Raw genomic sequence first — 119,706 nt, forward strand, 5'->3', positions numbered from 1 at the left:
GCCCAGTTGCCAGGGAAGAGACTAGCCGAGTCCAGCAGTCCAAACATCTGCCTCAGCCTTAAGCAGCAGACTAACAAGCTGCACAACTCTGGGTGTCAGCTCAGCAAGCAGGACCAGTGCTTCATCGCATGCCTGCATGATGCCACTGTTGTGGGAGAGAAGAGGAGTCCATGCCCTGTGCTCCAAAGCTGGGACCACTCCGATAGGGTCCCGTCCACACCTTCGAGCCAAGCAAAGGGGAAGTCGCTGCTTCATGCAGCTGCACTTCCTCCCCAGGGCTGTCCACGCCGGCCCCGAAGGTCGTTGCCACAGGGCCGACCCCGTCCTGGGACCAGCCCTGCCGGCCCTGCCAGGCCGATCCCACAGGACCGCTCCCTGCCATCTGAAGGGAGCCGCCACAGTCCTGCCAAGGGAACCTGCCTGCCAGCTAGCCTCCATTCCATCTGTTCTCTGCTGCCGTGGGAGGGAGAAGGCTGCCCCCCACTGTCACCATCTGGACCAGTCAGGAGCCAGCCCGGTGACAGCAGACTGCTACAACAAAGGACACAGTGAATCTTCCCCCGTGCTTTCCACTTACTCATTAACATTTGGTTCAAAGCACCCGCGTCTAGCAAAGTCACCTCTGATGCATTGTAATGTCTCTCTATATAGTTAAGCAGCTGCCAATGTCCCATCAACCCGCCATCTGGTGGACAAGCAGTGGAATTGCACCCTTCCTTAGATTCATAGAAATTAACTCTGTAAATATTCCAATGGAGTCCAAATGATAAATACTAAACCACTTCTGGGATGTATTGCACAGCTGTGCACTAGAATATGTACATCAAATAGTGGTTATTAATTATTTTAATAATTAATAACATTAATATTTCTGTGTTTCATATTAATTAATAACCTCTTCATCACACTCTGAGCCAGTGACAACAGCGCTGAGGAAAATGTGCACCTCACGGCTGCTGCTCTCCAAGACAGTGTGAGCTGGTTCTGCCTCTGGCTCCAGCACCTGCAAAGAGAAGAGAAGAGTCACTGAGCAGGGCCCTGAGTGCCAGGCTGATCAGGGAGCCTCCAACAGCAGCCACACAGAGGGGCTAGGAAGGACATTCCCATGGCTCATCCCATGAAGACGGCAGCAGGAGACCCTTCTGCTGTAGGCTGTGTGTCACCTGCTGACCAAAGCCAGCAGCGCCAGCACTGCAAGCACACACGTGGGAACTGCCACTGGGTACCAGTGCCTGACCTTGCTTTTCCTGGCCCCTATAAACCTAGCGGCCTGCAGTTTCCCTCCTGGAGGCTGTGGGTGGAGAACCCCAAGAATGAACAGCTCCGGAAACTCTTTTTAAGACAAAGGACTTTCCGGAGAGATGTCTGGTGTGGGGCAGCCACCACACTGCTGGGGGCTGGGAAGGGGCATTCGGGGCTGGGAGTGAACTCATTTGGAAAGTCTCTGACTGCTCTGCCTCTGCTAGGCAAAACGATTTGGGTTCCAGGTCTTGCAGTGGCTCAGCAGCTGGGGCAGAGCCATCACCCAAGAGAAGTGTGTTGGGCAAGGAAAGTCAAAGCAGAAGCTGCTGCTGAGATCCCCACAGCCAACAGCAGAGGGCGTTGGAGTTGGAAAAGACCTGGATGATTGTCGAGTCCAACCATCAGCCCTGCTCTCCAGACCCTTGGCCAGCTTTGCTGCCTTGCTCAGTGCAGACAACGCTCAAAGCTCAGCCCCAGGGTGCTGGGGGGCTCCGCAGCACACACAGCAGAGTGCTGCTACTGCTGCTCTGCAGCCAAAACAAGAAGCAGGGGATTCAACTCCTTGGGAGTTCAAAGGCACTGAATCTAAACCAGATCTGAACTCCAGGGAATGGAGATCTGCTCAGTGCTGACCAACAGCTAAAGTGGGGGGCAGGAGGTTGGGGGGCAAGAGGATGAGGCCAGACTCTTTTCTCAGTCATGCCCAGTGACAGGACAAGAAGCAAGGGGCACAAACTGGAGCCCAGGAGGTTGCATCTGACCAGGAGGAGAAGATTCTTTGCTGTGAGGGTGCTGGAGGCCTGGAGCAGGCTGCCCAGAGAGGCTGTGGAGTCTCCTTCTCTGCAGAGATCTCAACCCCCCCTGGTTATTGTGATCCTGGGCAAGATGCTGGGGGTGTCCCTGCTTTAGCAGGGCGTTGAGACTGGATGACCTCCAGAGGTCCCTTCCAACCCCCACCATGCCGTGCAAGTGGGTTCAAAACTGTGAGCTCCCATCCAACACAGACTGCAACACTTCAGCTCTTGGTTTAGGGTTGGCCTCTCTTGTCCAAGAGACTTCCCCATCTTGTCTGAGCCCTCAGATCCCTCAGCAGCATCCTTTCCTCTAACACATCCTGCTGGTTCCCATTCAGGGATGGATTCACTGTCAGGAGGAGCAGCTCAGCCAGCAGAGATGGAGATCTGCTGCCATCAGCAGACCTTCCTGTGGCAGCTCAGGGAGCTTTTGCTGCTGTGCTTCTCACCTTCTTCTTGACAGGCCAGGTGGCACCTGGGGCCCTTGTGGTATCCACCCACTTGATGGCCTGCAGGCTGTCATCCCAGTCAGGGACCTCCTCTGGTGGCAGCTGGAAGGAGATCCTGGACACCTGACACTTCACTGGGTGCTTTTTAAAGGTGACCTCAACTTCTGATTGCAAGGTCACTGTGATGTCCTTCACACAGCCAGCATGGAGGTGTCCCACCTAGGGAGAAGCAGAGAGCCAAGACCAACCTGGGATCACTGGCAAGGGATCACAGGCTGTGGGCATGGGGAGCAGCTATGCCAGCAACACCTCTGTGAGGAGAGGCTGAGAGCCTGGGGAAGAGCAGCCTGAGAGACAATCTCTCAAAGCTTATCAAGAGCTAGAAGGTGGGGCACAAGAGGATGGGGCCAGACTCCTCTCAGTGGTGCCCAGGGACAGGGCAAGGGGCACAAACTGGAACCAAGGAGGTTCCATCTGAGCCAGAGGAGAAAATTCCTTGCTGTGAGGGTGCTGGAGCCCTGGAGCAGGCTGCCCAAAGAGGTTGTGGAGTCTCCTTCTCTGCAGAGATTCAAACACACCCCCCCGGCCATTGTGATCCTGGGCAAGCTGCTGTGGGTGCCCTGCTTTGGCAGGGGGGTTGCACTAGATGACTCCCAGAGGTCCCTTCCAACTCCCACCATGCTGGGATTGTGTCAAACTGCATCTTACTGAGGATTTATCTGGGTTTTGATGGAGAAGAACACCACCAAAAGATGCCATGTCCCACAACACGGAGCTCTTCTGGCCCCAGCAAAGCCAGGGATGGCATCTCCTAGGTGGCACTGAAAGGGGTTCTCACTGCTCCATGGTGGCTCCCAGACAGCTGCCAGGCAGGGTGTGAGCAGCAGGGAAAAGCAGAGACAACCAAGCTCACCTGGGGGCAGAAGTGGAAGGGAGGCTCAGGCAGCCACTGGAAGCGCAGGGCCTGCCCCCTGCTGCGGTTGGCGATGGTGAAGGTCACGGTGCAGGGGGTGCCAACGGGACAGAACCCAAACTGGATGTGATCCCCTGGGTCAGCTGTTGGCAATGAGAGAGAGAGCTCTCAGCATGAGGGGAGAGCCCTCTGCCCCCCACAGACACACAGGACTCCAGCTCTACCTTCTCCAAGCCTTCCTTCCCCTGGGACATGCAGCCCAGGACATGTCTGGGCCTGGGCTGAGATCACAGCGCCAGCTCACCTCCAGATCTGCACCTTCCAGCACCCCCAAGTCCTTCTCTGCAGGGCTGCTCTGGGCCCAGCATGGACCCCTGAGGGACACCAGTCTCCATCTGGACATTGAGCTGTTGATCACTATCCTCTGGCTGTGACTATCCAACCAATTCCTTAGCCACCAAGCAGTCCACCCAGAGAGGACACAAATGATCAGATGTGCTCTTCACAGCACCCCATGGGCTGGCAGACCTCCTTTTAGAGCTCCTCAATCAAAAGCTGCTTCCTTTGAGCCCTCCCTGCTGGCCTGCAAACTTCTCCCTTGACAGGGCACCTGCCCTGGGGCTCCCAAGCAAGGCTGCTCTGCAGGCTACAAAAGGTGACAGCAGCTGGCTGCTAAATCTGGGCCAGCCCTGTGCTGCCACAAGGTGTGCCCAGCCCTGGAGGTTCCTTGCTACACCCTGGCAGCCTCTCCTCTTACCCTCCAGGCTGTCCTCCTCCAGGCTGCTCTCAGGGAGCTTCTGCTCCTCCCTGTCTGCCACTAGTCCCTGGATGTTGTCCAGGGTGAAGTCATCTTCATAGCCTTCCCCCAGCAGCCTGATGGTGGTCTCAGAGGGGTTGTCCAGCACGGACAGGTGGAGCTTCCCTTCCAGGCGTTGGGCCAGGGTGGGCTTGAAAACCACCTCAAACTCTGCTGTCTGCCCACGCTGCAGGAGCAGGGAAGCAGTGTGGGGCTTCCTCTCTGCACAGAGATGGACACCAGGGACAGGTGAGGCACTGCAAACATTTCCATGCTCCAGAAAAGGAACAGGAGCTTGAAAACCAGCTGTCTCTAAGCACAGCCTGGCTCACCAGTGCTTCCAGACCCTCCTCCCATGGTCACAAAGCTGTGACACTACCAGGGCCATCCCTGTTAGTTGTCTTAAGCTCAGCTCAGTGCTCAGCCCTGGCTCAAACTGCAGCCAGATAGCTCCTGCCTTAAGCAGAGCTGAGTCAGAGTGCTTTGGGCTTTTGCTGGCTGGCTGTGAGCTCAGGGGCAGCCTCCCTTCAGGCTGGGGACTCCCCATACGCAGCACAGACCTCAGATGCTCCACTGAAGTGGTGTTACCCCCCCCCAGGACTCAACCCACCACCTCCATAAGAATGGAAAAGCTTCCTAGAGCTTGCCAGGTAGAAATCAACCCTGCAAAGAGTCCATGTGCAAAAGCCCCAGAGAGCCCCAGGACACAAGCTCTGGCCAACAGCTGCTTGCTGCTTGGCCAAGCCAGCAGCAGGACACAAGTTTTCCCTCTGTGAGTGACCACATTTCATGGGGGATGAATTCACCTTCCCCAGCAGAGTCCTTCATGCCCACAGCTTGGTAGAGGCATTTGGTGCTGGGCCTGGCTTTCAAGAAGAAAACTCCCTCTTCATCCAGCAGGTCCAGCAGCACCTGGGAAAAGAGCAGGACCAGACTGGGGTGGGCACAGCATGGCCCAGGGCCTGAGCCCACACTGCTGCTGTTCCACCACGGGCAGCCCAGCACGCTGCCCCCCTTCCAACACAGCTCTGAGCACAAGGCTGGAGCGAAACCAGCCCAAAGCCAGGCATCCAGAGACACTGGGAGGGGATGGAAACAGAAGCAGGCAGGACAGGAAGGCTCCAGCCTGACTCTCTGAGTTGTGTTTCCCTGAGAAGGTCCCAAAATCCCCTTTCCCAGAGGAACTCCCTTCCTGGCAAGCAGAAGTCAGCCAGGGGCTTCCAACAGACTTTCTGAGGCCCCTTCCCAGGCTGTTCCCTGAGGCAGGGAAAACACAAAGCCCAGGGCTGGCTCAAGGCTGGCAAGGACAGCAGCAGAGCTTGCAAAGGAGGTGGAGGCAAAAGTGAAGGGCTGCTGAGGCACGAGCCTCTGCCCACTGCTTTGCCACAGCAGAAGCTCAGGAGGTCGTCCTCCTGCCACAGAGGGGCTCTGAGCACAAGCCAAGGCTTTCCTTTGGGCTCCAAGGGCACCTGCAGAGCAGTGGGGCCCCTGCCCACCCTCACCGGCTGCGCTGGGCCCTCTCCTGCCCAGCAGCAGCCTTGTTCCCAGAGCAGAGCTCCCTCAGCAGCTGCTCACCTGGGCAGGGACAGGGCCAGAGTTCTGCAGGACCAGGGGCAGCTTCTCCCAGGCCCCCAGCAGGAGCCTCCTGAAGAGCAGCAGGGGGTTCCCTCTCCTGTCCTTCAGCGCCGGGCGCAGGACCCTCACCTCCGGCAGCTTCCCCTCGCCGCTGATCTCAAAGCTCAGGCTCTGTGCTCTCACTGCTGCAGGGCTGCAGGAGAGGGGCAGCAGAGCCACTGCTCACTTGGCAAGCAGTGGAGCCAGGGCCACCTGCTGCATTTCCCCTGCCTGGGGCTCCTGGCCCCCAGGACACAGCTCCCCCTTGCCCCTCTCCACCCAGTCCCATCCAAGAGGAATCTGCTCTGCAGAGCCAGAGCCTCCCAGAGCACCAGTTCAAACCATTTCACTCAGAGGAGCCCTGCAGGGCAGCAGAGACATGAGGAGGTGACAGAGGCCATGGGGCAGGTTCCCTGGCTGTGCTGAGGTGAGACAGAAGCAAGGAGCATGAGCAGAGCATGGAAAAGTCTCCAAGGCAGAAGGGGCAAATCAGTGACCCCAGCAGGGAAGGTGATCTCCACAGAGGCTCAGAGCAGGAATTGCTCCTTAGGGCAGCAGACTGATGGATCCAGTCCCAGCTCAGCTACTAAAGGGCTGGGCAAGGGCAAGGCAGGCCCAGGACACACACAGGGCCTAGGGCAGAAGAGCTGGGGTCTTTTAGAGGGGATCCAATGGCTCCTTTAGCATCAAAGATCTTCATGCACCCCAGGAGATCCACCAGATCACCTCCTGAGCACAGGAACAAGGAGGCAACAAGGGCAGCTGGCTCAGGGCATGGAAACAATCCTCTGTCCTTGGCATTCTCCAGCTCAGCTGAAGCTGCACACAGCTCCATTGCTTCCTGATTCATCCACTCCCTGTTGGCTCCTTGGCATCAGAGAATCCTGGAATGCTTTGGCTTGGAAGGGACCTTGAAAGCTCATCCAGTCCAAGCCCCCTGCAGGCAGCAGGGCCCTTGGCAACTCCAGCAGTTTGCTCAGAGCCCCAGCCAACTTGACCTGGCATGGTTCCAAGCATGGGGCATTCCCCACCTCTCTGGGCACCCTGGGCCAGTGTCAGTGTCCCACTGCCCTCACAGGCACTGCTGCAGGCTACAGCAGGGCACTGACTCCCCGGCTCTGCTGGATCTCGCAGCTACAGCTTCTGAGTTCTCTGCAGCATCTCTGTCAGCAGGAGAGGCTGAGAGCCCTGGGGCTGCTGAGCCTGGAGAAGAGCAGCCCCAGAGGGGATCCTGGAGGTGAGGGTGCTGGAGCCCTGGAGCAGGCTGCCCAGAGAGCTTGGGGAGTCTTCTCTGCAGAGATTCCACAGTCCCCTGGCCATGGGGATCCTGGGCAAGCTGCTGTGGGTGCCCTGCTCAGGCAGGGGGTGGGGCTGGATGATCCCTAGAGCTCCCTTCCAAGCCCCTCCCTGCTGGGATGCTGTAACGCTGAGTACTCTACCCAAGGCTACTCAAAGAGCTAGAAGCTCTCAGGAAGGTCCCCTCCCAAGCTCTCCTGAGGTGAGTTACCTTGTGTGGACATCGAGGGAGGCCTCAAAAGTGCAATGGTAGCTCTTCACCTTCCGTGGAGTGAAGGTGACCGTGGCAAAGGCCTGGGAGCAGCTGGGCACGGACAGCCGGACAGGATCCACCTCAAACACCTGGCCAGAGTGGCTCTTCAGCTTGGGGAAGCCCAGAGAAGGCTGTTAGGAGGAAACTTTTCTCCATGTGCTGCTGTCTCACCCATACAAGGATCATGAGGAACAGCCCCAGACAGTGTGGCCCCCTTCTGGCTTCCCTAGACAGGCTCCATCTGTCTCGGGGGGGAAGCCAAAGCAGTGCTGCCCCAGGGGGCTGCCATCAAGCCCAGGAGTGCAAAGCTTGCTTTCAGCGCTGCTCAGACCTCCAGCACACATGGGAAGTGGGGACTGCATGGAGAACCCTGCAAAGAACCTGCCCCTGGCCTTTAAAGAGAAGGGGCAAAGAGCAGGGAGCCTAAGGAAAGCAGAGAATGGCTTTGGTTGGAAGAGACCTTTAGGATCATCAAGTCCAACTCTAAGCCCAGCACTGCCAGGTCACCACCAAACCATGGCCCTCAGCACCACAGCTCCACAGCTCTGAAATCCCTCTAGAGATGGGGCTCCACCTCTGCCCTGGGCAGCCTGGGCCAGGCCTTGACAACCCTCAAGGGAAAGAAATTGCTCCTCATGTCCAACCTAACCCTCCCCTGGCACAACCTGAGGCCATGTCCTCTTGTCCTAGCACTTATTCCTTTTGAGAGGAGACCAAGCCCACCCCAAAAGGGTCTGCTTGGAGCCCTGGCTCAAAGCTGAGGAAAAGCTCCTCCTCTGCCTGTGCTTCCAAGAGATGTTCAGAAGGGCTCAGGTCTCACTCCAAAGCCCCAGGGGCCTGGAGCTAAAACCTTGCCTGAGACACACTGAATGCAGCCCAGCTCTCACCTGCCCTGAGCTGCACTAGGCTGGGCAAAAGGAAGCAAGGAAGCTGGAGAACAAGGCAGATGCCACACAGCCTTCAGAGACTCCCCAAGGCCTCCTGTTCTTACCTTGCTGGGGCTGGGTTTGATGGAGAGGAGCACATGGCAGGGGATTCTGTTCACATTGCAGATCTTGAAGCGTGCCGTGGCCTGGTGCCCAACCAGGACGTTGGTGAAGATGAACTTGTTCTCATCTGTGAGGAACACCCCCTGCTGCTCCTGCACTGTCTGGAGGACCTGGCAGAGGTTGCTGCTGCTGCAGATCTGATGCCCCTCAAAGATGGCCTCAAGGTCATCAGCCACGAATGCTGTGAGCAGAGCAGAGGGAGGGCTGAGGATGGAGAATCCTTCCTGCTGACCTGCCCTGCCCCTGCTGGCCTCTGAGAAGCTCTTTCTGCCCAGGGAGCTGCAAACCCCAGCCTTGGGTGGGGGAGCTGCCTGTGAGGATGGAGCTCAGGCACCCTCAGTCTGAAAGGGTTTCTTTTGATCCTTCCATGCATCCCTCCCAGCCTCTCCCACTGGTGGGCTTGGCAAGAACCTCTGAGGATTGGCAGAGAGATGCAAGGTCAGGCTCAGGCTGTCTGCTCTGTCCCAGGACTGAGGCTGGGTGCCGAGCAGCAGCAGCCTGGCCACAGGAACCCGTGGGCAGCACTCACCTGGAAGGCAGGACTCGGCCAGCAGGGTGTAGGGGATGCCAAGAGGGTTGTCCCTGGGGTCTCTGTTGCTGATGTCGATGAGCAGCTGCTCCTGGCACGGCCCTGGCAGCTCCGCAGCACAATCTACTGTCACCAGCTGCTGCTCCCCAGGAAGGATGGAGCCAAAGGCAGGGGACACTGTGAACATGCCCAGGGTGAGGCGAGCCTGCAGAAAGAGTCCCAGCAGAGGCTGATGGCAAACAGCCTCACTCTGAGCATCCCAGCAAGGAGGACCCTGGGCCTTGGCCTCCAGCTGGGCCCAGGGCAGGCAGGGATGACACCACGGCCCAGAGCACAACCCAGGATGAGAGGAACAAGCTAAGGAGATGTGCAGGCCTAGCCTGAGTGGCTTAGAGAAAGGAGTTGGGCTGTAAAGGGTGAAGGTGGGAGCTGGGGTCCTTCAGCCTCCAGTGTGAAACAGGAGAGCAGAGAGAACTGTGAGAAACCATCAGAGAGGAGAGCAGACTGGGCAGAAGGCAAGGCAAGGTCATCTCCTGTCCCTGGACTGGGAGTTCAGCAGGGACACTCCACAGCTGTGGCACTCACAGCCTCATTTTGGCCAGCAGCTCCCAGGTACAGATCCCTTCCCCTTGGCCCCACAGCTCCAGGGCTGAGCAAGAGCACAGCATTGAGCAGCTCCTTCCTCTGCTCAGGGCTGGCAGAGGATGGGTCTCCCCCATGCAGCCCCTGTCCCATGCCGTGGGCACAAGCCCCCAGCCTGGGCACAGCAGGGGAGGAGCCTGTCCTGGGGAGCAGGAGCCACCCACCTTCACGGAGGGCTTGGTTTCCTTTGGCAGCAAGGGCTTGCTCTGCTTGGCTGCAGCAGACCTTCCACTGGAGCTCCCCTGCTTGTGGGAGTGGGAGAACTTCCTTTGATGTGCACCCAGAGGAGAGAGCAGAGAACATCCCTCAGGCTGAGCTCCTCCTGCCCTTCTCCACAGCCAACCCTTCCTCCCCAGGGAAGAAAGTCCTCCTGCTCTTCACAGCCCCCTGCACCACCTGTGGCTGTAGCTGATGGGCAGATGGGCTCCAGCAGCAGCTGCATGAGGATGAGCAGGAGGATTCTCTGGCATCTCTCTCCTCCCTGCTCACAAGCCAACTGCACAGGCAGACAATAACCCAGGGCTCACAGAACATGGACTTGTTTAGTTGGGAGAGACCTTTAAGGTCAGCAAGGCCAAGACTGACCCCAGCACTACAGGTCACCACTAAGCCATGGCCCTCAGCACCACACCTCACAGAGTCACAGAGGTGTTGGGGCTGGAACAGACCAAGCACCACATCTAAACGACCTTCAAACACACCCAGGCTTGGTGACTCCACCACCTCCCTGGGCAGCACATTCCTCTCCTGACCACTCTTGCTGGGACACAGTTTTTCCTAATGCCCAGTCTGAACCTACCCAGTCACAGCTTGAGGCTATTCCCTCTTTCCCTGTCACTAATTACCTGTGAGAGGAGACCAGCACCAACCTCTCCACAGCTCTGAAACCCCTCCAGGAGCAGGCACTCCACCACTGCTCTGGGCAGTCTGGGCCAGGCCTTGACAAGCCTCAAGGGGAAGAAATTGTTCTTCATGTGCAGCCTAACCCTCCCCTGGCACAACTTGAGGCTGTGTCCTCTTGTCCTAGCAGTTGTTCCTTGGGAGAAAAGACTAACCTCACCTGGCTCCAGCCTCCCTTCAGGGAGTTGTAGAGAGCCAGAAGGGCTTCCCTCAGCCTCCTCTTCTCCAGGCTAAACAATGCTAGGTGCCTCAGCTGCTCCTCACAGCCCATGTGCTCCAGACCCTTCCCCAGCTTTGTTGTCCTTCCCTGGCCACCTTCCTGCACCTCAATGCTCTTGGAGTAAGGGGCCCAAACCTGGCCCCAGGACTCACAGTGCAGCCTGCTTGTGTGTCCTGGCTGCCTGCCACACGCCAGCCCTGCTGTGGGGCCTCCTCCAGCAGGAAGGTTGCTGCAGGCCTTCTCACCTTTTCTTTGTGGGCTCAGCTGCAGCCTGCTCTGCTCTGCAGATGAGGAACTGGAAGGGCAGGAGGCCTCTGTTCTGCAGCAGGAAGCTGCAGGCCCTCCTGGTGCCGCTGGCCATGGCCCCGCAGTCGAGCAGCGCCGCAGGGCTGATGCTGTACTGGCTGAAGACAGCTCTGGCTGAGAGCCTCACTGGGATGCTGGCAATGGGCTCCCCTCCTGCCCTCAGCTTGGGCTCCAGCACCTGCAACCAGGGCAGGCCTTGGTAAATCCAGCAGAGCCCAACCTCTGGCTCTGGCCTGTGGCCACAGCCCAGGTGCCCATCAGCTCATCCCCCTGCTCTGAAGTCCTTCTCCAGAACTGCATTTTCAGCCCCTCTTAGAATCATGGAATGGGTTGGCTTGGAGGAGTCATTGCTTCCATTTTCCTGCAGTCAGCAGGAACACCTGAGGGCAGAGCAGGTGCTTCAGAGCTCCAAACAACCTGACCTGCAGTGCTTCCAGTGATGGGGCAATGACCACCTCCCTGGCCAAGCTGGGCCAGGCTGGCACCACCCTCAGTGTCAGACATTTCTTCCTCCTATCCAGGCTGAATCTTCCTCTTTTAGTTTCAAACCATCACCCCTTGTCCTGTCCCAGCAGGCCCTGATCCAAAGTCTGTCCCCAGCTTTTGGATTGGCCCCCTCCAGCACTGGAAGGGCCAGAGCTGGCTTCTGAAAGCCTTTGCTGTGTGCAAATAACAGAAGGTTCCCCAGCTAAAGCTTGCTTTCCAGCACAGCCATGTCCTCCTGACCCCCTCAGCCCAGCTGTGCTCACCCTGCCTGCCCCAGGCAGCTCACCTGGCACAGCAGGATGGCTTTGTCCTCAATGCTGATCTCCCTCTGGGGGTGGAAGAGCAGCTGGACACGGACAGGATGCTCAGAGGCAGGCAGCAGGCCCTGCTGGGGCTGCACAGTGAGGTGGGAGGCCAGGTCACGGCTTCCGGGGTCTGTGGGGCGCAGCCTGAACCTGGGGAGGGAAGGAGAAGAAGATCTCTGCAGTGAACAGCCCAGGGGCCAGCAGCACAGCCAGGACCTGGCATGGGACCAGTAAAAACCAACCAAAGAATTCTGCTGTGCTTAGGAGCCCCAGGCCCTGGCAGAGCCAGGCAGTGCTGAGTGCTGGCAGCTCCCCTCCACCCCCAGCGTTTTCATTCCTCCTCTAAAGAGTCTCCTGAAGAGAAAGGACTTAGCCCTGGAAGGACAGCAACAGAGCTCAGCAGGGACTGGCCTCAACTTCAGGGGCACAAAATCCCAGACCCCCAGCATGGGAGGGTTTGGAAAGGACCTCTGGGGATCATCTGGTGCAAGCCCCCTGCTAAAGTAGGGCACCCACAGCAGCTTGCCCAGGAGCACAAGGGCCAGGGGGGGTTGGAATCTCTGCAGAGAAGGAGACTCCACAACCTCTCTGGGCAGCCTGCTCCAGGCCTCCAGCACCCTCACAGCAAAGTTTCTCCTCCTGCTCAGATGGAACTTCCTGGGTTCCAGTTTGTGCCCACTGCCCCTTGGCCTGTCCCTGGACACCACTGTCAGGAGTCTGGCTCCAACCTCTTGCCTGCCACAGGTCCTTTATCTCCTGCTGAGCATTGCTCAGCTCCCCTCTGGGGCTGCTCTTCTCTAGGCTCAGCAGCCCCAGGGCTCTCAGCCTTTGCTCCTCACAGAGCTGCTCCAGGCCCCTCAGCACCTTTCTAGTTTCTGCTGGACCCTCTCCAGTGGTTCCCTCTTGCACTGAGGAGCCCAGAGCTGGAGCCAGGACTCCAGAGGTGGTCTCCCTAGGGCAGAGGACAGGCAGAGGAGAATGTCCCCTGACCTGCTGGCCACACTCTTCTTACTGCACCCCAGAGCCCAGGGGCTCTCCTTGTGGTGCCTGCTGAGCTGTGCAGAACTGCTGGGCTGGGGCTGGATTCTCCATGCAAATGGAGCCTGGAGCTCAGGACAGTCCCAGTGGTCACACACACCATGAGGCAGCCAGCATGGGAACAGCTTCTAGCCACAGGAGCAGACTGCAGGCCTGGGCAGGTGCTGGCCCCAGGCACTCCCAGAGCAGGCAGCTGGACCAACCTGTATGCAAGCTTGCACTGCCCTTGGTTCCTCAGGGTCAGCACTTGCTTGGCACTCCCCAGGACCTCCAGGACTCCAAAGTTCACACAGCCATCTGCACCTGCAGGACACCCCCAGAGCGAGGGAAGGGATGGGGAGGATGCTGGAGCTGCTGCAGGCTGCACCCAGTCAGGAGACAGAGACTGGGAGAGCTCAGGTGGGACAAAGCTCTGCTCAGCAAGTCTCCAGCCTTGCAAGGTTTCTCTGGCTGCTTTGCTGCCCTTTGCTCTTCTTACTCAGGGAGGATCTGTAGGGCTTAGCAGCCAAGGAGCTCAGCCTCTACCTCCTTGCTTACAAGCACAGATCAACCACTTGATGTGCTGTACTGAGCCTTCAGGAACTGCCAGCTGCTTGTTCCCACCCCTGGTGTTTCAAAGGGGCACACTTCAAGGTGTGAGAGAGGCAAGGCACTGTGTGACCTGACAGTGCTTTACTCCACACAGCTGGCAAGAGACCTGTGCCATGGATCCATGCCAGGCCTGCATTGCTGTCCCACCCCACCCCATCCCACCCCACCCCATCCCACCCCATCCCATCCCATCCCACCCCACCCCATCCCATCCCACCCCATCCCACCCCACCCCATCCCATCCATCCCATCCCACCCCACCCCATCCCATCCCCCACTTGCCCCAGCTGTGCAATGCTTCTGAACTCCTTTGCTCTGGGGCCAGCCACTGACCTTCAGGCAGGGTGCTGTTCAGAGCAACTTCGTAGGCCTCAGCCACAACTTCAATGTTCTCCACCTGAACAACACCCTGGACATTCTCTGCATCTGAAACCTGAGGCAGCAAGAAGCAAACCCTAAAGTCATTCTCCTCAGTGTTCCTGCTAAACAAGAGGAGTCCTTGTCTCTAGCAGCTGTCTTTACCCAGCCTGGGAGGCAGTGTGATGTACAAACACCCACAAGAGTCCTGAGGTGTCCCAGAGCAGGTGGCAATGACAGCCAACTCTCTCTTAGCAGGCAGCAGCCTCACTGCAATGCAGCCTCTAAACCCCAGGGAACAAAGCCTTAATAGCCAGAGGAGGAGACTCCACAACCTCTCTGGGCAACCTGCTCCAGGGCTCCAGCACCCTCACACCAAAGATGTTGGAGCCTCCTGGCTTCCAGTTCCTGCCTCTTCCCCCTTGTTCTGTGCTGGCACCACTGCCTGGCTCCAGCTTCTTGCCCCCCACCCTCAGCTCTTGCTCAGCACTGAGGTATTCCTAAGCAGCATCCTTCAGTGAGGGTCCCTTGGTGCTAAGGGCCCAGACAATGTGGGCTCAAAGGAATCTCCTCAGGGCTCATCCTTTGGCCCTCTTTGCCTTCAGACACAGCCTCCATCCCCCAGGGCCCACAGCACTCTGCCCAGCTCTGCCAGGCAGGGCCCTGTGCCCTCACCTCCAAGCGGAGCTTCTTCTCCACGCCGAGAGCCTTGGTGCTCCTGAAGCACAGCTGCACGGCCAGCTCCGAGCGGGGCCCGACCGTGCCCTGCCTCTGCGACACCGAGAAGCCCTCGCCGAGGCTCTCCAGCCCGCTGAGCCTCCAGGCCACCGGCAGGGGGCAGCTGTTCCGCAGCAGCAGGCTCCTGCTGTGCTCGCTGCGGAGACACCAAGGCTCAGTGCCAGCTGCTGAGGGGCACAGCGGCAGCCCTGCCGCTGGCAGCAGCCCTCCCCATGGGGCTGAAACCACCCTGCAGGTTTTGCTCTTTGCCACAAGCCTGAGAGGGGAGGCCCCTAGGGAGAGCTTGGTGGCAGAAGGGGATCCAACAGCAGGCAGAGCCAGAGCCAGAGCCACTCTCTCTGCACCAGCAGAGGAGAAGCAAATGCATCAGGGCACCCACTGCTGGGGGGCTAGAGCTGGGGACTGTCATGGGACATCCCAGCCAGCAAGGAACGGTGAGCAAGAGGCTGGCAAGTGCTGGGAGCAAGAGGGCTGCTGGCCCAGCCTCCAAGCTGAGGAAAGGGAAGCTGCAGCAGAGCCACCCCCAGCAGAGTGCCCCTGGCCTGACTGACCTGTGCAGAAGCACCCTGTTGAAATGCAGCTGCTTGGGGCTGACCCCCAGCTTCACCTGCACCCCTTGGCAGCACAGGTGGAAGACCACTGGCTCTGGGTTGCCCTTGATGCAGCAGATGAGGCTGTCTTCCACCAGGCCAGGTGAAGTGGGGTATGCCCAGATGCTCAGCTCCTGGCCCCAGCCCCACAAAGAGAAGCACAGAAGAACATTCAGTGAGCAGGAGGGGCAGCTCCTGGGCTCTGCTGCTGCTCCCTGTCCCACCTGCCTGTCTCCTACCTGCTTCTCCTTAGGTCCCAGCTGCATGCTGGCAGGCTCCAAGAGGAAGGTGCCCCCACTGCCACCCCGCTCAAAGGAGAAGTGCACCTCTGCCTCCCAGGGGCTGACATTGCAGATGGAGAGCTGCTCGCAGTTGTCATCCTGCAGCACAGCCTTGGACCTGGCCACAGAAAGGGCAAAGGCTGCAGGGGAGCTCTGTCAAGCAGCCTGAGAGAAAGGCTCATGTGGGACACCTTGCATGCTGCCTGTGTTCATTCCCTGCTTCCTTGGATGCCCAGCCCACACTTGGTGTCTCCATCCCAGAGGTGTGCACAGGCCACTTCAAGAGGCCTTCTACAAACCAGGACCTCAAAGGTGCCTGGCAAAACAGAAGCACAGCAGGCACCTGGATTCCTCCCCTCCTCTGCTGGCTTTCCCTCCCTGCAGGCTTCCCAGGAAAGTGTGGCAAGAGCTCAGCTTCTCTCTTCCAAAGCAGCCAGGAGACTGCCTGGGCCCAGCTCCTGGGTGAGCCTGAGGCTGAGGGCGGGAAAGCAAAAGGATTCCTTCCCAAGAGGAATCCCAGAGTTAACAAACACCTCCTGGTTCAGGTGTGGGACAGAGGTTGGTGGGAAAAGGTCAAAAAAAGGCAATGCCTCAGCCTGGCCAAATCCTCTTTTGGTTTTTAAACTCTTTTGATTTAACCTCCCTGGGGTGTCAGAATGCCACCAGCTCTCCAGAGCTCCCCTGCAGACAAACCTCCATTTCTAATGCTGAAAGAAGAGGGAAGTGAAAAACAGAAAGATGCCAGCAGCTGCAGGGACATTATTTTAAGGCCAGACTCTATCCAGCAGTGAGGATCAGGAAAATGGAAATCCCCTTTGCCCTGCCCTGCAGGTGCTTGTCCCCCAACAGCAGCTCCAACCATCAAGTCTTGCTGACACTGCAGATTTCACGGAGGGTTTCCAGTCCCTCAGCAGTAAAACTTCCTTTGCTCCTTCAGGCTGACCCACAGAGCTCCCAGCACTTGAAACAAACAGCACAAAGCTGCTGAAGCTGAGATGGGGGCTGACAAGTGACCCCAAGCTGCTTTCAGGCCGCAAGCAGCACCTGGCTCTGGCCACCAAAGCCCCCAGGGGGCAGGAAGATCAGCTCCATCCCCCCCAGCACTCCTGTGCCTGCTAGGTGCTCAAGTTGCCACAGCTGTGCTCCTTCGGAGCCACCAAACTCCCAGCTCTCTGCCCGGGCCTGCCCTGAATCGTGCCCCTGGGTGCATGTTCCTGGAAGCACAAGGTCCTGCAAGCAGCACAGCTGGGGGCTGGGCAGCACCTACCTGTCTCTTGCCTTGGCACACAGCAGCGGCCCGAAGTGGAACATCCCCGTGCTCAGGACATACTGCTTGGAGATGATGGCATCAGCTGCCTTGCTCTGCCTGCAGCGAGGAAACACCTCCCTGGCACAGAGAGAAGGAAGAGTTGGGAGATTCTCTGAGCACAAAACCTGCTCCCAAAGGCTGAACTCTTAGTGCTGGCTGAGGCACAGCACCGCTGCCCAGCTCCAAGCACGGCAAGAGATGCTGGGGGGCTCAGGCAGGTCCCAGGGGCACAAGGGGCAGAGTCTCAGCTCTGAGCTCAGGGGCAGCAGAGCGGGACGGCCCCAGGGGCCAGCCTTACCGTGGCTCCTGGCTGATGCTGGGGTACAGGCAGGTGCCCCTGCAGTGCAGCTGGTAGGGGCGCTTGGTGCCCAGCAGCTCGAAGTGCAGCCTCTGCTCAAAGCTGCCCAGCAGCGCGGAGCTGAAGTGGACCTGCAGCACCACCTGGCCCTGGGCAGGCACTACCCAGCGGTAGCTGCTGAGCCTGGCAGGGAAAGAGGAACCTTCAGGCACTGCTGAGGAGCAAAGGAGAGCAGGAGGAGCCATGGTGGAGCTGGGGTGGGAAACCTCCTTGGCAAGCTGGCCCTGAAGCAGAGGGATCCCTCCTCCCTCACAGCTCACCTGGCACAGCTCTCTGGGGGGGGCAGGGTGTCCACGTGCCTTTGGTCCCCCTCAGAGGAACGGCTGGGGGGTCCTGTGGCTGGTCCCTGGAGATCTCTCCTGCCACAGCCAGAGCTCTGCTTTCCCCTCACAGCCTCCTGGCTGCTGCTGCCTTTCTCCCTTCTCCAATGGCCTCTGGCTGGGGTGCCCTGCTCCTCTGAGGTCTTCACCCCAAAGGGAGAGAGCAAAGGGAAAGACAGCTGAGACCTGCCCTGAGAGCCAGCACTGCAGGGGAGCTCTCAGCAGAGCAGAGCACAGCACAGGGGCAAAAGCCTCTCCTTTGACCTGCTGCCCACATTGCTGGGGATCAGCCCAGGATAGGGCTTTCAGCACTCAGTGCCAGCTCCTCTCCATCTTTGCACCTCCCAGCTGAAGGTTTGAGGGGCAGAGCAGGCTTTGCTGCTGAGGCTTTGCCTCTCCTCTCAGACTGGCCCTGTGTTTCAAGCAGAGCTCTTTCTTCTGGACAGCCAGAAGGGATCTCTGCAGGCTTGGGCCCTGTCACATCTTCACTGCCCTGCCACTCTCACCCTTTTCCATCCCACCTGCCCCTTTGCCCCCATCCAGCCTGGTCCCTGTCCTGGCACCTTCACTGTGGGCACAGTGGGGACATCCACAACACTTTCAGGAGCCTCCTCCTCTTCTGGCCCTGTGGCAGCTGCTGGCAGGAGCACAAAGTGCTGGAGGACTTCTGCAGGCACCTCCCGCTTGGCTGGGCAGTGAACCACAGAGTAGACAGCAGGGGGAGGAATGGGGGGCCCTGAGGGACCCAGGCCCAGCTCATCCAGCACCTAAAGCAGAAGAGCAAACCTTGGTCGTGCTCCTGTGGCCTCTATCCTCACACCTCCTGAAAGACACTGAGCTGTTAGGGAGCTCTGATTGACTGAGGTGGAGCACAGCCCTTGCTCTGCCCAGGGTGGGGAGCAGGCTCCAGAGCAGGGCCAGGACTACAGGTGGCACCTGCAGAGGAATCTCTGCCCCAAGTGACTCAGCTGAAGGGAGCAAAGCCCAGGGGCTGCCCTGGCACCCCCTTTCTCCCCAGACTGGCAGAGCAGCTGACAGGCAGGAGGCCTGCACAGAGAGCACTCCCTCTGCCCCCAGCCAAAGCACAAGGCTGCTGAGGGACAGCAGCAGCAGCCTGGAGAAGGCTCTGTGCCCTTGGCACCCGCTGGGACACAAGGCCCCAGGGCCCCCACGGGGCAGGCTCAGCACCTGAGCATTGTGGGGCCCTACCTGCTCTGCCCCTGGCAGCTTCCTGCTCTCCAGGATGGTGCTCAGCACATCTGCAGAGCTCAGCACCTCGATGTCCAAGCAGGGCACGCCGACTTCTTGGCCACTGGCTGACCCTGCTGCACCTCCCCCTTCCAGCTGAGACAACTTGGGGGCCTCAGGAGGCTTCAGTTTCTCCAGGAGCTCTTTCTCCTGCCTCTCCTGACGCTCCTTCTTTTTAGCCTTCTGCCTTCTGGGCCTGGATAAATGCTGCTGCTGATCTTCTGCTTGCTGCTGAGCTTCCTGCTTTGAAGGGGACAGCAGGACACCCTGCACCCTGTCCCAGCATGACAAAACACGTGCCACATCTTTCTGTGATGCCTCATAGGCCTTAAAGCTCAGGGCCAAGTTCTTGCTGTCAGCCTGGCCTTGCTCTTGGGCTTCTAGCTCTGAGCAGGTGTCTGCCGGGGCAAGCTTGCTCTGCTTCTTCTCATCTTCCTTGCCAGCTGCAGCAGAGTCTGGGCCCTCCTTGGCAGAGCCCTTCTTGCCTGCCTGCTCACTGACACTCAGCTGCTTGGTGCTGCTGCTGGATGTGTTGATGCTCTGGGCAGGAGGAGCAGGAGAAAGCCATCAGCATTTCAAAGCAGGACTCAAATGCTGCAGGACACTGATGATCTTTACAACAGCAGCCCAGGCATCATCTGTGCCAGGTGCTCTACAAGTCCCAGGCCAGAACACAGCTGGTACCCAGGTGAGCTCAACTGAAACCAAAGCCCTCAGTGCCAGACCCACAAGCAGTCAGCAACATAGGAGCTGCCCCAAGCCCAGCAGGAAACTCCAGAGCCCTCCTTCCTCCTGAGCACTCCTTGGGGCTCGTTTCTGGGGATGCTGAGTACCCCTGACTCTTTAGGAAGCCTGGCTGCTCACAAACACCTGGGTCCTGCTGCTCTCTCCTGCCAGGCAGGCAGGAGCAGACCCCACTTCCCAGGCAGGCCCTGGCTCAGAGCTGCAGGGCACAAGCAGGGTGGGGAGGAATGCTGGACCAAAGCCACCCAGGACTTCCCAGGGCATGTCTGGAGTTGTGTGGAGCCAGGACTCCAAGGCAGCCTGATCCCAAAAGAGCAGCTCACCCCCAGAGCTGTGGCAAAGCCCCTGGTGAAGCAGCAGCACCATCAGGCACCAGCTGTTGTTTCCCAGCACAGCCCCAGCCAGGAGCAGGCTGCCCAGCACGGCCTGGGGCTGCTGCATTCTCAACAGGGCTGCAGCTCAGCGGGAAGATCCCCAGGGCTCTTGCTCACACAGCCACCCACCTCCCTGACCAGAGGCTGCCTTTTCTGCTCTTTCTTGCTCTGCTTCCACTTCCTCAGCTCCTCTGCCTCCTTCCAGTGCTGCAGCTCCTGCTGCTGCTCCTCAAGCTCTTCAGCCAGCCGCTGCAGCGCCCTGCAGCAAGGCAAAAGGAAAACAGCTCTGAGAGTCCCCACCAGAGCCCTGGGCTCCTGCACTTCAGCCACTGACCCTGAGCCCATGCAGAGCCCTTACAACCTCTCCAGGGATCTCCCTCAAGCTGGGGAGGCTGGGAACATTCCAAGGGAGGAAAGGGGGGAGGGGGTCTGCAAGGCCAGCCCCAGTGAGGCTTTGCTGTTGGAAGGGCTAAATCCTGCTGCTGCTCCAGTAAGGTCCCCCCAGGCACCGGCCAAAGGCTGCTCCACCATCACTCCACACTGATGCCTGAAGCTCTCTCTTGATTTCCCCGAGTAAAGCAGCTGACCAAGCACTTACCCCTAGTTCTCCCTGCACCAGTGCTCAGAATCAGAGACTCACAGAATCCCTTTGGATGGAAGAAATCTTTCAGATCATCAAGTCCAACCAGGAGCCCAGCACTGCCAGCTGCCCACTAACCCATGCTCCTCAGCACCACCCCCACAGGGGTTTGGCAGTCTCCAGAGCCTTCCCCACCTTCATTGCCCTTCTCTGGACACACTCCAGCCCTTCAGTGTCCTTCCAAAACTGAATCTAGGCTTGGAGCTATGGCCTCCCCAGTGCCCAGGACAGGGGGACAATCCCTTCCCTGCTCCTGCTGACCACACTATTGCTGATCCCACCCAAGATGCTCACTGATGCCAACTCTGCTCAGCTTGTCCAGCCCTTCTCCATGGGCATGGCCTGCTCCTTATGGAGGGCAGCCACAGCAGTCAGAAAACAAAGGCTGCAGCAGCTCCCCTCCTGCAAAACAGGCTCTGAACAAACAGGATTCCTGCTGGAAGCCAGCTGGGACTGTGGGAAACCTGTGCTGTCTGTCCTGGGAGATGTGCCTCACACAGACCCACACCACAGCCCCTCTGCTGAGGTGAGGAAGGGCTGAAGGGGATGGGAATTAACATCATCAAATTAGAGACCCTCAGAAGCATAAGGGCAAGGCCAGCACAGAGCCCAGCTGCCTGCAGCAGGCTCTGAGCCCGAGGCCTCAGCACTAGCAGCAGGAGGAGATGTTCTCAGCTCCCTGCAGGAAGGTCTCTCCTCTGCTGGCAGCCAGGCAGGGGGAAGGCAGCATCCCTGTGCCGCTCGGCAGGGACACTTTTGGCCTCTTCTCTGGAACCTCCCCAAGCCCAACCAAGGGCCCCAGAGCAGGGACACCTTGCAGGGACACTGTGCTGGGCAGCTCCCCACAGAAGGCTTACAGACCTCTGCCTCCTCTCCCTCTGGAGCTGTCGGATCCTGCTCTCCAGCTGAGCTTTCTGCTCTTCCGTGAGGGCATCAAACTCCTCCTCCCCCAGCTCCCAGAGCTCTGCTTCCTCCCTCCTGGCCGCTTCTTCCCGCTGCCGGCCTTCAGCAGGCACCAGAGGAGAGACAGAGCAGAGCTGTGCTGGGGGAGCTGCGAGGAGCCACAGCTCTGGCCCAGCCCTGCCAGGAGCCAGCAGGGAGCTCACAGCCCTGCTCCCAGCTCCAAAGAACCCCCAAACCAGCACCAGTCTGGCACAGAGGCATGGTGCATAGCCGGCTGCTGCTCAGACATTGAGCCCCAGCAGCTTGCACCTGGGCCCAAGCTTCAGTGCTGGAGACTGAGAGAAGTCTCCCAGCCTCAGCTCTGCTGTGTTCTAAGCAACAGTGAGCTGCACCAAGGCAGGAAGTCGAAGGCTTCCTGAAACTACCTCTCACCAGCTCTGCTGCTGAACCAGACACATGTGGACAGGGCTGAGGGCTCTGGAGAGAAGCCTTGGGAGGCAGGGAGATGAGGATTCTCACCTTCCTGCTCCTCTGCAGCTGCCTGCCTGGCTTGCCAAGAGGCAAAATCCTGCAGCAGGTTGACAAAATAGATGCGAGGTTGGTTTCCAACAGCTTTGAGCAGGCAGAGGAGAGCAGACACTGTGCTGCCTGCAAAGAGGCTCTGCAGGCCATCAAACACCACTCCCTGGGAGCAGTCCCTCAGCTGTGAAGAAAGGCCAAGAGAAAATCAGCTGTGCCATGCTGCAGCTCTGGGCCACTCAGTGACAAAGGTCACCAAGCAGCTGTGCCAAGCTCTGAGCTGTCCCCACGGCCCTGCCAGCTGCTGGCATCTGCAGCTTCCCCCAAGGAGCCCAGGACCCCTCCAACAGCAGGACTCCTCCTGCTCTCCCAGTTGTGCCTCTCCAGCAGGAAGGTGTCCTTTGCCCCCTGGCCACGCACCTGCAGCCTTTCAGAGAGGATGGCCACCAGCAGCTCTTCGGGCAGCACGCAGCTCACCGGGCCCAGCTCTGCCACCGTGCTGCCGCTGGGGCTCAGCCAGGGCTGCGCAGGAGGGGCAGAGATGAGAGGAGAGCCGGAGGAGCCCTGCAGTGTTGAACAGCACCACACTGAACATCACCACAACATAAACCCCCTTGGCACCCCCTGGGCAATCCCAGCTGCTGGCCTTGGAGCTGAGCTCTCTCCCTAGCAAGGGACTGAAAGGAAAGCGCAGGCCAGCGGCTCCGGGGGACAACCCTGCAGAGCACAGCCCTGGAGCAGCAGCCCCCAGCGCTGGCACCAGCACACAGCACAGGAAGGACAAGCAGCTGACCAGGCCTCCTGGACTAGCCTGATCTTCAGCTGCCCAGGGCAGGGGGGGTGTCCCCATCCCCGAGGGACTGAAAAGCCAGAAAGATGTGGTGCTGAGGGACACGGTGTAGTGGTGACCTGGCAGTGCTGGGTCAGCAGCTGGATTTGATCATCTTGGAGTCCTATCCCGACCAAAACAGCTCAAAGCTCACAGAAAGTTCCCTGGCATCAGCCAGGGCAGGCCATGCCTCACCTGGGAGCCTGAGGACTCCGTCGGAAGCTGTCTCTCAGCAGAAGCCTGCCCCTTGCCGGCCGCAGCTCTGGGCTGGCCTCGGGAGCTGAGGGGCTGCTGCCTGCCGTTGTCCACAGAGCTCTGGGGCCTGGCCTTGGTGCTGCGCCGCCGCCAGAGGGCAGCAGCTGCCCTCACACCTGCGGAGGGCCCAGAAGGCTCAGGGGGCTGCTGGGAGGAGCACACCAGCACCTTCCACCCCAGTGGGCACCCTGGCAGGGACACTGCACTCGCTGTTCTCCAGAAGCAGCTCCTTCCCTGCTCTCCTCTTCCTGTGGCAGGACAGACCAACCTGGCACTGCAGTTACAAGCCAGAGAGGTTTGGATGCCTTGCCCCACCTCCACTGTCCATCTCCACGGGAGACAACCCTGCCAGGGACCCAGACCCTTCTTCCTTCCACCAGCTTTCAACCCAGGCAGGTTCAAAGCTCAGCAATGCCAAGGTAGCCCAAGCAGAGCCAAGCTGTGGCCTCAGCCAGCAGAGCCTGGGCTACCCACTGCCCCATAAAGGCTCCGCCAAGAGCTTGGACTCAGGTGGAAAACAACTCAGTGTGCAGGAGCTGCAGGAGCTGACAGCACCCCCAGGGAAACCGCGGGAGAAAAGAGCTCAGCTACAGCATGGCTCTCATCTCAGACTCCTCTGGGAGCTCCTGCCCTTCCTCTTGGCCTTGTGAAGCCACAAAGTCAGTCACCTCATGCCTAAGGAGCCACTTCAGAGGGCTGTGCCTGCTGAAAGCAGGCAGAAGTTCTGCCTGATGGCCATGAGGGACAGGGTGGAGATTGCACGCAGGCAAGGGAAAAGCTCTGAGAAAGATGCTGGGGGCTTCCCCACCCCTAGCAAAGGAAGCTGTGCAGAGAAGGGCAGGGCAGGGCAGGCAGAGTGCCCTTGCATGAGCCCTTCGGCTGGAGTCTGAGTCCCCAGGACTGCTCTCTGCAAGGGCTCTGCCCTGCTCTGTGCTGCACCCCTGCTCCTCAAGAGCCCCTGGGGCTGTGCCACTGCTCTGGAGCCAGCAGAAGCAGGAAGCCCCGGGGGCTGCAGCAGCGCTGCTCCGGGCCCAGCCTGTCTCCTTACGGCCATCCTGTGCCTGCTGGAGGCTCTGCTGGCTGCCGGCGGCGCTGCACAGCTCCCGGGCTCGCCGCCCTGCCGCGCTGCTCCCGGCCGCCACGGCCTCGCTCACCACAGCGTCCAGGGACAGGCAGGCGGCGCCGTAGTGCTTGGCCAGGGCGGCCGCTGCCGACGTCTTGCCTGCAGAGAGAGGGAGGCTGCTTGGGGACCCCTGCGGCCGCAGGGCTTGCCGGGGACAGGCTCTGCGAGCTCCCCAAACAGAGGAGGACTTCATCCCTCCCTTAGGGAGCCACTTCAAGCCTGGGCCTGGGGCGCTGCTCTGAGCCCTGTGCCACCACCACTCAGACCATCCCCTGGCCTGTGCCGCTTGGCGTTGCCTCAGGCAGCAGCTGGGCACAGTTTAGGGCTCGGGCCGGGCTCGGCACTGCTCCACAGGCAACAGGGACACCAGGCACCGTGCTGCCATGCAGCAAGGGGCACATGGTCACCCTCCTGGGGGGAACCAGAGCCCAGCTGCATGGACACCAGATGAGCCACACCACTGGCACCAGCTGCTGAGGGCCTGGGACCACCCCAGCAGAGCTGTGCCTCCCCCTGCATCGCTTCAACTGCTCAACCCAGCACCGTGCTCCACCAGGACATGCCTCTCCTGCTTCCCCCCTCCTCACAGCCAAGAGCTCCAGCTCAGGTACCTGCCAGGGGTGCCCCATGGATGATGAGCACGATCCCTTTGCGCTGTGGGGCTCCTTCAGCGACGCTGAGGTACCGGGCGAGGGCCCTACGGACTGGGCTGGCCTCCAGTTCTTCTGTGGCCTCCTTGATGCTGGTGGAGCTTGGCTGATGCTCAGCTGTGCAGAAATGGGTAGAGGAGTCAGCCTCCTGCCTACCTGTGATCCTCACCATCCCCTCCAGCCCCTCAGATCCTGGCAGAGGAGACTCTGCTCAAACCAATGTCACATCCATGGACTTCCTTTCAGCTTGTGCAGATCAGGCTCTGCCCTTGATGCTGCTGAACATGCCCATAAGTAAATGGGGTGGCAGCAAGAGGAAAGCAGAGCATGCAGCAACACCTAAAAGGACTGAGAGAAATCTCCTTCCATCAACTGTCTACATGGTCCTCATGGGAGCTTGGTCCCAGGTCCTGCTGAGTAAGGAGGGCACAGGCAGAAAGGGGCATCTGACAGAGCCCCAAGGGAGAGGCTCCACCTGGGTGCTTTAGAAATGTCACTGCAGTAGATGTGGCTTGGCTCTGAATTCACCAGAACAGCCCTTAGGAGGTCACCCAGAGCACCTCAGCTTGCAGTGCCAGGGAGGAGAGCAAAGGCGCTGAGCTGCCCAGGACAGCTTCACCATCAGCCTGACCCCAGCAGCTCCCGGGGCAAAGATGTTCCTTTGGGGAAGCTGAGGAAAACTCCCAGACCTCTGCCTTGGCCCTGGCCCTCCTGCAAGGGGACATTTTGAGTTCTTCCCCAGACAGGGCAGACAGAAGCTTGCTTTGCTTGCTCTCATGGCTGTCACAAGTGTCACCCTGGACCTGCTCCACCAAGCTAGGGAGTGAGGAGAGCTCAGGGGAAGGGGGCTGGGCTCCCTGCTGAGCCTCCACTCGAGACAACCAACGTCAAACCTTCAGCCTTGTCCTGGGCTGTTGGGTCTTGAGGACTGGACCTGGCCTGCTCATCCTGCAGCCTCTTCTGGCCCTGACAGCCCTCTAGCAGCTCTGGAGGCAGCTGCTCCCCTGGGGCACGTGGAGGCAGCAGCAAGGTCCTGCGGCAGTCGTAGTCTTGCAGCTGCCGCAGGATCTGTGCATGGGAAAGGGAAACCACTCGTGGGAGGCACTGCTGGAGCTCCAGCACAGGAGCTCCAGCACAGGAGCAGCTCCCCAGCCAAGCCATCTTCTCCCTCGGGCCTCCCTCCCAACACCAGGGACTAGCCAAGCCCCTCCACAGCCTGCCAGCAGAGGAGCTAACCCTGCAACACCACCAGGCTTTGCCCTGGCTTCTGTCTCCAGCTCCCTGGCACGAGGCTGGGAATGCTGCAGTGCCCTGAAGCTCCAGGAACGTGGCCTTGGGGACCAGACTTTGTCTCTTACCTGCTCCTCAGCAAGGTACTGCTGGTCAAACTCCAAGGAGTAAAACTCGATGGGGAACTCACAAGGGTTCTTCACCACCACTGTGCCCTGTGCCCCGGGGCTGGATGGCAGCACTGGCCCCAGCTCCAGCACTTCAGGCTGGAACTCCAGGCGTGGCTCCAACCCACTGCCCGAGACCAGCAGCTGGAGGTGCTGGCTGCTCTGGCAAATGTTGATCTTCAGCTGGCTCAGGTAGGGCTTCTGAAAAGAGAAAAGTGCAGAAGCTCCTCCATGAAGTGCCAGGTGGCAGGGCCTCAAATTCACCCCATGCCCCAAGGCCAGGGGTGGTAGCAGCACCTCTGAGGGGAATGGAGAACAGAAAAGAGGACAAGGAGGGATGGTTTGGAACTGAAAAAGGGAGATGCAGACCCCAAGGAAAGGAGATGTTTTGGAAGCTGAATGCTGAGCCTCTGGCCCAGGCTGCCCAAAGAGGTGGGAGATGCCCATCCCTGGAGCCCTCCCTGGGACAGTGCAGTGCTTAGCAGAAAGATCCACAGGGTTATCCTGCCCAGTGCCCTGGCACTGCTGTGTTGGGCAAAGAGCAGCCGAAGAAGAGGGGCAGAGGAGGCAGACAGGAGGGAGGGGAGTGTCCTCTGCTCAGTGTTTGGCTCTCCAAGCCCCCTCTGCAGAGGCTCCAGCAGGGGAAGCTGAGCTTGCAGAAAGCTGCATGTCGAGGAAGAGCTCAGTTCCTGCTCCCTGCCTGGGCTCTCCTTCCCACACTGCCCTGCCAGACCTCCTGGGGCTGACATCCACCCAGCTCACCTCTTCCACGGGGGAAAATCTAACTTGCAGGTTGCACCACTGCCCAGGGTCCAGGACTCCAGCTGAGGGAAGCACCTCAAAGACAGAGGCCTTGGCCTTCAGCTCCTGCAGCAGCTTCTGACGCCTGCTGGCTGGCAAAGCTTTGTCCACCTGAGCACAAAACCAGGGGGGTGAGGTCTCCTTGCTCTGGCAGGACACAGCTGGCTGCCTGCAGTGCTGGCACTCGTGGGGTAGGAGCACACATCCAAACCAGATGTGGCCAGCACTGGCCTAGAACTGGTGGCAAAATGTGGAGGCAGGAGAGGCAGCTGGGGAGGGTGCTCCTCAGAAGAGGAGCAAGGGGTGAAGATGGCAGAAAGTGAAGCACCAGCTGGTGAACAGGCCCAGGGGCTGCAGCTTTGCTCTGCACCCTCCAAAGCCTCCTCAGCCCAGCTGGAGCCCAAGCGTTCGAGCAGCCAGAGGAGCAGAGAGGACAAGAGAGGAGAAAGAAAGGCAGCCAAGAGGCTCCAAGTCACACCCTGTCTGTGCTTTACCTTCTGAGCAGGCTCCTCCCTGCTGAGGAACCACTGACAGGGCAGTGGGAGCTGATTGTAGAGCCGGATGGTCTCTTCCTGGCACTGCCCACACTGGACAGCAGAGAACTCCAGCCTGGCCCTGGAGAGGCTGAGGGAGGGCACAGCCACCTTGGCACGGAGGAGGACACGACATGTGGGTCCTCCTGCAACCTAGTGAGGGACAGAGCATCCAGGTGAGATCCCAGCCTGCCAGCTGCCCCAAAAGGCAGTGTGGGCACAGGGAGGGGGGGAAGCAGAGGGCACCTTGATGGGCAGCAGTGCCTCCACCTCGCCCTGCGGCAGGGTGGCACTTTGGGGCTCCAAGCACACAGTGAAGGTTCTGCTCTGGGAGCAGGGCAGCTGCTTCACGAGCCCCAGGTCCACGCTGAAGCCTTCAACAGATGGAAAGGAAGCAGCTGAGGCACAGGGGACATGAGATGGCTCACAAGCACCTTAAGTGTCCTGGCTAGCAGCTCTGGGAAGGATCTTTTGCACCTCCAGAAAAGCTGCTGCTCCTTCTCCCTTGGCAAAAGCTTTGCACAGCCAGAGCCCAGGAGCCACAGGGGAAAGGAAAACATTGCAGCTGAGGAGCTCCAGCAAGTGCAGGGAAGGACACTCAGAGCTCTTCAAAGAACTCCCATGCCATGGTGCTCCCTACAAGCAGCTGGGAGGAGACCTCTGAGCACCCTTTCTGCACAGCAAGGCAGCGATTGGTGGTGCTGCAGCCTTGCCTCAGGGCTGATGCCAGAAGCTGTTGGGATACCCCCAGGGGAGGCTGAACACAAGCCCCAGGACCTGGTGAGCCTCACACCAAGCAGCTCAGCACCACCAAGGCTCCAGCTCCTTGCAACACAAGGCCAGAGAGTGCACAGAGAAGCTCAGCTGCTGCTGCTGGCAGCCAAGTGCAGAAGGTGCTGAGAGGTGCCCAAGGTGCTCACCCACCCAGCCCCTGCAGGGCAGACTTAGGGCAGCCACAGGCAGGCCAGGCCCCTGGGCACTGCTGGCCAGGAGAGCTCAGGCTCTAAAGCAGCAGGTCCCAAGGAGGACAAAGCTTTACAAACAAGTGCTCCAAGAGAACTCCCCATGGCCAGGGGCTCAGGCTGAGCTGTCCCAGGCAGGCCACAGGAAGGGTCCCCAGCACTGCCTACCTGTGCCACGCAGGAGCTGCCCACAGACTTGGAAGGACACAGGGAAGTGCCCCGGGTTGGTGACCTTCACGCTGCGCCTGTGGATGCCACCCAGAGCCACGCAGCCAAAGTCCAGGATGTGCTCAGGCAGCTCAGCTCTGCAGGGAGGAGGGAGGGCACTCCTGAACCCACAGCCTGGCCACGTTGCCACAGGATGGGAGGTGCAAATCCACTGGGAAAACTCAGCTCAAGCTGCTGACACCCAACACCTGAGCAGCCGGGGACAAGACTCTGGCCGGTGCCAGGGGAGGCAGGGCCCAGGTTCTAGCAGCTCCCAGGGGCACCTTCAAACACAGCTGGTTCCCAATGGACACTGCCCACAGCTCCTGTGCCACTGCAGAGAAGCCCCCTGCAGCTCCACTGCTCTCAGTGCAACTGCTGAGCCTGGCCTGCAGCCCAAGCCTGGAACTGCTTCAGGGCCTTGTCAGATTTGAGCCCCAGGAAACCTTCACCCAGCTCTGTCCCCAGAGCCCCAGGGACCACAGCCACCAACACCTGCAAGACCCATGGGCAGGTCCTGTCCAGAGCCATCCCACTGTTCTGCAGAGCATCTTCTGCCTGGGCTGGAGCCTGCTGCACCTGCTCCTCAGCATGAAGCAGCAGAAGGAAGGACCAAGCAACCTAGGAGAGCCCTGCAGTCCCCCCAGCCCCCAAGCCCCCAGCTGAGACTTTGCCAAGCTGCTCTGGGGCCAAGTGTGGTCTGGTGGGAAAAAAAGGAGGCCAGTTCTGAGCTGCTTCTTTCAGAGCTGCTCAGCAGGAATGCTGTCTGTGCTGTCTGGAAGGGCCTGATGCTCTGCACTGGCTCCATGAAGAGAGCCCAGCATCTGTGGGCAGCTGAGCACCCCCAAAGCTCAGGGAAGTGAGGACACTCAGCTGCTCCCAGGCAGCACGGCACAGCTCTCAGGAGCAAAGCCTTTGTGCTGCCCACAGCTGTGCCCAGCTCTGCAGAGCCCAGCAGCTCTCAGCAGCAGGGCTGCACTGCTGGCTGTCACCCCCAGAGCACCTGCAGGTGGCTGTGGAGGTCTCTACTCACTTGAGAAGCCTGCGGCGAGCCTGCAGCCTAAAGGCAGCTTCCTCTGGGGCACTGCAGGCCACAGCTTCCTGCTGCTCCAGGATGTGCTCCTTGAGCAGGATGTCCTCCAGCTGCATCTGCAGCCCAGTGTCCAGCTGAGGCAGGGAAAGACAGGGGCTGCTTAGCCAAGGTCCTTCCCAGGGCATGGGCTTGGCTCTGAAAGAGGATCCCATCCTGCTCTTCTCGAGGGGGTGATGGAGTCCTCTTGTCTCACTGCTCAGTGCCTGGGACACCTCCAGCTCTCTTGGGCAGCACCTTCTCTCCAGAGCTACCAGCTCCAGCACCCTCACCTGCCCAGACACTGCCTTCAAAGCTATGCCAGACACAGATGGACAAGCCAGGAACTTCTCAGAGCTCCAGGGATTTGCCTGCCCACAGGGAGTGCCGAAGCAAGCTGGACAAAAGCCCTCTGGAGCAGGAGACCAGGAGAGAGCTGCTGCCTCTTGCAGATGAGAGCTGAGCACAGTCCCAGGGCCAGCCCAGGCTGCTGCTCTCAAGCTCTGCAAACCTGGCAGGGCTTGGCCTGGGAGGAACAAACAGCCCAGGGATGGGGCCCCATCAATTCACCCCCATGAGCATGGCCTGCAGGATCTCAGCCAGCTGCCAGGAAGCTCCTCCAGCTCCAGCAGGGACAACCTCCAGGGGTGGACAGCCCCTGGGGCAGCACTCAGCTGATGAGAGTCATGGCTGAGTGTGGGCAGGGAGGTCCCACCTGCTAGCAGGGCCCCAAGAAGCCTGTTGTGGGGTACAAGGGGATGCAGTGACACAAGGGGGAGAGGCTGGCTCCTGCCACACAGGGCAGCAGCTGTTCTCACCGTGGCAGCCAAGTCATCTGGGGTTGGTTCTGTGGCTGCAGCCTCCCCCAGGACAACTTCTCCATCTCTCCCACTGTCCTTGGCCATCTTTTCTTTCACCTTCCTGAAGGCCTTCTCATATTTCTCATTTCCTGAAGGCAGAAACCCCCCAGAGTGCAGTGTGGGCATCTGAGCTGGGCAGCCCCCTCCCCACACCACCTCTCCCAGAAACACTCCTCCTGCAGCTCAGGGCACAGCATTGGAAGAGACCTCGAGGATCATCCAGCCCAACCTGTCACCACAGACCTCATGGCCAGACCATGGCACCAAGTGCCACATCCAATCCCCTCCTGAGCACCTCCAGGGGTGGGGACTCCACCACCTCCCCAGGCAGCACATCCCAATGACCAATGACTCTCTCAGTGAAGAACTTTCTCCTCACCCCCAGCCTAAACCTCCCCTGGCACAGCTTGAGACTGTGTCCTCTTGTTCTGGGGCTGGGTGCCTGGGAGGAGAGACCAACCCCTTCCTGGCTACAGCCACCCTTTAGGTAGCTGTAGAGGGCAATGAGGTCACCCCTGAGCCTCCTCTTCTCCAGGCTAAACAACCCCAGCTCCCTCAGCCTCTCCTCACAGGGCTGTGCTCAAGGCCTCTCCCCAGCCTTGTTGCCCTTCTCTGGACACCTTTCAAGTCTCTCAATGTCCTTCTTGAACTGAGGGGCCCAGAACTGGACACAGGACTCCAGGTGTGGCCTAAGCAATGCAGAGCACAGGGGCACAATGACCTCCCTGCTCCTGCTGACCACACCACTCCTAATGCAGGCCAGGATGCCCTTGGCCTTCCTGGCCACCTGGGCACACTGCTGGCTCATGTTCAGGCAGCTGTCAGTCAGCACCCCCAGGTCCCTCTCTGCCTGGCTGCTCTCAGCCACTCTGAGCCCAGCCTGGAGCTCTGCCTGGGGCTGCCGTGGCCAAAGTGCAGCACCCGGCAGTGGGTGCCTATCCTCCTGCCTGCATGCTGAGCTTCAGCCCTGCCCAGCTTCCTCCCCCAGAGGAGCAGCTCAGCCCCAGCCAGCTGGTGCAAACCCAGCTCTGCAGGGTGGCTCCTGGGACAGAGCCCACAGGGACTTGCAGAGCCTGGGGAAGCCACCAGTGCTGCTCTGACAGCCTTGGGGGTAGGCCCTGGGGGAAAGCCCAGGGGAGCATCCTGAGGAGCAGCCAGGCAGTGCTCACCTTGGATGTTCCTGGGCAGGTGCAGGCAGAGCCTGGGAAAGCTTCCCTCTCCTTTCAGGCAGACTTCTTGCGGCTCCAGGTGACCCACTTGGAGCTGGAAAGCCTTGCAGAAGGCCCCAGGCGCTTCTGGCAGGTAAGAGACTTTCAGCACCTGCTGCTGGCCGGCTCCAAGGCTACCCTGCAGGGAGGGAATGCACCAAAGAGGCTTTGATGGAGGGGGTGATGCTCAGCCAGGTTCTCCTCTAGAAGACAGCAGACAGCAGCACCTTCTAGCTGTCTGCTTTCCAAGAGCTTGTCTCCTGCCCCAGGCTGCCAGGTCCCCTCCAGAGTGCCAGCGTGGGGAGAGCTGGAAAGGACCTCTGGAGGTCATCACTCCAACTGCCCTGCTAAAGCAGGGCACCCCCAGCAGCTTGCCCAAGAGCAGCATGGCCAGGGGGAGCTGGAATCCCTCCAGAGCAGGAGGAGGCCTTCCCTCAGCACAGCCTGGCCTTTGCTCAGCACCAGCACAGCTCTGCTGCTCCCAGGCTTTGCCTTCAGCCAGCAGGAGCCAGGCCTGACCAAGCAAAGCTCCAGCAGCAGTGCTGGGCAAGGCAAGGGAAGTGCCCCTGCCCTCTGCAGGGCCAGCAGCTCCTCTCACAGCACCTCAGTGGTGGCCACTAGGCTCCTCAGCTCAAAAGGGACAGGGACCTGCTGGAAAGAGTCCAAGGGAGACTACACAGATGCTGAGGGCCTGCAGCATCTTTGTGAGGCTCAGAGGCTGAGACTCCTGGGGCTGTTGAGCCTGGAGAAGAGCAGCCCCAGAGAGGGCCTCTGCTCAAAGCTCAGCAAGAGCTAAAGGGCTTGTGGGGGACAAGAGGATGGGGCTGGACTCTTGTCAGTGGTGCCCACTGACAGGACAAGAGGCAAGGGGCATCAGCTGGAACCCAGGGAGTTCCAGCTGACCAGGAGGAGAAAATTCTCTGCTGTGAGGGTGCTGGAGGCCTGGAGCAGGCTGCCCAGAGAAGTTGTGGAGTCTCCTATGGAGAGATTCCAACCCCCCCTGGGCACGCTGCTGGGGGTGCCCTGCTGGAAGGAGGAGGTTGGGCTGGATGCCCCCAGAGGCCCCTTGCAAACCACCCCCCCTCCTGGGATCCTGGGAGTGCAGGTGGGTGTCCAGGGCTCTGAGCCCCACCTGGGACTCCCACCAAACCTCCTGCCTGTGCAGTTCAACTCAGGGTGCAGGAGCCTGCCCTGGCTCATGCTGAGCTCCAGAGAAAGGCCACAAGGAGGAGCAGAGGGCTGGAGCTGCTCTGCTCTGAGGACAGACTGAGAGAGTTGGGCTTGTGCAGGCTGGAGAGGAGAAGGCTCCCAGGAGACCTTCTGGTGGCCTTCAGGTCTCTGCAGGCAGCTCCAAGAAAGCTGGGGAGGGACTTTGGAGGGTGTCAGGGAGGGACAGGACTGGGGGGGTGGAGCAAAACTAGACAGGGGGAGATTCAGGTTGGGTGTTAGGAAGAAGTTCTTCCCCATGAGGGTGGTGAGAGCCTGGCACAGGCTGCCCAGGGAGGTGGTGGCAGCCTCCTGCCTGGAGGTGTTTGCAGCCAGGCTGGAGGTGGCTGTGAGCAACCTGCTGTGGTGTGAGGTGTCCCTGCCCATGGCAGGGGGGTTGGAACTGGCTGAGCCTTGAGCTCCCTCCCAAGCCTGACAATCCTGTGATTCTGTGAGCTGCAAACACATCTCTGGCCACACAGCAGCAGAGCCTAGGACAAGATCTAGAACAGAAAGTGTCACTGGGGCTTCCAGAAGTGTCTCTGGCTTCCAGAAGAGCTGTCCCAGGCCAGAGCAAAAGGAAGCAGATCCAGAGGCACCTGGCTCTGGGTGACAGGACACATCTGCAGCCTTCCTCAGCTGCCCACTGCACACAGGGCTGCACTTGCAGGTCCCTGCTCCCCTTCAGGCTGCAGGGAGGAGCTGAGGAGCGGGCCAGGACCTGCCCCCTGAGCCCCCACTCCAGCACAGGACACAGCCAGAGCCAGCCCAGCCCCACTGCCAGCACCATCCACGCTGCCACAGCAGCACCAAGCAGAGCTGTGCCTTCAGAAGCTGGCAGGAAGAGGGCATGAGCCTGGCACCTCTTGCAGGAGGCAGGCAGGAGGAAAGATGGAAGCCATTTGGCTTCCTTTGCCCATGGCACCAAGGGCCTGAGAGAGGAATGCTGCTCCAGCCCAGAGACATCCACCCAAGGCTCAGGAGCTGAGGTCACAGAATCCTGGAAGGCTTTGGCTGGGAAGGGACCTTTCAAGGTCACAGAATCACAGGGCTTGGAAGGGACCTCTGGAGATCATCAGAGCAGGGTCACCTAGAGCAGCTTGCACAGGAGTGCAGCCAGGAGGCTTTGGAATGGCTCCAGAGGAGACTCCACAGCCTCTCTGGGCAGCCTGCCCCAGTGCCCCACTGCCCTCAACACACAGAAGTTCCTCCTGCTGTCAGATGGAACTTGGCTGTTGCAGTGTGTGCCCATTGCCCCTTGTCCTCTCCCTGGGCACCACTGACAGAGCCTTGGCCAGAGCCCCCTGGGTCCCCTTGAAGGCTTCAGAAGCACTGAGGGGATCTGCCCTCTGTCTTGTCTTCTCCAGGCTACAAAGCCCCAAGCCCCTCAGCCTTTCTTCACCAGACAGATGTTCCAGTCCCCTCAGAGCCCTTGGCTGGACCCTCTCAAGCAGCTCCCTCAGGTCCTGACCAGCTCCTGCCCCCTGGGGACCACCACTCACTACAGAAGCTCCAGCCAGCCTCTGTGCCAGCAGCTCCTTCAGGCCTGCAGTGAGCAGGGACAGCTGCAGCTAGGGCAGGCTGCTGGGATGCTGCAAACTCCTCTCTGCACTGCTCCAGCCCTGCTCAGCCCTGGCCCCCTCACTGCCCCCCCCAGCTGCTGCAGAGGAGCAGAGCTGGAGGGGTGAAGGAGCAGGGAAGGGCTGCTCCAGCTCCTGGCACAGGAGCTTCATGGCCAGGCAAGAGCCAGGCAGTCTCCTGGGCAGCCCTGGCAGGGGCAGGCAGGGCAGTTCCTGTCTGCTCCCACAGGAGGTGACCCAGGACAAGAGCAAATGCTCTCAGGCTGTGCCAGGGGAGGGGGAGGTTGGCCATCAGGCACAATTTCTTCCCCACAAGGGCTGTGAAGGCCTGGCCCAGGCTGCCCAGGGCAGCAGGCAGTCCCCAGCCCCGGAGGCACTGAAAAGCTGTGGAGATGTGGTGCCAAGGGCCAGGGTTTGGGGCTGGCCTGGCAGTGCTGAGCTCCCAGCTGGCCTTGAGGATCTGAAAGGGCTCTTCCAAGCCAAAGGATCCTGTGATTGCATCCCCTCAGCAGAGACAGCTCCCAGCCCTGCCTGCTGCTGGGACAGTTCCCTCCTGCTCTTCTCTTTCTCCCCGGTTTTCCCCTCCAAGCCCAGCCAGGGCAGGCTGGCACAGGGCCAGGGTCAGGCCCTTGTGCTGCCCCCATCCTCACCGTGCTGGGCACCACCAGGGGCACAGCGGGCAGGGGGCTGCGGGCAGTGCCCGTGCCAGGGCTCAGCACCACGAAGGGGAAGGGCAGCTTCCCACAGTTCTGCAGGGTCAGCTCCACCTCTGTGACCACGTCCCACAGCTGCAGAGAGGAGAGAGGAGTGGGCAGTTAGAGACAGGCCTGGCACTGGGCATCTCCTGCAGCTGGCACTAGGGAAGGAGCCAAGGGAGGCAGTGCAGCAGAGCAGCAGAGCAGAGCTGGACACTTGGCTCCCAGCTTCACCTGGGCACTCCCAGCCCCAAGGGACCTCTTGGCCCTGCACAGCAGCTGAGCTTTGGGGCACCCTGCAGAGGCACAGCACCAAGCACCCAGAGATCAGGCATGGAAGCAGAGAGGAGCTGAGCTCTCTGCACCTGGAGGGGGCCTCAAAGCCTTGGCTGCAGCAAAGCAGCTGGCATCAACACATGGCAGAGGCAAAGGCACCTGCAGAGCTGGCAGGGACACAGGGCAGACAGAGCACCAAGCACAGGGCCAACAGCTGGAAACAGCTGGGGGGGAACTGAAAAGGGAAGTGGGGGTGACTCTGGGACATTCCCCCCAGGATGGGGACTGGCAAGCCCAAGAGGGCTTCCTCTTGGCTTTCTGTTGCTGATGAGCCAAGAGCATTACAGCAGCCTCTTCCTGCAGCTCAGGCTTGAGCAGCAGCTCAGCAGCTGCTGGCTGGAGAACACAGCCCTCTGGAGGGCAGCGCTGGCCTCCTGCCCACCCCAGGAGGCACCTCCAGGGGCCTTGGAGAGGAGGACTTCCCAGCTGAGGTGGGGGTGGAGCTTGGCAGCAGGAGGCAGCACTCCAAGGTGGTGCTGCCAAGCCCTGGAGCCAGCACAGCAGCTGGCCCTAGCCCCAGGCAGGCAGCCCCCAGCAGCCAGGGCTGCAGGCAAGGAGAAGCCTGCGCTACCTGCAGCCCCACGTCCAGCTCCGTGGTGTCCAGGAGGTAGCTGATGAGTGAGGCCTCCCCACGCAGCCTGAGCTCGTAGCTGGGGCCTCCCTGCACCCTGCAGAGAGCCCTGGCACAGGCCACAGTGTTAGGGTGGCCAAAGAAGCTGAAGGTGACCTGCTGGCTCTGGCCCGGCTGCAGCAGCCCATGCAGCGGCAGCACATCGAACACCTGGGGAGGGAGGAGAGGTGGAGAGGCTGAGCAGGGAGAGGGAGGCAGGAGAGCAGCCCTGGCCTGGGGCAAAGGGAGAGCTTCCACAGCACCTCCCAGCTCCACAGCACTGGACAGCAGCAGCAGCTGCAAAGCAAGCCCCAAGGGCTGCAGTGAGCAAGTGGCTGCTCTGGGGGAGAGCACTCTGCTGCAGGCTCCAGCACCTCATCAAGCCAGGGGCAGCTGAGATGGGAGCTGGGAGCAAATCAAGTCTGGCTGTGCCCATGGCATCTGCTGAGTGTGGCTCCAAGCCCAGCCACAGATGAGGCCTGGGCTCCAGCTTCACTTCCTACACCCAAGCCTGCAGGAGCAAGCTGAGAGGCCTGGCAGAAACTTTGAGGGGGCATTTTGCACCCTTCTGCCAGTCCAGCTCTGCTCCCTCCTGCCCAAAGAACATGTTGAGAGCCTCCTGCCTGGACAGCTTAGGGTCTCCAGGAGCAAACCAGGAACAGAGCTGCCAGTCAGACTCCCAAACAGGCAAAGGACAACTGAGGAAGTGCTTGGCCCAGCTCTCCAGTGGTGCTTTGGTTTCATCCTGTGCACTCATGGCTGCTGGAGAGCTGAGGATCTCCCCCAGGCCATTATTCCCAGGACACCTTCCTGAAGAAGGCAGCTGAGATGCTTTCCTGCCTGGCAGCAGTTGGGAGCTCATCTGTAACCTCAGAGGTGCCACCTTGCCAGAGGAGCCTTGGCTCTGGCCTTCTGAGGCCTGTTTCTGAGAGAGGCTTCTGGGATTGCTCCTCCAGCTCCAGAGGCTCTGCTGCTTCAGGCAGCTGCAGTGCTTGGTGCTGGGGCCTGGCCACCAGCAGGCTCTGCAGGAATGGTGCTGGGACATCCTTGGGCCTAAGCAGAGCTCCATCTCCCTGAGAGATGAAGCACCAGGCAGGGCTGAGTCTTCTGTGTCAGTGCCCCTCCTGCCCCCTGCCAGCTCCCTGGCTGGCTCTGCAATCCCAGCCCTTGGCTGAGGCTGGGAGGGGCAAAGGAGTGGGGCTGAGCAGCTGGCCCATGGGGCTGAGGGCTTGGCTTGGCACAGAAGGAAGCTCAAAGCCTTCCCAGCAGCAAGCCTCATTCCACCCTGCAGAGCAGCCCAAAGGCAGGAGCCCTGTGTCCAGCTGCCAGCTGCTGCCCCTCCTGCTCTCAGGGCAGTGGCTGCAGGGCTGTGAGAAGGGAGGGTGGCAGCAGCAGGGCTCTGCTGGCAAACTGGGAGGCAGGAGGAGCAGCAGGTGTCCCAGAAAATCTACCTCTGCCTCCAGGGAGTCCTTGGCATCTGCTGGCTCCTGGGCAGGATCCCCAGCTGCTCCCAGGGCCTGGGCTGGCTCCTCCACACCCCCAGCCCTGGAGCTGCTCCCTGCAGAGGCCCAAGGCTGCCAGCAGGCTCCCTCCTCCTGCACTGCCTGGGCTGGGAGGCTGCACCTGGAACAGAACAGCCCTGTGAGCAGGGACTGCAGGGGCAGGCAGGGGAGACTGCCCCAGCAGCTCCCCCCTGGGCTCTGCTGCTCTGAGCTCAGCAAGGGCTCTGCCCCAGCAGCAGAACTCAAAGAGAGAGAGTCAGAGCAGATGGAAGGAAGACATTTGTGGTGCTGAGAACAGTGAGCCACTGGCCCAGGCTGCCTGAGGAGGGGGCAGATGCCCCATCCCTGGCACCACTCCAGGGCAGGTGAAGGTGGAACAAAAAGAAGCTACCAGGCAGCTTGCAATCAGGAACTGCCTGAGCCCTCAACCTGTCCCTGCAGCAGCCCTGGGAGCTGGGGCTTTGTCTCTAAAGAGGCAAGGTGAGAGCAGGGGCTGAGAGCCCTGGGGCTGTGGAGCCTGGGGCAGGGCAGCCCCAGAGGGGATCTGCTCAACACTCAGCCAGAGCTAAAGGCTGGGGGGCAAGAGGACACCTGTGCTTTGGCAGCAGCAGAGCAGCTGTGCTTGGGGGGACAGAGGAGTGGCCTCTGCTTGCCTGAAGGGGGAGGCTCTTGGAGCAGGGGCTGGCTGCCAGGCAGGCTTCACCTCTGAGGTGCCAATCCAGCACCTTCCCATCAAGGAAGTTTCTCCTCCAGCTCAGATGGAAGCTCCAGGCTTCAGCAGGCCCTTGTCCTGTCACTGGACACCACTACTAAGAGCCCAGCACCATCCTCTTGCCCCATCCTCTTGCCCCCAACCTTGTATCTCTTGCTGAGCATTGATCAGATCCTCTGGGGCTGCTCTTCTCCAGGCTCTCAGCCCCAGGGCTCTCAGCCTTTCCTCCTCAGAGAGCTGCTCCAGGCCCCCTCCAGCATCTTTGGAGCCTCCCTGGGACTCTCTGCAGTAGCTCCCTGGCTCTCCTGAGCTGGGGAGCCAGCACTGGACACACTGTTGTGGGGGCAGTGGAGGTTCTTAGTACTGAACTGACAACAACTGGGGCTGGCAGGGAAGGCAGAGAGCTCCCAACTTGTATCTGCTTGTCCCAGGGCCCAAGCAGGGCTTTGGAGCTCCAGGGACAAAGCAGGACTCCGAGGTCATGGGCTGCAGGAAAAGTGTTGGCAATGTCTTCTAGTCTTGGCTGGGCTGCAGAACAGTCCCCTGCCCATCCCCAGAGTGCTGGAGGACACCTGAGCACCCAGCCTGGCCACAGCTGGAGGGCTTGTTCCTGCCAGGCCAAGGGGAAAGCAGTTGGCCAGAGCCCAGGGAAACCACCTTGGTCTCTGCAAAGCACAAGCAGGACAGCAGGAAGCAGAAGAGCTGCAAGGAGAGGGCAGAGGAGGCCATACCTCAGCTGGCTGCCCTGGCTGGCTGGCAGCAGCTGCCAGCAGTAGGAGACAGGCAGCTGGCTGCAGTTGGTCATCTCCAGGCTCTGCACAGCTCCAGTGTCATTCAGGATGCAGCCAAAGTCCACAGCCATGCTCTGGAAGTGCAGGCTGGGGCAGCAGACTTCTCCCCGCAGCAGGACCTGCTCCTCATGAGGGTGCTCCAGGAACTGGATCCTCAGAGCCTGCTCCACTTGCCAGGAGTGCAAACCCTCTTCATGAGCAGGGTTAAAGCTGATGCAGAGGGGAAGCTCCTGCCCTGCCTCCAGCTTCATGGGCTGCAAGGAGAGGAAGAGCATCCAGCACCCGTGGGAGGCCATCCCCAGGGCTCACAACCATGGCAGTGCCCCAAGTGTGGCTCCAGCAGGGCCTGCCTGTGCCAGCCCCACCCCACTGCTGGCCCAGCCCAGCTCAGGCTTCTGCAGAGGCACCAAAGCCCCCCCCAGAGCAGCACCCTGGCAGGCCAAGGCCGTTTGCACTCTCTGCTCCTCCCAGCACTGCAGCCTGGGCCTGGCAGGGCTGAGCACCGGCACAGAAGCACAGAAGGTTAGGACTTGGAAGGGGCCTCCAAAGGTCATCAGTCCAACCCCCCTGCCAGGGCTGCACAGGAGTGGTGCCCATGCCCACATCACCACGTGCCTGGCAGAGCCTGTGCCCAGCACCTGCCGCTGGCACAGGGGGCAGGCAGGGGCTGGAGGAGCACCCTCAGCCTTCTCAAAGGCAGGGCTGCCCTTGAAGGCAGCAAGCTGCTCCTGAGGAGCAGACAGGCAGCTGAGGAGGGCTGCTGGGATGGCTTCCAGCAGACAGCTTCACTAGATGGCTTGCCCACAAGTTGTTTGATCCCTTCTCTTCATCTCCTAGAGCCAGGACTCTGAAGGAGGTTGGAGCAAGGAGCAAGCAAGGAACAAGCCACAGGGCAAGAGGAAAGGGCCTCAAGCTGCCCCTGGGGAGGGTTAGGTTGGACACGAGGAACAATTTCTTCCTCACAAGGGCTGTCAAGGCCTAGCCCAGGCCTGCCCAGGGCAGTGGGGAGTCCCCATCCCTGGAGGGAGTGCAAAGGCATGGAGATCTGCTGCTGAGGGCCATGATCTAGCAGTGAGCTGGCAGTGAGAAGCTCACAGTTGGCCTTGATGATCTGAAAGGTCTCTTCCAGCCCAAACCATCCCATGGCTCTCTTCCCAAGCCAGATGATGCCTTGTTTCCTCCAGCAAACTCATTTCCACCCTGGTTCAGCTCAGGCTCACTGCTGGCTCTGCAGAAGCTTCTCTCCTGGAGGCCCTCCCAGCAGGAGCACACCACCACACTGCTCCCTCTTCACACTCCAGCAGCAGCAAGGCCCAGGGCTGCTCACCTGAGCATCTGCAGGCAGGGGCTGCTGCTCCGCATCACAGAGAGAGAAGGGCTGCCCTAAGGCCAGGACCATGCTGAGGGGCAGGGGGCAGATGTTCTTCAGAGACAGAGGCTGGGCCAGAGGAGTTAGGACATCCCCTGCTTGCTGCAAGCACAGGAGAGAAGCATCACTCACCCCCAAGTGCCCAGGGCCCTCCTTCCCCACCCGCTGCCTTTCCAAAGCCTTCAGCCCCCAGAGCTCCCAACAGCTCCTCTGGACTCTTTGGATAGGTTTCTCCCCTTCTGGAAGGGCTTTCTCCAAGCACAGCAGATGCTGCTGCTGGCTGCAAACCACAGCATTGCCCAGGGGGAACAGCCTCAGGAGTGTGCAGGGAACAGGCCCCTGAGAGGAGGCAGCTGCTGCTAAGAGATCCAGCCCATCTGATTGCAGTGGCCTGTCCTCTCCTGGGGACAGCAGCACAAGAGGAGTTCCAGTCACCTACACTCATGCCTCTAGGAGCCTCCTAAGGCCAGGGGTGCTGGGCAGAGGAGACAAGCAAGCAGGATGCAGCAGAGAGCCTGCAGGAGCCTAAGGCTGGCTTTGAGTATGCACAGCCAGCCAGCAACCTCCAGGCTCCTGCTGCCCCTGCTACAGTGCCAAGATGCTCAGGGGCCTGGAGCAGCTCTGGGAGGAGCTGAGAGCCCTGGGGCTCTTGATCCTGGAGAAGAGCAGCCCCAGAGGGCATCTGATCAGTGCTCAGCAAGAGCTAAAGGGTGGGGGACAAGAGCTTGGGGCCACTCTCCTCAGTGGTGCCACACCAACAAGAGCAAAGCAGTGCTGCTGAGGCTGTTGCCAGCCCCAGGGCAGCAAAGAATGAGCTCAGTGCTAACAGCAAAAGCTTGGTCCTGCTGCAGTCAACAGCCAAAGCCCTGGGGACTCAGAGCAGCTCTCTTCCCTCCTCCTTTGAAGCCAAGCACAGCCACAGCTTCCAGCCAGCAGGGCCAGGGCCAGGATGCCAGCCAGACACTCACCTTCTCCACCTGGAAAGTGATTGCTGTGGAGGACATCTGCAGGGCAGGAGCAATGAATTGGCAGCTGAGCTCCACCTGCAGGATCTGGGTGCTCCTGGCCTCGCTGCCCACCGCGGCCTGGCACAGCAGCTGCTCCCTCACCGCCTGCAGGAGAAGCCACAGGGCACATGGGGGCTGCCAGCAGGGTGGCCAGAGGACAGCCTGCATCTGCCAGCCACCAGCCACGGCCCTGCCACTGCCCCCCTCACTGCTGGTTTCCCCTTGCCCTCCACAGCTTGTGCTGCATCCCCTTTCTCCTGCACTCCAGTGGCCATCAGGCTGCAGCCAACAGCCACAAACAGCTCTGGGGAGGCTTGTGCTGCCAGGGACAATCCCTGCCCCAAAGGGTTCTTCCTTTGATGTGCCCCAGTGCTGAGCACAGTGCTACAGAAAGCTGGAGGAGCTGATGGAATGAAGATGGAGATGGAACTGGGCAGAAAAACAGGAGACAGAAAGGCCAAGGGCAGTCAGCTCTGCCTTGGAAGCTCAGTGGAAATGATTCCTGAGGAGGAACAACCCCTGCCCCAGCACAGCTGAGGCCTTGGCCTGCTGGGAGCTTGCAGCTCTGCAGACAGGGACCTGGGAGTGCTGCTGGAGAGCAAGTTGCCCACGAGCCAGCAAGCTGCCCTTGTGTCCAAGAAGGCCAAGAGGATTCCTGAAGGAGACTGTGGCCAGCAGGCTCTCCTCTCCCTCCATCCTGCCCTGCTGAGGCCACAGCTGGGTCCAGTTTGGGGCTGCCCAGTTCAAAGTAGTCAGGGAACTACTGAAGAGAGCCCAGTGAAGACTACAAAGATGCTGAGGAGCCTGGAGCACCTCTCTGAGGAGGAAAGGCTGAGACCTGGAGCTGCTGAGCCTGGAGCATCACAGAATCACACAGAAGCACAGAAGGCTCTGAGCTGGAAGGGACCTCCAAAGGTCTTCTAGTCCAACCCCCTCAAAAAGAAGAGCAGCCCCAGAGCAGATCTTCTTCATGCTCAGCAAGAGCTAAAGGGTGAGGGGCAAGAGGATGGAGCCTGTGACAGGACAAGGGGCACAAACTGGAAGCCAGGAAGCTCCATCTGAGCAGGAAGAGAAAATTCTTCTCAGCGAGGGTGCTGAGGCCTGGAGCAGCCTGCCCAGAGAGGTTGTGGAGTCTCCTTCTCTGCAGAGACTCCAAACACCCCCTGGACACTGGCAACCTGGCCAGCCTGCTGTGGGTGCCCCTGCTGTAGCAGGGGGATTGGGCTGGATGATCCCCAGAGGTCCCTTCCAACCTCCCCCATGCTGGGATTCTGTGACCCACAGGAACCCCCCCACAGGCAGATGCCTTCAGGTCAAGGAGGGATCACTCCCCACTAGGATGCCTCCTGCCCTCCTTCCCAGAGCTGCTTTGAAAAGAGACCTCCCCAGGACAGAGCTGCCTTGCATGTCCCAGCAAAGTCCTCTCTCAAGCTGGATGGGCTCACAGCCAAGCCTTGCTCTGGACAGCTCCTGGGATCACTTCTCCACTGCTCGCTCTTTCCTCTGCTACAGCACCACAACCCAACTCCTCCCAGAGCTCTTGGCTCTGACTGCAGGGCCAGGCAGGCACAGCTGGCTGCACAGAGCCCCTGCCAGCTTTCCAGGGAGACATTCTCACCACTGCACTCAACAGCTTGGTGCCTTTTGCTCCTCCTCAGCAAAACCTTTGGGCTCAGAACTGCATGGGGACAGCCCCAATACAGCCACCCAGGTGAGCAACGAAGTCTTCTTCAAGCCACTCTTGAGGCAAGCCTTTAGAACACCCTTCAAAACATGAACATCAGCAGGAGCTTCCTCTAGAGCTGTTCCACAGAGAATCATCTCATGGCTTGCCTTGGCTTGGCAGGGACCATTCAAGGTCATCCAGTCCAAGCCCTCTCCACTTCAACCTCTGTGCTGCTGGAGCTCAGCAGTGCACATCAGGCTGCAGCTCCTCTGCAGAGCTGCATTCCCCTGGCAGAAGGCTCCAGGCAGGAGGAGGCCCAGCGACCCATCCAAGGGTGCTGGCAAGACCTGGCTGCCCTTGGCACAGCAGGGCTGGCTGGGAGCCTGGGGCAAGTGTCACTGTTCCCAGGAAAGCAAGTTAAGCTGCCAGTTGCAGTGGTGCCATGGGGATGAACATCCCTGATCAGCAGAGCTGGCACTGGGCTCCTTCCTCTCCTCCAGCACTTGGTGCCAGACAAGGCCTCTGCCCATCTTTGTCTGCAGAGGAGAAATGCTGCAGCTCCAGCCACTGCCTGCCCTGCTGGCTTCCCCCAGACACAGGAAACCTGCCCTCCTGCCTTCCTTTCTGCCTCTGCTCCCAGGCTGTGAGTCACTTCTTCTCTCTGCCCTTCCCTCCTGCCTCAGCACCTGGCACCTTGGCACCTGCCACAGCAGCAGCTGCCTTCAGCCCCTGCTTTGGTAGCAGCAAGTGCTGCAGGATGGAACACAGAGCAGCCCCAGCCACTGATGGTGGCCAGCAAGGAAAGCAGAGGACTCTGCCAGGGGGAACCTGTGGCCTTCAAACACTCTCTTGCTCACATTCTCAGGCCAGTGCCAGGGGGCTGCAGGACAAGTCCCAGGGGAGGTGATCTGATGGGGAAGGCTCAGCCCTTGTGAGGGACCTCACCTGGGGAGTGCTGGAGAAGCCTTCCAGCATCACCTCCATCGTTTGGCCTGGCCTCAGCTCCATCCTCTTGGGCCGAAGCTGAAACACAGGGCAGGCAGCAGGGGGGCCCTGGGAGGAAGCTTTGCCCTTGGTGCTGCTGAGGGAAGGCAGCCAACGGCGCTGGCCAGGCGGGGAGCAACCTCCCACGGTCCAGCGGAGCCGCTGGGTGCGGCGGCCTCGGTTGGTGACCCTGAAGCTGTAACAGCAGGGAGCCAGGCTGCAAGAGGAGCAGAGATGGAAAAGATCAGGAGAGCTGCTACTGCCCAGCACTCACCCAGCTGCTGCTGCTGCTGTCTGACCACACAGCTGGCAATGGAACCACCTCTGAACTGCTGACCTAGCTCAAACCTTCAGCGGGAGCCAGCCCTTGCCTACCCCTGAGCTTCTCCCCACCCAGCAGCAGCTCTGGTTGTGCCCAGCCAGGGAAAGCTTCCTGAAGCACATCCTCTCAGCTGCTGTGGGCAGAGCAGCACCAGCCCCTGCTGCTTCACACTCAGCAGAGTTTTAGCAAAGGGCTGCCTGAGGGTCAGGCTGGATCAGACCCTGAGCTGCCCTGACCTGGCTGCAAGCCCCTATGACAAGAGGGATCTGGAGGTGCTGGAAGGTGTCCAGGGAAGGGCCACGAGGATGAGCAGAGGGCTGGAGCACCTCTCCTATGGGGACAGACTGAAGGAGTTGGGGCTGTTCAGTCTGCAGAAGAGAAGGCTCCCAGGTGACCTCATTGTGGCCTTCCAGGATCTGAAAGGGGCTACAGGAAGGCTGGGGAGGGACTGCTCAGGATCTCAGGCAGTGATAGGACTAGGGGGAATGGAATGAAGCTGGAGGTGGGGAGATTGAGGCTGGAGGGGAGGAGGAAGTTCTTCCCCATGAGAGTGGTGAAGCCCTGGAATGGGTTGTCCAGGGAGGTGGTTGGGGCCCTGTCCCTGGAGGTGTTTAAGGCCAGGCTGGATGAGGCTCTGGCCAGGCTGATCTAGTGTGGGGTGTCCCTGCCCATGGCAGGAGGGTTGGAACCAGATGATCCCTTCCAAACCAAACCATTCTAGGATCCTATCTGGTGGTCAGGGCACCACTGGCTTCGCTGGTGGGGGGCCCTGGCATCCCTTTCATGCCTCCATCCTTTAGGAAGCATCCAGCCCTCATCAGCCTCTGCTGACCAGAGCAGCTGGGCTTGTGTTTGAGACAGAGCACTGAGCCTAAGAACATGGATCAGCAGGAGTGTGGCTGAGAGGAGCAGGGCAGCCAGCCCAGCTCTGGCTGCTGAGGAAACAGAGCCACAGCCAGAGATGAACAACCAGAGCCAGACAGAAACCCAAGGGAATGTCCCATGGGAATGGAAGTTCCTTCCTGGAAAGAAAGCCCAAGTGCAGCTGGGCAGACATGGCCACCCTTTGCTCCAGGAAACCCCTCCAGGGATGGGGACTCCAGCACTGCCCTGGGCAGCCTGGGCCAGGCCTTGTCCCTTAGGGGAAGAATTTGTTCCTCATGTCCAACCTAAACCTCCCCTGGAGCAACCTGAGGCCATCTTCTCTCCTCCTATCCCTTGTTCCTTGGGAGAAGAGCCCAACCCCCACCTGGCTCCAGCCTCCTTCCAGGCTCTTGTAGACAGCACTGAGGTCTCCCCTCAGCCTCCTCTTCACCCCCAGTTCCCTCAGCTGCTCCTCCCCAGCCCTGTTCTCCAGAGCCTTCCCCAGCTTTCTTGCCCTTCCCTGGACACGCTCCAGCCCCTCACTGCCCTTCCTGGAGCGAGGAGCCCAAACCTGAGCCCAGGGCTCCGACTGTATCCTCAGCGGTGCCCAGCACAGGGCACAAGCCCTGCCCTGCTCCTGCTGGGCTTCAGCCTGAAGAATCCCTGGGGCTGCCCTGGAAGAGCCAGGAGCTTCTCCTGGCTGAGCCCCCGGCAGCAGCAGGAGCTGAGGGACACCTACCTGAAGCGAGTGCCCAGGCTGAGCTGCGGAGCCAAGGGCCTGTCGAGGACGATGGTGCTGCCGACGCCGAGCGCCCGCACGGGGATGCCGTAGCCACGGCTGTGCTCCACCAGCAGCTGCACCTCGGCCTGGAACTGCCCCGTGTCGTCCAGCTGGGCTGTGACAGACACAGACACCTGGCCCTCGGGGGGGATCACTCCTCGGCTGGGCTCAACCCTCCAGCACCAGCCTCTGCCAGACTGCAAGACAAGGCAGAGCCCAGCTGAGGCCAGGAGCCACAGCCCTCGGTCTCTTGTGGGCTGGAGGAGCAAGGATGTGAGGGCAACAAACCAGAAGGGCTTCCTTTGCCTGCAGCTGAGCTAGGGGGGCTGCAAGCAGCACCTCTGCAGGAGCTGCCACCCCCCCTGTGCCACCCTCCTCTCACAGACTCCCCTCATTAGCCACCACCTCACCAGCCCCAGAGACACTCGGCCTCAAGAGAAGGTTGTTTCCTCCTCCAGCCTCCTTGCAGGGAGTGCTCCCTGGCCAGCAGGACATGCACTGGCATGCAGATCTGCAGCTCCCAAGGCTCCAGCGTGGGGGCAGTGGGACATGCTCCACATTTCAGGGCTGTGCTTGGGACAACAGGCCCTGCTCAGCCCAAACCCTGCAGCATCCCTGGAGAGGTTTTGCCCTTTGGAACAGGAGGCAGCAATGTGCTGGCAGGCTGGGCACGAGCCAAGCACATTGCATTGGGCAGGAGCCAGGGGAAGGCAGCTGGAGTTTCCAGCCTGGCAGCACTGAGCTCTCACAGGACAGCTGCTAGAAATCTCCCTCTTGGAGTTTCCAACTAGCCCTCTTGGCCTCTCACTACAAGTCCTAGTCAACAGTCTGTCCCCAGCTTTCTTAGAGGCCTCTTGAAGTACTGACAAGCTGCAAGAAGTTGACTTTCCTCCAGCAAATCCCAGGGAGAAGATCAGAGAGTCACAGAATGCTTTGGCATGGAAGGGACCTTCAACTAGTTCCAAGCCCCTGACCTGGGCAGGGACAGCTTCAACTAAAGCAGCTTGCTCAAAGCTTCCACAAAGGAAAGGGAGAGCTTGGCAACAGGCTCCAGGCTCACTGCTGCTCAAACATCTCCTCAAGCTCTGGGCTCCTGAGGGCTGCCCCAGCTGAACCTGCCCCCACAGCCAGGCTCCTCTGGCCACCTGGGGGTGGAAGATCTTGCTTGCTCTCTCAGGCAGCCAGCTGGAAAGGCTCCAGAGGAGAACTGAGCCCCGGGTGGCCACAGAGCAGCCATTGCCACTGGAAGCCTCTCCAGATACTCACCACCTCTGCCTGGAAGGCTGCAGGGATGGGGCTCTGATTGCAGAGCTGCAGACACCGGGAGGCCTCCTGCAGAACTTGGATGCTGCCAAAATCGAGCTGGCTGGGCTGCACAGAGACAACTGGGCCCTCTCCAGTGCTCACCAAAGAGACCTTCTGCTCCAGGGAGGAGAGAGGAAAAACACCATGGGGAAAGCTGGCAAGGGTCAGACAGCTCTGAGGCTGCTCCTGGATGGGGGAGAGCTCTGCCTGCTGGAAGTTGGCAGTGTTGGAAGCCTGAAGCAGGAGGCCTGCAGCAAGGGTGGGCTCTGGAGGGACCCCAGCTGAAAGCCACAAGCTGCTGTTGTCAGGGGGAAAGAAAGCAGCCTGCCCAGGCTGCAGTCTCTCCAGCAGCTCTCCTTCCTCTGCCCTGTGCCTGCTCCCAGCCCTGCTGCTGCTCAGCCTTGCCCCAAACCACTCTCCCTGGCTTCTGCTGCTGCACAGCCAGGCTTGGGCAGCAGCTTTTGGAACACTCCCAAAGCTCCCCCTTGACCAGCAGCCCTAGCTGGCACCAAGCTGGCTCTGCAGAGGAGAGATCATGGAAGCTGCTGCTCTGCTTTGTGCTCTGGGGTAATCCTGGCACCACCTGAGGAACAGAGCTGATGGCAGCACTCCAGCAGCCTTTTGGTCTCTTGAGCCAAAGCAGTGTTCTTGCAGAAGCAGCAAAGAGCACTGGAGGTGGCAGCTGGATGCCTTTGCTGCAGCACCTTCTCACTCATTCCAGAGCCAGCCTTTGCTTCAGCAGCACTCTGGGCTGTCCCTGGCTGCTCCTCCCCAGGACCCCCAAGGAAGCAGCAGTTGCTGCTCCTCTCCTAAGAGCAGAGGAGGAGAGGCAGGGACAGTGCTGGCTCCTTCCCCCACCTGCCCTGTCCCCAGTGCACTGCTGTGGCACACACTCTGATCACCCTCCCAGAGGGCACCACGCTGCCTCTCCTCTCCCCCTCACCCAGTGCCAGGGATCCCTGTGGTACAAGCCCCCTTTGCCCTGCAAGAAGCCTTGTACACCTCAGGCTCCAGCAAGCCCTGTGGCACGGAGCAGGCCCCTCCAGCACTCACCAGGGGGTGTCCTGCACGCCCAAAGACGGCCACACGGGCAGGAGTGTGCTGCTCTCCTGGCACCTGGGCCTCCAGGCTCAGTGGCACCTCCACGGAGCTGTGAGGCTGAATGATCCCACAGGGCACGGGGCTGGAGTACAGCACAGCAGCATCCTCCTGGTGCTTCTGGAAGGGGCAGGGGCACAGAAGGGGCTGGGCTGAAAGGGATCTTTCAAGCTCCTCCAGTCCAAGCCCCCTGCACTGAGCAGGGACAGCTGCAACTGGAGCAGACTGCTCAGCACCCCTGACAGCCTGGCCTGGAAAGGTTCCAGGGAGGGGCATCTCTCACCTCCCTGGGCACCCTGGGCAGGCTCTCACCCCCTTCAGAGTGAAAAAATGTCTTCCTCTTATCCAGTCTACATCTCCCTCTCTTAGTTCAAACCATCCCCTCTCCCAACAGGCTCTGAAAAGCCACCAGAAGCTCTCCCTGGAGCCTTCTCCTCTCCAGGCTCAACAGCCCCAACTCTCCCAGCCTGGCCTCACAGCAGAGGGCTTCCAGGCCTCCCAGCATTGCTGTGGCCTCCTCCAGCCGGTCCCTGAATGTGCTGAGGACTCCAGAGCTGCCCCAGCACTGCAGGGGGGGGTCTCAGCAGAGGGGCAGAACCTCCTCCCTGCCCCTGCTGCCCACTGCTGGGGACCAGCCCAGGGCACAGCTGGCTCTGGGCTGGTACTGCACAATGCCAGCTCAGGAGCAGCTTGGCAGCCCTCAGTATCCTCAGGGGCTTCTCCACAGGGCTGCTCTCCAGCCTGGGTTGATCCTGGCAATCAAAGGTTACTGCAGAGGGAACTTGTAGAAAAATGTCAACCCTTAAGGTGTCCACAGCAGCAACTCACAAAGAGTTTGAAATCCCTGGCAGGAAGGCACAGAATGAAAGGCAAGACTTGGATGGCCTCAGCATCCTCAGGGGGTCCCAAAGCTGCTGCACTCACAACTCTCCCTGCTTGGGCTGGCAGAGCAGCTTCTCACCACCCTCTGAGTTCTCCTGCAGGACAGCACCCCAGAGCCAGAGCGCAAACTGCTTCCCAAAGAGCTGCCTACATTTGTCTCAATTGCTGCCTAAAGTTGATCCTCAGGAAGGTTCCCATTTCCCTGCTTCCTGAGCTTACATTTGGGCAGCTGAGAGAGACTGAATCTTGGCTCTCTTGATGGGACTCAACAAAGGTAAAATCACCTTTGCTGCTTGCCCAGGCAATAGCTGATGTGTATTGGGAGCAGCCACTGGGATGCCTCTCAGGAAGGTGCAGAGATAAGCAGACTGCAGCTGTCCTGGAAAGGGGCAGAGGCCACTGCTATCCCTGCTCTCTGGAACACACACCTCTGAAAAGCTGTTCCACAGATCTGAGCAACTACTGGCTCAGGAGGAGGCCAAGGCAGGAGGAGGGAAAGGCAGGAGGAGGCCAAGGCAGGAGGAGGGAAAGACAGGAGGAGGGAAAGACAGGAGGAGGCCAAGGCAGGAGGAGGCCAAGGCAGGAGGAGGCCAAGGCAGGAGGAGGCCAAGGCAGGAGGAGGCCAAGGCAGGAGGAGGCCAAGGCAGGAGGTGGCCAAGGCAGGAGGTGGCCAAGGCAGGAGGAGGCCAAGGCAGGAGGAGGCCAAGGCAGGGGGAGGCCAAGGCAGGGGGAGGCCAAGGCAGGAGGAGGCCAAGGCAGCAGGCAGGACAATGCTGCTCTGAAGGAAAACGGAGAGCATACCAGGAGAGGGAAAATGACAGAGACCCTGGAAGAAGCAGACCAAAAGGAACCCTCTCTCCATGTCCTAAGTTCTGCCTGCTACAACTCATGGAGCTGAAGAGGCTGCTCAGAGGACAGCAATGACCTCTCCTCTACAGCCAAAGCTGCAGCACCCTTCCTCCACAGACCCAAACTGTCTTGGGGGGTGAGGGGGTGCCAATAGAATTCCTCTTCTCTCTCTCCCTATTTTCTCTCTCTCTCCCCTTCTGATCCATCCACTTTATTTGTGTACTACATAGCCTAGCTGTTGCTATTTTGGCCTCCTCTGTGCCTCTAATTTCCTAACACAGGAATATTCACAAGAACTGAGGCTCTTTCCCTCTCCAGACCAAGACAGTGGGTTCCTGTTCCCAGCAAACCTGTAGGATGGACTGGAAAGCATCAAGGTCTCTCTCTCCCAAAGGCCTTTTCTCCCCAGCACAGCCTGGCTGAGCCCTGGGGGCAGGAGGTGGGTGGGGGTGATGCCAACCTGAGGCAGCAGTGCATAGCAGCCTGGCAGGTCGCTGTCGTTCACCAGGGGCAGCAGCTGCTGGGCAGGGAGCTGCAGGTAGCAGCGGCCGAAGGTCACCACGGGCTTGGGCACTCGCAGAGCAGGAACCACACACCTGGGCAGAGAGAGGGCCAGAGGCAATGGAGACACTGGCAGAGGAGAGGCTGCTTGACCCCTCATGTGGCATGGAAGGGAGCAGGACACAGCTGCCTAGAGCAGAGTGGCTGCAAATTGCCACCAGCAGCCTGGCCTGGAGCAGCAACCCCGTGGCCAGCAGGAGCAGGGCAGGGATCGGCCCCCTGGGCTCAGCACTGCTGAGGCCACCCCTCACATCCTGGCAGCAGTTTAGGGCCCCTCCAAGAAGGGCCTTGAGGGGCTGGAGCGGGTCCAGAGAAGGGCAACACAGCTGGGGAAGGGTCTGGAGAACAGGGCTGGGCAGGAGCAGAGCTGCTGGGAGCAACTGGCGGCGTTTAGCCTGCAGCAAAGGAGGCAGAGCAGAGCCCTCCTGGCTCTCCACATGTCCCTGAAAGGAGGCTGGAGCCAGCTGGGGCTTGGGCTCTGCTCCCCAGGAACGAGTGACAGCACAAGAGAAATGGCCCCAGGCTGTGCCAGGGGAGGGGCAGTGCCAAGCAGCCATAGAATTGCTGTGTCCTTTAGGAAAAGGCTCAGGGCCAGGCCTGCCCATTCTGGGATGATGCTCCTCCAGGGGGCTGCCTGCAAGCCCTGCTGCTCCCAGCTCTGCCTGGGCAGAACCAGCTCATGATGCAAGGCTCCTCCTGTGGAGCTGGAGCCAGCAAACCACATGCAAGGGGCTGGATGCACCAAGAGACCCTGCAAGGAAAGTGCTGGTACCTGGCTGTGAGGGGCAGTGCCAGCAGCTCCTGGCCCACACCATCCACATCCACCACCAGAGCCAGCTCATACAAGCCCTGGGTGTTGGAGCACAGGGTGACCTGGGGGGAGAGCAAAGCCCCAAACACTTCAGCACCCCCACAGCTGCTGCCTTTCCATTCCCAGGCCATGGGAAGCAAGGGAGGCCTTGGCCCTGGTGCTGCTCCATCTGCAGAGCACAGGCCCTGGCAGCACCACAAGGCTGCTGGCAAGAGCTGCTTGCAGAAGTGCCTGTGGCAGCTCCCAGGCCATGGGTGAGAGGAATGCAGGCCCCAGCAGGGCCAGCTGCCACTCAGCACTGCATGGCCAGGGAACAGCAGCAGTGCAGGGCAGAGCTGCTGCCTCCAGCAGAACCACTCCAGCTGTGCAGGGGGAAGCTGCTGCAGAAGCTTGGCCCAGCAGAACCTGCTCAGCTCACAGCCACCACAGCTTCTGCAGTCCCCCTGCAGAGCACTGCAGGGAATCCAACTCATCCTGCCCACAGCACAGGAGGAAGAAGAGCAGGCAGAGAAGCTAACTGCTTCCTCCAGCCACATCTCTCCCTGCAACAGCCTCCTGCTGCCCTCAGCCTTCCTCTGCCCAGCTGCAGGCCAAGGAATCAGCCTAAGGAGCTCTGAAAGCCTCAGCAGTGGCTTCTGGCCTGGAGCCTGGGGGGCAGGAGCTGCAGCTTCTGCCTGCAGGCTCCAAAGGCTGCTCCAAAGGCAAGTCCCAGAGCAGCACAGCTCCCAACAGCCCAGCCCTGCTGCAGGGCTCTGCCTGGCCTCCCCCTCCCAGCCAGCAGCACTGAAGCCCTCTCCCAGAGCAGGGCAGCCTCAGCCCCAGCTGCTGAAGCCCCTCTGGCCCCACTGCTCCCTACCTGGATGTCCTGGAAGCTCAGGGCAGGGATGGTGCCTCTGCCAGGGCTGATGGTGAACTCACAGGGCCTGAGGCACCTCCTGGCTCTCTTCTTCCAGGAGGGCAGAGAGTTGTCCAGCACCTGGGCAGTGCTGGGCACGCTGGGCTCTGCCACACCGTCCCCGGGCACACGGAGGGTGAAGGCCACAGGCACCAGGGAGGTGTTGGTCAGGCGACAGAACAGGCTGTGAGGGAAGCCTAGGAGAAAGGACACAGCTCTGCACCTCTGCACACAGCTCCTCTGCCTCCTGCAGGCAATCTCCTGACATGCTCAGGCTGCCCTTGGCCTCTGGCTCTCTTCCCTCTGAGCTGCAGCTGCCGCGGAAGCCAAGCAGCTCTGTGCTGGCACTGCTGGGGCACAACAAGTTCCCCATCGGGCAGCCAGGGGCCCTCCTGGCCAAGAAGGCCAAGGCTGCTCTCAGCAGAGGGTGGCCAGCAGGGCACAGCAAGCACCAGGAGCCTGCAGCTGCAAAGGCCTTCTCCAGGCCAGCAGCTGGAGAGGACTCTTCTCCTCTTGGATCCCAGGCTGCTGCCTGCTGGCATCCCTCTGGCTTTGTCTGCTCACAAGGAAGCCAAGAGACAGGGCAGGGATGGAGGGAGGGGAGGCTGCAGCTCAGCAAAGGCCAGCACTTCTCTTAGCCAAGTCCCTCAGCAGGAGGAAAACAGAGAGGCATCCTGGCCAGGCTGAGCACAGCTCTTCAGTCAGCCCAGAACTGGCTTCCCAGGCAGAGCTGAGAGCCCCTCAGGGAAAAGCCTTCTGGGAGCCTGAGCTGAAGCAGCAGAACCTGCAGCTCAGTGCTCAGGCAGCAGAGCTGGGCCTCTGCTGGGCAAGGAGAAGGAGCCCAGGGCTCTGAGCACACCAGGGCCTGAGGCAGAGCTGTTTCTTGGCCACATTCCCTGGCACTGACAACCAGTGGCCCTCCCAGCACCAAGCAACATCTCACCCTGCAGCGCAGGGGGGAAATGGTCTCCAGGCCTGGCAACATTGACCCACAGCAGCTATGGGCTGGGCCAGAGCTTCAACTCCCTCCTCCTGCAGTCCTAGCCCCTGGGCCCTGCTGGGGCTCTCACAGCCATCCTGCTGCCAAGGACTGGCAGCCTGGGGCTGATCAGACCATCAGGGACCCCACAAGACCCTGCTCTGCCAGTCCTTTGGGCCTCTGTGCCCTCAGGATGGCAAAGCCCTGCCCAGGCAGCCTGCAGCCCTGCTTGAACCTCCTGAAGGCTGCTCTGGAGGGCCACCAGTGCTGGAGGCTCTGAGGCTGCACTCTGGGGCTGCAGAGCCCTCGGGCTGTGCTCCAAGGCCAGGCCACACTCACCATAGGAGACGTCCCCGAAGCGCAGGCAAGGGACATCGAAGCGCAGAGGGGGTGCAGAGACACAGCCCCTGGGGGGACACAGCAGAGGAGGCCTTGGCTTGGCTGCAGAGCACTGCAGAGCCTGCAGCTTGCACTGCTGCTGGCAGGCTGCAAAGCTGCTCTCACAGCACAGGGGGCTGCACTCAGCCTCTCACCTGACAGTCAAGGTCACAGGCTCAGGGCATCCTTCCACACTGAACCTGAATTCCTCTGTGAAGTGCCCCAGGACAGGGGGACAGAAGCAGACCTGGATGACTTGGAACTCATCTGGCAAGAGAAGGCCCTGACAGGGGGAGAAGCTGAAGCAGGGGCCCAGAGCTGTAGTTGGAGGGACCAAGCTGAAGGAGGCATGGATGGCTCCTTTGTTGTGCAGGATCACCTGCAAGACAGCCAATGGAAACCCCTAAGGAACTTTCTTTCCTTCCAGGAGGCTGATTTGTGTCCTGCCCAAGCACCTCCCTGCAGGGTTACACCCCCCTTGATGGGGGCTGAAAAGAGCCCAGCCCCAGCTGCTCTGGCTGGGCAGAGAGAGACTTGGCTTTCCCCCTCCCAGGAGGAGGGGTCCCCTGGCTCCAAGGGGCTCTATGCCACTGCCCCTCCCTGCCCAGCAAGCCTTGCTAGGCAGGGCAGAGCTCTGCTCCTGCTCTCTCTTTCCCCTGCACAGCCACTGCTGCACAGAAGGCTCCCCAGGGCTGCTGCATCCCCCCCCGCTGCTCCCTGCTGCATCCACACCTCCTGAAGAGCTGCAGCCACTGGCACCAAGGGAATCCAGTGCCAGCTGGGGCTGCCTTTGGATGCTTTGCCCCCTGCCCTTCACCCTATCCCTTTGGAACCTGCCCTGTTACTGATACATAGAGATAGATAAAATTACCTTTTTTCACTCCCAAACAGATTCCAGACCATTTTTTCCCTGATCTTACCTCTCCTTTCTCCTGCCTGATTTGCTTTACCTTACCAGGAAAGGGAAAGGGGGAGGGAATCTCAACCAGTTTCCATTTGGGCTTTTGGCCTGCAGGTCCAGCCCAGAGCAGCACAAGCTGACAGCTGGCAAAGGCAGAGGATGCTGCCTGCTGCTGCTTGGCAGAAGCCAAAGGGGAGTTCAGCCTTTGGGGGTTTGATGCCAAGCAGCCAGGACTTCATAGAATGGATCCTGGAATGGGTTGGTTGGAAGGGACCTTCCAGCTCATCCAGTTCCAACCCCCCCCCATAGGCAGAGACCCCTCCCACCAGCCCAGGCTGCTCCAGGCCTCATCCAGCCTGCTCCTGAACACTTCCAGGGAGGGGGCAGCCACAGCCTCCCTGGGCAGCCTGTGCCAGGCTCTCCCTCCTCTCACTCTAAAGAATCTTCCTAGTTTCCAGTCTCAAGCTGCCCTCCCCAAGCTTCACCCCATTCCCTCTCCTCCTCTGCCCCAGCCCTTGGCCAAAGTCCCTCCCCAGCTCTCCTGGAGCTACTTCAGCTCCTGGAAGGCTGCTCTGAGCTCTCCCTGGAGCCTTCTCTTCCCCAGCCTGAACAGCCCCAGCTCCCACAGCCTGTCTCCATAGTAGGACTTCCCCCCAAGCCCTGTCAGCCCCTGCTGCTCACCTCAGACTTGCTGCTGGAGCCAACCAACACCTGCCCAAGGTCCAGCTGCTCAAGGCTGAAGCAGAGCCAGGGCCCTCGGCCTTCCCCTTGGATGTGCAGAGGCAGCCTGGCCTCACGGCCTGGGGAGAGAGTTCCATTGGATGACTCCTTGAGGCCCTGAGGTGGGAAGGGACCTTCCAAGGGCAGCCAGCCCAAGCAGCAGCACTCAGCAGAACAGCTGCAGGCACAGCAGCTGGCTCTGAGCCCCAAGCAACCTGACCTGAAGGGGTTCCAGCAGTGGGGCACCTACCCCTCCCTGGGCAACTGGGGCCAGGCTCTCACCACCCTCAGTGTCAAACATGCTCAAGGTCTGAGGAGGTCAGCCAAGGGGCTTGGAGGAATCAAGGAGCAAAATTAATTGACTCCTTGGTTTCTTTCAACTCACAGGGACCTTGATTCTGGGACAGTTTCCACCCTGGCAGCACAGGGGACCCGCTGCTTTGGAATGCTCATCTGCCACAGAATGGCTGCAAGAAGTGAAGCTCTCCTGAAGGCCCAGCAGGGTCTGTCAAGAGCAGGCTTCTCTCTCCCAAGACAGAGCATTTGCTCAGCTCTGCCTCCTGGAGCCCCAGAGCAGCTCAAGGGCTGTGTGCAAGTAGCTCTCTTATTGCTCTGCAATGCAAAACCTCTCCTGGCACAAGCCCTGGAGATCCACCCCTGCTGTAGAGGGATGGACATCTCCCTCAGCAGAGCAGAAAGCCCAGAGCCAGCAGCTCAGCACTGGCAACTTTGTGAAGCAAGAATTGCCTTGCCCAGCTCTGACAAGTGCAGCTGGGGCAGGAAGACATTTTGGGAACACAAGCCCTGGGCTCACACTGGAGGTGGCACTGGCCAAGGGAACCAGGCCCAATTCCTGGGCAAGTCAAAAGCTGTCCCCTGGCATCTGTGTCCCTTGGCTTGGGGCAGGAAGGAAATCAACAAAGCAGCAGAGCAGGGTTGGTGCTTTCAGCACCCTCCAAGAGTGGGAGCTGGGCTGCTGGACCTCCATGAGCTCTGGAGGTGAGGACACCCATCAGATTCCGTGGAGAAAGCCTGGCAGCGAGCTCCCACCCTTGAGACACAGCCTGAGCAGCACCCTGCAGAGATGGAGAGGAAGGACAAGGAAGCCTGAACCTGGCTACAAGCACTCCCTGCCCTGGGCTAGCACAGCACAGCCACCACCTCTGGAAGGGCAGAGCTGGTGTCACTCAGGGGGCAGTGCTGGCTGCTGCCACCAACAGCCTGAGCACCCTGCAGGGAGACAGCAGCGGCACAGAGCTCATCCAGCAGGCTGCTGGGGCTCAGCTTGCCAGGGAGAGACCTCCTGCTGAGCAGAGCAAGCCCTGAGCAACGCCACCCAGGGGAAGCACAGCCTCAGAGCTGCCAGGAGACACTTCCCAGGCAGGGAGAAGCACCTGCTGGCCAGAGATGCTCCTTTGGAGGGCACCCTGCATTCAGCAGGGTTCCCCACCTAAGCGCTGGCAGTAGCTGACCAGTGGGAGGAGATCCAGGGGCTGGCAGCACTCTGGAACTCAGCTCCTACCACCTCAGGAGCCCCAGGATGCCTCCAGGCTATGAGGACTCCTCTTGGAGGGAAACAGGCTAGAGGGGCTTAGGGGCTGCTGTGTTCTGTAGCTCCTTGGCCTTCACAGACACCTCCCAGCAGAGCAAAGGCTGGCAAACCCATGGCAGGAAACCTCAGCCCTTCCCTGCCTCACATGTTCTGGACTCAGTGGTCCAGAGGCAGTGTCCTGAGCCCTGGCCTTGGACAGCAGAGCAGCTGGGAGCCACAGGGACAGCAGGCACGGGTCCTGTTGGCCACTGACCCTTCCTAGCAACTCGAGCAGGAGCCAGGGGGCTGGAAGGTTGCTTGTGCCTGGCCTGCAGCCTGGGGCAGAGAGCAGCAGAATGGAGCTGTACCTGAGATGTCACAGTAGAACTTGGCTTCATAGACTCTGGCTGCCTGGGGCTTAAAGGTCACCTGGATCTCAGCTGAGGAGTTTGGCCACACCTCTCCCTCCTAGAAGAGAGGATGGCAGCAAACCATTGATCACCAAAGCTTCCAGCTCATGTTTGCAGCCACAGCCCTGCAGCCCTTCTTCAGAGCACCAAGGGAGAGCGAGGAGCAAGCACCACATGTGCTGGGCTGGGGGAGGAGAGACAGGCACAGGCAGAGCTCTGCAAGGGAACCTGCTCCAGAGGGGAGGGAAGCCTGGGAAACCAAGAGACTGAGAAGGCTGGACAGGGCAGAAGGGCAGAGAGCCATGGAGCAGCCCACTTCTAAGTCAGTCCTAGAGCACAGTGTGGCACATCCCCAGAGCCAGTGAGGAAAGGTTTCCACTCCCAAGGCTTGAGGCCAGGCTACACTTGGTGTCCCTCCATCATTACCAGGAGCACCAGGACTCAGTGCTGTGGGCAGCCAGACTGCTGCCCCTCACAAGCTGGAGAGCAGGTTCAGCTGCTTGTGGAGACACAGTGCAGCTGTCACCAAGCAGGAGCCCCCAACACACTCCCAAAGCAGCTCTGACACACCACAGGATGCTGCTCACCTCCCACTGCCTCCAACATCCCTACTGCTCTGCCACAACCTCCTGCTCCCATCCTGCTGCTGCCAGCTGCTGTGCTGGGACAGCGCAGTGGTGCTGCTGCTGCTGGCTCTCAGCCTTCCATGGGCTCCAGGAGGAAGCAGCAAGAGCAGCTGAGCCCTTCCTTCACACTCATTTCACCTCTCTGCATAGAAAGAAGAGGTTGGGATTCCTGCAGGCTTTACTCCCAGATGAGATGCTGCTCAGACAGCAGCATTCTCCAGCTCAGACCATGCTCTCCCTCCGAGTCAGGGCTCTGGTTGGTGGCAGGATGTGGCCTTGGGCTCCCAGAACCAGCAGCAAGCCCTTCTCTGTACCTAGGGGCACCACAACTCCCAGAGCCCCTTTCAACCTGCCAGCCTGGGGCCCAGGCTCACAGGTGACACTGGCAGGGAGACTCAGAGCTGGTGGAAGCCCGGCTTCCAGGAGGGGATTGCTATTGCCATAACTCAGCTGCCCTTTGCCTCCTCTCCTTCCCTTCTTCAGGTGGTTTGGGACCTGCAGTGCTCTAACAGCCTCTGGGCAGCCCCCGAGCCACACGGAGGGGATGTCCTTGCAGCTAACACCGCAGAGCCCTCTGAGGGCTGGAAGGACACCGAGGCAGTGCCCTTCTTTTGCTCAGCTGCCAGCAGGCTCTCGCTGCCTGCCAGGGCCCTGCAGCTCACCAAGGCTTTGTGCACCAAGCCCTGCCAGCTCCACTCCCTCTGCGGGAGCTGGGGGCAGGATCTGCCAAGGGACCTCCCCAGGGAGGAGGAGGAGGAGGAGGAAGGAGGGCTCTCAGCTGCGGCTCACCAGCGGCTCGATGGTGAAGATCTCCTCAGAGCGGCACAGCAGGGACTCTCCTTGCGCCTTCGCCCTCTGCTGCTGGAAGATGCGGGGGAGCCGGGAACGGCGTCCCTGGGGCGCAGGCTGCTTCCTGGGCTCCAGGGGGGGACGCGGCTTGAACTGCCCCCACAGCCTGCAGCCCAGAGACAAAGCCCAGCAGACAAGGGCATCACCAGCAGCTCTGCAGAGGCTCTGGCAGAAGCGCTCGGGGAGGCACAGCAGCGGCACAGCAAGGGGCTGCCCCCGAGCCCCCGGCTCCCAGCCCACGATCCCTGCCTCTTCCCTGGCCACTCGCACTCCCTGCTTGCAAGCTCGGAAGAGCTTTGTGAAAGGCAGCAGCCCCCCGGGAGCCTTCCTGCTTCACAGCCACTGCCACAGCTGATGGAGGCTCCAACAACAGCCTCGAGTGGCTCTTCCTCCCCTGGAGCTGCTCAGGGCTGCTCTTTGCACAGCCTGAGCTTGCACAGCAGCCACACACTGGGCAAGGAAAAGCACTGAGCGAGGGGAACCTGGGGCTGGCCTCTAGGGCCTGCCTGGCCCAACCACACTGAACTTGACTTGCTCAGAAGCCCCTGAAGAGCACTCCAGCTGAAGGCACTTTCCTCCCCAGCTGTGGCTTCAGACTAACTCCAGATCCCTCCATGCACCTGGGGCTGGAAAGTCACCCAAGGCTTCCCGGGATCCCCCAGGCTTTGCAGTGTGCTTTCCAGCTCAGCCCCTGGGCTCCAGCTCTTCCTCTGCTGCCTGAGGTGGCAATTTCCAAGCTTCCCCACAGGCAGCCTTTGGAGAGCCTGCCCCATCTCCCACCACCACAAAGACACAGGTGCTGAAACTCAACTGGACTTCTAAGTCCTGCCTTGCTCCACCCTCCCTGCAGAACCCTCCACCTCCCAGCTCTGCTCAGCCTCCAAGGCAGGGTGGAAATAGCTCCTGGTGCTGGAAACTGGGACACCAGCAGGCAGTTAACAGCCTGCAGCAGGATAGCCTCAACCTTCTGGGCCCCTGAAGCACTCTGCCCTGCACAGGGCTGGGAAAGGAGCCTGCCAGCTTGTGCCAGCTGCAGCAGGAGAAGCTGCAGCGAGTAGCAGCAGAGTTGTGCTGCATGCAGCTGTGCTCAGTGCTGCTACTCAGTGCAGCCCAGCACTGAGCCTTGCCTCAGCCTCATGGTCCCTCTGGAGCCCAGAGATCTCTGGGCCTCAGTGCTTTGTGGCCCCCACAAGGCAGTTTGCTCTCTGAGGAAATCCAGGCCCTGCAGTTCCTCCCCAAGACACCATCCTCAGCTGGAGTGTGGATGCAGCTGGGAAGGGAAGTGCTGAGCTCCAGTAGCCCAAAGCCCAGGGATCCAGGCCTTGGTGCTGTGGGGGCTTTCCTGGCCTCAACCACTGCAAAGCACCCAGAGCCCTGGAGGCCACACTTGAGTGTCACCCTTGGAGAGGGATCTGCCTGCAGTGCAGCTTTCCAACCCACCTCTGCTGCTGCTCCTCCTCCTCCTGACTAGCAGCAGCCTTCCACTGGAAGTGAGCTCTCACACTGCTGCTGTTGTGGATGAGCAGGGTGCTGCGGCTGCTCAGCGACAGGTAGGTCTGCTCCATGCTCAAGGAGCTCCTGTCCAGCCTGATGTTCACATCCACAGCTGTGCCACTGAGGCTGCTGTGAATATCTTCTCCTGCAGGAAAGCAGAGGGGAGTCTTGCTCATCTCACTTGCAAGCTACAGCAGCATTTGGATCCTTTCTGCCAGCCCCAGAGAGCTCCAGTGCTCACTGCAGGGCTGCAGCACCACAGCAGCACCCAGGGAGCACATCAGGCTGCCCAGGAGCCAGGGGCAGCAACAGGGACAAAGCAAAGCTCTGCTGCAGGCAGAGACAACACACCCCGAGGGCACCTGTGAGCAAGGCTCTGCTTCAGCATCAGCTCTGCTGAGCCAAGCCTGTGGGCAGCATTTGGAGGTCCCAGCTCCGCTCCCCACTTCCTCCTCAAGGGCCTGCTGAGGCTGACACTTCTCCTGGGGCCTGCTCTTGGCTTCTCCCACCCCAGGAGGAGTTTGACACCTCTCCAAGGAGGCAGTGAGCACTTCCTGCCCGAGCCCAAGAGCCTTTTAGTCCTGAAGCTGGGAGCTGTGGGATGGAGATGGGGAGAGGAGAGTGCAGCAAAAGGCTCTGAGGCAAGGCAAGGGAGAAGCAGAGCAGGGGACAGAGGAGTGCCAGAGGCCCTGGGCACCACAGCGTCTGACAGAGCCCTGCCCTCCTCCTGTCAGCCCTCAGGCCCAGCACTGGCTGGGAACCAAAGCTCAGGCTCTGCAGTGGGCAGCCAGGGACACAGAGTGCAGGCAGGCAGTGCCCAGCACTGACCTGAGTCCCAGTGCAGGCTCAGGACCCCGCGGTGCTCCCCGGTCCGCAGCGGCAGGAACTCCACAGCCACCTGCACAGCAGCACCGACCCCCAGAGCTCCCACACAGGGCTCAGCAGAGAATGGGCTGCAAGAGAGAGACACAGGAGGGCTGCTGCAGAGACCTGGGCACCACAGCCCTGCTGCAGGCCACTGCTCTGCAGCTGCCTTCTGCAAGCAAGGAGCAAAGCAGCCCCAAGCAGCAGAAGCAGAGAACCTTTTTGGCTGGAAGAGATCTTTCAGCTCCAGTCCAACCATGCTCCCATTGCTAGGGCACCCCCAAACCATGGCCCTCAGCACCACACCAACCCCCCAGGGATGGGGACTCCACCACTGCCCCAGGCCACCTGGAGCAGGCCTTGACAACCCTCAAGGGCAAGAAATTGTTCCTCATGTCCCAGGCCACACACAACTGAGGGCATTTCCTCGTGGCCTAGCACTTGTTCCTTGGGAGCAGAGACCAAGCCCTGCCTGGCTCCAGCCTCCTGTCAGGGAGCTGAAGAGAGACAGAAGATCTGCCCTCAGCCTCCTCCAGGCTAAACATCCCCAGTGCCCTCAGCCTCTCCTCACAAGACTTTTGCTCTAGACCCTTCACCAGCTTTGTAGTCCCTCCTGGAGCCACCCCAGCACCTCAGTGTGCTCCCTGCAGTGAGGGGGCCAAAAGTCAATGCAGTACTCAGGCTGTGCATCCAGTGCCCAGTGCAGGCTACACTGCCCTGCTCCTGTTGGCCACACCATGGCTGACCCAGGCCAGGATGCTGTTGGCCTGCTCAGCCACCTGGCCACCGGCTGGCTCATCTGCAGCCTCTGTTGAGCAGCACCCCAGGTCTTTGCTGGGCATCTTTCCAGCCACTCTTCCCCCAGCCTGCAGTGCTGCAGGGGGTTGCTGTGACCCAGGTACTGGCCCTGCCACTTGGCCTTGATCAACCTCATGCCATTGGCTTGGCCTTTGATCCAGCCTGGCCAGGTGCCTCTGTAGGTTAACAGGCAGCTCAGCACTGCTGCCCAGTTGGGCCTGTCTGCAAACTGACTGAGGGAGCCTCAATGTCCTCACCCAGGGCATTGAGCAAGTGTTCAGGAGAGCTGGCCCCAGCACTGAGCCCTGGGGACCACCACTGGGGACCAGACACCAAGTGGAGTTAGCTCCCTTCACTGCAGACAGCAGAAGGAAAACCAACCCCCCAGGGGATCAGAAAGAGAGCTCCTGGCTCAGTGCTGAGGAGATTCAGCCCTCAGAAGGGCCTAGAGTAGAGAAGGACAGCAGGTGCCCCATACACTGCATCCAGCTCCCTGCAGTGAGGCTGCAGAGCCCAGCTGCTGGCAATGCCACCAGAGCAGGGCTGCTGGAGAGCACAGGGCTGGAAGGGCTGCTGGAGAGCACAGGGCTGGAAGGGCTGCTGGAGAGCACAGGGCTGGAAGGGCTGCTGGAGAGCACAGGGCTGGAAGGGCTGCTGGAGAGCACAGGGCTGGAAGGGCTGCTGGAGAGCACAGGGCTGGAAGGGCTGCTGGAGAGCACAGGGCTGGAAGGGCTGCTGGAGAGCACAGGGCTGGAAGGGCTGCTGGCACTCAGAGCTTCCCCCTGGCTCCCTGCCACCCAGAAACCTCACCTCAAGAGCTGCAAATGGCAAGGCAACTCCTGGCCCAGGAGATCCCAGCCTAGAAAGCAGAGGCAGGGACAAGCAAAGCCTGGCCTGAAGAGCAGAGCAGGATGCTGAGCTCCTCACCTCTGAGTGCTGAGGCTGTAGTGAGCCTCCCGCTCGCCCACGTTGCGGAGCAGCAGAGTCCTCTGGGTGCTGTACTTGACTGGGCAGATGGAGAAGTTTAGCTGCTGGGGGAAGTCCAGCACAGCCTGGGCACCTACAGCCCGGATGGGCACAGTGAACTCCTCCCTCTGGGTGACACAGAGCAGCTGGTGACAGTAATCCTGCAGGGAAAGGAATAGCCTCAGCAGGCTGCAGGCAGTGCCAGCCCCAGGGCAGAAGGGAAGCTGCTGGGCTTTGTCTCACTGCCAGCTGCAGGCAGAGATGCAGCAGCCCCTGGGCACCCTTCTCTCCTGCAGCACAACTGGCACAGGGCTGGGAAGGATCAGAGCTGAGCCAGCCCCTCTGCCCCACCTGCTCTCTCAGCAGGCCAGCAGCACCAAAGCAGATTCTCTGATGCTTGGATGCTGAGGCAGCCCAGAGTGACTCCACCTCAGGGGTGCCAGCCCCCCAGAGCCACTGAAGCCTGGGAAAGGCACCCAGCTGTGCCACGGTGCCAAGTGCAGTCCCAGCAATGCAGGCACCTCCTGGAAGCTTGGCAGGGATGCTCAGGCACATTGCCCAAAGGCCTTTGCCACATCACCATCAGCAGTGGCTCCCAGCTCCCCACAGCCACCAGGCAGTCACCTGGGCATGGAAGGAGATCAGGTTGGTCAGGCAGGACCTGCCCTTCCTAAATCCATGCTGGCTGGGCCTGAGCCCTTGGCCATCCTGTAAGGGCTGTGTGATTGCACTCAAGATGACCTGTTCCATAACCTTGCCTGGCACTCAGGTCAGGCTGACAGGCCTGGAATTCCCTGGCTCCTCCTACCACTGCAGGCAGCAACCTCTTGAGACCTGCAGCCTCACCTTGTTCTCCTCAGGGGTGAAGAGGATGCAGTAAGTAGAAGCCATGCCAGGTGCTACCTTCTGGCACACATCCTTGGGGCCAACCAACTTGAAGTAAGGAGAGGTCTCCAGGATGACCTTCACCCACTGAGGAACCTGCAGGGAAGACACAACTGGGATTTTGCCACCTGTGGCACTGTGAGAAGAAACCTGGCCATGGCCAGCTGCCATCCTTCCTTCCCAAGGCACTTCCAGCACAGAGGACAAGGCTGGAGCCAAGTTCCTGCTGCCTGGGCAAAGGAGCTCTGGGACATGGGCTGCAGGCCCAAGCCCTGCTGTGAAGCAGAGCCAGAGGAAAGGAGAAACTGAGGCCCATTTTAATGAGGAAAGGGGAAAGAGCAGCACAGTGTCTGGGGTCAGTGTGGAGCACACCAATGTCCCAGGGGCCTCTTGCCAACACTCCCAAGCCAGGCAGCAGAGCAGGAATGGCTCTGTTCTCCCCAGCAGGAACTGAGAGGGACCACACTTTGCAGCCTTCCTTGCCAAAGGGCCTTCTCTTTCCAGCCACAGCCCTGGCAAAGCCTCTTCTCTCAGGACACACTTGGACTGCTCTTGCTCTTCCCCCACAGCTTTTGTTCTCCCCTTGTTTCCCCCAGGAGGGAGGTGTGGGGGGGGGAGCTCCTTCCCCTGCTCTCATGCAGGCTGCTTCTGCCTTCCCAGCTGCTCTCCTCTCCCCTTCACATCTTGCTCCCCACTGCAGAGCAGCAGCTTCCAGGACACTTCCTTTGCTGACCCTTCTCTGCCTCCAGCACACTGCCTGCTGCATGGCAAGAGAAGCCCCTGTGTGCACAGGGTTCTCTCCTGGAGCACCTTTGAACCCAGCCCCACTCCTCCCTCCTGTCTCTTCTCACCAGCTTGCTCTGGGCACCTGCCTCACTCCAGCAAATGTTTCCCCAGCTCAAATTCAAAGGGTCTCAAATCTTCCTCTTTCCACAGGAACAAAACTGCTGGCATTTGGCAGCCTTTCCCTGTCCACTTCTTTGGGGAATCTCCTCAGCACCACCAATTCTTTCCAAGCACAGGTGGAGACCTTCAGGAGGAGATGGCTCTGGATGTGCTGTGGTGTTCCAAAGGGAAAGCAGAGCTCCAGGAAAGCCCCAGCAGGGCTGAATGAAGCGTAGCAGGACCCCCAGGTCGTGCCTAAAGGCCTCCCCTTGCTGCTGCTCCATCAGTCTGTTCCACTGCTCTTTCCAAACACCTCTCCTGGAGTTTCAGTGCCACTCCCTAGGACTTATTCCAGCCTCAAGCAGAGAAGACGACCCCTGAGCTTTGTCAGGGGATTGAAGCAGCTAAGCAGGCTGTGAGAGGCAGAGAGGCCCTCCCCAAAGGCAAGAGTAACCAAGGAGCCATCAGGATGCGCTGCACACCTGAGGCAGAGCGTGAGACGAGAGAACAGCTGCAGAGCCCTCAACATTCTCAGCAAGCCAGGGCTTTCAGAGGCAAGGCTGCTATCTAGGCAAGCTCCTCTGGGCTAGCTCCCAGCAGCACATGGCAGTGTCAGAGACAGCATGCCCAGAGAGGGCAGGTTCCTCCCACCCCCCAGCACTTACCCTGCCCTTGTTGCGCAGAACCAGCGTCGCTTCGTAGACCTGGTGGGGGAGGTAGTTCTGGAAGACCACCTCTGCTGGGAGAGGCTCAAAGCAGCTCTGCTGCAGGGCAGCTGGCAGCTGGGGGTGCACAGAGAGCAGGGAGAGGTTCAGCTGCTGGCAGCAGGACTCATGAGTGACAACCCTACACTGCTCTCCAGTCCAGCCCAGTCTCCTGGCGAGTCCCTCTGCCCAGCTCAGCCTGGGCAAGCAGAAGCTCTCCCACCTGGCTCCTGGGTGGCTCAAGAGGAGCTGGGCTGTGCTGAGCAGGCTCAGGCTAAGCAGCTCTTGGGCTGTCTCTCCAGGTTCCCTCTCCCAAACACAGGGCAAAGCCCTGTGCTGCTGTGGTCACACAGCACCAGAGCACTCCCTGACAGTGCTGGCAGCACTCATGGAGCAGCTGAGGGCCAGCAATGGACAGGAGGCTCCAGGGGAAACACTCTGGGGATGATCTTTGCTCTGAGGCAGGGAGGCCGAGGCCCACACAGCCCCAAAGAGCTTTGCCAGTGTAAAGCCTGGGAGCTGCTAAGGAGAGAACAGCAGCAGAGGAGGGAAGGCAGGACAAGGAGAGCTGAGTGCTGGCGAGGTTCAGCTCCTTTCTCTGCAGCACTGGGCAGCTGGAGGAGGACTGGACTTGGCAGCTCCTTCTGCCAGGAGCTTTCAGTGGCTCTTTGGTCCCGCTCTGGTGCTGCTGCTTTTGTTCCACTCCACTGCAGCAGCAGCCTGGCAATGCACACAAGCAGCAAATGCTGGCAGAGCAGAGGCACTGCTAGGAGAAAGTTCCTCCCTGCTTTGCCTCCCCTCTCCCAGCTGTGCTGCTCCCACTCACCAGACCCAGGCAGCTCTCCTGCTGCTCCACACAAGCCATGGCCAGGCTGAAGCCAGCAGCTGCAGCATGCTGCCAGTTCTCTGTGTGCCCAGCTGAGGGCTTCCCAACCTCCTGGGCTGGCCAGGGCAACCCACAACCAGTATGTCACAGGTCTGCTGCTGGCAATTGCTGCTCAGCAGCCTCCCTCCCTGCTCTGCCCTCGGGGCTGTGTGCTCTGGCCAGCAGCTCTGCAGCAAAGCAGCTTGAGGCACAGCTGCAGCAAACACTCAGCCAGACAAGGCACAGCCAGGGGCTGAGGCCCCTCTGCAGCTGGCAGGAGCCTGCAGCCTGCAAACCCAGCCCCCTGGGAGGGCCCCAACCTGCTGCTCCACCCCAAAGCACCACTGCAGCTGAGTGTGCTCAGTGCTGAGCAACTCCTGCAGGCCTTCAGCCCCCCAAGGCCAAGGCTGCCAGCAGCGAAGGAGTCCCAGCCCCAGGCACTTGGCAGCGACCACCCCAAGCAGCAGCTGCCTGTGGCAGCAGGAGGATGGCAAATGGCAAGCTCCTGCCCTTGTGTCCTGCCCCAGCCTGCCCCCTGCATGGGGCTTGAGTGCCAGGGGCTCAGCTCCAGGAACCCCCCCCAGCTGCAGCAGAGCTTCTGCAGCACAGCTCAGGACTTGAACAGCTCAGCAGGGAGCAAGGTCTGAGCTTTCTCCTGGCAGGAGGAACTCAGCACTGCCAGCAGCTGCACAGCACAACAGGACCTGGCCAGCCAGTTAGAGCTAAGCTGAAGGCAGGCCTGCCACCAGCAGGCTCCTCTCCAAATGCCTCCCCAAACAGCAAGGAAAGGGCAGGAAAAGCTTACCTTTGGGCAGGAGGCCTCACTGGAGTCTGCAAGCTGGGCAATCAGGGGCAGGGTCCTGGCCTCAGGCTTGCCCCTCCTGGTAACAGGGGGCAGCTTCCCCTCCAGGCTGCTGCCCCTCTGGGTGGGGATTGGGGGCAGCTTCCCCTCCAGGCTGCTGCCCCTCTGGGTGGGGATTGGGGGCAGCTTCCCCTCCAGGCTGCTGCCCCTCTGGGTGGGGACTGGGGACAGCTTCCCCTCCAGGCTGCTGCCCCTCTGGGTGGAGACTGGGGGCAGCCACATCTCCTGAATGCTGCCCAGCCTCTGCTTGAGCCGGGGCAGCCTCCTCTCCTCAGCCTTGCCACCCCTCTGGATGATCTGGGGCAGGCTCCCCTCCTGAGTGCCACCCAGGCTCTGCTCCATGAGCTCAGGCATCTCCTGCAGGAAGGAGGAGGGAGTCAGCTGAAACACACACCACCAGCACAAGCCACAGCAACCCCTCTGCTCCTCTTGTCCGAGTGCCACTGAGGAGTAATTTGTGGTCACAGCTACCAGGCCAGTCCTGGAAGCCTCCTGAGGGACCTGCTGCAGTGTTTCAGATCAGAGCATTCCTGAGCCAGAGCAGAAGGGACAAGCTCTAACCAAGGGGCTCTGTCCCATGAGCTGCTGCCTGCTTTGCTGGGGCACTCCTGGGGATTGCTGCTCTCTGGGCATTTGTTCCCTCTGTAGTGCTGCTGGATAGAGCCAGGGAGCTCTGAAGAGAGCAGGGCAAGAGTGCTCAGAACTGCCCCAGCTCTGCCCTTGCCCCAGGCTCCCCAGCCTGCCCTGGGGAGATGGCACTGCTGGGGGAGGCAGAGGAGAGCAGAAAAGCAGCCCTGTGCCAGGACTAAGGTGCAGAGGAGTGTCTCCAAGTCTGAGTTCTCCTTCATTAGCACTTTTCTCTCTGTCCTGGCCTCACAGAGCCCTCCTCAGAAGCCTACAGAGACATCTCCTTGAGAGACCATCAGCACCAGGGCATCTCCAGTCAGGTGAGCTGCAGTCAGCAAAGGGGACAGTTATGGAGAGGAAGGAAGAATTGCCCTGGCTCCAGAGGGGTGGCTCTGTGCTCCATGTAGGCTATCCCAGCAGGGTGGGGGTTGGAAGGCACCTCTGGGGATCAGCCAGTCCAACCCTCTTGCAGAAACCCAGAGCAGCTTGCCCAGGATCACATCTAGGTGGGTTTGGAATCTCTCCAGAGAAGGAGACTCCACAACCTCTCTGGGCAGCCTGTTCCAAGGCTCCTCCTTGACCACAGCAGCTACTTACAGTTCCAGGCTGCTTTGCCTCTCTGGCTGGCTTCAGGTGACCAGGTGCTGCCACTGTGCCCTGGAGCCCCTCAGGCATTTTGGAGGGCCTCCTGGAGCGCTGGTTCTGCTCAGTGGCCATGGCTCAGCTCACCTGCAAGGAGCAGCAGCAGACCTTTGAAAAGCCAGAAGCCCACTCCCAGCAAAGCCAAAGGCTCCACAGTGTCTCCAGGCTGGGGCATCCTTCCCCAGGGGAGAGCACCTGGGCTGCCCTGCTGCTGTTTCTGCCTCGGGGAGCACAGGGCTCCATTCCCTGGGCAAGAAGCAGAGCTGCTCAGCAGAGTTGCTCAGGGCTGCTCTGCTTGGCTTCAGGGACAGAAATGAGCCAGCAAAGATGACTCCTTCCAGACACACAATTACCACAGTGCCCACCAGCATTTCTCCATGGAGAATGAGGGCCCTGCTCTTCACTCCCTGACACCCAAACTCAAGGCTCCCCACAGGCACTCCAGAGGCTGCAGCAGCAGAAAGAAAAGCAGGAAACCACTCAAGGGAGAAGCTCAGCAAGAAATGCTGCAGGGGTGAGAGCAGGGCCACTTAAGGCTTCATCCTAACAGCAGCAGAGGCTCTCCAGCCTCCTTAGCCTACAAGTAGCATGGCTTAACAGGTCCCCCTGAGTGAACCAGGTCCAGGTTAACTTCTTCCACTCAGCAGCATGGCCACCACCTCTCTTCATCGACACAAAGCTATCAACAGTGAGCTCCACTCTGCTGAGGGGCACCAGCGATCCACAGCCAAGCTGGCACAAGAGGCACTGCCAGCAGCCCTGGAAAACAGCCTCTCCCCCTTGCTGAACCATCTGCAGATCCTGCAGCAGCACTTCCCAGTGTCCAGCAGAGGCTGTGGATGGTCACATCCTGAGCAGCTGCCTTCCTGGAGCCTCCCTGAGAGCTCTGAAATGCTCGGTAACCCTCAGTCCCAACCAAGCTGCTTTCATCTCAATCCTCCAAACCTTCTTGGGCAAATAATTCTCAGTGTGCCTGCCCCACCCCCACACTGGGGCCCAGCCTCTGGAAGAACAGAAACACTCAGCTCAGAGACACCCAGCTGCAGAAGGGGAAGTGACCAAAAGCAGCAGCAGGAATGCAGCCTCCAGCCTGACCTTGGCAGGCTCAGCCTGGTGCCGGCTCCCCAGCACACACAGGCACTGCTGGCTGCCAGGACAGGGAACATTACCAGCGGCTGCCCTGCTGCAGCACTGCCTGGGACCCCGTGCTGGTGAAGCTTGGACTTCACGGAGTTGTTTCCCATCCCTCAGTTCAGAGGCAAGGCTGGACAGCCTGTCCTGAGTTACCTGCAGCCTCCTGAAGCAGTCCAGCCTCTGGATTTTCAAGAGAGAGATGCAGGAATTGCTGCTTCTCAGGAAATCCCCTAGGGTTTTAAAATGCAAGGAAAGGAGAGTTGGGCTGGGGGAGCTTTGCAGTCTCTGCTACCTAGGCAGCTGCTGCATCTTTCATCCTCAGCCTGCACAGCGTTTGCTAGGCAGAGGAGAAATCCTCTCACCCCTCACTTGCAGATGGGGCAGCAGAGGTGAAAACTGAAGGCAAAAACATCCCAAAGCCCAGGTGCAAGGGAAGGAGGATCAGACTGGCAGCAGGGAGACAGGCAGCCTCTCTCCCCTCCACGTTTAGTCCCAGCCTGGAGGCAGACACAGCAGCATCCCATGGCAACAAAGAAGACCCAGAGGGATTTTGTGTTTCAGGGAGCAGTTTGTCCAGCTGTGGGGGCAGGGAGAAGGGGCTCCAGCTCCTCCGGGGGTGCCCAGCATGGCAAGTGCTGCAGCTCCAGGGGCCTGTCCCCCAGCACAAGAACCTCCCCTTGGCTAAGGGGCAGCCTCCTCCCTCAAATCCTGCCCCGAGCAGCAGCTGGGTGCCGGCAATGGCCTCAGCACTGCTGGGTGGGACAGCGGCGCTCAGGCTTCCACCCTCCCTGCTCAGCCCTGCTCCCAGCCCTCCCTCCTGAGGCAGCCAAAGCCCCTCCCGGGGCTTGGCTGGGGAGGGGACACAGCCATCGTCACCTCGGCCCGGGGCCGGCACCAGTCTCCAATGGGATCCACCAGGATCCACCAGCATCCACCAGCATCCACCAGCGATCCCACTGCCACACAGTCGCGGCTGGGCTGTGCCTGGTTGCCACAGCGACAGAGCCTGAGGCCACCCAGCGGCACCCTGGCAACCGCGGGGACAAAGAGGGGAGTGCCCAGCGCTGGGACCAGATGGCAGCCAGCGGGCACAGGGCTGCCCAGAGCCTACAGGGGAGCTGCCTGTGCCCCCCTGCTCCAGCTCCCCCAGGGCAGGCCCAGAAAGCCCCCCAGGAGCCAGGGCTGCCAAGCTGCTCCTGCGGGGAGCCCCCACACAGCTCCTGCTGCCCCAGGAGACTCAAACCAGCTGCCTGCCCCTCTGGCCATGCTGCCCTGGCTGAGCCCAGGCTGCCACTGGCCTCCTGTGCTGCAAGTGCCCCTTGCTGGCTCAGGTCCAGTTCCTCACCCACCGGCACCCTGAGGCTGCAGGCTGCTCCCAGGCTTCCCAGGGAGGCTGTGGCTGCCTCTTCCCTGGGGGTGTCCAAGGCCAGGTCGGATGAGGCCTCCAGCAGCTGAGTCCAGTTGAGAGCTGTCCCTGCCCAGGCTGGGAAGGTTGATCTCTGAGGCCCCTTCCAACCTCAGCCCTTCTATGCTGTTTCAAACACAACTCACCCTACAAAGCAGTCTTGCTTTTCACTCACCTCAGAGAGGGAAGAGCACTGCAGGATGCATAGCCCAGAGTGGCTCCCAGAGCCCCTGCTCAGGCAGCATTGCCCCTGGCAGCTAAAGGTCTGCTTTGTTTCAGCAGCAACCTGACTCTGTCAAACTGCTCAAAGGAACTACAGAGCCTGCAGGTCCCCCACACTCCCGGGGGGGTCAGGGGCGCTGAGAGATGTCTGTGTTCCTCTTGGCCCCACACTCCCTTGCTGCCCAGGAGGCCCATGGTGGGCTGCAGGACACTGTCAGCATGCTGTGCAGCACTGCTGCAGGTGCTGGCAGGGACACTGCCAGTGCCCTTCCTTCAGCTGGCCCAGGATGTCACCCAGCTGCTTCAGCACTCCTCCAGGCGTGGCTGGAAACCGGGGAGCACAGTGCTCAGTCAGCTCAGCATCTCCCACAGCCATGCCCAGGACCTGCTTGGCCAAGCAGAGGCCCCAGCCAGGCCCCAGCTGCAGTTCCTTGACCCCCAAACCCACCTCCTCTCAGCCAGGTGTACCTGCTGGCAAAGATTCTGCTCAGCTCCTCCAGGACATGGTTGAGTTTCACCTGCAGGTCCTTGAGGCTATCTCTGGCTTCTGGCTCCAGCTGGAGGAGGGACAGATTGGAGAAGCCATCAGGGTCCCTGGTCCAGCCCCGGGGGACTTTCTGCATGCCAAATGCATCCCTGGGCAGGGTGAAGCCCGTCCATCATCTGACATGGTGGAAGAGCAGGGTGCTATGGAGTGGGATAGCATGGTCCCATACAGGGGTGAGGAACTGGGGTCTGCAGCCAGTGCTGTGGAGCCAGGGAAGGGACTTCCTCTGGGTAGAGGACACTGGTTCAGCTCCCCCACATGGCTCCCTCCTGGACACCTAATATGCACCTCCTTCCCACTCATGGCTTCAAACATCTTCTCGAGCTGGACAGGGAGCTGCTGGATGTTGTTCATCAGAACGCAGGGCTGAGGGGAAAGGATGGAAAGTGGAGTCAGCACCAACAAAAGTAGCTGGAACAGCTCTCTGCTGCCCCAGCTCCCTCCCAGCATGTACTCCTGGACATGAGAACAGTCATGGCAGAGAGCCCTGCCTGCAGCATTTCAGCAACTGCCACGGGGCAGAGATGAGGGCAGAACCTTCATCACAGGAGCCAGCCTTGGAGCTGAGGTGAGGGGCTGGGCCACCATGTGGGAACAATTCTGCCTGGCAGAACCAGACAGGTGGCAAGCAGAAGGAAGACACCATCACCACTTTCTCCTTGGAGAAGGAGAGTAGGCAGGATGCAGACACAGTACGAGGCAAAATCCTTGGAGATGATCTCAGCGTACTGGAGCAGCACATTGCTGGTCTGCAGCCACAGGATGGCAGCAGCAAAGACACCCAGACAGCAGCAAAGCAGAGAGAGAAGACCTTGAGGCCCACAGCAGGGAAACAACCTGGGTAAGAGCTGGGGCTCCTAGACCCTCTGGCCCTATAGATGTGCCAGAAGCACAGCCTCTGGAAGCCAGACCCAGCACGCTTGGTCTCAGTAAGCAGCTCCATCACCCTCACAGCTCTGAGCATCAGCCAGCAAGGCTGCACAAATCTCCCACAATGCAACGAGCCACCAGCATGTAACTTATCTAGATTCATTGACCAATTATCTCATTATTGAGCTAATCTCCTCTGCTATCAAAGCTGGGAGAGCCACAGGTGCTGTGGCATGCTTGCTTGAACATGCTAGAGGTGGTGCAGTCTGTGCCCTATGTCATTGCCTGCAGCTGGACAGGAAGTGACAGAGAGTGCAGGAGCCCTGGGCCAGAGCTGAGTCAAGAGTGCCAAGAGTGATGCTGGCCCAATGGCCCCACCCTGGTAGCTGCTCACCTTGGCAAACTTTCTTATGTGATACCCAACAATCAGGGGGGCAGAGCACTCAAGCTTCTTGATGATCTCGAGCTCTGGTTAAGCTGGGAGAAGACATCCACCACCGAGCTGGAACTGGAGGATTTTAGCCCTGTTGGGGACAAGCCCCCTGCCCAGCCCCCAGCAGCAGGTCCTGTACCAGCAGTCCTGTGCATACCCCATTCTCCTTGTCCTGCTCCAGTGCTCCATGCAGGATATCCCAGGACACCTCTTCATTCTCATCCAGCCACTGGAAGACAAAGGGCTTGAACCATCTGGAAGAGAGGCCCAGCCCCAGCCAGCCCCTGGGGCACAAGCACTGCCCCCCACCCCCTGAGGGCTGCACTCCCGCAGGGTGCTCGGGCCCTCGTCTCCTGCAGGCAGGCAGCTCGGTGCCGTACTCGTTGTAGAGTCACTGCACCTTGGAGTGCAGCTGCATGGAGTCTGTGTTCTTGCACAGGCAGTGCTTGTCCTGCTCTGCACGAGGGGAGTGTGCCCAGGCTTTGCCTTGAGCCCCAGCCCTGCAGGGAAGCTGCTTCAAGGGCAGCTCCTGGGATGCCAGGGAAATGGGGTGAAGATTGAAAAGCTTCTTGGGTGGGATTTATGCCAGGTGTTGTGTTAGTGAGGGGGTGAAATGGGTTTGGCCAGGGAACAGGTGAGGTGAGGGCAGGGCAGAGTAGAGTATGGCTCCTGCCTGGTTCTCCAGCCTGGCTTGGGGTGTCACAGGAGCACTCACCCTCCATTGCATATCCTGAACAAAGAGGTTCCACATTACCTCAGCACTGATGGTCTGCACATTTACTTCCTGGGGAAGCCTAGGGCAAGGGGAAAGTGGAGGGTGGACCAGTCCCACTTGGAGACAGATCCCCCACACCAGCCCCCTGCCTCAATTTCCCCATCTGTAGGTTACAGGTCACTTCCAAAGGACAAAAGCCACTACAGCCACTGCATGGGCACTCCCCTGGGTGCAAAGCACCCTACCCAGCACCTGCTCACTGGTTCAGGCAGGGTGTGTAGGAGTTCTTGTCCTCCCAATAAAGGAGACTATCAGGGTGATGAGCTTAGACCAAAGGTGGTCTATTCCCCTCCCCCTTCCTGTCCAGGAAGCCTACAAACAGGAGGACACTGCTGCCATTTTCCCTCTTTGCTCCTGCCTCGCTTGTTCTGAAGGACCAACAGCCACTGCTGGCCTCCTGGTGCCGCCACAGGGCCAGGCCTGGCCTTCTCCCTGCCGCATCCACACTTCTCTAAGGGACTGAAATCCACATACACTGAGGGAGATACAAAGCCATCCAAATTGGGTTCTATATATTTTCCTACTCATCCTTATTCCTCACCCTTGTAAACCCTCCCTGTTAATACTATCCATACATATATTGTTAAAAAGAATTTACTTCTCCTACTTCCAAACCAACTCCAGATTAGTTTTTGGTAGCTTTACTTCCTTCTCTTTCCCCCTTGTCTCAGCATGCGTGGACACATCCCCCTCCTTTCCTGAGGGGAACAAAGGCCAAGGCATTAGCCAGGTGGCACAAACAATTGCACACACCCATCTCATGAGATGCTTGTGCTAATAAGAAGTATGGGCACAACTCTAGCTTCATGCTTCCTGTTGCTTACAAGAGTTGTTGCTTCCTGCCAGTTGTTTATGAGAATGCCCACTGGCCAAATCCAGCCTCAAGAAACTTAAAAGGAATAGAATGGAATGGACCAGACCTTCAAGATCATGGAGTCCAACCTATCATCCAACACCACCTAATCAACTAACCCATGGCACCAAGCACCCTATCAAGTCTCCTCCTGAACACCTCCAGTGATGGTGACTCCACCAACTCCTTGGGCAGCCCATTCCAATGGGCAATCACTCTCTGTGTGTAGAACTTCCTCCTAACCTCCAGCCTAAACCTCCCCTGGCACCGCCTGAGACTGTGTCCTCTTGTTCTGGTGCTGGCTGCCTGGGAGAAGAGACCAACCCCTTCCTGGCTACAACTTCCCCTCAGGGAGTTGTAGAGAGCAATGAGGTCTCCCCTGAGCCTCCTCTTCTCCAGGCTAAGCAACCCCAGCTCCCTCAGCCTCTCCTCACAGGGCTGTGCTCCAGACCCCTCCCCAGCTTTGTTGCCCTTCAGAGCAAGGAAGTGAACAGAGAAGAGATAAGAAGAGCAAAGACTGTTTTAGAATAGAATAGAATAGAATAGAATAGAATAGAATAGAATAGAATAGAATAGAATAGAATAGAATAAGATCAGAATAGAAGTAGAATAGAGGGGAAGGGAAGGGAAGGGAAGGGAGGAGGGGGAGAGGAGAGGAGAGGTTCGGAGGGAAGGGGAGGGGAGGGGAGGGGAGGGGAGGGGAGGGGAGGGGAGGGGAGGGGAGAGGAGGGGAGGGGAGAGGAGGGGAGAGGAGGGGAGAGGAGGGGAGAGGAGGGGAGAGGAGGGGAGAGGAGGGGAGAGGAGGGGAGAGGAGGGGAGAGGAGGGGAGAGGAGAGGAGAGGAGAGGAGAGGAGAGGAGAGGAGAGGAGAGGAGAGGAGAGGAGAGGAGAGGAGAGGAGAGGAGAGGAGAGGAGAGGAGAGGAGAGGAGAGGAGAGGAGAGGAGAGGAGAGGAGAGGAGAGGAGAGGAGAGGAGAGGAGAGGAGAGGAGAGGAGAGGAGAGGAGAGGAGAGGAGAGGAGAGGAGAGGAGAGGAGAGGAGAGGAGAGGAGAGGAGAGGAGAGGAGAGGAGAGGAGAGGAGAGGAGAGGAGAGGAGAGGAGAGGAGAGGAGAGGAGAGGAGAGGAGAGGAGAGGAGAGGAGAGGAGAGGAGAGGAGAGGAGAGGAGAGGAGAGGAGAGGAGAGGAGAGGAGAGGAGAGGAGAGGAGAGGTTCGGAGAGGAGGAGAGGAGAGGTTCGGAGAGGTTCGGAGAGGAGAGGAGAGGAGAGGAGAGGAGAGGAGAGGAGAGGAGAGGAGAGAGCAGGTTGGAAGAGACCTTCAAGATCATTGTGTCCAACCTATCATCCAACACCACCTAATCAACTAACCCATGGCACCAAGCACCCTATCAAACAGAGTGGTTGGTAGAGGTATTTGTAGGGCCATGGAATCATTTCTGTTGGAGAAAACCTTTAAGATCATGAAGTTCAGCCACTATCTAGCTCTGGTGTTAAACGAAGGCCTCTCCTCAGCCTCCTCTCTTTCACACCACCCAGCCCCAGCTCCCTCAGTTGCTCTTCATCAGATTTATTCTCCTGGCCCTTCCCCAGCTTTGTTGCTCTCCTCTGCACTATCTCCAGCACCTCCACATCTCTCCTGTATTGAGCTGCCCCAAACTGAACACAATACTCCTCTACAGAACCACTTGGGTTTTAAAGTGGATGGCTTTGTTTGCTCGTTTGTTAATGCAGCAATCATAAAACCAACAGGTGGAGATCAAGCCATGGATCACCCCAGCAGACCTAGTGAGTGTGTTTCCATCCTCATTATAACATCTGGGTTATTAATAGCAGAGAGAAAGAAATACTTCGGGAGTTGCTGTTTCAGCAGAGCTCTTGGTTTCCCTTTATCTTACAGAGAACACAGAGGAAAGAAGCAATAAAACCAAAGCATGGAGGAACAATGCAGCTGGACTTTTCCTTAGGAATAGGACATTACATGCAAAGAAAAAGGGCTTAGGTTAGGTCTGTCCTGGTTAGCCTTTAGCCTACAACAAGGTTGTAGTCTTTGGGAGTGTTTTGCTTCACTTCTAAGTCTTTTGGTCCTGCACTTTCTTTTGTCCCTGGTGACAGGAAAACAATCCTCTTGCCTCCCACCTCCACTTTCAAATAGCTGTTGGCTGAATTCTCCTCTCCCATAGTAATTCAAACTTCTCAGTGCCTGTAACATTTGTCTGAAGAAATTCACCTTCCCCTCGTGGGAGCTAAGATCCTAATGCCAGAGCTTATCTAGTTTCTCAGAGACCCAGAGGAAAGAGGCACGGAGAGATGAACACAGCCATGAGTCATACTCCTGCCTTAGCACAAAAAACTGCTGCTGCTGCCCAAAGGGGAGTGACCTGGAGCATGACTTAGTGTTCAGCCAAGGGCCAGTGTGTGGCTTTTGCCAACAGCCAGAAAATTCTAGATGAGCAAAGCTTCTCCCTACCCTTAGAGGTGCTTATGCCTGCCCTCTGCAGGGAGGCTGGGCAAGATGATGTTTGAGAAGGGTCCCTTCCAACCCAATGCAGCCTGGGAACCTGTGCTGTCTGAGCTGTGTTTCTAGGTAGAAACAGTTTGTAGGCTGCATGCCAGCAGTAATAATCAAGAGTAGGAGTAATGGTCAAAAGTAGTCAAGCAGGATAGGATAGGGTAGGGTAGGGTAGGGTGGAGTAGGGTAGGGTGGAGTAGGGTAGGGTGGAGTAGGGTGGGGTAGGGTGGGGTGGGGTGGGGTAGGGTGGGGTGGGATAGGATGGGATGGAATGGGATAGAATAGAATAGAATAGAATAGAATAGAATAGAATAGAATAGAATAGAATAGAATAGAATAGAATAGAATAGAATAGAATAGAATAGACCAGGTTGGAAGAGACCTTCGAGATCATCGAGTCCAACCTATCATCCAACACCACCTAATCAACTAACCCATGGCACCAAGCACCCTATCAAGTCTCCTCCTGAACACCTCCAGTGATGGTGACTCCACCACCTCCCTGGGCAGCACATCCCAATGGGCAATCACTCTCTCTGTGTAGAACTTCCTCCTAACCTCCAGCCTAAACCTCCCCTGGTGCAGCTTGAGACTGTGTCCTCTTGTTCTGGTGCTGCTTGCCTGGGAGAAGAGACCAACCCCCACCTGGCTACAACCTCCCTTCAGGGAGTTGGAGAGAGCAATAAGGTCTCCCCTGAGCCTCCTCCTCTCCAGGCTAAGCAACCCCAGCTCCCTCAGCCTCTCCTCATAGGGCTTCTGTTCCAAACCCCTCCCCAGCTTCCTTGCCCTTCTCTGGACACCTTCAAGTCTCTCAATGTCCTTCTTAAATTAAACTGAGGAGCCCAGAACTGGACACAGGACTCCAGGTGTGGCCTAACCAGTGCAGTGTCCAGGGGCACAATGACCTCCCTGCTCCTGCTGGCCACACTCTTCCTGATGCAGGCCAGGATGCCATTGGCCCTCCTGGCTGCCTGGGCACACTGCAGGCTCATGTTCAGCCTACCATCAACCAGCACCCCCAGGTCCCTCTCTGCCTGGCTGCTCTCAGCCACTCTGACCCCAGCCTGTAGCACTGCCTGGGGTTGCTGTAGCCAAAGTGCAGCCCCTGGCACTTGGATGTGTTCAATCTCCTGCCCTTGGACTCTGCCCATCTGTCCAGCCTGTTGAGGTCCCTCTGCAGAGCCCTTCTGCCCTCTAACTGACCAACATCTGCTCCCAGCTTGGTGTCATCTGCAAATTTGCTGATGTCTGTCTCAATCCCCTCATCCAGATCACCAATAAAGATGTTAAAGAGGACAGGGCCCAGCACTGCTCCCTGGGGCACACCACTGGTGCCTGGCTGCCAGCTGGCTGTGGCACCATTCACCACCACTCTCTGGGCTCAGCCTCCAGCCAGTTCCTAACCCAGCTCAGAGAGCTGCTGTCCCAGCCAGGGGCTGACAGCTTGGCCAGGACTTTGCTGTGGGGGACGGTCAAGTAGTCAAGAATCACCAACAGCTGTGGGTGCCAGGTAGAGTGCAGGGAGAGGAGAGGAGAGGTTCAGAGAGGAGAGGAGAGGTTCGGAGAGGAGAGGTTCGGAGAGGTTCGGAGAGGAGAGGTTCGGAGAGGAGAGGAGAGGAGAGGTTCAGAGAGGAGAGGAGAGGAGAGGAGAGGAGAGGAGAGGAGAGGTTCGGAGAGGTTCGGAGAGGAGAGGAGAGGTTCGGAGAGGAGAGGAGAGGAGAGGAGAGGAGAGGAGAGGAGAGGAGAGGAGAGGAGAGGAGAGGAGAGGAGAGGAGAGGAGAGGAGAGGAGAGGAGAGGAGAGGAGAGGAGAGGAGATCCTGCTGTTTGCCTCAATCACTTGGGCACAGAACCTCTTTTCCTCTAACAATTCACACTGAAAATGCCCCAAAAGCAAAGAAAGAACTCCAAACCCTCCAACTGTCTTGAAATCACTGAGTGATTGTAAATGATGCTTTACTTTTTCTTTAGTGTGCTGATGCCTGCATGTTTGTCACCCAAAGGTCATTAGAAACGTTGCTGTGGGTACCACTCCTGACATATGCCTCTGACAGACTCCTTAGTGCCACCTGGGGCTCAGAGCAGTTTTGCTAACAGCCTGATGATGGCTTTAGCAGAACCGAGATCTGAGAAGTATGCAAATGAGCTATTTAAGTGAGCATCTTTTTGCTTATGGAGAAAACATTGCTAACAAATGGATCCATTTGGTTGCTAAGGGGTAAGCAAGTAGCTCCAAACTTGGGAAAGAGATGAGCTACAGAGGCAGCAAAAGGCAATCCTTCAGCTTGTACCAAAACAGAGGCACAGCTGCAATCCCTCCTGGGGCATGTAGAGAATTAAGCATTCAGGTAATTAATAATTTATGGCAGGAGGATTTGAAAGCCAGCTACCTAGCTGGCCATAAACACCTTACTGCCAAACACCTCACTTTTCCTGATGATCAGAGGGGTTCATTATGTTCTCCTAATCTCTTTTGAGTGCATCTTAGCAGCTCTTTCAAGGAGAATGCTGATTTTTATGTGCAACTTGTGCTTCCTCTTCCTAGAAACAGCAGGCTGGAAGGGAATTGCCCTGGATGGGGACTGACTTAGAATAGGTGAAAGCATCTTAGGTGTGAACAGAGACAGACTATGTGGAATCACGTGGAATGTGTGGGTTAGAGAAGACCTTTAAGGTCGTTGAGTCCAACAATCATCAACAGCAGGGCAAGAGGACACAGTCTCAAGCTGTGCCAGGGGAGGTTTAGGCTGGAGGTGAGGAAGAAGTTCTTCATAGAGAGAGAGATTGGCCATTGGGATGTGCTGCCCAGGGAGGTGGTGGAGTCACCATCACTGGAGGTGTTTAGGGAGAGCCTGGATGAGGCACTTGGTGCCATGGTTTAGTTGATTATCTGGTGCTGGGTGATAGGTTGGACTGGATGATCTTGAAGTTCTCTTCCAACCTGGTCAGATCTATCCTATCTTATCCTATCCTATCCTATCCTATCCTATCCTATCCTATCCTATCCTATCCTATATTTTATCCTATCCTATTCTATACCAAGTCTGGTGCTAAGCCATGGCCCTCAGCACCACATCTCTGAAACATCTCCTGGGATGAGCATTCAAGCACCCTCCTGGGCAGCCTCTTCCAGTGGTCAAAACCCCTTGCAGTGAAGAAGTTTCTTCTGATCTCTAACCTGGTGCAACTTGAGGCTATTGCCTCTTGTCCTATCAGTTGTTACTAGAGAGAAGAGACCAAGCCCCACCTTGATTCAGCCTCCTTTTGGGGAAGTGTAAAGAGCAAGGAGGTCTTCTCCAGGCTGAACACCTCCAGTATCTTCAGCCGTCCCCACCAGTCCTGTTCTCCAGACCCTTCACCAGCTTTGTTGTTCTTCTCTGGACCTGCTCCAGCCCCTCAATGCCTTCTTTGTAGGAGAGACTCCAAAGGAATAAAATTGCACATTAATATTGTACATTAACAGTGCCAATAGTATTTTCTTGTTCCCAGTGGCTCCAAGATACCTAACCCAAGCCAAGCTCCTAGTCCCAACCTAAAAGATAACTTAGGACCACATACAACTCATTTCAGAAGAGCCTGTCCTGGGGATGCACTTTATAGGGTCAAAGGGAACTAGGGATAAACTCAATTTTCATCAGGGGAGTGGGGCAGAGCTTGCTCTAGGCTCAGTTGCCTAGAGCATTGGAAGGGCTCTCTTAAAGTGAATGGCCATTTATGGGATGTACTGCAGCTGCTCAATGGTTTGAGTCACACAGCCATGACCAAAAGGGAAAATAATCAGAAGCCTTAATATTGTTGTGGAAGTGATGGAGAAATATCAAAGACTACTTCAAAAAGCAGGTTGATGGTGAGTGGGGTGAAGGTCCAATGACAATCACAGACTGTTAGGGGTTGGAAGGGACCTTGAAAGATTATCTACTCCAGCTCCCCCCCCCTGCTCAGAGCAGGACCACCTGAGAGAAAACCACAAACAAAAATAACCCAGCCCAAAGGAAGGAATCACAGAAGTGTCAGGGCTGGAAGGGACCTCAAGGCTCAGCCAGTTCCAAGCCCACTGCCATGGCCAGGGACACCTCACACCACAGCAGGTTGCTCACAGCCACATCCAGCCTGGCTGCAAACACCTCCAGGCAGGAGGCTTCCACCACCTCCCTGGGCAGCCTGCGCCAGGCTCTCACCACCCTCATGGCCAACAACTTCTTCCTAACAGCCAGTCTCAATCTCCCCACTTCTAGTTCTGCTCCATCCCCCCCAGTCCTATCCCTCCCTGACACCCTCAAAAGTCCCTCCCCGGCTTTCTTGCAGCCCCCTGCAGATCCTGCAAGGCCACAATGAGGTCTCCTCAGAGCCTTCTCTCCAGCCTGCACAACCCCAACTCCCTCAGTCTGTCCTCACAGCAGAGCAGCTCCAGCCCTCTGCTCCTCCTCGTGGCCCTTCTCTGGACACCTTCCAGCACCTCCAGATCCTTCCTGGCACAGAGGCTCCAGCACTGGCCCCAGAGCTGCAGCTGTGGTCTCAGCAGAGTGGAGCAGAGGGGCAGAATCCCCTGCCTGGCCCTGCTGGCCACACTTCTCTTGCTGCAGCCCAGGCTCTGCTTGGCTCTCTGGGCTGCAAGTGCTCCCTGCTGGCTCCTCTTGAGCTTCTCCTCCCCCAGCACCCCCAAGGCCTTTTCTTCAGGGCTGCTCTCCAGCCAGTCCCTGCCCAGCCTCTAGCAGTGCCTGGGATTGCCCTGAGCCAGCTGCAGGACCTTGCCCTTGGTTCTGTAAACCCCCAGTCGAAAGGAAGGAAACCCCAAGCCCCAAAGAAGCAAGCCTCAAGCCACAGGAAGCAAACCCCCAGCATACAGTCACCAACCAAAGTGGGACCCAGGAGGACAGCAGGTGGCTGCTCTATAGTTTGGTAAATTCATGTGAAAGTCTGAAACCCTCTGGCAAGTGCTGACAAGTGAAAAGGAAATGCAGCAAGAATTAAGAAGAGGCTTTGTGCATTTGGGGGTTCATAGGAAGGAGGGAAGGGAGCATTTTCCTGGGGTTTACCTTCATCTGTGGTCCTTGAAGGCATACATCATCTAGCCTACACCATGGATGGGCAATGGGGATCTTACTACAAGAATGTAGTGTAGCCTGGAGAAGAGGAGGCTCAGGGGAGACCTCCTTGCTCTCTCCAACTCCCTGCAGGGAGGTTGTAGCCAGGTGGGGGTTGGTCTCTTCTCCCAGGCACCCAGCAGCAGAACAAGAGGACACAGTCTCAAGCTGTGCCAGGGGAGGTTTAGGCTGGAGGTGAGGAGAAAGTTCTTCACTAAGAGAGTCATTCACCATTGGGATGTGCTGCCCAGGGAGGTGGTGGAGTCCCCATCCCTGGAGGTGTTCAAGAGGGGATTGGATGTGGCACTTGGTGCCATGGTCTAGTCATGAGGCCTGTGGTGACAGCTTGGACTTGATGATCTCTGAAGTCTTTTCCAGCCTGGCTGATTCTGTGTTTCTATGAACACCAGAAGAAGCCCGTCCAATCCAACACACTGTCTCTAAGCCATGACTATGGAGGGCTCAGAGGAGATGCAAACATCCTGATGCCATCAGCAGGTGTTGACCCCAAGTGCTAACGTGCCACTGGTGTCTGGAATGCATGCTTAATGACCCAAGCTAGCCTAAAACATTCTGCCTGCTTCAAAGTCTTCATGTTGCCCTGGATGGAGGCACTGTCAGACCACAGAACAGAGAAGCTGAGGTGGAAACAAAACTTTTTCCCCAGATTTATTAGGACCTGAGTGCTTGATGCTCTTCTAGTGCACCCCCATGCCTCCTCAAAAGCCTTCAGTGTCTGCAGTGATGGAAACCAGCCATACAGGAGCACTCAGGTCCAATTTATGGCACTTAGCTGAACAAAAGTCAATCTACTAACCTTGTCCTCCAGTTTCCCCAAATGAAAGCAGAGCTATGTGAGCAAAGAAAGAATCCCTGGGCAGTTTTGGTAATAAGAGCTTTTACTGCTTTGTCAGGGACCAGAAATGTTCTCTAATGAGCTACAGGCTGGGGACAGAGTGGCTGGAGTGCAGACAGGCAGAGAGGGACCTGGGGGGTACTGGTGGACAGGAGCTGAACCTGAGTCTGCTGTGTGCCCAAGTGGCCAAGAGGGCCAATGGCATCCTGGCCTGCATCAGGAAGAGTGTGGCCAGCAGGAGCAGGGAGGTCATTGTGCCCTGTGCTCAGCACTGCTTAGGCCACACCTTGAGTCCTGTGTCCAGTTCTGGGCCCCTCAGTTTAAGAAGGACATTGAGAAACTTCACAGTATCACAGCATCAGAGTATCACAGGCTCACAGTATCACCAAGGTTGGAAGAGACCTCAAGGATCATCAAGTCCAACCTGGCACCACAGACCTCATGACTAGACCATGGCACCAAGTGCCACATCCAATCCCCTCCTGAACACCTCCAGGGATGGGGACTCCACCACCTCCCTGGGCAGCACATCCCAAGGGCCAATCTCTCTCTCTATGAAGAACTTCTTCCTAACCTCCAGCCTAAACCTCCCCTGGCACAGCTTGAGACTGTGTCCTCTTGTTCTGGTGCTGCTTGCCTGGGAGAAGAGACCAACCCCCACCTGGCTACAACCTCCCTTCAGGGAGTTGCAGAGAGCAAGAAGGTCTCCCCTGAGCCTCCTCTTCTCCAGGCTAAGCAACCCCAGCTCCCTCAGCCTCTCCTCACAGGGCTGTGCTCCAGACCCCTCCCTGGCTTCATTGCCCTTCTCTGGACACCTTCAAGTCTCTCAATGTCCTTCTGAAACTGAGGGGCCCAGAACTGGACACAGGACTCAAGGTGTGGCCTAAGCAGTGCTGAGCACAGGGCACAATGACCTCCCTGCTCCTCCTGGCCACACTACTCCTGATGCAGGCCAGGATGCCCTTGGCCCTCTTGGCCCTGTGGGCACACTGCAGGCTCATGTTCAGCTGCTGTGCACCAGCACCCCCAGGTCCCTCTCTGCCTGGCTGCTCTCAGCCACTCTGACCCCAGCCTGTAGCACTGCCTGGGGTTGCTGTGGCCAAGGTGCAGCACCTGGCACTTGGATGTGGTCAATCTCCTGCAGGAATCCTCTAGCTACTAAATTCTTCAGGACATAGCTTCCTCCTCCTTGCTGCTGCAAGACTTATTGTTGGAAACCACCAGTAACTAATTACAGACCAGGTCCTTGTGTCAGGAGCTCCAAAAGAAAGGAAATATTCATTAGAGATGTCTGCTTCCCCTCCAAATGAAATAGCACCCACAAGCAACTCCTTATGGGCCATAACTGAGGGAGTGGAGCCTGCAATGAGCAAGGGCAGGTGTCATGCCAGGGCTGTGGTCACTGAAAGTCCTCCTAAGATGTAATCTGGCAGAGAGAGTGCACAGCAAGCCCTTGAATCATAGAATCATAGGGAAGGCTGCCTGGGGAGGTGGTAGAGTCACATCCCTGGAAGTATCTCAGAGAGCTGTGGATGTGAGTCATGGTCCAGACAGGGGACTGGTGGTGCTTTGTGAGAGTGATCTCAAATGCAACAACTCAGGAGACTACACCAGGGGTTCACTGCCATCAACAGTGAACCTTCACTGTGTCATCACAGAATGCCAGGGGGGGAAGGGACCCCCAGAGCTCATCCAGGCCAACCCCCCTGCCAGAGCAGGAGCACCCAGAGCAGCTCACACAGCAACACAGCCAGGCAGGTCTTGAATAGCTCCACAGAGGGAGACTCCACAACCCCCCTGGGCAGCCTGCTCCAGGCTTCTCTCACCCTCACAGGGGAAAAATTCTTCCTCCTCTTTCCATGGCACTTCCTCTGCCTCAGCTTCCACCACTGCCCCTTGTGCTGCCATTGGGCATCCCCCAGCAGAGCCTGGCTCCAGCCTCTGGGCAGTCCCCCTGCACAGCTTTAGCCACAGCAAGGAGCTCACCCTCAGGTTCCTCCTCTGCAAGCTCCAGAGCCCTCAGCTGCCTCAGGCTCTCCTCCTAAGGAAGATCTTCCACTGCCTGCAGCATCTTTGTGGCTCTGTGCTGGACTCTCTCAAGCAGCTCCCTGTCCCTCTTGACCTGAGGGGCCCAGAACTGGACACAAGATTCCAGATGTGGCCTCAGCAGGGCAGAGCAGAGGGGGAGGAGAACCTCTCTTGACCTACTCACCACAGCCCTCCTAACCCAGCCCAGGATGCCCTTGGCCTTCTTGGCCACCAGAGCACATTGCTGGCTGATGCTCAACCTCCCATCCAGCAGCACCCCCAGGTCCCTTTCCCCTTCCCTGCTCTCCAGCAGCTCAGTCCCCAGCCTGTACTGCTGCATGGAGTTGTTCCTTCCCAGGTGCAAGACTCTCCCCTGGCCCTTGTTGAACTTCATCAAATTTCTCCCTGCCCAGCTCTCAGCCTGTCCAGGTCTTGCTGCATGGCAGCACAACCTTCTGGTGTGTCAGCCACTCCTCCCAGCTTGGTGCCAGCAGCAGACTTGCTGGCAGTGCCCTCTGGCACTGTTTGCCCATAAGCTGGTGTGCAATAGGTAGGGAAAAGTGAGAGGAGAAAGGTGGAAAGGTCAAGTGAAGAGAGGAAGAAGTTTATGGCTACCACCACTGTGAGGGTCCAAAGCTGTCTCTCTGGTGCAGTCCTGCTGCTCCTTCTGATCTTCTCTGGATCCTGGTGGGGAAAGCTTTCCTCCTGGGTATTCTTTGCCTTCTTGTGGCAGCCTCTTCTTCTTCTTCTTCTTCTTCTTCTTGTAACCTGTCCCATTGAAAAGGAGACCTCTGTTATAACCAGCTTCACACCTGCCTGTGTCCAAACTCCTCCTCTTTCTCCCCCTCCTGCCCCCAAGAGTAAGGCTTCCACTCATGCCCAAGGAGGAGTGCCTGAGGTGGGGTCTGGGCCCAAGGCATGGTCTGCCTTGGAGCTGGGCAGCTGTGGGCCAGGAGCTGTGTTTGTGTATTCTAATGACATCAGAAGGAGCAGAGCTGCTTCCACCCTCAACAGACCTGGGATGCTGTGGTTCCACACTGCCAGTCACAGAGTCACAGAAACACTCAGGTTGCAAAAGAGCCTCAGGGTCACCAAGGCCAACCCAGAACCCTGCTCTGCAAGGGTCACCCCTCAAGCATAGCCCCAAGCACCACAGCCAAACCACAGGAACACATCCAGACAGGGATGGAAAGGCTTCAGAGAAGGAGACTCCACACTTTCTGTGCTTGGATCCTGGCTGGGGAGGAGCTGGGCAAAGAGGAATCCCTGGGGAGCTGCTTGGCAGCTCAGGGGCAGCCCGAAGCCCCCACACTGTCCCCTACCCTGTGAGGGCTGTGCCCCCTGGGGGCCTTCAGGGAGTCTGTGGGGCTGGAGGTGCCCTGAGCCCAGGGGCTGGCACAGCCACTGTCCCTGGGGCTGTCCCTGGGGGGCAGGGTGGGGATGCCAAGTGCCACTTGTGGGGTACCTCGGTGCCCCAGAGCAGCTGTCTGTGTGGGCAGAAGCCCTGCCTGGCACTGCTGCCAGCGGCCCAGGACAGCCCCAAGGGCACAGAGCTGGCTGGGCACGAAAGGCAATCCAGCAGCCTCAGTGCCACCAGCCCTCTGCTCCCCAGAGCCTCTGGCTCCCCAGAGCTGGCACCCAGGGGACATGGGGCTGCAGGGAGGCCTCTGCCCCGGGCCTGGCTGGGTGCCAATGGCCTCTTTGCCTTCCTCAGAGCCCTTTGCCCCCCGGGGGTGGGCAGCAGGCACAGAGCTGATGCAGGCAGCAGGGCAGGCAGAGCAATCTATGCCTCAGGCTGGGAGTGAGGATGGGGACCAGGTGCCTGCAGCAGAGCCAGGGCAGCAGGTCAGGACCTGCAGGGCAGGATTCAAGAGCAGAACCTCTCAGCACTGCCCTGCAGCTCTCTGGTTCCCTACTGCAACTCCTGCCCCACGAGCAGCAGCTGGGCAAGGAGCTCGGGGCCAGCGTGGGGCTGGGTTAAGCAGCTGATTGCCAGCTGCCCTCTGAAGCAAAGCCTCTGCTCGGGACAGGGACTGTGGCAGCCGGCAGGAGCGGAGCTGCGTTTGCTGCTTGTGCCCAGCGCTGCCTCCTGCCCTTCTCTGCTCTCTCGGCAGCCCCGCAGCAGCCTTCAGGCCCTCTGAGCGGCAGCGCAGCGAGAGGAGCCCCAGAGTGCTCCGTGCCCCGGCTCGGAGAGCAGAGCCCTTGGCGATGTGTGGGCAGCGCTGGGGCCGGGGCCGGGGCCGGGGCCGGGGCCGGGGCGGGGGAGCCCTTGCAGGCCCTGAGGGGTGCCCGGGGCTGGCTCCTCAGGGCAAAGATGGCGGCCAGGCCCCGGCGGCCTACAGCTCCCATGGTGCACTGCGCGGAGCGGCCGCGGCTCGCGGGCGGAGCGGCCGGCAGCGGGCGGGGCTCGTGGGCGGGAGCGGGCGGGGCTCGCGTTGCTGAAGAGCCAATGGGAGGCTCTGCTCGACGATTGACCAATGAGCGCAGGGGGCGTGGTCGGCGGGACTGTTTGAGCCCTCATCGGTGGAAGCAGCGGTAAGAGGCGCTCCGGTGCCCCAAGGGCTACGGGAGAGGGATGGGGACGGCTGCGGGGGCCGGGGGCAGCCTGGAAGGGCAGGGGAGGACTGCGGGGACTGCGGGGCTGAGGCAGGATTGCGGGTTCCGCGGGGCTGAGGCGGGCTGCGGGGCTGAGGCAGCATTGCGGGATCCGGGACAGCCTGCAAGGTCAGGGGCAGCCTGTGGGGGCTGCGGGGCTGCGGCGGGCTGCGGGAGGCGGCGGTGGAAGCGCCCTGGGCAGTGCTGGGTGCGGGGCCGGGGGGAGCGTTGCGGGGCCGGGGCTGTGGAGCGTTGCGGAGCCGGAGCCGGGCCCGGGGGAGCGTTGCATTGCGCGGCCGGGGCCGGGGGAGCGTTGCGGGGCCGGGACGGAGGCTGTGGAGCGTTGCGGGGCCGGGACGGAGGCTGTGGAGCGTTGCGGGGCCGGGACCGAGGCTGTGGAGCGTTGCGGGGCCGGGACCGAGGCTGTGGAGCGTTGCGGGGCCGGGACCGAGGCTGTGGAGCGTTGCGGGGCCGGGACCGAGGCTGTGGAGCGTTGCGGGGCCGGGACCGAGGCTGTGGAGCGTTGCGGGGCCGGGACCGAGGCTGTGGAGCGTTGCGGGGCCGGGACCGAGGCTGTGGAGCGTTGCGGGGCCGGGACCGAGGCTGTGGAGCGTTGCGGGGCCGGGACCGAGGCTGTGGAGCGTTGCGGGGCCGGGACCGAGGCTGTGGAGCGTTGCGGGGCCGGGACCGAGGCTGTGGAGCGTTGCGGGACCGAGGCTGTGGAGCGTTGCGGGACCGAGGCTGTGGAGCGTTGCGGGGCCGGGGCCCGGGGGAGCGTTGCGGGGCCGGGGCCCGGGGGAGCGTCGCGGGACCGAGGCTGTGGAGCGTGGCGGGCCCGGGGGAGCGTGGCGGGGCCGGGGCCGGGGGTGCGTTGCGGGACCGAGGCTGGGGAGCGTTGCGGGCCCGGGGGTGCGTGGCGGGGCCGGGGCCCGGGGAGCGTTGCGGGGCCGGGGCCCGGGGGTGCGTGGCGGGGCCGGGGCCCGGGGAGCGTTGCGGGGCCGGGGCCGGTGGATCGCGGCCGAGGCTGTGGAGGGGCTCTGGGGACCCGCGGTGGGGTCGGAGCGTTGGGGCGGTTGTGAGGACCCGCAGGGGATGCAGGCTCCTTCCGGACGGGGAGAAGGCGCAGGGCTGGGGGGGGTGTAACGGCAGCCCCGGCGGCAGCGGCGGCGGTTAGGGCAGGCAGGGCTCGGGAGCAGGCTCCGGGCTCGAGAGGTAAAGGCTTTCTCCAGCCTCAGGCTCCCCCTCCGCCGCTTCCCCTCCCCGCCTGACCCTTGTTGTCTCTTCTCAGAGTGCACTCTCAGGACTTTCGAGCCCAGAGCTGTGTTCTTCGGTGTTCTTCAGCCGGCGCTTTCCTTCGAGCGGTGCTTTTCTTGTGGCGGTGCTGTGCGAACCCTAAGGGGAGTGCCCTGAGCCTTGTGTCACCTTCGTCGCCGCCGCCGCCATGGCGGCGGCCCCTGCCCCCCAGGAGGGCACCGTGACCGTCATGGTGCGAGTGCGACCCCCGGCCCCCGGCGAGGGAGCCGCGCAGCACCCGCTGCTGAGGGTGGTCGACCATCACACCCTCCTGTTCGACCCTGGTGCCTCCGGCGGTGTGCTGCCTGCTGGCCGCGGCAAGAACCCAGGCAAACATCAGAAGTTCCTCTTCGACCGGGTTTTTGCTGAGCAGGCCACCCAGGAGGAGGTGTTCCAGCACACCACCCGCCAGATGGTCGATACTCTCCTCGACGGCTACAACTGCTCTGGTGAGCCCTAGCAGCCTGCTCTGGCCCTTGCAGGAGCTCCTGCCCATCTGCCCCTGCTCTGGGTGGGCTCAGCAGAGCTGGGGGTTGGTTCCAGAAGCCCTGAGCGGCTGTGGCAGCAGTGGGGACGCAGCGGCTCTGCAGAAAGAGAAAGCCTTGACCTTGTTGTTGGCACCAAGCTGGGGCCAGGACAAGTGTGGCCGGGACAGGGCCAGTGCTGGCCTGGAGATGTCATCCGAGGGCTCTGGGGGCAGGCAGGGCCCAGGCCAGCAAGAGGAGAGCAGAGACAAGCCCAGATGAGTGTGGAGTCCTGCCTGTGGGGTGGCATCAGCTGGGAGCCCTGTGCAGGCTGGGCAGCAGGCTGGTGCAGAGGGCCCCGGGGGCCCTGCTGGACAGGATGTGAGTGGGAGGCAGCAGTGCCCCACAGCAGGAGCTGGGTTTGGGGCTGTGTCCCCAGCTGAGGCAGAGCTGGCAGCATCCCCCCAGTGCTGCTGTCGATGGAGGCTGCTCTCAGGGCTCCTCCCTTTCTCCTCCCAGTGTTTGCCTACGGAGCAACCGGAGCAGGGAAAACCTACACCATGCTGGGCTCGGAGAACAGCCCTGGCATCATCTACCTCACCATGGAGGAGCTGTTCAGGAGGCTGGAGGCCAGGCAGGAGCAGAAGAGCTGCGAGGTCCTGGTCTCCTACCTGGAGGTAGGCTGTGCCCAGCTGTGCCCCTCCTGCTGCCAGGCCACCACCTCCAAGGTCTGGGCTTGTAGTGCCAGGGCTACCCCTGTGCTGCCAGCTGTGCCCAGGGCAGCCCCAGACTGGAAGCAGGCTGCCCCTGGCCAGGCTGCTGGGCTGGTGCTGCTGGCCTGCCCCCTCTGGAGCTGGGGGCCACAGGGCAATGAGGGCTTCCTGGCTGCAAGGCCTTTGGAGGAGCAGCGGCTCAGTGCCTGGCTGCTGAAGCCTCCTGAGCTGTCCCCTGCCTTAGGGCACCTTCAGCTGCTCCTGCTGGCGGCAGGTGCCAGAGGTGCTGTTGGGTGGGCAGCAGGCCCTGGGGTCCCAAGCTCCTCTGCCTGCTGCCCTCTGGGGCCCCAAGCCTCAGCCTGAGCTGGAGCTGCCTGCTGCAGGTCTACAACGAGCAGATCCGTGACCTGCTGGAGCCCAAGGGCCCTCTGCCCATCCGGGAGGATCCTGAGAGAGGAGCTGTGGTTCAGGGCCTCTCCATCCAGCAGGTGGGGGTGGAAGCAGGCACAAGGTGTGGGCAGCGCTGTGCCCGCCCCAGGGGTGCCAGCTGGGACCGGGGGAGCTGGAGGGGGAGGGGAGGGCTGCGGGGCCCCGGGGCAGGGGCTGCGGGGCCCCGGGGGGTGCCGGCTGGGTGGGTGCCGGCTGGCAGCAGCGCTGAGCCCGAGGCCAGAGGAGCCCTGCAGGGGCGCAGGAGGCCTCAGCCTGTGGGCGCTCGGTGCCCGTGCCGGGGCTGCGCTGATCCCTGCCCTCTGCCTGCTCCCCGCCAGCCCAGCTCGGCAGAGCAGCTCCTGCAGATGCTGCTCGGGGGCAGCAGGAACCGCACGCAGCATGCCACCGATGCCAACGCCTCCTCCTCCCGCTCCCACGCCGTGCTGCAGGTGAGGGGTGGTGCTTGGGGCAGCCCTTGGCACCGCTGCCCGGAGGGGGGCAGGCGGCGATGCTGTGCCAGGGCCGGCGTGCCAGGGCTGCTGCCGCGGCTGCGAGCGGCGAGCCCGAGCGCCCTGCGGAGCTGCAGCCTGCCCTCTGTGTGCCCTGCCAGGTCTACGTGAAGCAGCAGGACCGCGCCGAGGGCCTCGCTGGGGCCGTGCGGGTGGCCAAGATGAGCTTGGTCGACCTGGCCGGCTCGGAGCGAGCCGCGGTGGCCAAGACCAGCGGCGAGCGGCTGCGGGAGGGAGCCAGCATCAACCGCTCGCTGCTGGCCCTGCTCAGCGTCATCCAGGCGCTGGCTGGGGCCAAGGTGAGGCTGCCGCTGAGGGGCCCTGAGCGCCGTCCCCACGGCAGAGCTGCCGTGGGCTGGGCCTGGCCGGGGCTGGGAGCCGAGGGCCAGCCCCTGAGCGGAGCCTCGCTGTGCCGGGCAGGGCAAGCAGAGCCACGTCCCGTACCGGGACAGCAAGCTGACGCGGCTGCTGAAGGACTCCATCGGCGGCAACTGCCGCACCCTGATGCTGGCTGCCCTCAGCCCCTCGCCGCTCTGCTGCCAGGACACCCTCAACACCCTCAAGTATGCCAGCAGGGCCAAGGAGATCCAGGTCTCGGTGAGCACCTCGCCCCGCGGCCGGCAGCTGCTGGGGCTGCCCGGGAAGGAGCCTGGGGCAGGCTGCTGCCTCCCTGCCGCCTCCCTGCCGCAGCCGGGCTGCCTCTGGAGCCCCTCTCAGAGTCAGCTGCAGCCCCTCGGCCCCACCAGCCCAGGGCAGGCTGAGGAGCTGCCCCGCTGCCGCCTCAGCGGAGGGGAAGGAGCTGTCCCGGTGCTGCTCTCAGCTCCGCTCCTCCCTCTCCCCGCAGCTCAAGAGCAACCTGCCGAGCCCGGACTCCCACGTCTGTCCGTACGTTGTGCTGTGTGCGCAGCTGAGAGCGGAGGTGAGCTGCCGGGGGCAGGGCTGGGCTCTGTCTGCGGCTCTGCTTTGCCTGGCACCCAGCCTGCTGAGCTGCTGGGGCTCAGGGCATGCTCTGAGCCAGGGCTGCCCCTTGCTCACAGGTGGCAGAGCTGCAGGCCAAGCTCCGTGCCTATGAGGATGCTGCCCGCGGGGCACAGAGCCAGGCGCCAGAGCCGCTGCCTGCCCTCAGCTCCAGCCCCTTGGAGCTGCCCAGGTGAGGCTGCTGGGCAGGAGGGAGGGAGCCTGGGCTGGCACCTAGGGGTCCCCCAGGGCCAGGAGCTTGCAGAGTTTGGCTGCTGGCTGCAGCCCAAGTGGCTGCCAGGACGCAGCTGAGCTGCTCTGCTGCTGTGCCACAGCCTCTCCGCTGCCCAGCTGGAGTGAGGAGCCTGGCAGCCCCCAGAGCTGGGGGACAAAGGCCAAAGCTGCCCTTGGCTCCATCCCAAACCTTGGTAGGCCAAGGGATGGCTTCCCCAGAGGCTCTTCCCTGGCTCAGGGGCTGCTGCTGTGACTTGTGTAGGGTGGAGGAGGCTGTGCCCGAGGCGTGCCTGGAGCTCCCTGGTGGGGAGAGTGCTGGAGAGCAGCAGGAGCTGGCAGCTGGGTGTCCTGCTGCCTTGCAGCTGGCCTTGGAGGAGGTGAGAGGAGGGCTTGGCCTGGTGATGGGACCCAGCTCAGGTACCTTGCTGGGCTGCACTGGGCAGGCTGGGAGAAGGCAGGAGCTGAGCTGCTCTGGGAGGTCTGGGCTCAGCAGGTGCTGGGCTGTGGAGTGCTGGAGAAAGCTCTGAGCCTGGCAGGGAAGGGGCAGCTGGGGGCCCAGGCTCAGCTCAGCTCTGGCCTGATGCTGCTCTGGGGGCTTGCTGCAGGCTGCAGAGGAAAGGTCTGCCCCAGCCATCCAGCAGGCAGATGTGCAGCAGGAAGCAAAGGAAGCAGCCCCCCTCCTGCAGGGCTTGACTGCCAGCCAGCCAGAGGGGTGAGTGTCCTTGTGCCCCCTCCCTGTGCCACTTGCTCCTGGCTGCTCAGAGAGTTTCAACCTTCCTGTGGTGTGCAGCCCCCTGAGGGTGCTGGAGGTGGGGGAGGGCCCAGGCCTTGGCTTACAGAGCAGTGCCTGCCCTCTGAGGTGGGATTTGGCTCCTAGAGAGCCAGTCCCAGGGGAGAAGCTCCCCTGGAAGGGTCAGCAGGGAAGGTTTCCAGGCACAGCAGCTGAGAGCCTTCAGTGCCTCTTGCCAGGCCTGGAGCTGCCTCCCCCAGGGCTCTGCTGCTGCCTCTGCTCCCCAAGGTGCTGCCCTGGCACCACCTGCTGCTGTCTGTGCCCCAATGTCCTGGCAGGGGGAAGGTCTCCCGAGGGAGGCTGCCTGTGCTGTGTGCCTGAGGCCCAGCACAGCTCTGGGGCTGCTGTTGGGTGCCCTGCAGCCCACAGGTGATCTCCCAGCTCAGGTCCTGCAGTGCCAGCCTGGGCACCCCTCAGTCTCAAAGCTTGCCTGGCCCAGAGCTCCCCCCCAGGCTGTGCCCCAGCTGAGGAGGGGGCTCAGAGGTGCTGCTGGTGGTGCTGAGCCTGTCTTGGGTGCCAGGGGCTGAGGTTCAGCCCCTGACTGCTCCTTGGCTCTGTCTCTCTCTGCCCCAGGGCTGCAGCTGCTGCCAGGAGCTCCTCCCCAGAGCAGCAGTCCCTGCCCCAGGCTGGCAGCTTCCTTGCTGCTGCTGTGGCCTCTGAGGCACTGCAGCCCCTGGCCCCTCAGGAGGCTGCTGCCAGCCAGGAGCAGGCCTCCTCCCCAGGGAGGGCTGCAGAGGCCAGCAGGGCCAGCCCAGCCCAGAGGAGCCAGCAGGGCAGTGCTGCTGAGGATCCAGGTTGGTGCCCTCTCTCTCCTCTGTCCCAGGCTCTGCTGCAGGGCTGGGGGGTGGTGGGGGGCAGCTGCCAGCTGTGGGCACAGGGCAGGGGCAGAAGTTTCTCCTGCCCTGGCACCCAGTGGGGGCTGAGCCTGCCTTTATCTCCTGTGGGTGACTGCTCTGGGCTGCATCTGCCCCGCTCAGCCCAGCTGTGGCCTGGCTGCTGGCAGCCTGTGTCTGGGCAGGGCTGACCTCTTCCTCCTCATCCTCGGTGCCCATGCATGAGGCCAGCAGCAGAGCCTGGCTCTGCAGAGGCTGCTGCTGGGCACAGGCCAGGCCCTGCCCCGGGGCACTTGCTCTGGGCCCAGGATGGTTGGTGCTGGCTCTTGGGCTTGGTGTGGTTTGGGGCAGTCCCAGCAAAGAGCTGAGGGGGGTGGGGGGCAGGGGGGGAGGGCCTGGGAGCTGCAGCCAGGGAGCTGACTCGGTCTCTGCTCTGCTCCTCCAGCCGAGAGCTGCGTGGCTGTGCCTGGCGCCCCCGTGACCAGCTCTCCCCTGCCAGGCTGGCAGCACCTGGCTGCGCTCAGCAGTGCCAGGCTGCTGGCCCTCAGCCCCATCGGGAAGAGGAGGAGGTCCCCTGAGATGCCAACTCCTGCCCAGCCGGCCTCTGCCTGCAGCCTCTCCCCGCGGCCCAAACGCCGGCGGCCGAGTGGGCAGCCGGCAGAGGCTGCCAGGGCGGCACAGAGCCCCCCCAGCCCCTGCCCCCCGGCTGCAGCCCCCCCCAGCCCCTGTGGCGCTGCCAGCCTGGCCCTGCGGCTCCAGCCTGTGCCCGGAGAGGCTCTCCCGGAGCCGCCTGCCCCTGGCGCCGCTGGCAGCTCCCCAGGGCTGTGCCCTGCCCCCAGGCCCTGACCTGGATGGCACCTACCAGGTGTGCAGGCTGCCAGCCTCAGCCAGCCCTGGGCCCCCGGGCTGCAGGGGCCTGGAGCCCCCCAGCCAGGACCTCCTCCGGCAGCAGGATGCCCTCTCGGTGCCCAAGTGAGTGCCGCCCTGGGGCCCTCCCTGCGGGGTTGGGGACCCCCTGGGTGCCTCCTGGGGGGGTGGCTGCGGCTCTGTGGGGAGGGAGGGTGGGCAGGGGGCACAGGGCTGGGGGGGTGGGCAGCAGTGGGCTGAGCTCACCTGGGCAGGGGTTGCTGAAGAGAAAAAGCCAAGCAGAAGGCCCCCCTGTGTGCCACTTGCCCTGGCACAGTGTGTGCCCCCTCCTCCTGCACGTAGCTGCCCCAGGGATGAGCTCTGCCTCAAAGCTTGCCTGGCCCAGAGCTCCCCCCAGGCTGTGCCCCAGCTGAGGAGGGGGCTCAGAGGTGCTGCTGGTGGTGCTGAGCCTGTCTTGGGTGCCAGGGGCTGAGCTTCAGCCCCTGACTGCTCCTTGGCTCTGTCTCTCTCTGCCCCAGGGCTGCAGCTGCTGCCAGGAGCCATGAGCTCAATGTCACCTACCAGGTCTGCAGGCTGCCAGCCTCAGGCAGCAGCCCTGAGCCCTTGGGCTGCAGGGGCCTGGAGCCCCCAGGCTGGCAGCACAAGCAGGATGCCCTCTCGGTGCCCAAGTGAGTGCTGCCCTGGGGCCTTCCCTGTGGCTTTGGGGATCCTGCCCTCCATGGCTGGGTGCCTCCTGTGGGGATGGCTGCAGCTCTGGGGAGGGCAGAGGGTGGGCAGGAGGCACTTGGCCAGCAGGCACAGGCTGAGCTCACCTGGGCACGGCTGCACAGGGCAGAGAGCATTCCAAGGGAAGCTTTTCCTGCTCCTGCTCCTCCCTTTGGCCCTGGAGCATCCTCCAGATTGCTTCAGGAGTGCTGGCTGGGAGCAGGTTGGGCATCTGCTCTCCTGGCACTGGGGGTCAGGGCTGTGCCCTTGGGGGCCTGGGCATCTTTGGGGTGGCTTTTGGCTGGTGCAGCAAAGAGGCTCTGGCTCTTCTGGAGCCCTGTGGCTGTGCAGAGGCTGAGCCCCACCTGGCCCTGGTGGTGCAGGACACCCCCAGGGAGACCTCCTTGCTTCTGGGGCTCTGCAAATAGCTCAGAGTGAGGAGAGCTGGAAATGGGGACAGGGCAGGGCCCAGCCCCGTGCCAGGGGCAGTCAGGATCCCCCCTGGCACTAACCATCTCTGCCCTGCCTGCAGGCCCTGCAAGCTGGCCTGTGCCCCACGGACACCCTCTGTGCCCAGGCTGCCTGTGGGCTGCAGAGCCTCTGCCCTGAAGCAGAAGGCAGCTGAGAGGTGAGAGAGCTGCCAGCAGCTGCCTGTGCTCCCCACTGTGGGCCCTGCCCCATGGCTGCAGCTGCACCTTGCCAGTGCCCTCTGCCCCGAGCCTGCCTGGGTGCCAATGGCCTCTTTGCCTCCCTCAGAGCCCTTTGCCCCCCCGGGGGTGGACAGCGGAGCCGCATCCCCCAGCTGCGCAGCAGGCAGCGAGCTGCCAAGGCCTCTGCAGCCCAGGTGAGGCTGCCCTGGGAGTGAGCCCTGCTGCTGTGCCAGCCCCGTGCCAGCTGGAGGCACAGCCCTGCCATGGGGATGGTTGGTGCTGGGGGGTGGCTGCAGCCTGCTGCTGTGCCAGCCCCGTGCCAGCTGGAGCAGAGCCCTGCCATGGGGATGGTTGGTGCTGGGGGGTGGCTGCAGCCTGCTGCTGTGCCAGCCCCGTGCCAGCTGGAGGCACAGCCCTGCCATGGGGATGGTTGGTGCTGGGGGGTGGCTGCAGCCTGCTGCTGTGCCAGCCCCGTGCCAGCTGGAGGCACAGCCCTGCCATGGGGATGGTTGGTGCTGGGGGGTGGCTGCAGCCTGCTGCTGTGCCAGCCCCGTGCCAGCTGGAGGCACAGCCCTGCCCTGGGGATGGTTGGTGCTGGGGGGTGGCTGCAGCCTGCTGCTGTGCCAGCCCCGTGCCAGCTGGAGGCAGAGCCCTGCCATGGGGATGGTTGGTGCTGGGGGTGGCTGCAGCCTGCTGCTGTGCCAGCCCCGTGCCAGCTGGAGGCACAGCCCTGCCATGGGGATGGTTGGTGCTGGGGGTGGCTGCAGCCTGCTGCTGTGCCAGCCCCGTGCCAGCTGGAGCAGAGCCCTGCCATGGGGATGGTTGGTGCTGGGGGTGGCTGCAGCCTGCTGCTGTGCCAGCCCCGTGCCAGCTGGAGGCACAGCCCTGCCATGGGGATGGTTGGTGCTGGGGGAGGGCAATAGAGCAGGTATCTGCCAGGGCCTGGGTGTGCCCGGCGCTGCCTGCTGCCCTTCTCTCCTCTCTCTGCAGCCCCAGAGCATCCTTCAGGCCCTCTGAGCAGCAGCGCAGCAGGAGCAGCCCCAGAGTGCCTCCAGCCCCGGGTGAGAGAGCAGAGCCCCTGGGGAGGTGTGGACAGCCCTGGGCGTGCCCCGTGCGGGCCCTGGTGGGTGCCCGGTGCTGGCTTCTCAGCGCTGCTGAGGGGCAGGCGGCGCTGGGCTGGCCGCGGGGGCTGGTCGGGGCCGGAGCTGCCGGCAGGGAGCTGGGAGGAGAAGCTGCCAGGGCAGGGCTGGGGCTGAGGGCAAAGATGGCGGCCGGGCCCCGGCGGCCTACGGCTCCCATGGTGCTCTGCGCGGGCGGGAGGGGGCGGGGCTGTCGGCGTTCGAGAGCCAATGGGGGGCTGCGTTCGGGCACCGGCCAGTGAGCGCAGGGGGCGTGTCCGGCGGCAGCGTTTGAAGCCCTGCGGCGCAGGCGGCGGTGAGTAGCGCTGGGGCCCCGGGAGCGGCGAGGCAGAGGGATGGGGACGGCTGCGGGGAGCGGGGGCTGGGGGAGACAGGGAGTGCTGGAGGCGGCGGTGGCAGCGCCGGGGGGAAGCTGGGGAGGGCGCCGGGGAGGGCTAGAGGCCGGGGATGTGGGCGTGGGGAGGGGGTTGGGGATCAGGGATCAGGGCTCTGGATGTGGGGGCGTCCCGGGGCGGTTGTAGGAGCGTTAGGGTGGCTGTGGGGACCCCAGGGTGATGTAGGATCCTTGCAGACGCTGGGAACCTGTAGGGCTGGAGGGTATTGGAAGGGCAGCTCTCGGGGTACCGGTGGGAGTTACCACAGGGGGGGTGTGGGAGCAGGGTCCCGGGTGGGGGGCTGGGGGTGTCCAGGCTTTCTCCAGCCTGCGGCTCCCCCTCCGCCGCTTCCCCTCCCTGCCTGACCTTTTTTTCTCCCGAGAGTGCGCCCTCAGGACGTTGGAGCCCGGAGCTGTGTTCTTCAGCCAGTGCTGTCCTTGGAGCGGTGCTGTGCGGACCCCAGGGGCAGTGCCCTCAGCCCTGCGTCGTCGTCGCTGCCATGGTGCTGGTCCCTCCCCCCAGGAGGGCGCCGTGGCCGTCACGGTGGGAGTGCGACCCCTGGCCCCCAGGGAGGGAGCCACGCAGCACCCAGGTGCCTCCCAGCCCCGTGCCAGGGGCAGTCAGGATCCCCCCTGGCACTAACCATCTCTGCCCTGCCTGCAGGCCCTGCAAGCTGGCCTGTGCCCCACGGACACCCTCTGTGCCCAGGCTGCCTGTGGGCTGCAGAGCCTCTGCCCTGAAGCAGGAGGCAGCTGAGAGGTGAGAGAGCTGCCAGCAGCTGCTTGTGCTCCCCAGTGTGGGCCCTGCCCCATGGCTGCAGCTGCACCTTGCCTGTGGCCTCTGCCCTGAGCCTGGCTGGGTGCCAATGGCCTCTTTGCCTTTCCCAGAGCCCTTTGCCCCCCGGAGAGTGGGCAGTGGAACTCCAGAGCAGGAACAGAGCTGCCCTGTCCTCTGCAGCCCAGGTGAGGCTGCCCTGGGAACCACTCAGCCAGGAGTGAGCCCTGCCCCGCGGCAGCCTGCAGCCTGCTGCTGTGCCAGCCCTGTGCCAGCTGCGAGGCAAAGCCCTGGCAGGGGCATGGTTGGTGCTGGGGGGAGGGCGGGAGAGCAGGGAGGTGCCAGTGCCTGGGTGTGCCTCAGGAGGGGAGCTGCGTTTGCTGCTTGTGCCCCAGAGCTGCCTGATGCCCTTCTCTCCTCTCTCTGCAGCCCCGGAGCATCCTTCAGGCCCTGTGAACGGCAGTGCAGCAAGAGGAGCCCCAGAGTGCTCCCAGGCTTCGGCGGCAGCAGCCTCTCTCCTTCCAGCCCCCATCCAGTGAAAACTTCAGCAGCCAGGACCCCAGCCCGAGCTGGAGGTCCCGTCGGCGGCGTCCCTGCCCGCGGTCCCGGTCCCCATCCCGTCCCTGCCCCCGGTCCCCATCCCGTCGCGTCCGCCGTGTCCCTGCCCCCGGTCCCTGGTCCCGTCGCGTCTGCGCCGTCCTTGCCCCGGTCCCTGGTCCCGTCGCGTCTGCGCCGTCCTTGTCCCGGTCCCTGGTCCCGTCCCGTCCGCGCCGTCCCTGCCCCGGTCCCTGGTCCCGTCCCGTCCGCGCCGTCCCTGCCCCGGTCCCTGGTCCCGTCCCGTCCGCGCCGTCCCTGCCCCGGTCCCTGGTCCCGTCCCGTCCGCGCCGTCCCTGCCCCGGTCCCTGGTCCCGTCCCGTCCGCGCCGTCCCTGCCCCGGTCCCTGGTCCCGTCCCGTCCGCGCCGTCCCTGCCCCGGTCCCTGGTCCCGTCCCGTCCGCGCCGTCCCTGCCCCGGTCCCTGGTCCCGTCCCGTCCGCGCCGTCCCTGCCCCGGTCCCTGGTCCCGTCCCGTCCGCGCCGTCCCTGCCCCGGTCCCTGGGCCCGTCCCGTCCGCGCCGTCCCTGCCCCGGTCCCTGGGCCCGTCCCGTCCGCCGTGTCCCTGCCCCGGTCCCTGGTCCCGTCGCGTCCGCCGTGTCCCTGCCCCGGTCCCTGGTCCCGTCGCGTCCGCCGTGTCCCTGCCCCGGTCCCTGGTCCCGTCGCGTCCGCCGTGTCCCTGCCCCCGGTCCCTGGTCCCGTCCCGTCCGCGCCGTCCCTGCCCCGGTCCCTGGTCCCGTCCCGTCCGCGCCGTCCCTGCCCCGGTCCCTGGTCCCGTCCCGTCCGCGCCGTCCCTGCCCCGGTCCCTGGTCCCGTCCCGTCCGCGCCGTCCCTGCCCCGGTCCCTGGTCCCGTCCCGTCCGCGCCGTCCCTGCCCCGGTCCCTGGTCCCGTCCCGTCCGCGCCGTCCCTGCCCCGGTCCCTGGGCCCGTCCCGTCCGCGCCGTCCCTGCCCCGGTCCCTGGTCCCGTCCCGTCCGCGCCGTCCCTGCCCCGGTCCCTGGGCCCGTCCCGTCCGCGCCGTCCCTGCCCCGGTCCCTGGGCCCGTCCCGTCCGCGCCGTCCCTGCCCCGGTCCCTGGTCCCGTCCCGTCCGCGCCGTCCCTGCCCCGGTCCCTGGTCCCGTCCCGTCCGCGCCGTCCCTGCCCCGGTCCCTGGTCCCGTCCCGTCCGCGCCGTCCCTGCCCCGGTCCCTGGTCCCGTCCCGTCCGCGCCGTCCCTGCCCCGGTCCCTGGTCCCGTCGCGTCCGCCGTGTCCCTGCCCCGGTCCCTGGTCCCGTCGCGTCCGCCGTGTCCCTGCCCCGGTCCCTGGTCCCGTCGCGTCCGCGCCGTCCCTGCCCCCTGTTCCTGCCCCCGGTCCCCGTCCGCGCCGTCCCTGCCCCCTGTTCCTGCCCCCGTCCCGTCCGCCGCGCCCCTGCCTCCGGCCCCGTCCCGTCCGCCGCGTCCCTGCCCCCGGTCCCCGTCCGCGCCGTCCCTGCCCCGGTCCCCACCCCGGTCCCCGTCCGCGGCTTCCCTGGCCCCGGCCCCGTCCCGTCCGCAGCGTCCCGGCCCCGTCCCTTTTTGCAGCTCGGTTCCCCCTACCCCACTTCGCGGTTCCCGGCCCTGTCCCCTCCCCTCTGCGGCGCGGTTCCCCCCTCTGTTTGTGTTGTTCACTAAAGGTTTGGTTTTTGGTTCTTCAGACCTTTTCTGGCTGCTTTTTCCCTCCCCTTGGGGGACCCTGGGGCTGGGGCTCCCTCGGGGGTTGCCTGGGCCAGGCCATTCCTCCTGGCCTGGGCTCTAGTCTGGCTTCCCCCTCTCTACCATCATCGCAGGGGCTCTGGGGCTCTTCTTCTTAGCCTCTGTGGATCAGGCAGCTCCACTCATCTTCACAGGGGGAAGTTGAAACCAAAGGGCTCTCTTCTTTCATCCCCAACCTCCTGTGCTGCAGTTTCCATCCATTGCCCCTTGGCCTATCCCAGGGCACAGTGAGCAGAGGCTGTCCCTGTCCCTTCCTTCCTGACCCCCAGCCCTCAGCTCTTGATAGCCATTGATCAGATCCCTCTCAGCCTTCTCCTCTCCAGACTCAACAGCCCCAGGGCTCTCAGCCTCTCCTCCCCAGGCACTGCTGCAGTCCCTTCAGCAGCCTTGCAGCCCTCCCTTGGACTCTCTCTAGCAGTCCCTGTCCCTCCTGACCTGGGGAGCCCAGAGCTGGATGCAATATTCCAGATGGGGTCTCAGCAGGGCAGAGTAGAGGGGGAGGAGAACCTCCCTGGCTCTGCTGGACACACTCCCCTGAATGCCCCCCAGGACCCCATTGGCCTTCTTGGCCCCCAGGGCACATTGCTGTCCCATGCAGAGCTTGCTGCCCCCCAGCACTCCCAGGTCCTGTTTCAACCTCTTCAAGGATGTGCTGCCTGTGGGAGCCTGGATGCTGCTCAGGGCTCCTGTGAGGAGCTCCAGACAACGAAATACTCTCTTCACTTCTTTTGATCCCCTGTTCCAAACCGTTTCCCCTTGTGCCTCACAGCCAGCAATTTGATAACCTCTCCCACTGCCAGCCACACAAGGTGAGTTTCTCACATCAATCTTCATGCTACCTGTGCTTGCAGACAGGGCAAGATCAGCTAGGAGTCCTCAGGGAAAGGGCAAAACAAACCAAGGTTCTTTTGAGACCTTCAGAATGCCAAATCATTTGTTGCTCAGGTGTCAACCACCTGAGTTTCACCAATCATCTTTAATTCTTGTGAGGTGCTGAAGTCAGAACTGGGGGGTGGGGGTGGCTGACACCCCTCAGGCTGTGCTGTCATCCAGGGAACTCTGGAAGAGCTGAGAGCTGGCTGCAGGCAAACCTCAGGGAGGTCAGCCAGGACAAGAGCAGGGTCTTGCATCTGGGGAGGAGTAACAGCAGGCACCAGGACAGGTTAGGAGCTGTCCTGCTGGAGAGCAGCTCCATGGAGTCCTTGTGGACAAGCTCTGCATGGGACAGCAATGTGCCCTGGGGGCCAAGAGAGCCAATGGGGTCCTGGGGTGCAGGAAGGAAAGTGTGGCCAGCAGGGCTGGGGAGGTTCTGCTCCCCCTCTGCTCTGCCCTGCTCAGACCACAGCTGCAATCCTGTGTCCAGCTCTGGGCTCCCCAGGTCAAGAGAGACAGAGACCTGCTGGAGAGAGTCCAAGGGAGAGCCAGGAGGATGCTTAGGGGACTTGAGGATCTCCCATGTGAAGAGAGACTGAGAGCCCTGGGGCTGTTTAGTCTGGAGAAGAGGAGGCTCAGGGGAGACCTTCTTGCTCTCTCCAACTCCCTGAAGGGTGGTTGTAGCCAGGTGGGGGTTGGTTTCTTCTCCCAGGCACCCAGCAGCAGAACAAGAGGCCACAGTCTCAAGCTGTGCCAGGGGAGATTCAGGCTGGAGCTGAGGAGAAATTGGCCATTGGGATGTGCTGCCCAGGGAGGTGGTGGAGTCACCATCCCTGGAGGTGTTCAACCTTGGCATTTGGAGCCATGGTTTAGTTGTCAGGAGCTGTTGGGTGGCAGGTTGGACTTGATGATCTCTGAGGTCTTTTCCACCCTTAGTGATTCAATGATTCTATACCAAGAGGCCCCAAGGAAGGCCACAAAGCTGAGAGCAGCAGCGTGGAGCATCTCTCCTATAAAGACAGTCTGGGAGAGTTGAAGGAGTTCAGCTTGGGGAGCAAAGGCTCCAAGGAGACCTTACAGTAGCCTTCCAGTGGCTGAAGGGGGCTGAGGAGGAGCTGTTTCCAAAGGTAGGCAGCCAGAGGACCAGGGGCAGTGGCTTGAAACTGGAGCAGGGTAGGTTTGGATTGGATGAGGAAGAAGTTCTTTACTATGAGCACAACAGTGGCTTTCATGAGAGGTTTTGCTGTCTCACAGTCTGGGTGGTCTGCAGCATTTATTCTCTCTGTGTTGCTGACTAACTAGGAACTGATTAATCAAATCATTGATTTGTTGGTGAGGACATTCTGCTTACTGAACTCCCTAAAGCACAGCAAGTCCTTCCTGCTGTTAACTGAGGAGGCTGTGGGGCAGTGTTTGGCATCACTTGCTTGTGTTCAGCTTGTTCTGGTGCTAAGGAGACAAAAGGCCTGGAATAAAAATGACACTGAAACCAAATGAGAGCCTGGGGAAGCACTTCCCAGCATTATCCTGAACTTGTGACCTCTGAGGAGGTAGAAACTGTCACAGGTGGGTTTGGAAGGGATTGGAGTCATAGAATCACAGAATCTTAGAATCAATCAGGTTGGAAAAGACCTCAGAGATCATCAAGTCCAACCTCTCACCCAATACCTAACTCCTCCTGTCCAGTTCTGGGCCCCTCAGGTTAGGAAAGATGTTGAGATGCTGGAAGGTGTCCAGAGAAGGGCAACAAAGCTGGGGAGGGGTCTGGGGCACAGCCCTGTGAGGAGAGGCTGAGGGAGCTGGGGTTGCTTAGCCTGGAGAAGAGGAGGCTCAGGGGAGACCTCATTGCTCTCTACAACTCCCTGAAGGGAGGTGGGGGTTGGTCTCTTCTCCCAGGCAGCCAGCACCAGAACAAGAGGACACAGTCTTAAGGTGTGCCAGGGGAAGTTTAGGCTGGAGGTGAGGAGAAAGTTCTTCACTGGTAGAGTAATTTGCCATTTGAATGTGCTGCCCAGGGAGGTGGTGGAGCCACCATCCCTGGAGGTGTTCAAAAGGGGATTGGATGAGGCACTTGGAGCCATGGTTTGGTTGTCTGGGGGTGTTGGGTGCTAGGTTGGACTTGATGATCTCTGAGGTCTTTCCCAACCTTGTTGATTCTATGCTTGTGCCCCTGTGCTGGGCACTGGTGAGGCCACACCTTGAGGAATTTTGGGCTCCTCACTCCAAGGAGGCCATTGGAGTCCTGCAGCTGGTACAGGGAAGGGCAATACAGCTGAGGAAGGGTCTGGAGGACAGGGCTGCAGAGGAGCAGCTGAGCAAAGTAGGGCTGTTCAGCCTGGAGAAGAGAGACTCATGGGGAAGAGACTCATGGGAGTCTCCATGAAAGGAGATTGGAGTGGAGTGGGGTTGGGCTCTTCTCCCTAGATGCAAGTCACAGGAGAAGAGAAAACAACCTCAAGTTGCACCAAGGGAGGTTTAGTCTGGAGATCAGGAAAAGTCTTTCCTGCCAGAGTGGTCAGGGATTGGCACAGGCTGCCCAGGGAGGTGGTGGAGTCCCCATGCCTGTAGGTGTTCCAGGAATGAGTGAATATGGCACTTTGGGATGTGGCTTCCTGGGCAGGGTGCAGTAAGGTTCATGATTGAACTTGATGATCTTAGAGAACTTTTCCAGCTGGAGTGACTCTATGATTCTCTTTGATGTTAAACCTCAGTCATGGACATGATCCCTAACAAACTGCTTTGAGATAAGAAAACAGAATTCTTGTTGCTGCCTGCACCAAAATTGACTTCCAGTATAAAATTAACTGGGTGATTAATTAGGGGATCTGCTGGAGAGCAGTCCTGGGGAGAAGGACCTGGGAGTGCTGGTGGGCAGCAAGCTCTGCATGGGACAGCAATGTGCCCTGGGAGCCAAGAAGGCCAAGGGAGTCCTGGGGGGCATTCAGAGGAGGTGTCCAGCAGAGCCAGGGAGGTTCTCCTCCCCCTCTGCTCTGCCCTGCTGAGACCTCACCTGGAATATTGCATCCAGCTCTGGGCTCCCCAGGTCAGGAGGGACAGGGACTGCTAGAGAGAGTCCAAGGGAGGGCTGCAAGGCTGCTGAAGGGACTGCAGCAGTGCCTGGGGAGGAGAGGCTGAGAGCCCTGGGGCTGTTGAGTCTGGAGAGGAGAAGGCTGAGAGAGGATTTAATAAATGTTTATCCATATCTGGATATCCATATCCTGGATATCAGTGGATGGAAACTGCAGCACAGGAGGTTCCAGCTCAACATGAGGAGGAACTTCTTGACTGTGAGGGTCCCAGAGCCCTGGAGCAGGCTGCCCAGAGAGGTTGTGGAGTCTCCTTCTGTGGAGCCTTTCCATCCCTGTCTGGATGTGTTCCTGTGAACCTGTGCTGGGTTCTATGCTCCTGCTCTGGCAGGGGGTTTGGACTGGAAGATCTGCAGTGGTCCCTTCCAACCCCTGACATCCTGTGAGCCTGTGAACTGTCTCAGACAAGAGAAAAAGCTCTTGGAGGAGACAGAAAAGATTCCTGTCAGTTAACTTCTGCATCCAAGCTTTTACCTTTAACAACACCACTCTTAAAAACCAAAGGTTATCATTTTGTTGTGTCAGTGTGCAGAGCTCTTAGAGAGTCTGCCTCCCCTGGGACACTCCTGCAGGTGAAACCTTCATTTAGGTAGTGAAAGGCTTCAAGCCTCTCAAGTTGCTGTGCATTCCTGATTGCACTCACACCTCCTCACTCAGCCAGAGCCTGGGGGCTTTGTTGTTTTGTTGGTTTTCTTTACCTCATCCACTCACCACCTGTGAGATTCAATGCCACCCAGCAAGCAGGGGCAAAGGATTTCTAGAAACACTGCTAATTTGCTGCCTCACTTTGCCTGCTGCAAAATTGAGTGCCCCCTCCCAGGAGCAACCTGGCTGCTTCTCCCTAAACACAGCAGTTGAGAGCCAGGGATCAAAAGGAGCTGTCGACACCTGGACTCCTGCCTTCTCCTAGGCATCAGGCATTTAGCTCACTTGGGCAGAGAATCAGAGAATCAATCAGGTTGGAAAAGACCTCAGAGATCATCAAGGCCAACCTGTCACCCAACACCTCCTGACTGCTAAACCATGGCTCCAAGTGCCACATCCAATCCCCTCCTGAACACCTCCAGGGATGGGGACTCCACCACCTCCCTGGGCAGCACATCCCAAGGGCCAATCTCTCTTTCTATGAAGAACTTCTTCCTAACCTCCAGCCTAAACTTCCCCTGGCACAGCTTGAGACTGTGTCCTCTTGTTCTGGTGCTGCTTGCCTGGGAGAAGAGACCAACCCCCACCTGGCTACAACCTCCCTTCAGGGAGCTGGAGAGGGCAATGAGGTCTCTCCTGAGCCTCCTCTTCTCCAGGCTAAGCAACCCCAGCTCCCTCAGCCTCTCCTCACAGGGCTGTGCTCCAGACCCCTCCCCAGCATCGTTGTCCTTCTCTGGACACCTTCAAGTCTCTCAATGTCCTTCTGAAACTGAGGAGCCCAGAACTGGACACAGGACTCAAGGTGTGGCCTAAGCAGTGCTGAGCACAGGGCACCATGACCTCCCTGCTCCTGCTGGCCACACTACTCCTGATTCAGGCCAGGATGCCATTGGCCTTCTTGGCCCCCTGGGCACACTGCTGACTCATGTTCAGCTGCTGTCCACCAGCACCCCCAGGTCCCTCTCAGCCACTCTGTCCCCAGCCTACAGCACTGCCTGGGGTTGCTGTAGCCAATGTGTAGAACCTGGCACTCAGACCTGTTAAATGCCATCCTGTTGGACTCCACCCTTCTGTCCAGAATCCAAACAAGAGCACTTCAAGATTATTAAACCCAACCAATCACCCAACCCTAACTAACCAACCAGACCATGGCACCAAGTCCCTCATCCACTCCCTTCTTATGCACCCCCAGGCATTATGACCCCAGCACCTCCCCTTGGGCAGCCACTCTGCCTGGGAAGAGCTGGGAACCCCTCTGGGCAGCCTGAGCCTTCAAGTGATGTGGTCCAGCAGCTGCAAACAGGCCACTTGGTTTGAGTAATCAACTCATTGAAGTTAATTGGCCTGTAGCCCTGGAATGTCTGTGCAAGAGGAGCTCCCATTTCACTTGTATGCCTTCTGTGAAGCAGTAGTGGAGGAAGTAAATTCACTTCCTCTGTTCCCCTTCTCTTCCTCTCCCAATGAATTGCCAGCAGAGAGATGTTTGATTCTCTTAGAGCCATGTGGAGAAAGGCCTCACCCCTGCAGCCCCTACACTTCTACCTGCTGCTATGCTAGCAAGTCATGTAACTGCTCTGAACTGGAACAGCATGGATCCCAGCCCACCATAACACAACAGTCTCACTAAGTTGAGGACAAATTACATCCCCAAAGAGCACACCATGGATATTAATGCTCAGTGTTGCTAGGCAGCACCTCCTTTCAGTGGTGCACAGGGGTAGACTGAAGAGGAGGTCTGTCCCTCTTGAGGAAGGCTTTCAGCTCCTGTGATTAATGCTGCTGAAGATTCATGCCTGCCTTTTGCTCTATGATCACTGCAAACCATACAGAAGGAGGTGGTGTGGACCTCTCTGAGAGGAGGGAGGCTCTACAGAAGGAGCTGGAAAGACTGAGCTGAGACCAACAGGATCACAGCATCATAGAATTGTCAGGGCTGGAAGGGACCTCAAGGCTCAGCCAGTGCCAAGCCCACTGCCATGGGCAGGGACACCTCACACCACAGCAGGTTGCTCACAGCCACCTCCAGCCTGGCTGCAAACACCTCCAGGCAGGAGGCTTCCACCACCTCCCTGGGCAGCCTGTGCCAGGCTCTCACCACTCTCATGGGCAACAACTTCTTCCTCACAGCCAATCTCAATCTCCCCATTTCTAGTTCTGCTCCATCCCCCCCAGTCCTATCCCTCCCTGACACCCTCAAAAGTCCCTCCCCAGCTTTCTTGGAGCCCCCTGCAGATCCTGCAAGGCCACAATGAGGTCTCCTGGGAGCCTTCTCCTCTCCAGCCTGCACAACCCCAACTCCCTCAGTCTGTCCTCACAGCAGAGCAGCTCCAGCCCTCTGCTCCTCCTCGTGGCCCTTCTCTGGACACCTTCCAGCACCTCCAGAGCCTTCCTGGCACAGAGGCTCCAGCACTGGCCCCAGAGCTGCAGCTGTGGTCTCAGCAGAGTGGAGCAGAGGGGCAGAATCCCCTGCCTGGCCCTGCTGCCCACACTTCTCTTGCTGCAGCCCAGGTTGAGGTTCAACAAGGCCAAGTGCCAGGTCCGGCACTTGAGTCACAACAACCCCCTGCAAAACTCCAGGCTTGAGGCAGAGTGGCTGCAGATAAGGCCTCAGGAACAGAAACAGGACCTGGTGTGTTGATTGACAGCTGCCTGAACATGAGCCAGCAGTGTGCCCAGGGGCTCAAGAAGGCCAAGTGCATCCTGGCCTGGGTCAGCACTAGTGTGGCCAGCAGGAGCAGGGAAGTCATTCTGCCCTGTGCCCAGCACTGGTGAGGCCACCTCCTAAATACTGGGGTTGCTTTTGGAGTCCTCACTCCCAGAAGGACACTGAGGGCTGGAGCATGCCCAGAGGAGGGCAACAAAGCTGGGGAAGAGTCTGGAGAAGAGGGCTGGCGAGGAGCAGCTGAGGGAGCTGGGGGAATTCAGTCTGGGGAGGAGCAGCTGAGGGAGCTGGGGGTATTCAGTCTGGAAAGGAGGTGGCATAGGGGAGGCCTTCTTGCTCTCTACAAGTCCCTGAAGGGAGGCTGGAGTGAGGTGGGTGCTGGGGGGCACTGCTGAGTGCCTCTTAGCTGTAGGCAAGAACATGAACAATGTAATTGTTCTGGATTTTGTTTGTCACTAGGAAGCTTTTGTGTCAAGATGTAAAAATAGTACTGAGCTCTCCTCCTCTGCAGCACAACATTTGTATGTTTGCAAAGTCTAATTAGTGCTAATTAGGTAACAACCCATGGTTAAAAAACCCCACATCCCACTAGGAGCAACCAATGGTCTTGGGCACTGCTAAGGCAAAGTAAAGGAATAATGTCTATCCAGAGCTGAGGGCAGGGGGTCAGGAAGGAAGGGACAGGGACAGCCTCTGCTCACTGTGCCCTGGGATAGGCCAAGGGGCAATGGATGGAAACTGCAGCACAGGAGGTTCCAGCTCAACATGAGGAGGAACTTCCATACTCTAAGCATCTCAGAGGCCTGGAGCAGGCTGCCCAGAGAGGTTGTGGAGTCTCCTTCTGTGGAGCCTTTCCATCCCTGTCTGGATGTGTTCCTGGGTGACCTGTGCTGGATTCTGTGCTCCTGCTCTGGCTTGGACTGGAAGATGTCCAGAGGTCCCTTCCAACCCCTGACATCCTGTGAGCCTGTAAAGGAAGGAAGAGTATTTGGCAGCCTGCAGATTTTTAGTGAGGTGTTTCATGTCACAAACCACAGAATGGTTTGGCTTGAAAGGGACCTTTCAGAGCAGGGACACCTGTTGCTAGCCCAGGTTGCTCACAGCCTCATCCAACTGACCTTGAGCCCCTCCAGGCTGCAGACATCCACAGCCCCCCTGGGCAACCTGTTCCAGTGTCTTGCCTCTGACTGTGTATGTGTCTTGCCAGTGTTCAGTGGCTGTTCCATCACCCAGCTCAAAGCTATTGTCTCTCATCCTGGCACTCCCAGCCCTTGTCAGAGGTCCCTCCCCAGCTCTTCTGTAGCCTCCTTCAGGTACTGGAAGGCTGCTCTAAGGTCTCCTTGGAGCCTTCCCTTCTCCAGGCTGAACAGCCCCAACTCTTCAGCCTGTCCCCAGGGGAAGGTGCCCCAGCCTTTGCATTAGGATCATAAACATCAGAGAATCTCTTCAGTTAGGAAAGACCTCTGAGGCCATCAGCTCAAGCTGTCAAGCCAACACCACTGTGGCCATTCAACCATGCCACAGAGTGCCACAGCTACACATTTCAATCAATCCTTAAAGCAGGAACCAGAAGTTCTTAAGGAAGAGCTGCAGCTACACTGTGTGGAAGGGCCTGGAGCCCCTGGGCTAGAGGAGGGGCTGAGGGAGCTGGGGGTGTTCAGGCTGGAGAAGAGGAAGGTGAGGGAGACCTCTTTGCTCTCTGCAGCTCCATGAAGGGAGTTTGGAGCCAGGAGGGGACAGCCTCTGCTCCTTGGTGGCAAGGGAAAGGAGCAGAGGCAATGGTCCCAAGGTGCAGCAGGGGAGGCTCAGGCTGGATGCTAGGAACTATTTGTTGCCAGAGAGGGCTCTCAGCAATTGGAATGGTCTGCCCAGGGCAGTGCTGGAGTCCCCATCCCTGGGGGTGTTCCAACAGCTGTGGAGCTGGAGCTTAGGGACAGGGTTTGGTGTTGACCCTGCAGTGCTGGGTGGAGGAGCTTGGAGGTCTCTTCCAACCAGATGCTTTCTGTGATTCTGTGAATGCTTTTGTTTCTAACACCAATGCCAACAACAGAGAAGCTGAAACTCTTGGCAGCATCAGGCACAACTGACAAAGATTTTCTGGGAGGAGGGAGTTTGTGCACATTGCTCCTGCCCTTTGGTAATATGAACACACCAGAGATCAACTGGACAGAGACAAGGGAGAATCATCTCAGGTGGAAAAGACCTCTGAGATGATGGAGTCTAACTCTACCAAGGCTGGTGTTAAAGCCTGACCCTCAGCACCACAACTCTGCCTCTTCAAAACCCTTCCAGGGATGGGGCTTCAAGCACCTCCATGAGCAGCCTGTACCAGGAGCTGAGAACCATTTTGGTGGAGCAATTTCTTCTAGAGTCCAACCTAATCCTCCCCTTGTGAAGGGGAATAGAATAGAATAGAATAGAATAGAATAGAATAGAATAGAATAGAATAGAATAGAATAGACCAGGTTGGAAGAGACCTTCATGATCATCACGTCCAACCCATCATCCAACACCACCTAATCAAGTAACCCATGACACCAAGCACCCTATCAAGTCTCCTCCTGAACACCTCCAGTGATGGTGACTCCACCACCTCCCTGGGCAGCACATCCCAATGGGCAATCACTCTAGTTGGGAAGAATTTCTTCCTAACCTCCAGCCTAAACCTCCCCTGGCACAGCCTGAGACTGTGTCCTCTTGTTCTGGTGCTGGCTGCCTGGGAGAAGAGACCAACCCCCACCTGGCTCTAACCTCCCTTCAGGGAGTTGGAGACAGCAATGAGGTCTCTCCTGAGCCTCCTCTTCTCCAGGCTGAGCAACCCCAGCTCCCTCAGCCTCTCCTCACAGGGCTGTGTTCCAAACCCCTCCCCAACTTTGTTGCCCTTCTCTGGACACCTTCCAGCAAGTCAACCTCCTTCCTAAACTGAGGAGCCCAGAACTGGACACAGGACTCAAGGTGTGGCCTAACCAGTGCAGTGTACAGGGGCACAATGACCTCCCTGCTCCTGCTGGCCACACTCTTCCTGATGCAGGCCAGGATGCCATTGGCCCTCCTGGCTGCCTGGGCACACTGCAGGCTCATGTTCAGCCTGCCATCAACCAGCACCCCAGGTCCCTCTCTGCCTGGCTGCTCTCAGCCACTCTGACCCCAGCCTGTGGCACTGCCTGGGGTTGCTGTGGCCAATGTGCAGCACCTGGCACTTGGATGTGTTCAATCTCCTGCCCTTGGACTCTGCCCATCTGTCCAGCCTGTTGAGGTCCCTCTGCAGAGCCTCTCTACCCTCCAGCAGATCAACTCCTGCCCCCAGCTTGGTGTCACCTGCAAATTTACTGATGATGGACTCAATCCCCTCATCCAGATCATCAGTGAAGATATTGAACAGGATGGGGCCCAGCACTGCTCCCTGGGGCACACCGCTGGTGCCTGGCTGCCAGCTGGCTGTGGCACCATTCACCACCACTCTCTGGGCTCAGCCTCCAGCCACTTCCTAACCCAGCTGTGATAGCATCCATGGAGATGTCTATGGATCTGTCACGAGCCCACTGGTATGTTGCATCTCTGCCTTGATGTCCTGACGAATCGTGAGCCCACCGAGCTAAGAATATCTCACCTCGGTGTCTCCAGTCGAGATCAAGATTAGAGTCCATGGCTACTTGAGAAACTCTTGCAGCCAGATCTGCCTGATGGTTGTGTTGCTGTTCCTCAGCAGCTTTGCTCTTAGGAATGTGAGCATCGATGTATCTCACCTTCACTGGAATTCTCTCGATTCGATCAGCAATGTCCTGCCACAGGTCGGCTGCCCAAATGGGTTTTCCTTTCCTCTGCCAACCACTCTTCTTCCAGTTCTTTAGCCAACCCCACAGAGCATTGGCTACCATCCATGAGTCGGTGTAGAGATAAAGCTTTGGCCATCTCTCACGTTCAGCCACGTCGAGAGCTAGCTGGACAGCTTTTACCTCTGCGAACTGACTGCATTCTCCTTCTCCATCCTTCGCCTCTGCAACTCGGCGTGTTGGACTCCACACTGCAGACTTCCACCTCCGCTTGTTCCCAACCAGACGACAGGAACCGTCTGTGAACAAAGCATCTTTCTTTTCATCATCAGAAAGGTCATTGTAAGGAGGAGCTTCCTCAGCACGAGTTACTTTCTCCTCTGGAGGTTTGGCACAGTTGGTACCTTCAGGCCAACTTGTCAGGGACTATTCTTCTGAGCCAGTAGTGCCTCCAGGAGGATCTGCTCCATGATCTTTCCAGGCACAGAGGTGAGACTGACTGGCCTGGAGTTCCCTGGTTCCTCCTTCTTACCCTTTTTGCAGATGGGGGCAATGTTTCCCCTTCTCCAGTCTGTGGGGACTGCCCCAGACTGCCATGACTTTTGAAATAGAATAGAGAGGGGTTTAGCAACCTCCTCTGCCAGTTCTCTCGGTACCTGTGGGTGTATCCCGTGGGGTCCCATGGACTTGAACACTTCCAGGTTCTTCAGGTGATCACCAACCTGATCTTCACTTCCCATGGGCAGTTCTTCCTCCCCGTCCCTGGCATTGTCTTCCATAACATCAGGAGTGTGGCTGGAGGCCCTTGCAGTGAAGACTGAGGTAAAGAAGTTATTGAGTACCTCAGCCTTTTCCTCATCACTTGTGGCCATGTCACCAGTTTCCTTTCTGAGGGGGCCCACACCTTCCCTAGGCTTCTTCTTCCCATTCATATGCCTGTAGAAGTTCTTAGTGTTCCCTTTAACCTCCCTGGCTAGATTCAATTCAAACTCTGCTTTGGCTTTCCTAACCAGGACTCTTGCTGCTCAGGCAGCTTCCTTATCTCCCCCCTGTTCTAGCTGTCCTTCTCTTTCGGAAAGCATGGACGGACTCCCATGTTGGTGAGGCAGGAATCGTTTATTGGCACAGAACAAGCAGCTTATATAGGAAAAATCGGGCAGGGTAAGCAATTCCCTGACATTCTTGCACCACTGCTGCTAATTGGGCTTTCTCATTTGATATGCAGCTGTCCATTGTTATCTTCATCCCACATCAGGTTGGTCTTCTCCAGTATGGAGGCAAGCATCCTCTTGTCTGGCACGTCAGGTTGTTTACCACGGTCAGCTCTTCTTTATCATCAAGCCATCCTTCCAGTATCAGTGGCCTGTTGTTCTTTCTCGTCCTGAAACCTTCCATAGATACTTTCTGCTTTCCTACACCAATGGGCAATCACTCTCTGTGTGTAGAACTTCCTCCTAACCTCCAGCCTAAACCTCCCCTGGCACAGCTTGAGACTGTGTCCTCTTGTTCTGGGGCTGGTTGCTAGAGAGAAGAGACCAGCCTCTGCCTGTCCACAACCTCCCTTCAGGTATTTGTGGAGAGCAATGAGGTCACCCCTGAGCCTCCTCCTCTCCAGGCTAAGCAACCCCAGCTCCCTCAGTCTCTCCTCATAGGTCTGTGTTCCAAGCCCCTCACCAACTTTGTTGCCCTTCTCTGGACCCCTTCCAGCAAGTCAACCTCCTTCCTAAACTGAGGGGCCCAGAACTGGACACAGGACTCAAGGTGTGGCCTAACCAAAGCAGAGTCCAGGGGCACAATGACCTCCCTGCTCCCACTGGCCACACTATTCCTGATGCAGGCCAGGATGCCCTTGGCCTTCTTGGCCACCTGGGCACACTGCTGGCTCATGTTCAGGCAGCTGTCAATCAGCACCCCCAGGTCCCTCTCTGTTTGGCAGCTCTCAGCCACTCTGACCCCAGCCTGTAGCTCTGCCTGGGGTTGCTGTGGCCAAAGTGCAGCCCCTGGCACTTGGACTTGTTGAATGCCATCCTGTTGGACTCTGCCCATCTGTCCAGTCGGTCGAGGTCCCTCTGCAGAGCCCTTCTGTCCTCTAACTGACCAACATCTGCCCCCAGCTTGGTGTCATCTGCAAATGTGCTGATGCCTGACCCAATCCCCTCATCCAGATCATCAGTGAAGATGTTAAAGAGGATGGGGCCCAGCACTGATCCCTGGGGGGCACCACTGGTGCCTGGCTGCCAGCTGGCTGTGGCACCATTCACCACCACTCTCTGGGCTCAGCCTCCAGCCAGTTCCTAACCCAGCTCAGAGTGCTGCTGTCCCAGCCAGGGGCTGACAGCTTGGCCAGCAGTTTGCTGTGGGGGACGGTGTCAAAGGCCTTGCTGCAGTCCAGGCAGAGCACATCCACAGCCTGCCCCACACCCACCAGGCAGTCACCTGGTCATAGAAGGAGATCAGGTTGGAGAGGCAGGACCTGCCCCTCCTAACTCCATGCTGGCTGGGCCTGAGCCCTTGGCCGTCCTTCAGGTGCGCAGTTATTGCCGCCAGGACAATCTGCTCCATCACTTTCCCTGGCACTGAGCTCAGGCTGCCAGGCCTGGAGTCTCCATGACACTGCTCCCTGACCCCATCGCCCAGCTCCGGAGGCCACTCGTCCTGAACTCCTCCTGCCTTGCTGTTAAACATTGAGGCACAGAAGGTGTTCAGGACCTCAGCCTTTGCCTCCTCTTCAGTCACAGTGTTCCCCTCCAGGTCCCAGAAGGAGTGCAGGTTCTTCTTGCCCTCTTTTTAGCATTCATGTATTTAGAAAGCTGCTTTTTGTTCTCCTTCCCAGCAGAGTTCAGCTTGAGTAACAGCTGGGCCTTTGCCTCTCTCATTTGTCTCCTGCACGTTCCAGCAACATCCTCAAATGTATCTCCAGTTGCCTCCCCCCTTTCCAAAGGGGATACAGCCTCTTGTTTCCCTTCATGCCTTCAGGAGCTGCTTGCCCATCCAGGCCCAGAGCCTTCCCCTCGGCTCATCTTTCAGCCCATGGGAACTGCCAGTTCCTGTGCCTTCAAGAGCTCCTGTTTGAAGTAGGGCCAACCAGCCTGGACCCCTTGCTTCTTGAGGGCTGCTGCCCAGGGAACTTTCCGAGTCAGCTGCTTGAACAAGCTGAAGTTTGCCCTCCGGCAGTCCAGAGCGAGGCTTCTGTTCCTGCTCCTCCCTATCTCCCTGCATATTGAAACCTTCCCTCTCTCATGATCACTGCACCCTAGGCAGCCTCCCACCATCACATCTCACACCAGCCCTTCTCTGTTGGAGACCAGCAGGTCGAGCAGAGCCTGACCCCTGCTAGGCTCACTTAACAGCTGCCCCAGGAAGCTGTCCTCCATGCGCTCCAGGAACCTTCTGGACTGCCTCCTCTCTGCTGAGTTAAGTTCCCAGCAGATAGCTGGCAGGTTAAAGTCACCCACAAGGACAAGAGCTGATGATCTTGAGACAGCCTCCAGTTGCTTAGAGAGTATTTCATCAGCCTCCTCATCCTGGCTGGGTGGTCTGCAACAGACTCCAACCAGGATGTCAGATTTGTTAGGCCTGCCTCTGATCTTAACCCACAGGCACTCAACCCTTTCATCCTCCTCCTCAAGCTCTGCGGCATCGAGCCGTTCCCTAACGCACAGAGCCACCCCTCCTCCTCTTCTCCCTCCCCTGTCTCTCCTGAAGAGCCTGGAACCCCCCAGTGCAGTGCCCCACTTGTGTGAATCATCCCACCATGCTTCTGTACTAGCAGCTGTATCCTAGTCCTCCTGGTGGACCAGGACTTCCAGCTCCTCTTGCTTGTTGCCCATGCTGGGTGCATTGGCGGAGCTGCACTGCAGCTGGGCTCTCAACTTCTCAATCCACCCTCATTTGTGTCCCACTCTCTCCTCTCCAGAGAGACTGCTTTCCTCACCCACCCCCTTCAGACCTAGTTTAAAGCCCTCCCAATGAGCCCTGCCAGCTCCAGTGCTAGTACCCTCCTGCCCTTTCTAGATACCTGCACCCCATCAGGACCCAGCAGGTTGGGTGCAGGAGAAGTTGCCCCATGATCAAAGAACCCAAAATTCCACTGCTGGCACCATCCCCTGAGCCAGTTGTTGATGGTGTGGGCTCTCCTGTTCCTCTCAGTGTACTCCCCTGCCACTGAGGGGACTGAGCAGAACACCACTTGAGCTCCTGCCCCATCAATCAATTGTGCCAGGGCCTTGAGTTCCTTTTTGATTGTCCTGCTGCCCTTCTTATCAATCTCATCACTTCCAGCTTGGATTCCCAGCAATGGGTAACAGTCAGAGGGCTGGATCAGCTTAGGGAGTCTCCTGGTGCTGTCCCTTCTCTGGGCCCCAGGCAGGCAGCACACTTCCCTATGGGATGGCTCAGGATGACACAGGGCTCCCTCAGTCCCCCTCAGGAGAGAGTCCCCAACAACTATAACCCTTCTCTTTGTCTGGACAGTGCTGGTCCTTACAGTTGGTGGGGACTGCTTGGCCTTAGGCATCTCCTTCAATGGTTCCCCTTCAGCCCTCTCCTCCCCGTTGCCCTCGGCCTGCAGGGCCTCATACTGATTATGCAAGGGCAACTGGGGGGGGAGAGGGCCGGGATGGATTCCCCTTGCTTCCCCTGACAGGGACCTGTACCCATCCCTCCCTGTCTCCAGGGATGCCTCCCGCAACAGGGGAGGGCTGCAGAGCCTGCTCCCACATCTCTAACTGCCTTTGACATTCCCCTGCAGTCCTGAGCCTGGATCCTTCATCCTGCAGCTCGGCCACTCCAGCCTTAAGCTCAGCCAGCAGGCGGAGGAGAAAGTTCACCTGCTCACACCTGACAGAGGTGTTGTCTCCTTCCCCCTCCATTCCAAGTGCCAGGCTCCAGCACCCTCTGCAGCCAGCAGCCTGGACTCCTGTGTGTTTGTGCACCAGCTCTGTCTGGGCACCAAGTGATTTTCTGATCGCCTTTGGCTGAGTTGTTGCCATGGCTCAGGGCTCTGTTGTTCGTTGTTACAACAAACTAATCAATACATATATCTGTTCCACCTAGATACTATCATGTATTTATTTCAGTGCTATAGTTATAAATACAATCAATTGTATTTCCCCTAAATACTATAAACCAGCAGAGGAAGCTCTCAGCTCAAGCACGCCGGTGCCGGTGCCGGTGCCGGTGCCGGTGCCGGTCAGCTCTGGAGCCACAATGGCTGCAGAGTGCAATGGCTGCAGGGTGGCAACTTTGCCTGAGCAGGGGCTCTTGGAGTCTCTGGCTGTGGTCAATGTCTGCTCTCCCTCAGCTGCTGTTGCTGCTGGGAGATGCTCTGCAGGCATCCCCAGGGCCTTGTCCCCCAGGGCTGCACCAGGGACCCTGATGGCTTCTCCAATCTGTCCCTCCTCCAGCTGGAGCCAGAAGCCAGAGAGAGCCTCAAGGACCTGCAGGTGAAACTCAACCATGTCCTGGAGGAGCTGAGCAGAATCTTTGCCAGCAGGTACACCTGGCTGAGAGGAGGTGGGTTTGGGGGTCAAGGAACTGCAGCTGGGGCCTGGCTGGGGCCTCTGCTTGGCCAAGCAGGTCCTGGGCATGGCTGTGGGAGATGCTGAGCTGACTGAGCACTGTGCTCCCCGGTTTCCAGCCACGCCTGGAGGAGTGCTGAAGCAGCTGGGTGACATCCTGGGCCAGCTGAAGGAAGGGCACTGGCAGTGTCCCTGCCAGCACCTGCAGCAGTGCTGCACAGCATGCTGACAGTGTCCTGCAGCCCACCATGGGCCTCCTGGGCAGCAAGGGAGTGTGGGGCCAAGAGGAACACAGACATCTCTCAGCGCCCCTGACCCCCCCGGGAGTGTGGGGGACCTGCAGGCTCTGTAGTTCCTTTGAGCAGTTTGACAGAGTCAGGTTGCTGCTGAAACAAAGCAGACCTTTAGCTGCCAGGGGCAATGCTGCCTGAGCAGGGGCTCTGGGAGCCACTCTGGGCTATGCATCCTGCAGTGCTCTTCCCTCTCTGAGGTGAGTGAAAAGCAAGACTGCTTTGTAGGGTGAGTTGTGTTTGAAACAGCATAGAAGGGCTGAGGTTGGAAGGGGCCTCAGAGATCAACCTTCCCAGCCTGGGCAGGGACAGCTCTCAACTGGACTCAGCTGCTGGAGGCCTCATCCGACCTGGCCTTGGACACCCCCAGGGAAGAGGCAGCCACAGCCTCCCTGGGAAGCCTGGGAGCAGCCTGCAGCCTCAGGGTGCCGGTGGGTGAGGAACTGGACCTGAGCCAGCAAGGGGCACTTGCAGCACAGGAGGCCAGTGGCAGCCTGGGCTCAGCCAGGGCAGCATGGCCAGAGGGGCAGGCAGCTGGTTGGAGTCTCCTGGGGCAGCAGGAGCTGTGTGGGGGCTCCCCGCAGGAGCAGCTTGGCAGCCCTGGCTCCTGGGGGGCTTTCTGGGCCTGCCCTGGGGGAGCTGGAGCAGGGGGGCACAGGCAGCTCCCCTGTAGGCTCTGGGCAGCCCTGTGCCCGCTGGCTGCCATCTGGTCCCAGCGCTGGGCACTCCCCTCTTTGTCCCCGCGGTTGCCAGGGGGCCGCTGGGTGGCCTCAGGCTCTGTCGCTGTGGCAACCAGGCACAGCCCAGCCGCGACTGTGTGGCAGTGGGATCGCTGGTGGATGCTGGTGGATGCTGGTGGATCCTGGTGGATCCCATTGGAGACTGGTGCCGGCCCCGGGCCGAGGTGACGATGGCTGTGTCCCCTCCCCAGCCAAGCCCCGGGAGGGGCTTTGGCTGCCTCAGGAGGGAGGGCTGGGAGCAGGGCTGAGCAGGGAGGGTGGAAGCCTGAGCGCCGCTGTCCCACCCAGCAGTGCTGAGGCCATTGCCGGCACCCAGCTGCTGCTCGGGGCAGGATTTGAGGGAGGAGGCTGCCCCTTAGCCAAGGGGAGGTTCTTGTGCTGGGGGACAGGCCCCTGGAGCTGCAGCACTTGCCATGCTGGGCACCCCCGGAGGAGCTGGAGCCCCTTCTCCCTGCCCCCACAGCTGGACAAACTGCTCCCTGAAACACAAAATCCCTCTGGGTCTTCTTTGTTGCCATGGGATGCTGCTGTGTCTGCCTCCAGGCTGGGACTAAACGTGGAGGGGAGAGAGGCTGCCTGTCTCCCTGCTGCCAGTCTGATCCTCCTTCCCTTGCACCTGGGCTTTGGGATGTTTTTGCCTTCAGTTTTCACCTCTGCTGCCCCATCTGCAAGTGAGGGGGGAGAGGATTTCTCCTCTGCCTAGCAAACGCTGTGCAGGCTGAGGATGAAAGATGCAGCAGCTGCCTAGGTAGCAGAGACTGCAAAGCTCCCCCAGCCCAACTCTCCTTTCCTTGCATTTTAAAACCCTAGGGGATTTCCTGAGAAGCAGCAATTCCTGCATCTCTCTCTTGAAAATCCAGAGGCTGGACTGCTTCAGGAGGCTGCAGGTAACTCAGGACAGGCTGTCCAGCCTTGCCTCTGAACTGAGGGATGGGAAACAACTCCGTGAAGTCCAAGCTTCACCAGCACGGGGTCCCAGGCAGTGCTGCAGCAGGGCAGCCGCTGGTAATGTTCCCTGTCCTGGCAGCCAGCAGTGCCTGTGTGTGCTGGGGAGCCGGCACCAGGCTGAGCCTGCCAAGGTCAGGCTGGAGGCTGCATTCCTGCTGCTGCTTTTGGTCACTTCCCCTTCTGCAGCTGGGTGTCTCTGAGCTGAGTGTTTCTGTTCTTCCAGAGGCTGGGCCCCAGTGTGGGGGTGGGGCAGGCACACTGAGAATTAGTTGCCCAAGAAGGTTTGGAGGATTGAGATGAAAGCA

The 119,706-nt window shown here is 60.0% G+C and overlaps 2 protein-coding genes and 1 long non-coding RNA gene across 3 annotated transcripts; 2 read left to right on the plus strand and 1 right to left on the minus strand.

Annotated features, from left to right (window-relative positions):
* Positions 1-877: 877 nt before the first annotated feature.
* LOC137456104 (hydrocephalus-inducing protein homolog) lies at positions 878-66,379 on the minus strand. Its single transcript, XM_068167409.1, has 61 exons — positions 66,341-66,379; positions 65,476-65,592; positions 63,887-64,021; positions 63,002-63,201; positions 61,241-61,365; positions 60,359-60,557; positions 58,859-59,024; positions 57,402-57,501; positions 55,464-55,582; positions 54,037-54,260; positions 53,843-53,910; positions 52,486-52,721; positions 51,591-51,691; positions 50,718-50,853; positions 48,482-48,646; positions 47,390-47,542; positions 46,082-46,320; positions 44,118-44,373; positions 41,468-41,611; positions 40,458-40,601; positions 39,121-39,384; positions 36,087-36,296; positions 35,159-35,272; positions 31,660-31,837; positions 30,449-30,579; positions 29,595-29,728; positions 28,523-28,659; positions 27,639-27,766; positions 27,354-27,545; positions 26,821-26,970; positions 26,020-26,259; positions 25,555-25,729; positions 24,623-24,778; positions 23,937-24,110; positions 22,829-23,004; positions 22,225-22,368; positions 21,805-21,988; positions 21,244-21,385; positions 19,872-20,001; positions 18,586-19,164; positions 17,940-18,143; positions 17,317-17,519; positions 16,997-17,179; positions 16,657-16,776; positions 15,348-15,507; positions 15,066-15,242; positions 14,456-14,650; positions 13,757-13,856; positions 13,036-13,135; positions 11,776-11,944; positions 10,943-11,181; positions 9,742-9,844; positions 8,936-9,140; positions 8,349-8,587; positions 7,316-7,467; positions 5,770-5,962; positions 5,001-5,106; positions 4,156-4,416; positions 3,399-3,541; positions 2,486-2,704; positions 878-1,003 (listed from the first exon to the last, which is right to left on the minus strand). Exons 1-61 carry the CDS (start codon positions 66,377-66,379, stop codon positions 884-886), a joined length of 10,395 nt encoding a protein of 3,464 aa, XP_068023510.1. The 3' UTR covers positions 878-883.
* Positions 66,380-88,958: 22,579 nt separating this feature from the next.
* On the plus strand, positions 88,959-97,734 carry LOC137456105 (kinesin-like protein KIF18B). The gene is made up of 14 exons (XM_068167410.1): positions 88,959-89,556; positions 90,091-90,248; positions 90,668-90,772; positions 91,052-91,162; positions 91,324-91,521; positions 91,643-91,819; positions 92,067-92,141; positions 92,260-92,372; positions 92,676-92,830; positions 94,522-95,008; positions 95,422-95,571; positions 96,141-96,236; positions 96,365-96,452; positions 97,249-97,734. Exons 1-14 carry the CDS (start codon positions 89,256-89,258, stop codon positions 97,273-97,275), a joined length of 2,241 nt encoding a protein of 746 aa, XP_068023511.1. The 5' UTR covers positions 88,959-89,255; the 3' UTR covers positions 97,276-97,734.
* Positions 97,735-98,330: 596 nt separating this feature from the next.
* Positions 98,331-99,169, plus strand: LOC137456098 (uncharacterized). Its single transcript, XR_010990954.1, has 3 exons — positions 98,331-98,530; positions 98,659-98,733; positions 98,975-99,169. It is a non-coding gene; the product is annotated as an uncharacterized lncRNA (long non-coding RNA).
* The last annotated feature ends 20,537 nt before the right edge of the window (positions 99,170-119,706 follow it).

Source organism: Melanerpes formicivorus, unplaced genomic scaffold, assembly GCF_026170545.1.
Source record: "Melanerpes formicivorus ecotype bairdi unplaced genomic scaffold, bMelFor1.0.p_v2 SCAF_116, whole genome shotgun sequence".
In the NCBI taxonomy this organism is placed as follows: domain Eukaryota; kingdom Metazoa; phylum Chordata; class Aves; order Piciformes; family Picidae; genus Melanerpes; species Melanerpes formicivorus.

Excerpts from the sequence above, each read along its gene's own strand:
- LOC137456104 (XM_068167409.1), bottom strand. The coding sequence starts at position 66,379 with ATGGCTTGTGTGGAGCAGCAGGAGAGCTGCCTGGGTCTG. Across the intron at positions 23,005-23,936 it reads CCAGCAGGCACAGGATGGCC|GTGTGAGGGCAGCTGCTGCC; the intron begins GTAAGGAGACAG and ends GGCCCTCCGCAG. Across the intron at positions 15,508-16,656 it reads TGTGCCAAGGCAAGAGACAG|GTCCAAGGCTGTGCTGCAGG; the intron begins GTAGGTGCTGCC and ends TTCTGTGGCCAG.
- LOC137456105 (XM_068167410.1), top strand. The coding sequence starts at position 89,256 with ATGGCGGCGGCCCCTGCCCCCCAGGAGGGCACCGTGACCGTCATGGTG. Across the intron at positions 92,373-92,675 it reads AGCCCCTTGGAGCTGCCCAG|GGTGGAGGAGGCTGTGCCCG; the intron begins GTGAGGCTGCTG and ends TGACTTGTGTAG. Across the intron at positions 95,572-96,140 it reads GATGCCCTCTCGGTGCCCAA|GCCCTGCAAGCTGGCCTGTG; the intron begins GTGAGTGCTGCC and ends CCCTGCCTGCAG.